Genomic DNA, 144,179 nt, shown 5'->3' with positions numbered 1-144,179 from the left:
GTCTCTGACTGTAAAGTAAGATGACACGAGAACGAATCCGCCAATTTCCATAAGACTGCAGAAACACCTTGCTAACAATTACTATGTAGCACGAAACCCAGGTCCAATGTTTCCTGTTGACTATGTTCAACTGCCAACTAAATGTAACCATCTATGAACTTACTTTTCTGACTGAGAAATCGTAGTCATTCAATTATTTTGCCAACCAAAATGCGGCTGGTTTTGTGGTAAAAAGATCGTTTTTAATTTTTTGTATAACGTTGACGAAACATTTCATTCAATTTTTAGGTTACTCAACTTTTTAACAGAACAATCTATTAATAAGCAGTAATACAAAAAACTCATATTAAGGCTTACTCCTTAAACAAAAGTAAATCGGCCTAAAAACTATGATCTGTGACGAAAAATTATTAACTTGAATAAGTTAGAACACAAAAGGTATCTATCTCTGAATAGATCAATCCCATTCAAACACTAATTAATATATTTCTGCATGTCTACTATAGATCTAATCAAACATGAGTCAGATCAGTGGGTAAAACAGGGAATTTGAAGTATGGTCCATAATATCCTTATTTGTTAAGAAAAATATTAGAATTGTTTATCCTTAATAATACTTTAATACCTATATTCACATTATATTCATGAACCTAACAATATGTTTCATGAAAAACTACAATAAATAAATTGTAATTGATTATTTAAGGTTACCTATCATGTTATACGTAATCTTACTTAAAATGAATCCTTTTGACAAAATTCATAATTTTCTAAAGTATGCACTTTTATTTTTATAGAGAATAACAAGGTCCAAGAACCATTTTTGTATTGTTAAGGTGAGAGTCATATAAATTTTAAAGTTACTAAACATCATATTTATATAATTATTTTGACTTTGATTGGAAGCAATTATTTAGCAAATTTATTCTTTAAACGTTCTTTTTATAGACCAAAACAAATACTCTGTTCACGTACCTGGTTATTAAATATTTACCGTTCAGTCTGACTCTCCTATGTAAAGCCCGCAATAAAATCACGGGTGTTTTGTGAACATTCAGTTATGTTACTTACTTGACTTACTTACACCTCTTAATCCTCGTGAAGAAGCATAGGCCGCTCACCTGTTCTGAGCAATCCTTTCCAACTCCTTCCAGTTGTTATTCATCCTTTCCATATCTGCTTTTACTTCCCGACGTAATGTGTACTTTAGCCTTCCTCTTTCCGCCTTCCTTCAGGATTCCAAGTCAGGGCTTGCCTCGTGATGCAGTTTGATGATTTGCGTAATATATGTCCTAACCATTTCCATCGTTTTCTCCTAATTTCCTCTTCAGCTGTAAGCTGGTTTGTTCTCTCCCACAAAAGGTTATTGCTGATGGTATCCGGCCAATGGATATTGAGTATCTTGCGTAGACAGCTATTTATAAATACTTGTACCTTCTTGATGGTGGTTGTTGTAGTTATCCAAGTTTGGGCTCCGTATAGTAGAACTGCCTCGACATTCGTATTGAAGATTCTGACTTTGGTATTGGTTGACAGTTGTTTTGAGTTCCATATGTTCTTCAATTGTAGGAATGCGGCCCTTGCTTTGCCAATCCTTGCCTTTATGTCTGCATCTGATCCTCCTTGTTCATCGATGATGCTTCCCGAGTATGTGAAGGATTCTACATCTTCCAGAGTTTTGCCATAAAGTGTGGTTGGATTGATGTTCTCCGTGTTGTACTTGAGGACCTCCGCCTGTAGCTCTTCCAGAGTTACTGCTGGTCCCAAGCCAGGGTAAAGGAGGAGGGTTGGGCATGAGGTTAGCGACCCCATCCCGTAGTAAACTAACTCGCTAAAAAACGCTAACCAGTTATGTCACTTAACATTAATTAACGTTACAAAGTGAGATCATAAGTTTCTGAAGTCATATTCTTCTAGTAAGTCGTAATAGACTTTCATATCAAATTATCATGCAGAAAACAGCTAATGAGAGGATTGAAACTCCACTTTTTTGAGTTGAAGATATGATATCTGTTCTTCACTTTATACAAATTTCTGATCTTTAAGATAACAATATTACAAACACAAAATTATCTTCACAATGATTAAACTTACAATTCATAATAAATCTAACTAATAAAAATCTCTGGTTACAAACTTCTCTTTTAAGATTCGATTATAACAATTTGTATTAACAAAACTCTAACTAGAAAATTAATTTTTGTGCAAAGTATCAACCTCAATCAACTTATATGGAGTTCAGTTGGCATTGTCTTAACAATGTGTGCATATATATATATATATATATATATATATATATATATATATATATATATATATATATAACCATTATTTTTCATATGACGACGTAGATTTTTAGTCTCAGAGAAACAAGTGTCTTTATGTTGCTGCCACGATCTCACTTATAAAAACCTTGTAAAATTAGCACATGATGGTTACTTTATGTATATTTATAACGCAAATAGACTATATAAGTATTCCAAATAGACAAACAATAGTAATTTGCAATGTGTATACATACGTATTTGTTTGTCTACCCGCATTTTCAAATCAATCAGACTGAAGTATAAATTAATTCTAATCGCAGTTAAAGATAACGATTGTATAATTTACTTAAGATGGTTTATGCAAATGAAATTAATTTAACAAAATAACACATTATATATGCAGACTTACAAAATATAATTAATCAACAGGATGTATGAATCAAGGTTGAATACATTTATGATTAGTAAGATAGTTGGAAAAGGTTGATAGCGCTTTCCACTTTTATGTATTTTAATCAATTTAATTCAGTCACTGAAAGATAACAGTACTAAGTCGATATCTAAACTTATTATGTTAGGTGACTTTTGTCATCTAAGTTTATCACAGTTAGAATAGTTTCAACAACAAATGTCATAAATTTTATTGTTCACTTAAAAATAATAGCCGACTGTTTTGTTAATGACTTTAGGTCTTACAATTACCTAGCCACCTAATTTTATGAAGCAGAAGAACTTGATGTTACTACTAAATGTTACTACTTAAAGTACTGTTCTTGCATTACTTTCTTTAGTTTAACAACATAAAGTAATCGAATTCAGAAATATTTATATTAAAAATATAATGATTATAGTATTATGATCAGTATAGGATTGTTGAGATGGTTGGATTTTAATTTAGATCATGAACTCATCAATGTTAGACCATCACCATTAAAAATCTGGAACAATGGACGGCCGTTCCATCCTAGTATGGGACTCCTCAGAGGTGCGCACTCACAACTCCGCACGCGAAACTCAAGACCAGGAAATTTCTTTTTGCCCGCCAACGCCTAAACTCTAGATCAATGATCAGGCACCCAATAGTGTTAATGTCTAAATTCAACCAATCCACGATATGGCGCGATCATCTTTCCTTGTCTTTGTAGGGTAACTGCCTCACACCCGACATGGATTTGACTCCACTGGTCACAGCTTCTCACTAGAACTCTAGGAAATCCATCTTGAAGCTAGTCACTAGTAAGCACACGACAGTTATCAACATAGGGTTGTGGAGATTGTTGAGCTGGATGACAGCTCAGTAGCCAAAGCACCCTACTTATTTCACTAATGCTTTGTTGTTTATAAATCACTGGTTATGTAGAATAGAATGCAACCAAATCTTAACTTCAATTTTATAGAGAAGTATCCGTTAAACTAAAATGGTTTGTTGTCAGGTTTTTATTTCATTTTAGCTATGAGTGATGAATTTTACAACAAGCTGTTGTCAAATAATCAATCAACGAAACACCGGGTAAATTGTTTCATTAAATTTCGAAACTCTTATAATAATCCTATAAAACAAATTGCTATGACCTCTTAGACAACATGTAATTCTTCGAAGAAGTTAATTAGAAGATTTAGGTATCTTTTTTTATTGTTTTTCATTTATCTTGTGATACAGAAAACCATATCCCTGGTTATGATATAATATACCATTTTCATATAGCTATTTCTTGATTTCATCAGTTACATCGTGTCATTAAGTGTTTAAGCAATATACCTAAGACGACTAAGCATCCTGTAAATCCCATTAATACACAACTTTATCATGAAAAGTTCCGTAAAGTCGCACCCGCGAAGGTCTACCCAATGCAAAGAAACACTTCTTTATCATTTATAATCTTATGGTATATTTTAAAAATACGTTTAAAATTCATCGGGAATTTCCAGTAGTAGTTTTCATCTATTGACTGTTTATTCTACTCAATAATTAAACTGTTAACTAGCTTTTTACACAAATACTACTGAATAGTACGATGTGACCTGTATTGAACCTTACGAACATACCACTTAATTATTTCTCTAGTTGGTTATCTTCCTCACTTTGGAACAAAACATTTTCTACTATATTCAATCTCGCCTATTAATTTTGTTTTTTTAAAAACATCCCTGATGTTTATTACTTACCTTAATTATTGTTTCTTTTTAAAAACGTAAACACCTTTTTACCAAAGAATTTTTAATACATCATTCACTATGACCCATTGTAATGACCTCATTTTTATACACCATTAGTGTAAGCGGAAATAATAATTTATGAAGATTCAATTCCTACCTATTTATGCGTAAATGCGTGCGTACCTATGCTTGTCCGAGAAAACAAACAATGAAATAACCAATTATCTAAGACACACCCATTATCTGATTCAATTAATGAAATGAGGGACGTCATCGTTAAACTAACAAAAAAGTATGGTATCTTCATGAATTTAAATTTCTACATATTTATTTCTTCATTTCTTCTTTTCATTGAGGCCTATCCTTTCAGTGTTGAAACACAGACTTTGAAAGTATTATTTTGTCCATTTGGATAGTGAAATCAATTAACCTGTTAACGTATCAATAAATAGATTTAATACTGGTTAGATAATGATCAATTACTCTACTCTCATGTACCGTTCCCACTATTCTATTTTGCTTGACTAAAGTTTAATATTACCAATGATCAATAAAAGATGTTAGAAATTTCCACACAATAATAGTTTCTTTAAGAAAAGAAAACAGTTAACAATTACATTGCCATGGTACCGAAAAAATAAATAATGTTAGTACGAGACAGTAAATACAACAACTAGATATTGAATCGGCTATCCATTAGCAACAACTGACATTTAATTAAAATTAATTATTAGTTATATTCTCACCATTAATCGAATTACCCTATAAATTATCTAATAGGAATACAAAACGTTCTGTAAACAGTTGTAAAAACTTCCAGTCAGTTAAATCTAAATGCACATCAATTTACATCTGATTTTCATACCACTTGGATGAATAAAGAATCTTTTATATAAATGATAATACTCATATACAAATATATTGAGATTTAAGGTCAATAAGAACCAATCAACGTCGAGGTGCACAGAACAAGCTTTGAGACACATATGGAGAAATTCAAACACTTCACTTCTATTTGAAGTTTGTGCTGATGATGTCGTTCAGAAGAACGATGAAAGCTCTACGACCAAACCATCCAGCTCAGAGAACAAAACTCCACCAAAATACAAATATATTCTTTAACATTTATTCTAATTTCAAGTACTAAACACCTACTTCATCCTACACTAAGAATTGTTATTAGTGAGAATACCGAGGCAAATACCTTGAATTAAACTCAAGATCTTATGATCATAGAGTGAAGGAGACCAACTGAATCTGAATCAAATAGTTTACATTATCAACTTCATTTAGTCTTGTTATCTAACACAACCTTTATCTAATGATAACAGAGAGTTACTGTCCCAATTCAAACTTCACTAACTCTACTGGTTAAGTATAACTTTTCAAGAAATTCACTAGAAATTTAGTTATCAACATACGCATACATATCATTTACTTACATTTCTTTGAGCATTATGAAATTAATACAAATCAATAAATTATAAAGAAGGAACAAATCGAGCGAATAAATTTCTTTTCAATTAGTTTTTCATCATAGCTCTACACTAATATGTATATGATTTACTATGATGAAATAATACTCATCGAGTAGATACCTTACATAATAATTATATAATGACATATCGATTATAAATCGGAAGAAAGAAAATTAATCATAATCAAAGTAATTATTCGATAATCATGTAGTTGCTACGTTGCATAATATGTAAGAAAGAGAAGGAAATAACAGAACATTTTGATGAATGGTCAGTAGTATAGTAGTTATATAAGAACCAAGAGACGAATGCTGAAAATAAATAAAATACAAAGATATAAAAAACCGAAGAAATACGAGAATAGTTTATCAAAGTCCTGCTACAAACTCCCCTATACCGATGACCAAGGTAACAAGAGTGGTTGTATAAATTTCTTCTTGATGAAAAGGTTAGGTTTGTGGACATGGATTGCAATGGCTTCAGCAATATGCAAAAGACGCACTTCTAAAACATGTGGCAAATTTGATAGAATATGGCGGATAACCTTAAAAAGCTTTATTCATTTCAACTTGATGACCTGTGTCCACCAAGTGAGCGAGAACAGAACTCTTAATCACTCTCATCTGTCATTTGCTCAACCACGACGGATGGCGTTCTGTTATACGATGACGAACTCGCTGAATTGTACGCCCTATATAACTGGCTCCACAGGAGCAGTTGAATCGATAAACGCACATGGATTTGGCGAATTCAGGCAATCTGTCTTTATTAGCCGTTCTTATTGTGAGGCGGTTGTTCCTTCCTTACTTACCAAATGTCAAAAAGGGGAATTTTCACAATAAATTATAAGCAAATTTTCATTCAAATAAACAGTGAATTTCGATATTATGCAAAAGTATAGTTTGGATGAAAGCTAAGCAATTTATACAATAGATCAAATAAAGAATTTGTTAATTTTAAAAGAAAAAAGAAACTGATGCATATGTAAAAACATAATTGATTTTCTCGAATTTTCAACGGTTAAAGTGTGATGGTTAATCTTGTTGATATTGAAATTGGACTTATAAACTATACTTACGATATTCTAATGGGTGAGTTATGAATGAGTTTTTGAAAATAAAATAATATTTGCGGCGGAAATAGTTGATGTTAACAAGGATCTTATTAGGAAATCCCAAAACTTAGATTTAATTAATAGCTAGGTTGTATGTTTGATACGATAAAAAAATTCCAACAGTTGAGATCATAAGTCAGTTCAAGCTAGACCACCATCGAAAACATGGAAGCACTGAACGGCCGTTTCGTCCTCTTTTGAGACTCCTGAGCAGTGCACATCCATGATCACGCCTCGCGAGATTCAAACTTAGAACCTATCAGTCTCGCGCGAGAAACGCTCAATCTCTAGACTACTGAGCCGGCATCCGACGCTGTTAATGTCTAACCTCAAATAACCCATGAAATTGAGCGACACATCCACCATTGTCTTAACGTATTTCCTGGAGTCCTAGTGAGAAGCCGTGACCAGTGGAGTTCAACCAGGTCTGTTATGAGGTAGTAACTCACTGAAGACAATAGTGGGTGTGTCACTCAATATTGCGGTTTAGTTGAAGTTAGACATTAACACCGTTTGATGCCGGCTCAGTGGTCCAATGGTTAGGCGCTCGCGCGCGAGACTGACACGTTCTGGGTCTGAATCTCGCGAGGCGAGATCGTTGATGCGCATTGCTGAGGAGTCCCAAAATAGAACGGAACGGCTATTCAGTGCTTCCAAGCTTTCCATGGTGGTCTAGTTTGAACTGACTCATGATCTCAACTATTAAAATACTATAACATCCACAATACCACTTCTGGTAAAATATTTTTTGTTATTACTTACAAACTGAAAACCTTTCGGACAACATTTTAGGTAATCATTTCAAGTAGGATCCAGGAAAGGAATGTGGTTAAATTCGGGTCTTACCTGTTTACTATAACTAGAGATTCTAATGCATCACTGTATTATATTTGACATGTTGGTCAAGTTATAGTAAGAACTTAAACTGTGAAGTGAAGGTACATCCACTTACGAATTGCAAATAGAAGAAAACATGCATGCTGATATTGGCCTCTTAACGATAAACAAAACGTTATCAGCTTGAAAAAATAGACACGCATAGCACATTAGTTTAAAGAGCTCTTTGTTATACATTTTATCGAAAATAGTAAGCAATCATTTGGAAAAATAACTGCAAAGTGGATTTTACGCGATGAATTGTGGGAAAACACTTCAAAAAGAAGTATTTTTTATTATCTATTTATCGACTTGTGTTTAGATTTTGAGATGCAATAGTTAGAGTTGAATCCTTTACCATCTTTACAATATTACTTATGTTCACTAGAAAAATATAAAAGCTTCAGGTTCAACTTTAAGGTCATTTTCAAAATAAAATATCAGAAGATAATATGTATGAGTTTATCATTGGTTCATTTAACCAATTTGATTGCGATTATAATTACTTCAACCAGAAAAACAATGAAAAACACAATATATTGAAAAACCGTTTCACCCTAACCTGAAGTGTTTCATATGAGCGTATTTATGAACTGACGTGCCCATATGAAGTTAGTTTTCGTTATGATCTCATTAGCTTTACGTCATGTAATTAGTTTTATTTAGAATTGTGAGCCCACCGTGGTTACATATCCTGAAGCTGCGATAAAACCGATGTTCAACCTCCATCACTTCCAAAAACTTCTTCATTTGACTTCCTTTAGGAATTTGAATAATCTTCGTACTATGCAGAATCATCAAAAGTCACTTACTCCAAATTGTTTCTAAGATACCATTCATAATTTTATCTTTCTGCTATTAAATACTCACAGATGATAATTTACCTGATTCTGCCCAGCCTCAATACTTCGACTGGTCACGGAAACTCACAGACTAATTTGTAAGTAAAACGAACTGATTTCTTTAAAATAAACAGTCAATCACTATGACTAACTTTTAGTAATCAAATAAGATTACCATAATTATTATTATTCAGTATTTCATTCGTTCATTATAAATCAAAAAAATGAAATACAGAGATATCAAGTGAGTGTATTTATCTTAAAAAAAGGTTGGGACATTCTCTAGTGACCTGATTAAGTCCAAATATTAAAGAAAAAAATGCACTGCACAATTTTAAAGATTGATTTAATCAACAATCACACAATTTTTAGTTGTTTATTTCTCTCTTTATCATATAGACACATAAAATACAAAACTCTATGTAAGTTATCGTCCAGTCAAAGATCCATAATGAAATCACTAGACATTATTTATATTTAAGAAAAATTTTGTAAACAAAAAAACAAAACAATTTACATATTAACTTTATAAACAAACTGTACAAGTAAGAGTTCACCTATATTGATAAATTTAATAAGTCAATAAAGGTTAATAATTTTCAAGGTTAGATTGGTATTCAGAGCATCAAATTGATCAGGGTATCGTTAAACGTAACATAACCTTATGAAATAATTTCTGAAGTATAAATTATAATTTTGTTTATTTTTGTAACATTCGAACTTTCATTTATGATTGAAAATCAATCGAGACAAAGGAACATTAAAATGATTTATTATTATTATTATTACTATTAAAGTTCCCAACCATAAATATTTAAAGTAATACCATCTATGCTGAATTACAGGTATTAACAAATGTATGTAATGTAATTTTATTCAGTGAACATGGGATAATTGGAGTAAACATGAATATAAGGACGAACTATCCTAGAATATGGATACAACATCTATGTCAACATATTCTATGAATACGAACTTGATGATAAACGCATTAAAGTGTTCACATTTATTATCTGTAACTTAGACAACAAACCATACACTTTCAGTATTAACTCGATTATAATTTTGAAATTAAATAGTAGTAGTAGTTAATTGATTAATTTGTTTATTTAAACACATAAACATTGATCTAAGGAGACATCAAATAGATATGCGCCATATAAATCATCCGATTTATGTGAGGGCTGGGATACTGCGTGGGTGCCTAATCTGAAACAGGTAGTTTTCTTAGGGGACCATACCCTGAACATTTGACCTAAAGGTCTAATCCACAACGCAGTACAGCAACGTCAGGAGACGCAGTACCATGGTAGCCGATGACCAACGATTGGTTCATACGCCATTTTTTCCCTCAGGATCCTGGAGCCAGCCCGTATGCACCACTGATTTGGATCCAGGGTTTCCCAACTCCCCTAAGTGAATCCATATCCACCAACCCAATTAAAGCGTCGGACATTCGCTTTTCGTGGCCTCAATTTCGTAAATAACACCCCCCCCTCTGCAAGAAGGCAGTGAGTAGAACTTCCCTGGCAGTGGTTGTATGTATGTGGCCGTGTGAGAGCATTTCGAGAGGGAGAGATGACTCTCCCTACTCTTGGCCGTACCAGAGAATTTGGGGGTAGTAATAATCAGCTTAACTTTAATACAGGTCTACTCTTGACTCATTTGGATTTTACGAAGACAGTAATATTTTTCTATTAGTAATTTACCCAATGCCCAATTTATTTGAAATTGTCAGATCAAACTCTAATGATGATAGGTATCATTACCAAGTTTTGATTTGATAATTTCGAATAAATTGAGCATTGGGTAGATTGTTATAAATAAATAATATATTTTTAATATCCGAATGAGTAGAAAAATTAGATTTTCTAACGTTTCGTGACTTGGTGTAAGCCACTTCTTCAGAGAATAAATAACTAAATCTAATTTTCTACTCATTGGGATATTACAAATATATTATCTGATGATGATGTTTGCTTTTTATGTTTTAACATGACAGTAAAACGTAGCAATCTTCTGTGAAATGTAAAGATTATTTGTAGAATTAAATGAGAATGATTGGTTCAGCGAAGAGTTCTTTTTTCAGTGAATTCATTTTCAAAGCTGTACAATCGCAAAACGTTATACTTATATATATATACTCATTTCCAGAAAAAGTAATTATATATATCTGCGATTGTACAGCCTTGAACATGTATTTACCAAAAAGAGAACTCTTCGCTGAACCAATCTTTTTATTTGAAGAATCACAAAAATTATATTATAATTACAATAAAACAACTAGACACCCTGGATTTAAGCCGAATAGGTGCTCACATTCACTTTGTCCAAAATATCTTAGTCTTTATGTGAACTTCTAGTATTATTATTATTATTATTATTATTATTATTATTATTATTATTATTATTATTATTATTATTATTATTAGTAGTAGTAGTAGTAGTAGTAGTAGTAGTAGTAGTATAAAAATTGAAAACAATTAGTTTTGGTCCGAATTAGTACACACCCATCACCGATAGTTGATTAATTGAACAACAGTTTGATCTAACAGATTTCGTGAATAGATATGTTTCCTTTTTATCTAAAATGATAAATATTTCACTTAATCTAAACAAAATTCACTTAAAATGTGTTTACTCTACATCAGAAACAAAAGTAGAACCAATAAGCAACAGACTTTGGCATGGTGGAATATGAAAGACATTTAATTGGATCAAAAATATAGGACAAATTCGCGAGAAGATAAAAAGGAAACTAGTGTATTTGAACTATTATTACCTTTACCGTATTCACATCTTTTTTCAAATCTCCAACTGGCTTTTTTTTCATTTTCATTATAGGGTTGTGGAGATTGTTGAGTTTTGATTGACATTTCGATGTGCTATATTAAGATGACAAAGTATTTCTATATGACTATGAACAGTAGTCAATAATTCTATGAAATGAACCCACGATTTGTTCTACTGAATCCACTACATTTGTCAACAATACAAAAGATAAACAAACATTTTGTTGGTAATTATAAATGAATTCAAATTAGTTTGTTCGTAAATCATCATTCTGCAAGAATTAAATATAATGAAATATGAATAATTTATGAAGTTGATTATTTAAGGATTTAATCCTGTTGTTTTGATATTCTTCAGATAATCATCAAAAGAAAAAAAACTGACTAATTTTAACCTAATTGAAGTAACGTGTAATTTATAATGTTTAATTGTCAAAGAAATTCTTGTTATTTCTTTGGATTTCCTCAATTGAAGAAACTCATTATAAATAAATTTATATTTGTTATTATGATGTGTAAAATGGCCTTTTTAGTAAAACAAAAAAACGACTTGTTGTTACAGTGTATGCTTTCGAGAGTTTGGTCTTTTAATGGTAACGTACACGGAAATAGATTCTGATACATATACACGCATACTTTGAAGTACATATTACGCTTATGAATAAAAAATACTCATAGTAAATTCAGTCAAATGCTGACGAATATCCAGAATGTGTTCTCTTATTCAATTACTAAATACTTATAAAAACAACCGATTATGAATATTAATTAGGACTGTAAGTTTGTAGCTACACTATTGTAAATATTCTTTATAACAGATGGTATTAAACAAACATTTAGTGTCTATTTATATGTTTGTAACTGATTGGAATTAGGTAGAATTCATTTAAATAAATGGTTTTTTTAACAGATGTAGAACATTAAAGATTTTTCTGTGATGTGACAAGAGAAAAAAATGAATATGAAAGTGAATATTTGGGATAAAAAACACTTCACTAGTTAAAATCATGAACTGCGTGATGTTAGACCACCATTAAAAACCTGAAAGCACTGGACGGTCGTTTCGTCCTAGTATGATACTCCTCATCAATGCGCATCCACGACCCCGCCCCCAGCGAGATTCGAACCCAGTACCTATCAGTCTCGCGTGCGAGACTACGTTGGTTTATTAATGTATTAGCCAAACTGTAAGTAAATTTTTTTTTCATTTCAAGCTGAAGTCAGTCAAATAAAAACTGAAGGCAGGAGAACACTTGATAGTCATTCTTATAAGTTGAGATAATTTAGATCACTTGTTTGATTGTTCACTTCACTAGGTAATATTCAATGCGAACTTGTTCAACCATAGGCCTCTCCCGATAAATAAATGGATTTCAGAAAATGGAATAACTAATGAGAGAAAATGAGGGGATGTATTTAACAAAATCACTTAACCGTAAACAAAATAAACATAACTAGAATTAATCTGAAATCTTAATGACTTGATTGAATCAAAGAGTCGGAAATTTAATTAGGACTTCAGAAAATATATCTTAGATATAGTTTCCAGTGAACAAATTATCATTGTACTCTTATGTGATATTGGTAGAGAATTTATATCATTTGAAAGTGATTTCAATGTTGTTGACAATCATATAAATGAAGTAATAATTCATTGGTCACTAATTTCAATCAAAAGAATTACTAAGTCTTACAAATTAGAATTATTTTATACTGATCATAAATATTTACTTACTTTACTTACTTAAACATGTTACCCCCCCCCCATGAAGGAGCGTAGGTCCCCACTAGTATTCACCATCCAATTTTGTCCTCAACTGCACTTTTCAATCGCATCAAGCTGCTATTCATGCTTTTCATATCTGCTTTCAATTCTCAGTGAAGTGCATTATTCAGCCTTCCAATTTTTCGTTTCCCTTCAGGATTTCAAATTAGCGATTACCTCGTGATGCAGTCTGATTATTTCCGCAACGTATGTTCTATCCACGTCCAACATATTTTCCTAATTAGTTCTTCGGTTGAGAGCTGGTTTGCTCTCTCCCACAGTGGGCTTTAGCTGATGGTATCCGATCAACGGATATTAAGTATCTTGCATAGATAGTTGCTTATGACATTCTCATTGAAGTTTCTGACTTTGACGTTGACCGATAATTGTTTTGAGTTCTACATGTTCTTCAGTTATAAGAATTTTGCCCTTGCTTTGCAATCCTTGACTCCATGTCTGCATCAGATCCTCCTTGTTTATCGATGATGCTGACAAGAGACTTAGACGTTTTCACTTAATCCAGAGCTTCATCGTCAAGTGTCATTGAATTGGTGTTCTTTTTGTGTTGTATTTGAGGATATTGCTTTTTCCCTTGTGTATGTTGAGGCCTACTGATGCAGAGGCTGCTGCTGCTACAGTGGTTGTCTTGACCTGCATTTGTTGGTGTGTGTGTGTGTGTGGGATAGAAGAACTAAATCATCTATGAATTTCAAATTGTCTAATTGCATCCAACATGTCTATTGTATTCCATGCTTCCCCCTGAGACGTGAAGATCTTCATAATCCAGTCAACCACCAGAATAAAGGGGAAGGATGGAGAGTAGACAGCTTTGTCTGACTCCGGTCGTCACTTTGAATGTGTTTGTCAGCTGTCCTCCATCCACGACTTTGCAATGTAGTCCGTCGTATGAATTCCGGCTGATGTTGACTATTTTCTCAGGTACACCATAATATTGAGGAACGTTCCATAATATTCTCCTATGCACACTTTCAAATGCTTTCTCATATTCAAGGAAGTTGATATATAATGACGAGTTCCACTCAATTGATTGTTCATTGATGATGCGTAGTGTCGCTATGCACGACTGATTTTTACAGAATTCAACCTGTTGATCTGTGAGTTGGGTGTCTACTAAATCTTTCATCCTGTTCAGCAACACTCTGTTGAAAACGTCTCTTGGTACCGGTAGTAATGTGCTTCATCCATAGTTCTCGCATTTGCTCAGAACATGAATCATGTTTGTAGGTGCTTCTATCTCTGTTCTTGAATCTAAACGATTGGCTTTCCTTCTTTGTACTTGACCGGTCTCTCAGGCTTACTACATTTCCCTTTTAGTTTCTTCGTTTTGCCGTATATTTGTTTCATATTTCCTTCTGTTACAGCTTTTCCTGCTCCCACTGCTAGGTTTTCCACGTATTTCTGCTTGTTAGTTTCAGTGTCTTCAGCTTGTGCTTTGACTTTCTCTGTTCTTGTTCGACTGTTGTTAATTGCTGTCTTCTTGTTGCTTCTTTCTTGGATCTTGTGCAAGTTTTCGATACAGATTCCTTCCTAATGATGATGCTTGAAATGATTCTTTGATCTCTTTCCAACTGTTCTGCATAGTGGTTTCTTCTTTCAGTAGATCTTGTAAGACTTGGAACCTGGTGTTGAGAGTTAACTTCAATTGGTTGAGTTTGTCAGTGTGCCGAAGGGAGGCTGTATTGAATCTTTTTAATGCCATTTCCCCACCTGTCTAGTGTCTCTTTAGCTTCAATTTTTACTTGGCCACAACAAAGTGGTGATCTGAAGCTATGTCAGCTTCTATCCTGGTTTTCACGTCTTCAGTTGATATTCTGATTTTTTTACTTATGCAATTATGATCGATCTGGTTCTGTGCACTGCGGTCCGGTGAGACCCATGAAGTTTTTTGAATGCGTTAGTGGGGGAATATTGTGTCATCTATAACCATTTTTGTTGAATGCATATAGTTTTGCGAATCTCTCTCCATTATAGTTCCTTTCTCCCAGTCAATCCATGTTGTCCCTTGATATCTCCATTACCATTGTTGTCCATTCCAACTTTGGTGTTTAAATCTCACATCGGTATTTTCAAGTCCTTTCCTAGGCACTCCGCTATGATAGATTGAAGTCTCTCATAGAACTGATCCTTATTATCGTCAGTGCTATCGTTTGTGGGTGCATAACATTGATTGTAATTCCGTCGTTCTTGGTTTTGATAGATACTTTGATGAACCTGGATCCATGAGACTCCCATCCTATGAGTGCTTTACTTGCTTCTTTGGACAGCATCAGATCAACAATATAAGCTTTTTATTAAATCCCTTTTCACTAATCACATAAATAAAGACTTACATTTTCAGTTAGTAAGCAATAATAATGCTTCTTTTGTTTTTTTGGGACATTCTTTCAGTATTGAATTTATATTATTATTATTATTATTATTATTATTATTATTATTATTATTATTATTACTATTACTATTCTTTAACTATGATACTATTACGTGCTCATTGATATTGACTGGTAATTGATACTTTGGACATTGATTTTAAGTTAACTAAGTATCAGATGACTCAATCACTTTATTGTAATACAAATAAAGACACAATATTATTAATACAAAGCTCATGCCATACTTAAAAAAGATCGTATTACTTAGCCTAAACTGATGATACTAATCCTCAATTAACTACTTGTTTTTTTCCGACAACTAAGCAAACAAAGTTTAAGATTTAGACTGATTTCATCATCAATCTCATCAGAAAAAAGTATTCATTAAGATGGTGGTATATTCTTAAAATCTACCAAAGTATTGACATAATAATGTCTGAATTGTAGTTTAATCAGACTTTGTAATCGTTCGATAACCTAGCAACATACTGGATATTCAAATATCATATAAATACTAGTAATCTGAAAGTTTTAACATCAACGAAAATAGTTAGTATTGAATCGAACAATAGAAAATTTACAATTCATGTCGAGACATATTAAAGTTAATTCTCATCATGTATTTATGTAAATTGATACCATATTTATAATATTAAAAGATTGATGTAATTAATTCACTAAGTATTTGTTTATCCAATGTTTCATTTATGTGATTTTGACTATCTTACAGAAAAAACAAGCTGAAAAACTAATGAAATCTAAGAATTATTTAATGCTTACTAGTGACTAGCTTCGTAAGAGAATTCTGGAAGTTCTATTGAGAATCCATGATTAGTGGAGCTAGTCCGTGTCGGGTAGAGACAGGTATCTACTACAGTAGAATGGAAGATGGTCACGAAACTTTGTGGATTGGTTGAAGTTAGACATTAACAAGGTTGGATTGAGGCTCAGTGATCTAGACGTTAAGCATTCGCACGCGAGACTGTTAGCTTCTGGGTTCAAATCCCGCGGACAGGATCGTGAATGCGCACTACTGAGGAGTCCGACAATAGGACAAAACGGCCATCTAGTGCTTCCAGTTTTTTAATGGTGGTCTAACATCACTCGGTTCATGATCTCAGTCAGAAAAAATTATTTAATGAGTTGTTTCTGTCGAAGTTTATGATTTTTTTATGTTTACATTACTGAATATGAATCGTTTAATGAGCATAATAAAAATGAGCTAGTAAGTCAAAGTCAGATGGCTAAAATCATACACAATCTATTTGGCAGCCAGTTCAGAAATTAGTTGAATATCCACTAAACACAGTGAACAGAAGTCATGGTTTCGTTTAACTTGATCTAAGATTTAAACATGTGGGGTTGAAAATAATCTCACATCAAAGTTTAATACACATCTTTTCTTTTTAACTTAGATTGAAATAAAATTTTCAACTATCTATCAATGAATGAAATTAACCTCATAACGTACTTGTAAACAGATTATAACTTGTATGGTATATGGAGTACAATTTTATTTCAATCTTATTTACTGTGAGTAAATATCTAATGTTTATGAACAATGAATGATATCACTAACCCACTAGACTAGATTCAATGTTATCTATCAACTAAGTCGTCTTATCATTAGAGGTCAGTAAAATGATGCATGCTTTCAAATGAATAAATGTACCTAGTCGAGTAACTGTGTGGACTTAAATGCGACTTCATCTCATTTAATCTATTACAGTAGCATTAGGTTCATGGAGCTTCATGAATAAAATCTTTATTTCCAGTATAATACTTCGGAAATTTCTGGCTAAGGAGTAGTACTATTTATTACTTACTAATCAAACAGTATTAAACTTAAATATTACTTGTGCGAATGCGGCATGGAACGATGATAGTCTTTTATTTCTTAATGTCAAGAATTTTAATATTTAGTTTTGGAGAAGTTTGCTAATTTCCTTCTCAACTATAAATCACAATACAATACTAACTATTGATTCATCTCACTTGGTATTGTTAACTTGAATCTTTACATTGATGTTTAGGACTACAAATGATCAGTCTCTTATTGCCATATATGCATACTATGCGTATTGCCTCGATATTGCCTTAATTCACAAGCATTATAAGCAAAGGTGGATAGTGGCTAGCAGTGAAATCCAGAACGCGCGTTCGTACTTCCATTTTGAAAACTACTTTAAATTAATAGATTTCGAAAATTAAAAACAAAAGAAATAATTTACTACAGAGTGATTTCAATGTAACTACTTACAACATATAAAACATTTTCTACATATCAGTCAGTCAGTCAGCTACAACATAATACCAGGCACATATATGCATCGGTCTAAATTACCATACCTCATTAGTACAACAAGATGAACACCAAATTCATAGAAGCAGTTAATTCAATGATAGTAATCTATAAAAGAAAGATTACATATAAGGATATAGTACAGTAAGAAAGAATTAGTTGGTAAAAAGAAAGATATAAAGCAATTTTAAACTACTCATAGTTTAAGGCAAGACAGAGAGTGTATACACCTACATATAACAGAAATGTTTCCATTACAATTAATCATTAAATATACTTTTATGTAAGATTAACAAAACAATGAATATGTTATATTCATTAAATATTATATTTGATGTTCATCAATTTAAATTATCATAATTTACAAATGAAATAGATTAGTTCAATCGAATAAATGAGTAGGAGAATTTTATTGTACAAAATGTCAATTTATTATTGGACTTAATAAATTATCAAGAAGTTTCAATTGTTTGTTCAGTTTGAAACCTACGTAAATTATTGATTATAGAGTTTTTATTTATTTAAACACATAAATATTGATGCAACAAGACATCAAATAGATATGCACCACATAAATCATTCATTTTATATGTGGGCTGGGGCACTGCCCGGGTGCCCAGACCGAAGTAGGTGGTCTTCTTAAGGAGCCACACCCCGAACCTTTGACCTAAAATTCGAATCCTCAAGGCAGTGGAGTAACGTGAGGAGATGTAGTCCCATGGTAGCCGGTGACCAACGATTGGTTCATACTCCATTTGTTCCCTCAGGATACTGGAGCCCATGTGCATCATCGGTTCGGAATCAGGGTTTTCCAACTCCCCTAGGTGAATTCTCCATGTTCACCAACCTCGGTAAAGCGATAGACATTCGCTTTTCGTTGTCTCAATTTCGTAAATAACACCCCCTGCTGGAGAACTTTCCTGGCAGTGGTTGTATGTACGTGGCCATTTGAGAGTATTTCGAGAGAGAGAGAGAGCTGACTCTCGCCACTCTCGGTCGTACCATGGCATTTGGGGACCTTAAAGTATAGTGACTCACGTGCAATCGAGTTTAGTTCAATCAAGGTCTTTTGTTGACCTATTTAATGGACAAAGTCATCCATGATATAACAACTTGTTGTACTATCTTTATTATTATGCTTGTATGAAATACATATGCTTGAACATTGTTTAGCGCCTACGCATGTATTCATTCTGCTAGCTTCATTATTAACTGCTTAATCTATTCGCTGACTCATCCATTTTCCTATACATATATATATGTGTACATTTGCACCCATTCACTACTACTACTACAACTACAACTACTTGCTACTGCTACAATCGTAGTTCGCTTGCTCATTCATTTTGCCTCTCTGCTGTCTGGTCCGAATTATCTACTAAATAAACTGTAGTAGCTGCTTCTTTTTGCCTTCTGATTTCAAACATCGTTGAAGATTATACGATAACGGTTCGAGGGTGATTAATTAACGAAGCACAGCCACTACAGAATTGGTAATCCCGACGTGAGAACGGGAAGCGAATTTTGACGAAATAATCAAATTCCAAAAATTCGACTACCTTCATCTCAATTTGGATTATCAAATGAACTATAATTACAACTGTGGATTTATATTATTATTTTAATTACACTTACATTATTTCGCAAACATTATTAAACGTGACAATTATAATCATAATAAATAACAATTATTCATAAACTATTGATATATTGGTGCAATTTAGTAAGTCTGTTCCATTTTATAAATTGTGCCATTTTTTTATTATCATTGTTTTCGCCCGTCTATTTTTCCTTGTGATTGTTAAATTATTTTCGTGTGCTACTTAATTTTTATAAGCATGTCTTATGAAAACACAGTTTCAAGCGTACAGCAAGCCTCGTCCGTGAGGTCTCTTAACCTCCCTGCCCCTTCTTTTAAAATCGCAGACCCAAAACTTTGGTTTATAAGACTTGAAAATTATTTTCTCGCTAACCGCATTCTTTTGCAAAAGGATAAGTTCGGCCTGACAAGCACACTACTCCCAGACGAAGTAGCTGACAGCGTTCGAGAGGCACTAGCAAAACCAGACACAGAAAAACCATACGACGTGCTAAAAGAGGCTGTAATTAAGACTCTCTCTCTCAGTGACCAACAAGCCGTCGAACAACTTCTTAACCAAGTACAAATTGGAGATAGAACCCCGTCACAACTAAAAAATTATATGAAAAGTCTACTTGGCGATAGACACATTGACAATAATCTCTTTTATCAACTGTGGCTCCGCCGACTCCCTGCAAATATACAGCAGATCCTAGCTGTGGGAGATACGGATGCTGATTTAGACAATATAGCAAAGATAGCCGATAGAATATACGAAAGAAGCAAGCCCTCCACTACACAATGTGACGGTAGACGATAGACTTGATACTCTACAGAAGGAAATAAATGTTTTGTGCCGAAAACTCTCAGAGTTAACGCAGAGAGAAAAGCCACGAAGGTCGTCGCGAGATCGTTCGCGTGAAAGGACCCGGTCAACTTCTAGACGACGCACAACTCCCGCGATATGTTGGTATCATCAAATGTTCGGCTACAGGGCTAGAAAGTGCCTACAACCTTGTAGATTTAACAGGGATAGTAACCGATACCCACGAGTATCAATGGCAACAGCATCAACACACATAATGCCTGAAAATAGTCGCCTCTTTTATATACAAGACCGGACCACTGGCACACAATTCTTAGTTGACACTGGAGCGGAAATTAGCGTAGTACCTCCATTTAACGAGGAAAGAAAAAACATTAACCCGTCGTTAGTGCTAAGAGCAGCAAATAAATCAGATATTAAGACATATGGTAAACGGAAATTGTCCCTAGATTTTGGACGTGGCGCTTCATACCGTTGGAACTTTGTCATAGCAGACGTATCGATGCCCATAATAGGCATAGATTTCTTATGTAACTTTGACCTGCTAGTAGACTCTAGACGACACAGACTTATAAACGGCAGTCAAACCACTTCGATAAGAGGAATACTTACGGAAGCCGTTTCAATGAACCTTGTGATAGATAAAAGTTGTGGTGATCCATATAAATTGTTGTTAAGGGAGTTCCCTGAACTCGTAAAAGTAACATACAATAAAGCGGATCTCAAACATTCTATTCAGCATCACATCGTAACGAATGGTCCACCAATCAATGCAAGACTAAGAAGGTTAGATCCCAAAAGACTAGCCATCGCAAAACAGGAATTCGACAAGCTAATGAGGCTAGGCATTATAAGGCCATCGAACAGCCCGTGGGCATCCCCGCTACATATGGCCCCGAAAAAGAATGGAGAGATTAGGCCATGTGGGGATTACAGAGCACTAAACAAACAAACGGTAGCTGACAGATATCCTATACCGCACATTCATGATTTCACCTACAGTATAGAGGGCACTACTATCTTCTCGAAGATCGACTTAGTCAGAGCATACTACCACATCCCTGTTGCCCCACAAGACATACCGAAGACAGCAGTAACAACCCCATTTGGGCTATATGAATTCCTGCGTATGCCTTTTGGACTGACTAACGCGGCACAAACCTTTCAGCGGTTTATCGACCAGGTCATTAGAGGTTTACCTGGGGTATACGCGTATATCGACGACTTATTAGTAGCTAGCACTACTAAGGATGAGCATATGCAACAACTACGGCAATTATTTATGCGACTCAGAGAACACGGCATTTCTATAAATATTGAGAAGTGTGAATTCGGAAAAGAATCTTTACAGTTCCTAGGTCACAATATAACTTCTCAAGGCATCACACCAATAGCAACAGAAGTCGACGCCATTAGGAATTATCCCCTACCCGACTCATGGAAAAAGTTACGCCGATTTCTCGGGTTAATAAATTATTACAGACGATTTATCCCGAATTGCGCGTCAATATTGCAACCACTAACAGATGCATTACGCGGAAACGCACGGACATTCCAATTATCACCAGACGCGATCCAAGCATTCGAGAACGCTAAAAAAGCACTTTCGAAGCCATGCACAATATTTCGCATCCCGGAATAAAGGCCACCATCAAACTAATCAGCGAACGTTTTGTATGGCCAAGTATGAATCGGGATATTCGTAATTGGACGCAAGCGTGTATAAAATGCCAGAGAGTTAAGATACATCGCCACACCAGTTCCGCAGTAGGTCATTTCCGTCATCCCGATAACAGATTCGAGCACGTACATATCGATATTATAGGACCACTGCCGGTTTCGGATGGCTTCAGTTACATTTTCACTTGCATTGATAGATTCACGCGATGGCCTGTAGCTGTGCCCATAAAAGATATTACAGCCGAAACTATCGCAAAAACCCTAGTAGAGCATTGGATTTCCCATTATGGCGTACCTACTAATATCACAACCGATAGAGGAGCTCAATTCGAGAGCCGCCTCTTCCAACAACTCACAGAACTACTCGGAATCAAACGAATTCGCACAACATCCTACCATCCGATGTCGAATGGTATGGTAGAGAGATTGCATCGGCAACTTAAAGCTTCTCTTACAGCTGTCATCAGCAATAATGATTGGGCCAGCAAGCTACCGTTAGTCATGTTGAGCTTAAGATCAACAATCAAACAAGATATAGAATGCTGCCCAGCAGAATTGGTTTATGGAACCACACTACGTCTGCCAGGAGAGTTTTTCACTGCAGGTAAAAGCGTTCCAACTGATATAGCGGACTATGTACAGCGTCTTAAGCAGCATATGAGTAGTCTAAGGATAACGCTTCCAAGACAACATCAACGCCGTGTGTACATACCCAAACAACTAAGTGACAGTACCCATGTGTTTATCAGAAGGGATAATGTGCAACGTCCCTTACAACCGGCCTACGATGGTCCATTTAAGGTGATTAAAAGAGACGGCAAAACTATCACGGTAGAAAAAGCTGGAAAAACGGATGTAATTAGCATCGACCGAGTCAAACCAGCTTTCATCGAAGCCTACGATCAGCCAGTACATACAGATACTGCGAAAACCGTTGAATCATCGAAGCGTCAGTTCCAATCATCAACGACATCGACGAACACAAGCAAAGAGAATCCAGTAACGACAAGGTCTGGCCGAAGAGTAAGATGGCCCCAACATTATGTCGCTGCAATCTTCTATTAATAATTTTCTACTATTTTAAATATTAATTATAACTTCCACTTCATTGTATACACATGCATTACTAATTTCATGTTATACGCTATAAAACTCAACATATCTTATGTACCCCTACACTTACATGTATAATTTTTATTTAAAATGTAAAGCAATACCGCATTCCTTCTATTTATTGCTATTATTTTTTAAAACCTCACGGACGGGCGCAAACCAAATGTACAGCACATACTAACTTCATCTTAATTTTGTACAAACCATTTTTTTCAAACGATTGTAACTACCCTACTCAGTTTACTATTTTTTTGTGCAAAACAGACATTTTTCCATATATCTTTGTTTGCAGGGGGGAGCTATTATAGTGACTCACGTGCAATCGAGTTTAGTTCAATCAAGGTCTTTTGTTGACCTATTTAATGGACAAAGTCATCCATGATATAACAACTTGTTGTACTATCTTTATTATTATGCTTGTATGAAATACATATGCTTGAACATTGTTTAGCGCCTACGCATGTATTCATTCTGCTAGCTTCATTATTAACTGCTTAATCTATTCGCTGACTCATCCATTTTCCTATACATATATATATGTGTACATTTGCACCCATTCACTACTACTACTACAACTACAACTACTTGCTACTGCTACAATCGTAGTTCGCTTGCTCATTCATTTTGCCTCTCTGCTGTCTGGTCCGAATTATCTACTAAATAAACTGTAGTAGCTGCTTCTTTTTGCCTTCTGATTTCAAACATCGTTGAAGATTATACGATAACGGTTCGAGGGTGATTAATTAACGAAGCACAGCCACTACAAAAGAATTTATGGTTCTGTCTACTTGGGGATGTTGTTTGGCTAATCTCAACCAGTCTTTATACTAACAAATTTATTAATAAAATATAATTATCATTTTTGTGATATTTGATGTATAGAATTATCCAGTACTTTCATAAAATAATTTGTTGATAGTAGTTACTGTTAATAGTTGATTCTAAAATATGAAATAGTAGATCATGGTTTAATAGCCTCCTTAAATATATTGGTCTTTGAATTTAAGTTGCCTAAAGTAATAGTAGACTACTGATTTCTTTGATTTACTTCTAATTTGAAAAAAATACATTCCGTTTCACAGCAACTCTAAATAGCCAGTACTAAATTAACATGAAACATTTATTCACAAAATTACTGTCGTAGAAAATCCAATTCGTTCGGAAATACTTCATTGAGATCAAGTACTATTGTGGGAACTTGGTGGAAGTCGTTCAAGCAAGGTACAGTTTATATCATGAACTAATTTAAAATAGATAACTGGTGAGAACTAATCAGAAATGAATAAGCATGTCACTTAAGTTTGAGACTCCTCAGAAATTCTTATCAAGAGCTCTCATATTGGTTAACACAGGATCTTTAGATATTCCGGCTAACCCCTCAACTTTAAACTACTGAGTTGGTATTTAATGGTCGATATTTTCGACTTTATTGAACTCGTGATTTTATACTACCGCCATTCAGCGTCTTTCATGATGTTCGTCTCATTTTCAACATAGATTAATTCTACTAGCCACAGTTTTTCGTTGGAACTATGGTAACTCTTTGAAAATTTGTCTCCAGTGAACATTCCAAACCTAAAACAAAATAGTTGTGAGATGCTCTCTGGTTTTCATTGGTTGTCTAGTTGAAGTATTCCTTGATGTGAAAAACAGTTCAGTGCTGGTTATTACAATCAGTAAATAAGCTACAATACTCGCAGTTCAAATAGACAAGTTTATTTTGGTGCATTATATGGTCCTTATATTTGAATCTCATGCATTCTGTTTCAACATATCAGTGAGAAGCATTTTCGAAAGAATTGAATTAATCGTTTTCAGTCTCATTACATTTCCACTTCTAATCTTATGTTGTATTCATTTCTATCAATAAACTAACCACTTATATTAAACACATAACCTAGTGACAGTATGCAATATATATAAAGTACTGTTTTTGACACCCACCTTATATGGCATTCAAAATCATGAATTTTACAGGTCTTCTTAGTCTATATATTCTACTAATTAGCCAACAACTCATCATATATACGACACTTACACAGCATGATACTTTTAATGTACTGAATTAACAGGGATTCAGAAAATTTCAAATATGATTTGTTTATTTAATAAGAACTGATACATGGATATCAATACATAACCATGACTAATGACCATACACAATACACTTGTTTTGCTTCTTTAAATTATTTAAAGAAAATAGGACATTGAAGAACTGATACGTTAAGTTAATTTAAACAAAAGTCTACAATCCCAATAAGTTTTGATAATTCCATATTCTATCTGATTTTCATACTTTTTCAAATTTGTTTTTCAGCAATTTAAATAATAAAGAAGAGAGTATGTACTAAAATTGTTTATATTATGATGAATAATTTAGTAACATAAGTTAACTGAACTTTCAAACTAAGTGTAATTGATAAAAACAAGTTATGTGTCAGTCGTTTCATTCATCGTCAACATCTCAATCTATAAAAGTGTATACAGAATATTTACATAAACAATATTTGACAGGAAATATACTTGTTTACATAAGTTTGTATATGTCCCTGTTAAAATCTCGTCAATTTCATGATTTTGTAGACTTTAAAAACAACGTGATATTTTCTCTAAGAATCATTTGAAATTTTAAGACAGAGTCTATTTCCGTGTGGAAACATCGTTAGATTTTAAGAAGTAGAGCATAAATAATTCAGTCACTGAAAATTCTAACCACAACTGCTAAGGTTTATAGACATCTTGTGTTTACGCCACTACAGTGAAATTGATAACAGTTAGTACTCTGTCCAAATAGATAAGATACGTTTACTGAAACGCTAGATAAAATTGCTTTATTAATAAGAGATAGTAAAATCCTAGTGATATTACGCTATCTATTCAAGTATAATATCTTCATGTGCCAAGGATTATTAAATCCAACAGTAAATAATAACAAAAGTCATATTTAAAAGAGCAAGAACAAAGATTCAAGCTTAATAGCAGGAATTCGTTTTCATTTCGTAGGTTCTCGTTAGCTGCTTACATAATGGGTTTAAATTACTAACATGAAAGAGTTTGGTTGAAAGTTATATTGAAGACATATTCGTATAGTGTAGCTACGAAATGAAAATGAATTCATGCTATTCTGATAGAATCCTTGTTCGTGCTCATTTCAAAATGATAAAGGGAACTATGTGTGTGAAAAGTCATATTGTTTAACTCTCAATAATAACAGTCAGACCTTGAATGTGATCAAAGTAACTTAACTTATTGATTCATAGTATTTGCTCCTACAAATAGTAATTAGAAATTTCTTTATCAGGAAACTGCTACTCATTCCAAAAATCGTTTGTCAACTAACTGATTGATTCCTATTTACTGATAAATTTAATCCGAAACATAACTTCAGTGAGTAATAGGATTAAGGTAAGAGATTAAACATTATAATTTAGAAAAAATTAACCATTTGTTCTGGTTTTTTTATAGACTAGTTAATGTAAATTTACCTTGAATGTATATCAATCTCAATAAAGGATTGTACACGCTCTTAAGAATTACACGATCGAGACACTTCAAAAGTGAAACTCTTCTATGAATAAACAAAACAGAGCGATATTTCATAAATTCAGTTATCGGTGGGGAATGATAACCTTTTTTAAGGTTCATGATTTAAAATCAAAAACATCAGGCGATAATCACACCGCAATCTTGAAGCGACCATTGTTAGACCAATCTATACGATAAATTTCAAATTTAAAGTTGAACTACTGGCAATTTGTAAGTAGCTCATGTTTTTTTGCCAAACTTTGAGATAACCGCTTAAAGGTGAGAATAGTGAATATACTGACGCATCCTTTATCAACCAATTAAAGTTCATCAATGAATGTAGTGGACGTTTTTCAAAAAACGTTTACGCAAACATATATATATATATATATATATATATATATATATATATATATAGTGAGCATATTTGATTTTAGACTACATACAATTAGTAATAGTCAGTGATTCCGAGAAGATACTTGATATTCTTCTTGTTTATTCATCGTGACACATAAAACACGACTCGCTTGTTCAAAATGTCGATATACTTCAGAATTATTAAACTGTAAACTTTGATAGGTTTCATGTAGACGTACAGAAATGTTTTGATTATTCTACATACAAAAAAACTGATTTCCATACACCTAAAAGTAAAATAATTTTTTACATAAGAATATTGAATTCCCAATAATGTTTAATAGAAAATAGTTGTCAATGTATTTTTATAACGGCTCTAACCAAAATTCAGAGAATATAAAAATAGAATACTTCTTATCAAAAACGTACTCAGAAAATAAACACAGATGTTCGTTTCTTAATTATTAGGTTAATTCAGTCATTCCACTACTCACTCTTCTCTAATCTACCTACTTATTTAACAGCACTAAGATATTTTCACTAGCATTTAACAGTTTTGCCAAATTTCCATTTCCAAAATCATCCACCTGAACTACAAATCTGCACCATCTCAAAGGTTTCCATGCTACATATAATAGTAAAGCTGAAACTGTTAAAGTCTACAAATCCAATGATAAAATTACCGATACAAAGGAAATACCTACTTTTAACTGTTGTGATCACAAACAATTTCCGCCATTTTTTGCAACATATTATAAATTAATAGCATCAAATAAAATAAACGGGACGTGTAACTATCGATGTGAACAGAGAAACAATAAGTCTTGACAAACTGCTGAAGCTACTTTCAGTTAATTCGAAGCTTATGAAACATTAACATTTATTTTTGTCCCTAGTCTATTCTACAGATCATAAGCTTTCGTTTGATGTATGATTCACTGCCATAGCCTTTTTGCTCCAAAACTACTGTAATTTAAACGTGCTATTTTGTACTCTATTTTCTACCCTAATCCCCAGTTTTGAACCTAATTGTATTTCCCTAATTATTGTATGTTGGGGTCGGGTTGGTCATGTATCTTCTTTACAATGATCTGAAATCGTGAACCAGATTGGAATCGGGAATACATCGAGTAATTTTCCAGATGACTAGTCTTCTCGCACTCGCGTGCTTGTCAGCCAATCAGGTAACAGAATAGTTGTCTTCCCTCTACCCCACTTCGAACTCACGCATACTAGCCTCAAGGTTAAGCCAGTCCGTCTATCGCGTCAAGGTCTTAATCTAGGTTAGACAAGTAGCCTCAACACCAAATGTGGGCAGACAGATCAAGGACGTAACAACTATATACTTAAAGGTCATTTTCAACAAAAACCGATGTCAACTGTAGAACTAAGAACTAGTAGTGCTATCCAATATTTTCCTTTCAGTGTGTGACACTTTATTACTACTATTCATCAATGAGAATTCACTAGTTCCAATCGTATTGCGATACTTTCAAGGAATTTCATGTAAGAATTAAGCAGCTATCCTATGCTTCTTGATTTGAAATAATTGTCTTGCTGAAGTTAGTTGATCATATATACTACAAATAAATTTACATTCCCACTATCTCCCTCTAACTAGGCTATTTGTATTAACACATATCTAAATAAAATACTTATTGAATCAAGTATTTTTAGCGCCTATAAACAAATGAGCGACATAATTCGAAGTGCTTAAATGAATCAAAACAAACCAGTAGGTCCTGGGTTCGAATCTCGCAGGGGGCGAGGTCGTGGATGCGCACTGCTGAGGAATCCCACAATAGGACGAAACGGCCGTTCAGTGCTTCCAGGTATTCCATGATGGTCTACCTTCAACTAACTCATGATCTTAACCATTGAAAAAAAGAATCTAAAAAGCATAAGTTTTGTTTCAATAAATACATAGTACAATCTTTTTTTAATTTAGAAAAGACTTGAAACATTCATCAGTAAAAAAAGAATACTGAAGAAAAAAATTATTATTCTAAGAAAAAATACAACATGGAAGGAAACAGCATTAAATCATAATATTTCTCTTAAACGAAAATATCAGAAAAGTACAATAGTAAAACAAACAAAAAAATTAATAGAATTAACAGTATTGTTAATTGAAAATCCATTGAACATTTAAAAAGCATACAATACATATTTATATCATTAATACATATATATTTTAAGGGATTTTATGAAAATATTGATCTAAACTTCCAGAATTAGATTTAATTGATTTCTGATGTTTTGTTATTGATTTTGATTGTTTTAAATTAGATTTGATTTTAGTTGATTTTTGATTGGAAGATATTTTATTTATTAATGAATTATTTACTTGATTTGAATTAGTAGTATCATTAGATTTTGTTATTATTGTATTTGTTAATGATGTATTTATATTAACTTCCTTATTTGACCATTCATGTTGTATACGTTGAGCTATATGAAAATCTTCATGTTCTGGTAATTGCCATATAGATATACGTGAATTACACTTATCACAAATAATCCAATCACCAATTGAATATGATTTGAAAAAATTAGACGAATCTGAAGTTGTTGATGTTGAATGACGTGATTCTGAGTCAACTTCTAAATAAGGTGAATCGTCTAGTGTGGATGATTTATTCTGTTCTAATGATTGATGCAATTGTACATTGGTTGTTGTTGATGGTGGTGGTGTTATTGGATTGGAAATGAGTTTTCCACTTTGATTTTCTACTAATAAAAAATTCTTATTCTCACTTGTATTATTATCATTAGTAGTAGTATTATTACTAATATTGAGATTGTCAATCAATGGAGTTGGATGAAATGGAGCTGAGATTTCAGCGACTCTCAAACGTTTAAAAAATGAAAGATTATTTGTGTTAATATTTACAGTAGAATCATTAGAATTACGTTTTCTATCAGGTGAAATGTTGACTGTATCATTTTTAACATCATTATCAGAAGACAATTTAACTAAAGATGGTGATGTAGACTTTTCAGGTGGAATAGATACCATTGATTCTTGCTGAACAACAGTATCATATTTTATAGATTCTATTTGCTTTTTTTGTAATAAAGATCGAATATCAGCATTTGAAGTAGAGGAATTAGATAAGAATTTTCCAGCTGAAAGACCTAAAGAATTTATACCAGGATCCCTAAACAGAAAAATAAATTTCTTAATAACCAGTGTTAGTAAAAATTAATGACTACAATAAACTATTTCGTTAAAATATACTAGGAAGTTACCCAGTACATATAATCGACTTATGATGTGAATATTATGAGATTATCATTGGCAGTGAAATCCAGGATGCGTGCGTTCTCTTCTATCTGGGACGTATCAACTTAGTGTACCTACATCCCAGTGCTCTACACACTGAAACTCGAACCCAATACCTACCCTTTCAAAATACAAGGACATATACTGAGCAGATAGGTTACGATAACCACAAACTTATTCAACAGGTATAAAGGAGACTGGTTAACATAGTTATTCATACTGATGTATCATTATGACATTAAATCACACAGGTACTATTGATCATTGGACTTCGAAGTAACTGTTAAGATGGTATGTTACTCAAATGATTCAAAGATCATTGAGAAGACTATATTTCAACCAAAAATAAGTCCCTCGTTTTATTTTAATCGTTTACTTCCTGCCTAGTTTAGCAGCTGGGGATAATGACTAAATACGAATGCTTATGATAAATATAAAGAAGTTAGTAATATTAATACGTTTTGAAATCTATGATAATAACCTAAATACATTAACCTATCACACATTAGGTTTATCAATTTGCTTTGACATGAACGAGATCAAAGGTATTCTACATGATTCATGCTCGTAATATATAATTTGAAAAACTTGGGTAACAGTTGAATAAATTAACAATAACTGTAAAATAATTAATTGTACCAAGTAGTCAATAAATACAGTACCACATTGAATATTATTTCCAAGAAATCAAATGTATGAATAGTTCATATTAGTCCAGCTGTAAATAGGAATCTATGTCATTCTTGTTAAAATAAGATGTATGTCAGAACGAAGGTTAATAGCTTATACTAAGAAACTAATAAAAAAGCCTCCATGAAACAAAGGAAAATTAATAAAAAGTATTTTATTCCAATGATTGCTTCTATCTCATTGAAGCATTCACAAACAATAACCAATGCAGATAGCAAATTAACTTAACGAAAACAGCAGTTTGATAGTAAAGAAAACTAGGATGTATGAATTAATAAGGAATCAAACCACAGCCTGGCACAAATTTACCATAATTCAATATCAGTCAGTCAGTCAGCAACAACGTAGACCCTCGTACGTACGTACATCAGTTCGAGTTGCCACACCATATTAGCACAGAGATGCGGTGGTCGATTCAAATCCCGTAGTGCTAGATGTAGTAAAATTATAATGTGTAATCAGAAAAATTAGGGTTTGAAGATGTCATTCAAGGAGTATAATCCAGTGAAATAAATTTGGAAAGATAAAAAGGAAAGGGAAATGAAGAATTCAGAAGATTAGAATTTGGGAGAACACAAAGAGTGGATGCACCTGCGCCATTGCAAACGATTTTGAGCCATGTCATTCAGGGTCTCTAACCATCGGTTGCTATCATCTCTCGGTCCCCAACCAGGTAGTCTACACCTACCAATATGACTCAGTCTACTTGTCAGTGACTTCATGGACTTGTGCCATGTTTTGGTCTGGCCGCCCCTAACTTTCTTCCAACCTACTCCTATACCACTGAACATGATCAAAGTGATAAGAAGTCAACAATATGAAAATTAATCAATTAACAATGAATGCTACGTATACAGAATGAATATACAGTTTAAAAATAATGGATAAAAACAAAAAAGGGAAATTATGTAGTGACATAAAATATTAGTAGTTGGACGAGAATGAAAAGCATCTGCATCAGACCCACCATGTTCATCAATGATGCTGCCGAAATATGTAAAGGTTTTTACATCTTCCAAATCTTCTCCGTCAATTGTGACTGGATTGGTGCATGCTGTGTTGTATCGGAGAATCTTGCTTTTCCCTTTGTTTATATTGAGACCTACTGCTGTTGAGGCTGCTGCTAACCACACACAAATATAGTGATAATGAAAATGATGGTATTTACTGAAAACTCTATTCTCGCTTCGATTTACAGTCAAACAATTCACATTATTATTATTATTAATATTATTATTATTATTATTATTTACTACGTCATTTATTCACCCTCTTTATTCCCACTTTATGTATTCTTATTTTTCGACTTATACAGCAGCTCGCCTATAGTGGAAACTCGGTTGTATCTAAACGTTCTCGAGTCACCGCCTGGTTGAAAATTGCATGCTACCACCAACTACGAATACTAAAGCAGTTGTTCTGAAACCAGGTACACCGTCCAAACTGGCTGCCTTCAGCGTTCGCACACTTATGCAGGTTGGACAACAGATAAAGATGGCTATGTCTTTGGAAAGTCTTAGTATCGACGTTTGTTGTCTATCCGAAACCCGTATTCAAGACTCTGGTGAAGTACTACAAATTCGCTCTCCATCTGTCGCTTCGAAAAGCTTGTTTTACGTGTGTTTATCCGGGGATTTTGTGACATCTTCGTCTAGTCTTGCTGGCGTTGGTGTCGCACTAAGCGCTAGAGCTGAGACAACACTAATCGATTGGATCCCCATTAACAGTCGGTTACGTGTTGTTAGATTAGAAAGTTCCATCAAAGTGAGAAGAAATCGCCGTGAGAAACGATATCTTTTCATCATCTCCGCCTATGGCCCGACAGATTGCAGCCCGGATGCAATCAAGGAAGAATTTTACCACCAGTTATCTGTTCTTCTCCAGAAAGTGCGTTCGACAGATATTGTAGTACTAGCCGGAGACTTGAATGCTCAGGTCGAGCGTCTAGGCACAGAAGAGTCGTTTAGGTGGTCGATGGGGACTTTCTGGTCGCAGGTCAGATAACGGAAACCGTCTACTGCAACTGTGCACAGACCACAACCTGTTTCTGGCTAGCACTAACTTTCGGCACAGTCATCGCCGATGTGCCACCTGGCGTCCTCCCTCTACATCTCAAGCCTGGACTCGGATTGGTCACATCGCGATCAGCTACCGCTGGCGTGGTTGTGTACAAGACTGCCGCTCCTTATGGAGTAACTATCTGGACTCTGATCATTCCCTGGTCTGCGCCAATCTTAACTAACTTTACAGTAGCTAACGAAGTGACCGCCACCAAAGGATTGATGTCAGCAAGTTGGTTGCAAATTCTGTTGCTAGTAAGTATTGAACGGAGCTAGTTTCTAGACTAGCTACCATTCCACTGAAAAGTATAGATGAGCATTGGTTGCAATTGCATGACGCCATGAAAATGGCGGGTACAGTCAGTTGTGGGTTCGCGAAACGTCCCGCTTATAAGCACTGGGTTTCTGCAGGTTCCTTACAACTCATTGAAGCCCGTCGGTCTACTCCGGGTGACCGTGAGTTTGACCACAAACGAAGGCTGTTACGTAAGGAAATTGGGCAAAGCTTGCGTAAGGACCGAGAAGCCTGGTGGTCGAAGCGTGCTAATGAGCTGGAAGCAGCAGCTGCATCTGATAATTACCGGAAGCTCTTCCAACTCATCCGAGCTACTGGCAGCAAGAGGTCTGGTGTGAGCGAAACAATCTGCGCGGATGATGGAATGCCAATCACTAACATCCATCGACGCCTTGGACGATGGGGAGAATTTTTCGAAGGGCAGTTCAACTTTCCTGCTGCTCCGGCAACATCGGTCAAACTGTCCTGGCCTCCATGGCCGGTGATAACTGATCCACCAAATGAGGCGTAAGTCTGCAAGGAACTCCAACTCTTGAAACGCTACAAATCACCGGGCCCAGATGACTTACCTCCGACTCTTTTTAAAGATGGTGGTGACTTTCTGACTAAGGGACTGACGACGTTGTTTACAAAGGTCTGGGAGCTCGAGAGAGTACCAACGTCATGGAATGAGTAGAGAGTTGTCCCTATCTTTAAAAGGGGTTCACGTCGTTCCTGTAACAACTATCGGGGGATAAGTTTACTACCGATTGCGTCCAAACAATTGGCTTCCGTCATTCTTCGTAGGTTGTTCAAAACCCGAGAAACATTGACTCGCGAGGAGAAGGCTAGGTTTCGTTCTGGTCGAGGATGTATTGATCATATCTTCACCCTCCGCCAAATGTTAGAACACCGCCATACTTATCAAAGGCCAACAATCGTAGTGTTTCTTGACATCAGGGCTGCCTTCGATTCGTTGGACAGGACTGTTCTCTGGGATTGTCTATTGAAGAAGGGTGTGCCTGAGAAGTTTATTAACATCCTGAAGGCCCTATATACAAACACCTCGGATAAAGTGAGAGCATAAAACCACCTTTCTCCATTGTTCTATTCAAGAAGTGGGGTTAGACAGGGTTGCCCAATCTCACCATTTCTCTTTAGCTTTACCATCGATGACATTCTGCAAACAGCTCTGATGGATGTAAGCAATGGCGGAGTGGATCTGTCGCCTGGAGAAAGACATCTCGACCTTGAGTATGCGGATCATATTGTCTTACTGTGCGATAATGCCCAAGCCATGCAATCCGCAATTAATCAGTTGGCAATCAGTGTCCGTAGGTATGGTATGTGCTTTGCACCTTTGAAGTGCAAAGTACTTCTACAAGAATGATAGGATCCTAATCCTGTACTCACCCTGGACGGCGAGCAGATAGAAATAGTCGAGAAGTTCGTGTATCTAAGTAGCTGCATAAGTGCTGGTGGGGGTGTGAGTGATGAAATCAATGCATGTATAGTGAAAGCCATAGCGGCTTATGCCAATCTGGGCCACCTTTGGTGCCTTCGTGATGTCAGTCTGGCTGTAAAAGGTCGGATCTACAACGCGTCGGTAAGAGCAGTTTTGCTCTATGCTTGTGAAACCTGGTCTCTTCGAGTTGAGGATGTTAGACGACTCTCTGTGTTCGATCGTCGCTGTCTCCGAAGGATTGCTGACATTCAGTGGCAACACCATGTCAATAATGCAGAGGTTCGGCATCGTGTGTTCGGGCACAGAGATGATAATCCAATTGGTTTCACCATCTTGAAACATCGACTTCGGTGGCTTGGACATGTTCTACGAATGTCGTCCCAGAGAATTCCACGTCATGCATTATTTGCCGACGCTGGGACTGGTTGGAAAAAGCTGAGAGGTGGTCAGTATATGACATGGTGTCGTGGTACGGAAGAAAGCTGCAAAGGACTGGCTTCTGTTGGTCCTTCATGACTCCCTGGTTGGGGTCCGAGAGATGGTGCTACACAGTGGCTAGAGACATTATCAGACATGGCTCAGAATATAAGCCAGTGGCAATCCTGCTGTATCCTTTTTTTACCTTCATAAAAAGTGGTTGTAACTTCCTTAACTGAAAGATTTCTTCTGGTTCTATCTTTCCGTTTCCCTCATTATTATTATTATTATTACACTACCTTACACTAAGTTGGTCGTTATTGTTCTTTTTTTTCTCCTACGCTACTTACCTTCTTTTTTTTCTTCCCATTCTCATTGTTTTGCGTGGCACATATATATTTGGTACCCTCTTGTACCAATATTTATGTGTTCAAATAAATAAACAAATAATGCTCAATAATTTCATGAACTTGTGCTGCCTTCATCTGGTATCAAGTAAACTTAACTAGTAATCCTAATATTTCTTTTTTTATGTCATTAGCATGATATTATGGGAGTGAAATCGTACAGCTTTCACACGATTGTTATACAGTACTTTATTCATCAAAAACGTATTGTTGATGATTCTGCCCAAATGATGATTCTAAAGTGCTTATCTAACAAACAGACTACAAAAATCTGTTTACGTGCATCCAAAACTGTTACGTAAAGTTATTAGAATATGGTAATAATGATGAATTACATTAAAAATCTAATTTTAATTCATCGCAAATTTTAAAGTGAAAATAGAACTCACCATATTTCCGGAGCTTCCCCTTTAAAAAGGACTTCCTTTAAAATGACCAAAGCAGTATTTGCAAGTTTTTCAATTTGACTTGTATACTTAAGTAATTTGTTATCTAAATCACTAGTATTACTACAATTTCCATCATCATTATTCATGATACTTCGATTTCCATAACCAATGAATTGTAAAAGATTAGACGGAAGTGTACGTGATATCCCACCAATGTATCCTGGATCATTGGTTGTACGTGCATAAAGAATTAATCGAGTAGGATATCGTTGATGTTGATGATAATCAACATCTAATCTTTCAAATATTTCTTCAGCTAAGCACAATAACCATCGTTTAATTTGTTCACTTGATGTAAGTGTTGCACGTCCAAGGAAATTTTTACTACAACCAACAGACTTTGGAAGTGATCGAGTAGTAACTACTTCATGATCAATCCCATGAGATAAGTCATGAAGCCATTTTCTACGAAATGAAAAATTAATATCATAAATGAAACTAAAATCAACGAATTGCTTAGTTATGTGCCATGATACGAGAATTATTTCTTCTAAATGTTCAATAAAGTATTATAAGCAGAGATGCATGGAGGCTAGCAGTGGAAACCAGGACACACGTTTTGTTCTATTTGGAACTCATCGGCTAGATGTACTAGTATCCCAGAGTTGATGCTTACTGCGGGACTCGAACCAAGTACAGTCCGTTTCAAACACGATCATGTTATACACTTAGCTACTGAATACAGATAGCCACTAGTTGTGCAGTAGGGTGAAGTTCAATTTACTGGTTGTTTGAATCGTCCCATCGATATCTAGAGACTGATGAATTGAGGTTCTAAACACCGATGGGAAGATCCAAACAACCAATCCAAATGAGTTTACTAAAGTAAAATTACAACCTCATCAAATAATATCTATTAAAGTGCGATATAATAACTAAGCAAGAAAACGAAATAGTATATTGTAATGTGATGATTTTTCCTAAACACTAATATTCACACCAGACGTTTTAACCCACTTTATTATGGTTAATTTTGTCTCCTTACCATTCTCATTATTTTACCTTTATCATCTATGTTATTGATTGAAATAGAGTTAATTCTAGAATAATTCCCATGATTTACGTAGCATAGCGTGTTAGTACCATTGAGACAACGTTTCAATGTTACCACACAATTTGTTATATGCTTGTAAATTATTTCTTATAGAATTGTTTAAAGGACCCACCAATTAGTTGACTATGAAGTGTTAGTAACGTACTGGATAACTCAGGATTAGAAATTTTTAAACTTAGTTATCTATAATTTATTCAGAAAGATTTAGGAGGAAGAACAAGTTCCGATGGATTAGAAAGGACACCTCATCAATATATCAAAGAAAGATCGCAGCAAGTGTGAGAACTATAGAGGCATTACACAAATATTAGTGCCGTGGAAAGTTTTCAAAAGTGTTGCCAAACAGGATGAAAGATTTAGTAGACACCCAACTCACAGATCAACAGGTTGAATTCTGTAAAAATCAGTCGTGCATAGCGACACTACGCATCATCAATGAACAATCAATTGAGTGGAACTCGTCATTATATATCAACTTCCTTGAATATGAGAAAGCATTTGAAAGTGTGCATAGGAGAATATTATGGAACGTTCCTCAATATTATGGTGTACCTGAGAAAATAGTCAACATCAGCCGGAATTCATACGACGGACTACATTGCAAAGTCGTGGATGGAGGACAGCTGACAAACACATTCAAAGTGACGACCGGAGTCAGACAAAGCTGTCTACTCTCCATCCTTCCCCTTTATTCTGGTGGTTGACTGGATTATGAAGATCTTCACGTCTCAGGGGGAAGCATGGAATACAATAGACATGTTGGATGCAATTAGACAATTTGAAATTCATAGATGATTTAGTTCTTCTATCCCACACACACACACACACCAACAAATGCAGGTCAAGACAACCACTGTAGCAGCAGCAGCCTCTGCATCAGTAGGCCTCAACATACACAAGGGAAAAAGCAATATCCTCAAATACAACACAGAAAGAACACCAATTCAATGACACTTGACGATGAAGCTCTGGATTAAGTGAAAACGTCTAAGTCTCTTGTCAGCATCATCGATAAACAAGGAGGATCTGATGCAGACATGGAGTCAAGGATTGCAAAGCAAGGGCAAAATTCTTATAACTGAAGAACATGTGGAACTCAAAACAATTATCGGTCAACGTCAAAGTCAGAAACTTCAATGAGAATGTCATAAGCAACTATCTATGCAAGATACTTAATATCCGTTGATCGGATACCATCAGCTATGAGTGACAATTGTACCACATTGCGTTCAAGCAAATAAACTAACTATCGATTGCATTAATGGCTTATATACATACTGTACAATAAAGAAAAAAGTTGCAGTTTTTATATTTTTCACTAGTCATCAGGATAATGATAGAGCATGAACAAGTTGTAAGAATATGATCCAAATATATATTCTTTTAACTCCAATTTTATGGTACTGCTAAGTTACGTTTTATTTTATTAAAACACTCAACACATTCATAAATGATCATACGGCTAACTGTTAGCTCTACCTTTTGATTTAAGACAGTGAGTTGATAAATCTAAAAAAAAAAAAATTTTTAATAAATAAACATAATTCTGAAATTTAGTCGAAAAAAATATGCAAACATTTAATGAAGTAGTCTAACAAAACTTACGATGTTTTTTCACCAAATTCTTTTGTGAGTACAGACAATGGAATTGAACTTAGCTGACCAAGTGTTTCAATCTTCAATTGTTTAACAACAGCACTTCCAAGTTTACCACCTAAATTACGTCTTCAGAAAAAAATCAAATATGATACTAATCAACTAATAATTTTTTTAAAATCACTTCAGTATCACATAAGTGATTAAATTATATAATATCAGAGTAAATTAACTTGAAAACAGTTTTTGACTGAAAATAGATATCAACTACAAGAGCCTGAAACAAAATACAATACTGAACAAGTGCTTTGTTCACCTAACATATCTTAACTTACTAATATTTTAATGGTAATTTGCTAAGAATTAATTCATGAGAAATCATGAATGTTTAAAACTACGCATTTCGCCTAAAACGCTGTTACACTATTTTGTTCAGTTAGATACATATATCAAATGAGAATATTAATATGAGATACTCATGTAGGATTTGATGAACACTAAGATATCAGTAGTAATATGAGGAAATAAAATTTCACGGAAATAAAATTTCAATCGATATACTTTGACTATTCCAGCCAGAAAGTACTGTTATAGGGAAATCTTGAACAAACTAATAAAAACAATCACCTAGCATTTCTATATTAACTGATAAAAAATTCATGTCAACAAATAGTCCATGAAGACACTTCAGCTCTACTTTTATATACATCATAGACAAAATAAACTGTTGGTTATGTATGATCCCGATTTCATATAAGCTGATAGTTATCCAAAAAAATGATAATTATACACTAACAGCTTTAAGATTGAATCATTATATTTATGAAAATACTTATAAACTAGAATATCAAGAAAATGAAGTAACAGTTCAGCAATTTAAACACTGTGTTTAACCAATGGATGATGTTAACCACGACCCTTTCACTGTAAAATAAGCGTTGTATTCACCGCATTCGACCATGTCCCCGTTCATTTAGTGATTCATCGTTCGTTATTTAAGAGTAATTTTCAAAGATTTCATTAGAAGCCCTAATTTCCACTATATCTGAGTTTTTCATTAAGTATATTGAGTTAAGATATGATATAGTGAGCAAGGATTTAAATGACTGAAGTGAGAGTAACATAAAATCGATTGTTCAAATGTCTGTGACACGTCATGTACACAATTTAGAACATTAGTCATATCTCCTGGTTGTATAATATCGTGGATTTACGTTCACATTAAGTTACTAGTTAATTGATGTTAAATACTGCATAATCATATGAAAATTCGAATTTTCCGATCTTATTCGATTTATTTTTGGTGTCAAATAAATGCTTATCGACCATCATCTCCGTGTTGTTTTTCATATTGTCCGATTCGCAGTTTTCCTGTTGCGGTAGTAGGATTTACTTTGGTGGAGTTTTGTTCTCTGAGCTGGATGGTTTGGTCGTGGAGCTTTCATTGTTCTTTTGAACGACATCATCAGCACAAACTTCAAATAGAAGTGAAGTGTTTGAATTTCTCCATATGTGTTTCAAAGCTTGTTCTGTGCACCTCGATGTTGATTGGTTCTTAGATATAACATGCCATACTAGTAGTTCATAGTTGCGGATATCTTTAAAAGCTTCAAAATTACACTTCCATATGCAGCATTCACCCGCTAAGTGAACAGAAAAATGACTAAAAGTGCTGGATATAACATAATTTTATTTAACACTGAAAACGTTACTGCTAATATCAATCTAACAATCTTGTCTCGAAATACAAACAACGCTCCATCTATTTTGGTTTCATCATTCAATCAGTATCAATGGTCATCACATTAACAGTATAACGACTTATAACTGATAAAAGGAACTTGTACTTGACAACTGAATTCAATAATATTAACTAATTATTTATTGTGTTTTATTTCATTAGATAATATAGTAATAAATAATTTACTCAAAATAATCAGTAAACACATATCACTTACATTTTACTTATATGAGTATTTTCCAATAAAATGGGAATTGATTCATGCGGAATAATTGTTTGTTTATTTGGTTTATTTAGACTGCATGCCAATTTAGCGATCGACTTTACAAAACGTGAAAAAAGAAAGCAATAGTAATAAAGGAATCTAAGTCTGACAGTTAACGAATAGATAGAACTGAGGTTGAGAGGAGTTATATTTACTCTCTCTCTCTTTCGGTATGGGTATACAAATCAAACTAATACAATGTTTCATTAAAATCATGAACTGACTACCAATAATCTAAATCGAAAACCTGAAAGCAGTACAATACTTAGTTAAATTCTACATTAATAACTTCAAACATGATTGTCGCTGATGAATTTTCGCAAGTCCAATAATGAAAAGTATAGACACTTACTGCATGAATACTACTAAATTTGTTTACTTTCATATTCTCAATGAAAATATTATATTTGTTAAATACACAATGACAAAATTTTACATTGGAACTGTGAATTCTAAATTTAGTAATGGGGAAACATATTGTTCAGGTGGTTTAGAAACAACCCAAAGATTTCATTTTATCTCTTCAAATATGGAACGGGAATACTGCCATTAAAGTGATCAATTTCATTAAATCGATTAAAACATCTGTCACATTGCCAAGTTATTATACTGAGTACTAAATAACAGCATCTCAGGTCGATGAAGATTCACTACCTCATCAACAGATTTGCCACCTTTACTAAGTACCCTATTCCTAACCAGTCAGTCAATCAGCTACAAAGTAGGACCAGGCACATATATGCATCGATCCAAGTTGCCATACCCCATCCTATTCTTAACCACAACGTTGCCCAATCGATCATTCCAAGAAACGAGAGAAATTCTGTGAACATACCTATGGTCAAAAACCTTAAACCTATCGTGTCTCCTACTTTAAAAGATCATCTCTCAGCCAAAAAATATAGCAGAGGACAGCTGCACAGTACATATGTCTTTTGGGTTGGCAGACGGTCATCTCGCTTATGCTAAAAGTGATGCAAGCTGGCTAACGGCAATCGTAGTTTCTGAGTCCGTGCCGAAATTTCGTCAAACACCGACCCACCAGAGCAGATGAGATCTTCAAGATAAGTGGAGCTGTTGGCATATCTAACTAGTCCACTCCCGATCACTAGTTTAGATGTTGACGCATACCAGTCCGGAAGTAACATTTTCGTATTTGACAGAAGAGAAACATATTTCTAAGCAATGAGATCGCAATAACGACCGCTTTGCCAAACAACCAGATTAAAAGACAACAACGGAGTTCGATAATTAAAAATCGGAATTTTAGCCGCACTGCAAATTGATCAGTAGAATTCGATCAACAATAGGGAATAGATAAGCACGAAGTAGGTCGTTAACAAACGGTTAATTACAGTAAACACCTAAGGTCAGTAGGTTAGCTGAGGGTCTCTAAAGGTTATAAGCACGTCTTTCTAAAGTACCAGCTAGTGTCAAGGAGTCACTACTGACTGCTTCTAGCTGCTTTAAATTATAATTATAACTAGGAATGAACGGTCAAGGTAGTGCTGTGATAAACGAAAACTCAGATACAGTAAGGAAAACCAATTGATCGTTTTATGCGAAATTACACGATAAATAAATAAAATAAGAAAATCATACATTAAATACATTATTTGCACATCTTCCAGTTCTGTCGTTACTCCAATTACTCTTTGTTTTCCTTCTTCTTCTTCTCCTTAACTCAATTTTACGCTGGCAGACATTCCGCCTCCTATTGTTGCCACATGTATGAGTAGCATATGCCACAGCGCTACTGAGTAGCCAAGTACAAGGTGGATTTATAAACGGCGATTTGCCCTAATTGTGCAAACACCACCGAAAGCAAAGTAGATATAGCAGAGTTTGAACTGACAGCCTAATGACTGGCAAAAGCAAATACAGTAGTTTACAATAAGTTACGTTGAAGGAGCACTGCTTTGATTTAATCCTAACATACATCATATTATTTCGAACAACAAAAAACTCAAAGATGGGAACGAAAACACAGCTCAGTAAATACTATGAATTTCAAATTGTTTACTATCTACAATAAACGAGGTAGAGCACAGAAACAGCTTACTTTATTTGGACCAATCCCAGCGGAACATCTAAATCCTGTTTTTGTAAATACAGCCTGTCTAATGCGGTATACCAATTCAGAAGCTACAGCTAATCGCCTTCCTTCTGCAAAGTTAGAGTCTAGCAACTGGATCCAATCAACACCGTTGAGCGAAACACAGTTGGTTTTGGTAAGTTCTAACTTTGACTCCTCAGCAATATCGCTGCTAACTAACACGTAAGACTCTGGATTGGGCTGCAGTGATGACAAATTGTCATCCTGGACCAAAACTGAATCTACGATACCTATTAGAAGGCTTATAAGTATCAAAATACCAGCTTACCAGTTAAGTCAACGTAGGCCTCATCAATACTAGCCCTCTCAATATCGCTAGTAAATTCGGATATACACTGAATCACTTCAGAACTCGCATCCCGATATCTGCAGAAAACAATCAACCTCAAAATGGAATTTAAGTTACTGACCTTGTAAGTTCTGCTTTACCTCGTTTTTCAGGAACTTTGAAAATAATCACTTCTGGATGCTGAACTCGAATTTCATCACTAAACATCCCACGCTTGATACCTAGAGCCCTGGCTTCGTAACTTATGGCTAAAGCTCTAAAGATGAAAAATCATCAAAATAATGAACCAACCCTCCACCTTTCCACTCACTATACTGTGAAACAACACACGGCTTCCCTTTAGTTTCAGGAAATTCCCGTTGTTCAACTTGAACATAGAAACAGTCCATATCAAGTAGCATCACGACTCTGTTCATTCCTAAGTTTCATAAGTCCTCTCTAAAAAGAATAGTACGGATGAACAAGGGGAATACGGTGCAAAAATAAATGTGTTGAATGAATCAACGTTACTGATGGTGACTACTTATTTTAGATTCCAGATAAAAACCTGAAGTAATCACAACGTAACCTTTCTAGCTAACCCACAGGTACTGACCATAACTTCACTGAAAATACGAATTTGAAAAGAAACTTTACAACAGCTACTATCGCCTATACAATTTAGTTATACAAACACAATATGACATCCACCTTAATCATAAACGACTTTGGTTTCTGAATTTATCCGAATCATTAGTCACACTCACTTTGACAACTAATGATACTACCCGGGATTTATAGTCGAAGTAAACATGACACGTTTTGATACACTTAAGTGCTAAGGTGTGAAGCATTCACATGACTGAATAACTGACCTACCAAAATTTGTACCGATTTTTTATTTCGAGTAGTTATATAGTTTGGACAAACATTAGTTTTTTTCTGAACTTCTATTTCATTTCCTTTCCCTTATCGATTTCAATTGAGTAACGGAGTGAACTGAATAGCCACTTGTTTAGTTAGTAGTAGGATAGTAAGATCAACTGGATTCAAACAATAAGACTGAAGAAAAATAGTGCTATGATATTCCAAGTGCTTGACCACTGAGTAGTGAACAACGACATGTTTGTTTTATTCTTTATTGCTGATTGAACTCTATAGATCAAGATATGTGATCACTAGTCTGTGACTCAAAAACATGTGCACTATGTTGCGATTTCAGGTGACAAGGAACCCTTGACTTAGGTTTCGCGCTAGTCGCAAGTATAACGTGTTAATTAATGCCAACTAGCAGGAAACCTGAGGCAAGGCAGGCTACCCCAACCACCTAATATTCCAGTTGTGTTTTATCAGTAGGCAGGAAGACAGTGGGTAACATTTATCCAAACAAGGAGCTAATAATCTGAGTATTTAATTTAAATTTTTAATAAATTATAGCCGCTAACATGTTTTAGTTCAAAAAGAAGTTGAGTGCATATTAAGATAAAATCGTTTTTAGACTGTTATCGGCCTTCTATAAAAATGATAGATTAACATTACCTCCAATAAGAACACTGAACTGTGAAAACATGGTAAACACATCCCGAAATTTTAAGTCTCGCCGAGCAGTAGTATGTACAATGCGCTTTATGTAGACTACACTATGCTTGTAGTTCATAAAGGACAAAGTGTTCCCAGAAAAATTAATTCACAGAAATTAAGAACGAAAAAGATCCAAACCAGGAATTCCACAACATGTTACATAATACATGTCAACTAAGGTTGAATAAAATCGTTTACTAATATCAACAATCACGCTTACCTTGGTTGCCGTAATCAGGTTTCCCGTAGGTAAGTTCTTAATATTTAAAATAAAATGTTCGATTGGTTTTCACAATTCTACAATTATTGTACAGGCCGTAAAACAATCCGGTGTCCATTAGAAAAAAGCAGACATGATAATCATACGAATTTAACCACTGATAAATCCTAAGTAGCGACTTCACTTATTAAATCGCATGTTTTACCATTTGTGTACAACTAAAGTGTAACAATGAATAGATAAATTGAAATCAAGGTGTCAAACGTTAAAGAGGGTGTCTTTAGAAATCCCCAAACGACGTAGCCAGAACAATGAGTAAATTAATATAATGAGTAGTCCAAGTAGATCTAGGCTACACTTAAGTTACCCACTACTCAGTAGCAGCCTGATTTCAGCCGACATCTGAACTTCAAATTTCATTAAAACAGTAAAAGATATGGCTAACCTAAAGCTGTTCCTGATCAGATATTTTCAACGTTCTTCAAGGACGGTTGTATAGGTTTAACGATAAGACTGACTACGATACTGGCTAGTCTGGGAGCCCGAGGTAACTCTAGCAGCCTGATTGCGACCACCATTCGCATCAGTTTATACGAAAACACAAAAATCATTATAATGATTACAGAAGTATCAGTTTATTATGGAGTCAAAAACAGCGAGATTATAATTTGTGGACGGGTCAATCAGATATAACAAGACGGTTTTTGGATTTTGGCTCAGAATTCACTCATCTGTTTGACTAAATAGCGCTTTGGCATTTTAGCTTATGTCAGTTCAGATTGGTTTATAATCGTGATTAATTCCTAATTAGTAAATGAACATTCTCAGGGTCAGTTTGGCGTCGCTCAAAGGTCGTCTCACCATTTTAGACCCAAAAGTGGACGCATAGATCAGGTATGTACCTTTCTTTGGACTGTTGAATGTAGATATAACTTCCAACGCTAAATTATAGCTATCTTTTGTAACCTTGAAGCTGCATTCAACCTTGGTGATCTACAGGATTTCAGAAACACGTCACTGGAAAAAATTGCAAACTTTGACGAGACTATAATTTATGGACGAACTAATCAGGTACAAAATAACAGGTCTCGGATTTTGACGCGAAATTCACTCATCCATTTGGCTAAGTAGAGTTTCGGCATTATAGTTGATGTCAGTTCGTGATGTGAACATAAATCAAATGTAAACCATAATTTTAGTTCCTCATACTGTTTTGTAACCCTTATTTGGTCCTAGTTATGAGGTGGACACTCTCGAGGTGACTTTAACGTCGCTCAAAGGTCGTCCAACAATTAGTTTCGCCCGAACTTCACGAACATCACAACGAGTCGACAGAACGAGCACGCCCCTTACTTTTCTGGCTGAAGTGATCTGATATTAGCATCTCACATCGCAAAAGGTAATTCAGTAAAACGATTTTGTAGCTGGTCGATCTGTCTACAAATTATAATTTCACCAATCCGAATTCTCATGCCATTGTTGTTTGGAAGTTACAAAACAATCCTGAAGCTCAAACTGACAAAAGCGATTTACTTTAGGGGAGATTTATTAAGCTTTTCATCACAAGACTAAACGCGCGGAATTAGCCTCACGGTCCTAAATGTCGACAACAATTATGGGTCCTCTTACACCACTCTTTCCTTGTGATTCCAGGGTTTATTTCTATAACATACGCATAATTAGTTTTCTCGTGTTTCTAGATGGACCCCTACTGTTGTAAACATGTGTTTACCATATGGTAATGCTATTGTTTGAATGCCGTGTCTTAACAGACCGTAGTAGAGTAAATGTCGAAAAGATTAACCTGATAAGCGTCAGTTTGCAGACCTAAACGCTGAAGATTTATAAAGACCTATAATGACACTAACTGATGTGATGAATCGAGAAGTATAACTGCATTAGTGAGAAACTACCTTGGCAACAATGGATGGGATTTTGAAAAGACTGTCAAGGACGAAAATCAAAGTCACCAGGGTATCAATTTTCAATACCATCGAATAAATCTACTGACTTCATTGCTCTAGTTTTTGTTATACAGCTTCAGGTCTTTGATTATTTCCAAAAACCCGTGGTCCAGCGACTCAATCTAACTAGCTCTAGTTTGGTAGTTCTTTGTGTATTTGAGAGTCTTGTGGTCCCAGCAATTGCCTAGTTTCAGGATAGTAATGTTTCTGAATCCAGCCGCTCTCACATTACCAAGCAAGGAGTTGGATCTTGCAGTATAACGAATAATAGAAGAATATAATCCAGAATAGCTAGGAGTAGACAATTCTTTAGACACGTAAACGAATCAATCAAAAACCAAAACAACACAAATAGAGAGAAGTGTAAGTATCGCGGGTAAACGGTGAGGATAATCAAATAAGTAAAGAATATCTAGTAACATGTGGACACTTGAGTAGAGCTAACATTCCAGATGAGAACAAGCAAGAAAGTACCTGTACATATGGTCTTCCATATGCAATTTCTCAGAGGTCACCTCACAGAATGAACACTAAAAACGGCCGAATTATTGATAAATTTATGGTCTGCTTCACAATTCTCACTTACATATTTATGAAGATATGATCAACTATTTAATGAAATGTGATTTCTAGGGATGCGATGGGGCATAATCTAACGTGCTACTACATTGAGTGACTGTTAACTGGATGCGAAACTGTCTTACTTACGCCCGTTACCCCTCATGGAGGCCAACCACCAGCATTCTCCGTCCAATACTGTCCTAGGCAATCCCTTCCAGTACTTTCCAGTCGCTATTCATCCTTCTCATGTCTGCTTCTAACTCTCGACGCAGTGTGCTCTTTGATCCTTCTCTTTTCCATTTCTCTTCAGGACTACAAGTTAGCGCTTACTTCGTGGTGCAGTTCGGTGATTTCCTCAGTGTGTGTCCTATCCAGTTCTGATGTCTTTTCTTAATTTCTTCTTCAGATGGAAGTTCATTTGTCCTCTCCCACAGTAAGTTGTCGCTAATGGTAGTCGGCCACGAACATGGAGTATCTTGTGTAGACAAATATTTAGGAATAATAATACTCTCTTGATGATGGTTATGGTAATTCTCCACACTTTAGCTCCATACAGTAGAACTGTCTTGACGTTTGCATTGAAGATTCTGACTTTCATGTTGGCTGACAGCTGTTTTGCGTTCTATATGTTCTCCAACTGTAGGAATGCTGTTGCTGCTCTGTCAATCCTCGCCTTTACATCTGCATCAGATCCACCACGTTCACAGATGATGCTTCCCAGTCATGTGAAAGTTTCCAGCTCTTCTAGAGTTTCTCCATCACGTTTGTGTATGCTAAAGCATTGATCAAACTGCGTCGAGGTGAACACTGACCAACATTTATCGATGATTCAGTAGATCACCAACGTATTTGGTCTGTGTCGAATGATTAGGGGCTTATCCAATGTGGATGGGAAAGTGTGACCAACAAGCTAATGTCGAAATCTCATCAGTTAGTACCTAAGATGAGTTGCTCTTTTTTCGTATTCAGGTACTGTAGCTACTTTGACGACTATGCAACACAAACGACGTTATTACAGAAATATAATTGATAGATGTAGATGCAAGACGTAAATTGCGACCACCACCATATGAACCAGTCAATGATGTATAGTTACCTGATGTGGGCTGGTTGCGATTGACCATGACGAAGGTCGGTGGACTGTTTGATATTCAGTGATCCAACTTCCGGATAATTTATCTGGCACTCAGTTACATTTCACTGCCTCTACAATTCGATCAACAGACAAACTTCGTTACTTCTTGGACGTGTTTCATGCCTAACTCATTCTGTTACCTCTTTTCATGCACAGTCCACTGATAAAGTATCTCAAATCAACCCTTTGCTCGATAATTACTGGTTCAGGCTTGCCTTGAGATGTAGTTTACTGATTTCTACAAAGTATGTCTTATTCACACCGCCTTTTTTCCCTAATTTCCGCAGCTGGTTTGTTTCAGTATTTCCACTGACTGATGATTCCTTTGTACTTGACCGCGCGTTTACGAATTCTGAATACAATATGTTCAATTGTGCTTATCTAATTCTATCTGCTGCAAATCGAACCATTCTGAGAGATTTAGTTAACAAAGCAGTTCGAATACTTCTAATTTATTCCCTGAAAAACAATGTTGGTGTTAGTGGCTTCTGACCAATGGATCAAGAGTATCTTGGGTTTATGAATACCTGTACGTTAGTCGTGGCGGTAGTAGTAGTTACTCAGTTCGTAAATACTGGTAATATGACTGTTTCAAGATTAGTATCGGAAATTCTGATTTTGGCTCTAGGCGACAGTTTTTTTATAGATACCACCGATTTCTCATTATTTATGGATTAAAATCCTACTGGTAGGATTTATATTTTCTCTGTCGTGACTAAAGGATCAAGATACCTTGGTCACCATGATACATGATCATGAAATGTTGTGATTCCGAAATAAGTGGATCGATATTGTTGACTCAACAACATAACCAAATACATGTTACAGTCTAATATCTACGATATTTTGAAAATTGGCATTCAGCCATCGTGATGGGAGGCTACTGGCTATCTTAGTCTGTATTTTCAAGCTTTCAGCCATCCACAGAATAAGTTTTAGAAATGGACTCCGGTGATTGATCCCACATTGGTAACTCTTGTTCCTGTCATGTATAAGGCCTGCATTTGGCCCTCAATCTCTCCTGCTGTCCCTTCTGAGTTACGCTAGACTACGATGGAGAGAAATGAAGAAGTAAACGATATTCCGATTCCTTCACCAATATCCTACACATCAAGTCGACTTCTCAACAAGAGTCTTTGGATTTACCAGCGACCTGCATATCCGTACTTGCAGTTTCTTACAACGGTTTAGCGTGGCATCGAGTTGAGATTAACTGTGAACACCGCTACCAAGAAACACGTGCCAGACAAATCAGAAGGCGAGGGTTGAACGTAACCAAAGAAACCCGTAAAATCTCCGAGAAGCCAAATATCAGAAGACAGTTAATGGACCAAGTCGATGTTTATTTGCTGGCGATCTCGTGGCATCGAAAGGATACCGAGATCGTGCCAGGATACAACCTTGGTTACAGAAGGTAACCGAATTCGCGCGAAGTTACAATCAAAGTGTAAATATAAGAATGGAAGCACAAAATAGCTGTCATTAGCACAGTCAAACAAAAGCACGTTAAAACAAACACTGGTACAGCTGGTTATAATAATAATTGTTTTTATTAAACCAGTCGTGTTCTCGTGGTAAATGTGAGTCACTACAACGGTAACGCTCTCATGACTGCGAACACTACCAATTTCAACCAACTGTAGTAAAGGCAAGCTGAAAACAGCTCAAGTGACTGAGTAAATGTTCATGGCTCAGTAAAATGTTGAAATTTACATAGAATAATGCTACTGCAATGTCTCCATCTTCAGTAGTAACACAAATAATTCGAAGTTTCTGAAATGAAATGAAATTTAAAATCACATGCAATCAGTTAATTTGAACTCATATCTTCACAAGTTATTTCACAAGCGATTGAGATTTAACCTCGGTGTGCTTTGTATATGAATGATCAGATTAGAATCTATTATGATAAGGAGTCTTACACTGTAAATTGGATGTGCCTGTTCTAAGAAAAACCTGCATTCGTTCCAATTTATTTCATAGTGCTTCTTGCCTGTAAACTGAAAAGCCTAGTATTACATATTGTTATTTGAAAATAAATTATTGTCATTATTACTTATTCTGAAGTTAAACTCCGCTCGAAAACAGACTTTGGACAGTAATTATGCAACGACACTTAATTATCATCAGTCGCCATTTCAGTTTCATCAAGTACTTAAATCACTTTAGCCGAAACGATAATTTCTTTTTAAAGCACTTCTAATGCTATCGCCGTTCCCAAGCCTAGACAAGTGAATGGGGTTATTCGTGATGTTAACAACCTAACCATGTAATATAGAACCGTGCTATAAACTATTACCAGTTAAGCCCTGTTTTGTGAGCTTCAGAGTCTTCATGCATAATAATAACGATACCTTATGGTGAAAGTGCAGATTCTTCAGAAATCGTGAGGCCGTTTCACATCTTAACATACAGAATGATAATCATACAAACACATATAACATATTATTGTGTAGAAGATCGAGATAACCGTTCAAATAGATATATGGACGTCCTTGTACTCGTAGTGATGAAACTCACTGACTCTTCTGAAATAGTTTCCTCGAATTTATTAAGAATGTCATTGCAGAGTAAAGTATCACTAGAAAAATCAGCATCTATCAAAACTACATCAGGTTTTCGATCATGACTAGGTTCATTCAACATATTTTCCTCAGCTTCGCAAGGAATTTCGTCAAAAATAAGTGAAGCGCTAGGAAAAACCATATCTTGTACAATAACATGAGAAATCTGATAAGTTGATTGATAAGAAATTGTTGTCTCGCAAGAATTCTGAGTTTTATTTAACTCTGAACTACTATGTGACTCTACACTGCCTATTGCAATCGTTGATAAAGATAAATCATCATTATAAATACTCAACTTAATAGAATCAGAATTGCAAAACTTAATGTTAGTTGCAATAAGATGAACATTAGTATTACAGACTGACTGAATATGTCCAATATCACCACGTTTAAAGCACGTAGAATTACGAAATTTACATAAATTAAAAGAGTGGAACCTGCCACAGGACAAACATTGACAAAACTTGTGCCCATCCTCGTGAAGTGCATCGCAACTCCTCAATGAATTACCTGCATAACCTTCATCATGTACTAGATTGGGATGACGTAATGTAGTGGAATTTTTTATATCCTTGTGAATCATTTTACGAAAGCTCCCTTTACCGCATTCGAAATTTGTATACTTAACATAGTCTAGCAGTAGTTCCTTGAGAGTCATATAAGAAAGCGACATGGGCTTTTCCAGTAAAGCCAGAGTTTTTAATATGCTATATGCTTCTTTTCTGATGAATGTGAGGAAATGAGCTACAATATTAACATCATCATCTTCCTTGGTCATAGCCCGGATTTCGAAGCTTTCAAAGTAATCCTCAAAAGCATCGAAATCCGAATGTATATCCAACAATTCCATCACAGGCTCCATCGCGACGCCAATGTGATAACTAGAAGTATTTGAATTACATTATGAACTAAGAATCCCAGAAATAACGTAATTGGATTAGGAATTACTAGATAAGCACGAACGAATGTACTGTAATTAGAATTCGAAATCAAGCACTCAACAAGTACAAAGGAATAATTAGTTCATTCAAACACCACGAACTTGTAGTTTTTTAATTGGCTTGCTCACTAAGAATTCCCGGAACAGTGTAATTTACAAAAAGTAGAACTAGATAAGTACAAACGAACGTGTTTATTTGGAATTCTCAATAAGCGCATAATCAATCAGCATAAATGCCACTACCTCCACAGCTTAAATGGGAATCCAGATTTCTGTAGTCTATCGTGAGTCTTCAAGCCACTTAGAGAAAGAATCAATGACTACGGGTGCATAATGTTTGTCAAGAAATAGACCAAAACAGTCCTCATGAATTCTCTGCCAGGCCTTAGACGATAGTGGCCATGGAGTCTACTTCGAATGCTGACTATTCAACATATGGTATTCTCCACAACTGTTTTCTGTACGACACATACCTGCAGCTGTATCCGGCCACCAAAATTTGAGCCTTGCCAAGGGAATCATTTTCTGAACACCTAAATGTCCACTATGAAGATCTTCAAGGACAGATTTACGTAATAACAGAGGAATAACAACACGATCATTTAAACACAAATTATCATCAAGAGTAGTGGATAACTCATTCAGCTTTGATAAATAGATACGGAATCTACGTTTTAGATTAGCATTCCAACCCCCTTGTATGGTACTGAGTATATGCTAAAGTATCTACGAGTTTATTTAATGAGATCTGGACGTCTCACCGGTAAAGATTGCACTAACAAACAGCCTGAAGTATTAACAGGTCCATCTCGTAATGACTGTCAAAATATGCAGTCAAAATGTTGAATATGTTTGGCACTTCTGTGCTGAATCGCATATTTATAGTCACTCAAATTAATACACCATCGTTGAACCATACGGCTGTGGGACGTTCTAGGAGGTTTACAGGATGATAAATGAACTTTTAAGCTCCATGATCGGTAACAACAAAGAATGTCTTTCTAAATTTATTTATGAAGTATATTAACAACCCGAAACACAGCTAATATTTGGTTTGTCAGTGGGGCTTGTCGCCGGTATCTGGTATAAAATCTTTACCGTCAACTAGGTATCCTGGGAACTCAAACTATATACAAAAAATTGAGAACTTATTTGGATTTGTAGTAGCATTAGTTCTTAACCACGCGGTCTTTGAAGAAGAGCATATAATTACTGCAAAGATTTATATTCAACATGTAACACAAAAGAAATGTCAACAAAGGTAAGCGCAGGAACATTCACTCAATAGGATGATATTGCTCAGCCTTACAGGCGCGATCATTCTTGTGTGACTTATCGCTTTTGTCCAATATTGAATATATTGTTCAATTTTCAGCCTAAATGTGTTCTTTATCAACACCATTATTTAACAAATGTCAACACTTTTGGATCACTAATTGCTTTTTTCGTCATTTCTTAAAATATTGCTGATGAACCAACCGGAAAGTAGTCGTATTTGGATAGGCCATAAGGAGTGTTAACTGTTGCCAAAACAGATAATGATTGAGCCGAGGGAATTTGAACACGAACATCTTTTTAAGTCAGCAATAGAGTTTACCTAAGGATTGTGAAGCCGATCAAGTGTATATACGACTTCCACCATCGTTCGTGTTTCCTTCGATACACGGGGGTTTGGTGTTGATCTGTGATCACCACACATTCCAGGGGTTCCCTAGTGGCAAGCCCTATGTCGAGCCCACATAGGTTACTCTAGCCTTTGAACAAACAAATTTATCTAATCTTTTAAAACAAATCTTGACCTTGTCACTTATTCGCTTGTCAACCTTGACTGTTTTTATTCAACGTATGTGTTAGCATTCCAGACTATAAATATCGATTTATGCCTGGTTGGGTTGGTTCACTCACCTTCTTCATTGCGCATCATTTTGTTTTGCTTCACTTTCCGACCAACGATTGTACGTATTCAGAAATCCATTATCGTATTTGACTTATTTAATTCCGTTATTCGCTAACGCGAGTTAAGTCGATGATGATATACGAGGATTGGCGACATGTACATTTCAATAACAATCATTCATACGATCCAAACGGAGTCAGATTTAGGTTCACCAAGAGTCTTATCATCAGACTTGAAGGGCGTAACGATAGGAGTATCCCACTTTGAAGACTGAATCAATTCAATAATTCTTTTGCGCACAAATCATCCAATGCTTTATTTGCTGCTTCTCAAAGACCGTAATGAATTATGCGTCTCTTGAAAAAACCCAGATCATTCTGTGCTTGAAATTCTATAGGCCGAATTCTCATTCCCGTACTGCACTTGGCACGCACAACTATTACACTTTTGCATAGTGCATCATAATCTCTTTTAAAAGCTTATAATGACAACTCCACTTTAAGCATTTTCAAACCGCATATTAACGGTCCTGTTTTAGTAATCAAAAGCTTACAAGGGATATATGAAGAACTATCATCTTTGATTAACAGTTATTAATATTCTCGTATAGGAAGCTTGTATCCAGTAATCCCCAATATTAGGACTTCACTGGGTCGAACTACAACGTTAGAGCTTAAAGATTTGAAGCTCTTGTAAAATCATGGAATGAACCGAGAGAGTTATATAATCTCTTTCGAATATGGAGAATACTTTTAGAAATCGTGGGTAAACATAAATGATTATTGGGAACACTTGACTTAATAAAATACGAACTAGAAAGTTTGTTATCACTAATGGTGAAACGAACAGTATTTTTACAAATAGACTTGATGTATCCAGTTTTACTACACTTGAGTTATTTAACATAAAGAAATGCACATGATTTACACGAGTGAAGTTCACCACATGACATGTAAGCTGTAGGTATAATTTCCGAAGGGAATTTGGAGGCAGATAGGACACACTTTACAAAAAATCATCCAATCGGATCACAAAGCAAGCTCTGACGTGGAATCACCATGAAACAAAAAAGGGGAAAACCGACAAAAATATAGTGCCGGGAATCGGAGACAGATACCAGGAGGATGAACTTCGCTTGAAAGGAATGCCCAGGACAGAGTTGGCTAGATATTCCTGGTCAGCAATCAATGTCACATGAGGAGTAGCAAGCATGAGTGACCAAAACACTTAGATAACATGAAGAATAAAGTATATGTTCAAATGTAACAGAGTAAGTGAACCCTAATTTGTAAACCTATTGTGCCAACGCTTTACTCCACATCCGTAAAAGTACTTATCTTTAAATTTCATATACTACCCAGATCATTTGTTTGAAGTATATTATACGTATATTTCATATCAGCAACTTCATTATGCGCCTACTTCCAAAGCATAGACAAATTTATTTAAGATAGTAAATCTATCTATACATATCTGCCATAACTGATTATATTAGCCATTTAATTCGTGTAGTACGTATTTTATTCTTCTTTGAAAACTATACAACCAGTTTAACGACATTTTTAATGAGCTACTCAACAACTTCATTAATTTATGAGTGGTTTCATTTCCGCATGCTTGCAGGGCCACATTCATGTACATAACGGTGGATTAGCTACTGTGGTGGTCAGTATTCAATATAATTCTTAAACTTCATATACAGTTCGTCTTGATAACCGTCACTAGATAACGCCCCAACGATATATTAATCAGAAGGCGAAAACGAAGTGTTGACTACGTTTATTATGAGACCACACACACAGATATCCAACATTACAGGTGCGTTAAACAAGCATGAAAGAGTTGTGCCGAAAGGCAAGCAAACGAGCGAGTCAGCGAATATGAGTACGAGTAAGCGAGAGAGAGCAATGAACATGAATAACATGGACATATATATACATAGTGAAATGAATGAATCGTCGAATCAGTTAGGCGGTTAGTAGTAAGGCTAGCAGCGTGAATAAATGCGTAGGGAGTAAGCAATGCTCAAGCATACATGTTCATACATTCGCAATAATAATAAAGATACAATCACATAGATAAGTTGTTGTTGTACGGATGACTCAGTTCGTTAATAAGTTAACAAAATGGCTTAACCGAATTAAATGTGAACCAACTCTATTGAGCGTGAGTTGCTATACTACCATCTTATTTTAGACTACCATTGATTCATTTCTTATTCACAACAGTTCATTTGTTTTGGTCGATTAATATTTTAAACAATATGTATTAAATATTTTGGCTAAAATGATTGTAAATGGATTGTCTGATATTTATCCATAGCAAGTTTGGTTTCCAATCATTACAGAAAAACAAGTGTTTTGAACCAATGCTTTTGTGTAAATCAACACTAATTTCCATTCTTCGAATCAATGAAAGATGTTCACTTCAGCAGAAGTCTATACAAATAACTATAGAAAATAACATCATTATACTAGTCGGATACTTGATTGTGTTAATGTAATCTCTTTGAAGTTATTGAAGTACTCTTTTGCTTACATTTCATATCTTTTATCAAGCTGGCTACTTGTCACCGGGACTTGGAATCATCACTGTCCGTTATAAGAATGAAATAGTTTTGAAAAACGGATTAATTTCAGAATTTTTAGTCTTACATAAACTTTACAAACTCAAGACCTCACTACACAGAGCACCTATCCAATAAACTGACTTTAGACCTTTGAAAATACCTACCAGTAATAGATCAACCTGTACGAAGGATCCGAACACCAGATCCACAAAGTAAAGGTTGATATTTCGTTATCATAATTAGCCAACAGATTAATTCATCACAAACAAATATTTTGATAAATAAGTTTAATATCTAATTGCTTTCTAGTTCAATCAAGTCAAAATGTATCTATCATGACATATGGTACACATCAAATGTCCGGAATATAATAAACCCCAGAAAGCTCTATTTAAAATAAAAAGTATTTATTTAGAAGAAATATTATATATACATATATATGAACATCCTGAAGAATATAAAACTGCACATTAATAAAATTTATAACAAATCGTAAGAGTAATAAAAAGAACAAATATTACATGGAATATTACAAATACACTCGGTTACATTTAAAGTATCCGAAAACATGATCAGCGAAAGCAAGGATACCAGTGAGAACAATAAAACAGAAAAACCATGAACAAAACATTAATGTCAACAGAAATGAACCAATTTGGTGAAAACAAAGTAGATTAGAAAATAGCATAGGGAGACCAGTTATTGCACTAGTCCAAGCTGATCCACTAATAGCCGGACCTAAGGAATTAAGTACAGTGAGTAAATTATTACGAGAACAAATAGACTGTTGACAACGCCAACTACCTGTATTGCATTTATCAGATACAGCATAAGCTAAATGTATACAAGGATCAATAGCAAGACCAGCGGCTAAAGTAATCACTAAACCTTCAATTATACCTAATTTCCAATTATCTATACATGTTAATAAAGTGATAGATGATAATAGGCAACAAGTTAAGCATATAAGTGATAATAAAGAAAGTAATATATTTTTACTAATAAGAAATATTAATAAACTAGCAATAATTACAGCAATTATTATACTATGATATACATACTGTGTAATATTAAGGGTAATTTCAAATTTTTCCAATTCATTTACAACTAGAAAACCATGATTTAACAAATTAGGTGCAGTTGATAATAAATTATTAAACCATATAGTTATTTTATTCATAAATTTTTCTATATCATAATGTGAAGATGAAATTAAAGAGATATTAGTTAATGCATGAACAATAAATCCTACCGGTTCATTTATACCAGATTTATGCATAAATCGAAATCCAGTAATATATCCTTGTTGATTTTCATATGATATATATTCATTTAAACAAGATAAAAATAATATAACAGAAGAATTATAAATTTCTAAAGGTTTTCCATATAAACAACAAGTACTAATATCTATTGAACAATTTAATGAATATATATAATTGTCTATAGAGTTTATATAACGACCAAATGGACACCAAACAGGTATATTTATCAAAGGATTTAATAATGATAATTGTAATGAATTTAATGTTTGTTGACGATATTTTATAGAAGAAGATTGAAATAAAAATGGCATACGTTTTAATTCATTACAAAATTTTAATAACCATAAACGTGAATTAATTGAAGTCAAATTAATCATAGAAGATGAATAAAGTAATAGTTTTGAATGAATAGATATATCATGATTATAATTGTATAAATTTCTTTCATCATATGGTTTAGGACCCCAAATAAAATGAATTTTTAATAAATTTTGATAATAATGTAAATTATATTCAGTCCAAAATGAATTATTTACATGTTGACGTGTAAATTGTTCTAATGGATGATTTAAACGTAGAAATGTAGAACTATAATGATCATTATATGGTATATTAAATTTATGTAACCATAATAATTGATAACTTGTCAATAATAACGTACTAATAATAATAAATGGGAAAATAAAATGTAATTTAATTATTAATTTATTAAACAATAAAATGATATCATAAACTCTATTAGAAATAGATTGATAATATTTATAAAATAATAAAACAATAAAATGTTTACATTTAGATAGATAATTAAATTCAAATATAATTATCATTGGTATAATCATAATAAATATAAATAGATAATTAAATAAAATGGCAAAACAAGCAAATATAGTAAAACGTTTTATTGCAATAATTGAAGAGAATAAATTAACTAATAAACCACATATAGTTGAAATTGTAGTTAATGTCATTGATGGAATAGCATGTAATAATGTAAAATGTAAACATTCAACAAGTTGTTGTTCATTATTAATAAGTTGATTATTTTGTAAATGATTCATTGAAATTGAATGAATTTTATCATTATTAAAACATTGATTTGATATAATATTAGTTTTTTTATTTAATGAAGATGAAGCATTTAGTAGATTATTCTGATTAATTGATATTAGTTCGTTTGCTTTAAAATTAGGCATTGCATTTAAATTATTATCATGATGATCAATATGTTCAATGATAGTTGTTTGGGCCAATATAAAACGCTTCTGTTTCCAAATCTTTACAAGAAAAATAATGTCAATTCATCATCAAATTAATTTTAACATTTTGACAAAATAATGAATAATTCAGTAGTACTTTGTTTTATCAATTTATTACAATGAACATTGAATTACAATAATTAAACAAATCAACTTCAATAGAGTATCTTGTTATAAAATTAATAAGATTTAGTAGGATCATTCTTTAAATTTCAAATAAAATACTTCAGGAAAATTATAAACCGAATAAAAATGATAAAATGCAACTAATAGATATTTGATAAAATAAACTGAAATAGTTTAAATATCAGATATATATGATAATAATACCATCAATGTTATATCCGAACGAAGAATAAATGAACGGTAACTGCTAGTAACTATTCATAGACTTCTATTGTATGTATTTACATCACTTTTATCACAAGCTTTTATTTGACCTAATGACCATTATCATACGACTTACTATTCTCAAGTTATTCTCAATTTATTAGTTACGGTTCCTCACAATCACAGCCACTTTTCGGTTTGATCTTGTATAATAGTTACTTTTTATTTTATGGTATGATGTGGTTTGGTTTACTTGTATGTAAATCAAGTATATTTGAAATATATGATTCATACAGTGAAAGCGGATATTGGTGTTCTGGATTCAAAAGACAGGGCTGGACGAGAAGAACCAATAAGGATTGTACACTTCTCGTACTGGTTTGTGCGTCATTGATCTAGTCATATAAGTCGGTGTTCTGGTTGGCGATAATATCACGTGATAATTCATGGGGCAAAAGTCATAACAACCAGTCAAAACATATTTCCAATAAGTCACAGAGAAGGTATCCTTTTCAGAAAGTTTATTTTCAAAATAAATAAAATCGTGTGTACATATATATATGCATCAAATAGTAACGTCTATAAGCAAATTACACATTTAATTGAAAGATTTTTATCAACAGTGGTTTGATTACCAGGTACCACTGAAATCCAGGAGGTATTGGTCGGTTGTTTCATCTTAGTATGAGACACCTCAGCAATGTGCACCCAGTAGTTCTAATGGTTAAAGGATCACTGAGACACCTCAAGCTCCTGGTTCCAACCTCTGGCGGAGCTATGAACGACCACTCCAAAGGATTTCCTCACTAGAACTCAATAGCTACTCAGTCCCCCCACATTTTTAATGATACACTCAACTGAGATCTATCTGTGATGAATAAAACCTACGAACAGTATAAATGTCGAAATATTGATGGAGTTAGGTATAATTATAAATAGACTATATAGTTTCACGTAAATAGTTATGGAAAAGAGAAACGTAAGAAACATATAATCATCAAGATAAACAGGGTAAACACATCACTAACCAAAAAGATTTCCCAGAAGAAATCTTTTGTAATCATAATAAATAAATAAAAACCCTAATTTACTTAAATATTCCAAGAAAAAACCAGAAAGATACAACTAAACAAACGTTTAATTATATATAAAAATAGGTACCATCTCGAAGACGTGCATTAATTAGGCATCTCAATTTCGAAATCAATACAATAAAAGTTGGTTTGTTACTACAGAGAATTATAAAGTACTGTATACATGTAGTGTTCCAAAACAAAAGTGAAACATATCTAATTTCCAATAGTTCTACAGTTGATCCCAGCCGGTAATGAAGTCTCAAGAGATTTCCTACATCTTATTGACTGAAAGTTGGAAAATAATCAAACCGACTGACTAGAAAATGAATCTAAATGACGGAAAGACTGCTTACCTGATAAAACACTAATAGATCATCCGCACCAAGTCCAGTTACCAAAACAATAGCTAATAAGTTAATAACTGGGAAATGTGGAATTTTCAATACTATTGTATATACCGTATAGGCAGTTAATAAAGACCAGATAATAGCCAATACAGTTAGAATTGGTATGGAGATCGTTCGAGTCCATATAGTCAATAAGATTAGTAAACATATTAAACTAATAAATAGCCAAGAAGTATCACGATAGAGCAACTGAGTAATAATTTCATCATATTCTTGTATATATATTCCCTGCAAAATATGAATTAAAAAGAACAGATATTATCATTAAAGTATTCTGGATTCAACTGAGTAACTTTAACTTAGAAACAGAGGGGATAATGAAAAACAATCATACAAATGTATTCATTTTCATAAGAAAACTATTATGAAATATGGAAAAGTCGAACTATATGCCTATACTATGTGCAGAACTAATATTTATGGAGACATATCAAAATTTACTCTTATTGTGACGTTGATACATGTCACATCTAATAATCTTAATATTATAGACACATAGGTAAACAGTCAAAATTAATAACAATCATTTATATTACAGGTAACAAGCTTCTGATAATAACGAAGGACACAGTTCGATGATTTCTTTGTTTACTAGTTTGTTAAAAATTATAAACAAAAATATGCAAGGAAATGGACAGACCTTATTAATTAGTTATGATCGTCTACTTTTCAACAAAGAGAATGAATGCATTACAGAGGCGAAAGGTTTATCAGGTGAACAAACATATTTTTATGACTATTTAACAAATTAAAGTGTTTTAACGGCAAATTATGAAAATCTCTATTATAATATGACAATTTAATAGCTCATCAACCAAATAATCACCTTATATGATTCTGATTGATTTAAATTGAGACAATAAGAATCAGAACCAAGTACATATTGACTAATGGAAGAATATATGTAGTAGTCGACTACTGAGAACTGAGAACTGAAGATTAACTGTTTGAATCTTCTATCAACATAAACTATCTTTTGGTCCCACTAATTATTTACACAATAAATGGGCATTTTCAATTACCAAAATGTTGTTTATTATTTACAGAGTAAATCTCATAAGAATGTGAAACCATTTATTAATAGATACAAAAATCTAGCACAAGCTAATCATTTAGTTCGTAATATCACACCAAGTATAGAAAAACCTATCTGTAAAGCTTCTAATCGAGTGAGCAATACGCATTATCCTCTAAAAAAGATATCTTCAAATTCATTACTTTGTATTAAAATTACATAAACAGAATTCGCTGACTAGATTTTTTGTTATAATTACACATTAAAAACCATAGATTTAAATAGTTTCATTATATTAAGTGAAAGTAAGTAGTGAAATAAAGAATAGTTAAAATTTATTCGACAAATAGCCTAAACATCATTATTATAAACTTTATTCATATTTTCTTATACTATCAATATAACTTACATCAAAATGTAATGGGATATGTAATCCTTCTGTAAGTCTACCTGATTTATACTCATTTTCTATTTCATTAAAAAACAAATGCGAACCAGTAGAGTGTATAGGCAAAACCATTAGGTTTTTTTCCCAATTATAAAAACTGTTACCATCATTTGGTAAGAGAACAGCCAAAATTATCGGCAATAAAGGTGAATATAAACATTGTGATGGATATACCAAAGGACATAATAAACTAGGATCAGTACCATAATTATCCCAACATGAACGACGTAAGTGACCAGAAAGAAAAGCTGGATAACAAGTAGAAATCAACTCAGCAGTTTGTTTAGCATCAATATATTCCAGCTAATCAATGAGTGGAACAAAAGACAAATTGGAAATGAATGTAAATATATGAAACTGAAATTCAGTAGTATGAATCACTTTTTCAACTTAGAAAATCAAGCTACATAATGTAAAGTTAAACAATTTGCATAAGGAACACTTACTAAATTATAACTTAGTAAAACATTACATCAATTTCAGTCAACACATTTACAAGTGACACAGTTAAAATTAACAAAAAGTACGAAATGTTAAAATGAATTAGAAAGTTATAAAAATAAACAGAATTCAGAGAAGAAAATTCCCTTATTTTGACAAAATCATTTGCTTAAACTATGAATTCGTATTTATAGATATTTGATAAATATATGTGTCTGCAGAACAAAATGATTCCAAATTTGAAATATTAAAGCAAGGTTGCATACTCACCAAGAATTTAGAAAACAATAGAAGAGATTCAAATAAATTACAGATAAGAAATATGACAGAAAATTATCCACCGAACAAATATAAAACAGAGATTAAAAACGTGAAGATCGCAAAAACAGTTGAATAATAATGAAAAGAAAATTATTAGAGGAAAATAATAAGTGATTACGGTTGAAAATAATAATCAAAACTGAAATAAGACCAAAATATATACAAATCTACAGCGTCAATAAATCAATTTGTTGTAAAGAAAATTGTCTTTGATGCATTTTCTTTATTTTTATTCAATGACATAATAAGTTACTTTAATTACAGAAAGTTACATTCAAATAAACTAAATGTAACTCTGAAGTTAGGTACAAAGTTTCCGCATATCCTCCATCACTGTAACTCCTAGATTATGTTACTTAAAGTTGTCAGAAAACATTATCTCAGTAATCCCAACTAGAAAATCTAAATGATTAAAAGCAGACAAAACAAGCTGTTATAATCGCACCATTTATACACTATTCTAACTCTGATACACATGTCGAAGTTTGGACCAGATATTTTAAAATAAATTGATCATTGGATAGAAATTTAGTAATAAATATCCTATTTGTGATGTTCCAATGAGTAGGAAAGTATATTTCTGACGTTTCGTAACTTAATGTAAGCCACTTCTTCAGAGTAAATCAAAGTTTGTGTGTGGTAACGGAGTTCCACTATGTAAGAATAGGCGACTAATATGGATGAAATACTCCAGTTTAGCTTCTTACTCAAACTTTATGGCTTTACATTCATTAATAAAAAATCCCCATCAACAATACAGCCAATATGGCGAATAGTGGGTAAATATTATGATTCTTTAGCTCAATTAGCACACGTCCCACAAAATATTACAGAAACCCATAAATTTTCTTTGGTGCCGTTCCCAACCTCGGGTTAAGGAAAAGGGTCTGGCATGGGGTTAGCAACCACATCCTGTAGAAAGCAACTTTGACAAAAAACGCTAACCAAAAAAAACAACTTAAACTCTGCTCTCCGATTTGAAGGATCTATGTTCAGAAGAATTATGATGCCTAATGGTGAAAATCGATATTCTTCGAAAGTCACGAGGTAGATGCCTTTTTTAACAACCAGAGCAACAACCAATATATGTACGTGGAATGACCGGACAATGTGAGAGACCGGGAGGACCAGTCAATTAGCAACAGGAATGAGGAGATACAACGTGGTGGTTCTCGGAATCAGAAAATTTCATTGAATACAAGATCGACTGCAAAGGTTAGGTATGGGAGAGATGTTGCTGTACTCTGGTCACGAAGATGGAAATGCTCCGCACACTCAAGAAGTTGCTCTGATGCTGTACAAAGAAGCACGGAATTCATTAATAGGATAAGAATCTCATGAACCCAGGAATATCAAAGCATCATTCAAAACAAAGGAGGGAATCATAATGAATGTTATCCGATGTTATGCAACCACCACTGATAGCAGCGACGACGATTAAGATCAGTTCTATGAGAGGCTGCAATTGATCTTGGCGGAGTGCCCAGGAAAGGACCTGACAATCCTGATGTGAGACCTAAACAACAAAGTCGGAATGGACAACATTGGATATGAAGATATCATGGGACGATATGGACTGACTGGGAGAAAGGGATGAGAGTGGAGAGAGATTCGCAAATCTATGTGCATTCAACAAACTGGTTATAGGCGGCACAATATTACCACACAAACACATACACAAATGTACATGGGTCTCACCGGATCACGATGGAGAACCAGACATATCATATTTGCATCAGTAAAAAAATCAGTAGGTCAATGGAAGACGGGGAAATCAGGAGAGGAGCTGGCATAGCTTCAGAACACCACCTAGTGGTTACCAAGATAAAAATGAAGGTAAAGAAACATTGGACAACCGGACAAACACCATTACAAAGGTTCAATACAGTCTCCCTTTGACATACTGACAAACTCAACCAATTCAAGTTAACTCTCATCACCACGTTCCAAGTTTTACAAAGTCTCCTGGAAGAAGAAACTCCTACGGAGGACAACTGGGAAGGGACGAAAGAAGCACTAACTTCAACGTGTCAGGAGGTTCTGGGCTGCGAGAAGTATCACCAATAGGAATGAACCTCTCTCGGAACTCTGCACAAGATTCAAGAAAAGAAGAACAAGAAAAAAGCAATTAACAACAGTCGAGCAAGAACAGAGAAAGTCAAAGCACAAGCTGAAGACACTGAAGCTAACAAGCACGTGAAGTGAAGCATTAAAACTGACAGGCAGAAATACATGGAAGGCCTAGCAGTGGCAGCATGAAAAACTGTAACAGAAGGAAATATGAAACAAATATATGGCACAACGAAGAAACTAACAGGGAAATAATACAAACCGAAGAGACCGGTTAAACACAAAGAACGAAAGCCAATCGCTTAGATTCAAGAGCAGAGGAACAGATGGGTGGAACATTTTGAGGAACCCCTGAATATACTAGCTCCATTGAACCCACCAAATATCGAAGCAGTACCTACAGACCATCCTATAGATGTCACTCCACCAACAATCTAAGAAATCAGGATGGTCATCAGACAAATCAAAAGTAGGAAAGCAGCAGTATCGGACAATATACCAGCTGAAGCATTGAGGATAGATATAGAAGCAACTGCAAACGTGCTCCACTTTCTATTCAGGAATATTTGAGAGGAAGAACAAATGCCGACAGACTGGAATGCGGGATATCTCATCAAGATACCAAAGAAACAAGATATGAACAAATGTGAGAACCATAGAGGCATCCGTCTAGAGAATAAATTAAGAAAAGACGTTAGAAGTGGATAGGATACACACTAAAGAAATCATCAAAATGCATCACGAAGCAAGCGCTAACTTGTAATCCTGAAGAGAAACGGAAAAGAGGAAGACCAAATAGCACACTGCATCGAGAATCGGAAGCAAACATTAAAAGGATGAATAGCGACTGGAAAGAACAGGAAGAAATTGCCCAGGGCAGAGTTCGATGGAGAATGTCGGTGGTTAGCTTATGCTCCTCCACGAGGGGTAACCTGTTACGCTATAACTAACTAGAAATGTTGCACAAACAGTAATTAGATGAAAATAATTTCAAGTATAAAAAGCATCAATATACGCGACTGGTCGCAACTATTCAACCGTGTTCACTTTAAGCAAATAAATTTAGTTAGAATGTTTCTTATTTCCACACTTGCTACTTTCCATATAACGTCTATTTATATATTGAAAGAGAATCAATTGGTGAAATTTCATACTGAGTTTATCAATGGAAGTGCCAATATCGTATTGAAAAAAAACATGCGAAGTTTTCCACTAAAGAACAGAATTATGTTAAAAATTCGGCATTTAATCAATGCGATGTCAGTTCAAACTTCATTCATAAGAAAGCAGCTGTTAAGAGTATCCAAAATATTCCAGACATTACGATTAGGTAAATAACTGAGAAAAGATTATTTGAACTGCATCGAAAACTCACCTGTTTACAAGACTGTTTATTGAAAATTGATGCAATCATGTTTGGCAAACACCAAATTGAACAACAGTTATTGTGCCCAGTTCTGTCAATAGTAATTTTATTATTTACAGTAAATAAATGTGTATTATTGTGTAACTTAGATGATTTCCTATAACATAATTTTTGATATGTAGATAAGTGAGTAATTCTCAACTGTAGTTTACACAGATCAGATAAAATAATATACAATAATGATGGTTCACTAAAATATGTCAAATTCTTCTTTGAATTGATTAAGGTTTGCATGAATAAAGATTTATGAGGTATTTTGATAATTTGATCGTAATTTATTGAGAAAACTATCCGACTATATTTAGCATATATAGTCCATAAACTGTTAACTGGTCTGGTCATTTCACTAGCTATAAAAAATAAAAACAAATGAAGTTATGAAGCAAGCAGTCAAAACAAAACACTGGTATTAATAGTTGATTCTTTGACTAATATAGTAGAATGACCTGATATTTCGCATGATTTAAATTCTTCAAAAAAAGCAAATCTAGCTGGCTGACAGACAGTTTAAACCTAATAATCTCACAATTTAGAGGGAAAATAAAAATAAAAAACTAAATTTCGGTACGCAGAACATGTAAAGAAAAACAGTATGATATTGAGATTGGCAGAAAACTCAATAATAAATCAATATTGAAAGTAAAGTGTTTTGAAATGATGCTCCAATTTATCAACATCAACCTGAACATCACTGGTGATATTGGGATGTAGAATGATCACTTTAAGTATCAGAAGTGTGGTAATAAACACTGGTATCCAGAAATATTTTTGAGATATATTTGCATCTCTAGGCTTTTGGACGAATAATTGACTCAAACAAGACGCAATAATAAGAAACGACCAACTAATTACTAAACGCTATATGATCACTAAGGATTTTTTCATCGTATAGATGTAGCAGTTAGAGAGTCGATATCAATAAGAAATTATTTATCATTCATATAAGCCTAATTTAAAACTTATTGGCACTGTGAAAGACTAGTTCTTTCTTAAAACTAAACCAAGATATATAAGAATGACCATATAGTATTGACTGGTGGTGCAGTGGATAAATGATCCAACTATTCAGTCTTCCACTAACAAGTCTGTTAGGTCCCGATAAACATAATGAGTGGTAACTTTAGGATCCTTTTATGGACCAATACTAAACGTATATTTTTATCGTATAATTGTTAAATAACTAAACTATTCATATTCATGTTCATCTTATCATAGGCTCTATTTTAACCTATGAACTGTTATTATACGATTTTCCATTCTTGAATTGTTCCTTGTCAATTAGTCACTGCCTCCCTCATTCACAGCCACATCTGGCTAGTTCTCGTACAAATGTTGTTTCATATTTTATTGGTACGTTGTGGTCTGTTTGGTTGGTATATAAACTCAGTATGTTTGAAATATAATGATTCATATTGCAGAGGCTGAGATTGGCGTTCTGGACTTAACGGGCTGGGCTAGGCGGAAAGCAGGACCAATCAGGACTCTAGGCTGTGTTTTACGCGTCCTTGGTTCGATCGATAATTCATTGCTTCTGATTGACGGCTTTGGGCTATAACAAAGTCAAAGGTTTAAACATCACTTCCCATAGATTGATGTGGGCTGCCGAATAGTAATAATTTGCTTCCATATCTGATATGCAACTTAAACTTCGGTATCAATTCACTTAATAGGAATTCGACGCCGAAGTATTTTTAAATCTGACCAATTTCTAGTGTAATCAGTCCTGATTTATACAAAAACTACCCTGAAATAATTAGCTTCCCAAAAGAAAAAATGCAAACATTACCGGTCTCCTGAAGGCAATATTCCCTTTCAAAATATTCAACATTCTTGTTACGTCGAAATCGATCAACAACCATTTTATGAAAGTTAAATGCATGATTTTCAACTTCAGCTGAATTTGAATCATATTGCTTGTTCCACGTTAGATCTTCTTTGATAAAATATTCAGGACTACTTGATGTTTCAGTTAGTAATGCCTGAAACTGCTGAGTACGAGCAGATAGACTAGTCCCAATCGCCACAAAATCCTAAGTACCAATTGATGGAAGAAAAAATGTCCTATTATAAACCATAAATTATATCATTAAGTAATCAGAAGTTCAGTCATAAGTGCGAAATTCAACCGGTATGATAATTACTGTTTAAAAGTACCGAGATAGAACAGATTTCACAGCATGGTCCACATAGCATTTAAACACTAAATATATTATATTAGTACCGATAACTTTCTAGAGTAATCATAAAACTCATATTACTAAATCACCAAAAATAAAAAATCGCAATCACCTGATCAGAACAAACGCTAGTCGACAAGTTTTTATGAGCCAAGGAACGAAGCTCGCAACATTACACACAACACACTGTCACATCACTCACTGACGTTTGCAAGTTAACAGTGGCTATGAGTCAGGACATTGTTATTTCGAAAAAAAACGTACGTCTTATTACAAATCTCCGCTTTCTAACAAACTCCCGTAAAATTTCACACCGAAGAAAACTAAATTCAAAATTTCCACCAACCTTTACCAATGTCGGTAGTGATATTTTCTTCATAACGTTAAAATCGTAACTTCAGTATTTACATGAATAAAGTAGTAACAACTGTGTCAAATACAAAATTATATAAGTTATACATTGGTAATTTGTATTTGTTACTTATTATGCGGGTATAAAAAATACAGAAAATTACTTCCACCTAATTGTTAATATCTAAACAAACTAAAACACTTATATATCACCTTGCTCAACACAAGACAATAATGTATCCCAGTCGTCATATACTCGGTATCATACTAGGCTATAAATCACACCGTTAACAACTACTAATACGTATCCTAACCCAAAGCGGATTTGATCCCATGACCGAAAATGTCTCTAAGATGTGATATGCACTAAATAAACCCTATCTGTTGATACTTTTTAACCACAACGTCATCTTATAGTGACAAGAACCCTGGCAATCCACAGTAAGACATCTTTTAAAGAAAAAGAGCGGGTCTAAAAACTCTTTACAATGATTTGTATAATGTGAAAACATCCTCAAAACTGACAACTATAGAGTTCTAAACGAAAAACATGTGTTGAAGTATATAGTTATTTACAATACACGTTGAATAAAGAAATCTTCCACAGTGCATGCAAATGCGAAATGTCAAACATGTTTAATACGTTTAGTACACGACAGAAACAATTAAATACCACTACCATTTGATTGAGAAAACGTTTCACTAGCCTTTCTCATGAAATTGTTAATACTTAAATGATGTGGTTGATCATTCGTATAGGCTTAAGATTACTTCATCCAAATCGTAAAGTGCTATTCACCTGTAGCTATAGGAATGTCCATCATTAATGAAAGTAAGTTTAAACGTTGAAATTAAACAGCTATAGTATTTTCTGTGCGTATTCGTTAACAATAATTTAAGCATAGAAAATAACCTGTCACTAATTAAATATTATTACAAATTAGTTCAAATTCAATAAAGTCACCATGAGTTGCAATGAACTTAGTGAATTAAAGATTTTACATTTAACACATATCACATTAAACATCAAGCAGCAAAGTAACTTAGTGTCATGTGGATTTCCTATCACTATTGTAACATATTAAAAAGCATTGTCTGGATTGGAAAACCGCATCACTCCTTATTCAAAAAATCGAAGCCTATAACCTGTACTGTAATTCAAACTGATTATGAGACCTAGACGGTCAAACGATTCAATTGTATTACTTTACAATCATTATTTAAAATGACGAATTCCTATTAAAAGCTTAAGACGATATTTGATAGTGAGCAAACATTTTTGTAGAAATCTTAAAACAGATTCGTGTTTATACATATATATATATATATATATATATATATATATATCAACAAAACTTTCAAAAGTTATAAAAGGATAGAATGGACTTACAACAAAAGGGTTGCTAAGGTCGGGTACATGAAAAAAGACAATACAACAGATGGAAGTCGACAAAATTAAGGAAAGTGATAAGGTAGCTACCAAATATTTCCAGTGAACAAGATGACGTGACAAACTGAAAAAAAGGATACAAAGTATAATAAAAGAAACACGAGTAGGAAATACCAATAAACAGACCATAACACATTGTGAATGTTCACATGAGCATTTTTTAGATAAGACTATTATATGTACGTGGCCACAAAGACGAATGGGCTGTAATAATACCAAATCTAGGGAACAGAAGACACTAACACATAGTGACTGATACTTGCAGCAAGATTTTTATATGTAGAATACTAAATGCATCAATTGGTGTACGACTGTATAACATAAATGACCTACTAACATACAGATTTTGTCATTGTTCGAATATGGTATTAGAAATAGAAGAGCGATGTTGACGGAATGGAGATTTCTTTTAAGCTGATACACCAGGTGGTTATAAAAGCCTATTCCTTTCAATATATAGGAAGACTAGAGACAGCTTACTTAATATATTTCAATTTCTTTAGGACCTGATGTCGTAGTTGTTCTTGCCATATGGGATAGAAAACCGGTGACACCATGGGGAAAATTTTGACGACTAGAGACTGACTGCTCATTATCTAAAAACTACCTTCTATTTGTAACGCCTAGAGCTAATAATCACATCGCAGTAAAAACCCCTTCTACGGGTATAAACCAGAAAGGATTGAAATAATTCAGCTCTCACTGGTAATAATAATATGGGCTGTCCATTTTCCTCCATCTTCGGAAAATATTTTTCCAAATAAAAATGTATTATACAACACGTGAAGCGATAAATAAGTCGAACGTAGCTTTCACTCTTCCATTATAAGTAGGAGAAATGACAGTTGTTAACGAAGTCTTAATCAGTCTTTTTACAAAACTTGGCTTTTGAAAATTAAAACCAAGTGCTACTGACGTTTTTGAGGCATGTAAGGTTATTATTCCTTATTCGTATGGATATTATTTGACGACTATATTTAAAAGTACTACTATTTTTAACAATCCCAACATTCGGTGAAACATAAACTTTAGGAAACATACTCGTGAATTGAAATCATAGGCGGGCCTTACCGGCGAAGAGTGGGTAATTTCGAAGAACAGCTACAAGAACCACTCGGATGATCCATTCGTCTAATCTTATAAAAATGTTGAAAAGACTCTCAACATATTCCGTGGTTAAAACAAATACCATTAATCATTGAAGTGATTCAAACGGTTGTGGCTGGGAAGGAAAAAGCTTGCAATTGATGACCTGCCGTATTTGGTAGCAATGTACCACCAGTGCCTCTGAATTTCTAAAACAAACACGAACAACACAAGTAATAGTATCTGCTCCGGCGATCATTAGCTCAGATTAGAACGATTTTTGTGGCCTGGTATGAGCAAAGAAGTGAGTACACTCACGTGTTAGCTGCCATAAATCTATGGTGATCAGAAACAATAAACATCCTTTAGGCTGTTTCAGTACTCTCCACTTTCGCTTCGGTTGGATCCATTTTCATTTGATAAGATCCTAACCAGATTCGAATGAATATTTCTATCTGTTAACGTGTGTGGCCCGTTTTATATAGTGACCAGGACACTACTACTAAAAGCGTAGCCCTCTCCATTTATCAAAAGATGAGTAGCGGACCTAGGCTCCCCTTCCACCATTACTAATCATCGGCGGCAGTTCGAACCTGGGCTTTTACACTCTCTTAGTCGGTCAATCTGTCAGGACTTGGAACCTGTACGTATGTACATAGGTCCAGGTTGTCATACCTTATTAGAGTAGAGCTAAAGCTATCAGGCAAAATCTTAGAACAGCAGATGGAGTAACAGTATCAATGATAGTAGGAAAGATTGGTCATCGAAGAAAAGAAAAGAAGTGGAAAAGGTTATGGGGAATTTAGAACCTCGAAGTTTGGGAGAAGACTGAAGCGGTGAACACACCTGCACCAGGGCAAAACATTTTGGGCCATATTACTTAAAGCTTCTTACCACTGGCCACGATGGTCACGCGGATCCCAGCCGAAGAGTTTGTCTCTATTAGCATGGCTAAGTCCAGCTCTCAGCGAATTCATGGACTGATAACATACTTTGATTTGGTCGTTCCTAGCTTTCTTCTAGTCCGCTATTGCACCAGAAAGCATCGCTCATCAAGATAGGCAGTGTTTCGGCATACGTAACATGTGTCCAAGCCATCTCAGTTGATGAAGATTTACTATATCATCCGTCATGTCATCCGTATCTAGTACCATATTCTTAACCCAAACACCGCCAACTCGGTGGTTCCAAAATACACGAGCAATGCTTCAAAGATGCTCATGATCGAACACCAGCAGCCTACGAATATGCGCTACTTTGTATGGGCATTTTCTCCATCCACAGAGTAAAACAGAGTAAACTGCTATGCAGTAAACTCGCCCTTTCGTCAGTAAACGGAAACCGCGTCTACGTCACAAGTAACACGAGTTGAGAAAAGCTAATTCAGCTTTCAGAATCCGTGCCGAGATTTCGTCAGACAGCTGATAAGACTCCTAAGATAAGTGAAGCGGTCGATGAGACCAACTACTTCACTCTATGTCATTAGTTTAGACGATAACGTAGGCCAATCCTGAGATGAGATTTTACATTTGCAGGGAGAAAACCGTGATGATGTCACAGGTATTCAGTGTTTGACAACGCTTCTACCAGTAACACCTAATATATTTCGTTCCCACCAAGAGAAATCAAAAGACAGAGTCGAGGAGATCGGAAGAGTGTATTTGGCGACCACCAATATATCGGAATTCTCTGATGTAATCTGGCTAGCGATCGCGGTTGATGTTGAGCATGGCGTTACCACACGTGATCTGGTGCGGATGCATGACCGAGCGCCTTCAGCTAGATGAGTCCACTAAAACATATGGTCAACATCCAATGTCGAAAACTTAGAGCTATTTATTTTGGGGATTTATTTACCGCTACAACCGCATTCCAGACATGCGTGCATTGTTGCCCAACGTGGTCAGAAGGCTCTGCATATTTCCAGCGGCTTCATCAAACAGAACTATGTCATTTGTGTACTTTAAATCGACATGTGAGTCTCTTGGTAGAAGAATAATCTATCAAAAAGTCATATGAAGTAAGTTTTACATGTAAATGCATGTCTACGATGAGGTTGAATAAAAATGAGGAATGTACACAACCCTGATGAACACCGCTTAGAGTGATCATTCCCTAAGACAGTTCACCACAAGCTTTGACTTGATCAGAGGTGTCCAAGTAGGGACTCTGCTCAAGGTTTATCAACCATTAATAGCAGACACTATAATAGAACCTTACAATCTGCAGTGTTATACGCTGCTATAAGGTCAAGGAATACGATGATTGTCGAATGTTAAGAGTATGCTTTTGTTACAGAATTTACCGAAGCGGGAATATTTGATCCATACATCCCCATACAGATCTAAAACAAAACTGGTCTTCCCGTGTTTGTTCTTCAACAGCTGTAGTTAAACGTCGCAGTATCATCATGGCTACTATTTTAGACACTACATTAGTTTAACCGACTCCTCTATGATTTCAACGGGAAAATTTCCTACTTTCTTATAAACTGTAACGATCATCGATCAGGACCAGTCAAGTGATATGACTTTAAGTTCTCAGACACCCTTTGGAAAAACCGTGGTGTTTTCAGTACACCTAAACAATTACTACGTGTATGACGTATTCCTGGCTCGCTTCTGTGCCTTAGATTGGTTCCTGATTTCTATGGTATCCCTTCTTGTCCCAGGTCTTGTGATCTAAAGCTGATTGTTTGCAATTTCGATCTTCATTGTGTCAGAAACAGTAAGGAAATAAAATACTCCGACACCTTGGCTTGTCCGTCTAGGGTCATTAATAGCACACTAGCAGAGGAGTTGGCAGTATTGGTAAGTAAATTCCAGAAATAAATGGTTCCGTACGATTTCAACATTGATCCTGACCACATGAGTTTAAATGGACACGCATAGTTGATGGTGCCCGGAAAAGCATCCGTACTAGATTACTTTTGGGCATTCCGTGCTGCGCATCTCTTTAGACAACTAGGCAGCTTAGGTTAGATACTACTCGACGCATCGACAGCTTTCCATGTATGTTCTCATATCCCTTCATTCTTCACCTCTGTTTTGACTGGCGTTAAGATCGTCAAACAAAAAAGATGTTGTGGATAACAGCGTTGTCGAAGATTGTACGCGCGCGAATGGATTACAGACTCTGTAATCCTGGAGAACTTTGACAGATTAATCACAGACTGTTGATGTGTAGGTCATTTCATCTGACTATTTTGCGGATTGGAATCATACATATCAACTTCCAATGTTCTAAGATCCTGCCTGCGATTTAGGAAGTCACGAGCAGTATACAAATGGGTGGCCTATGATACGACTGTTCAGTGGCTGAGTTAATACCATAGATTTCTGTTACGCTTAACCTGAGACTCATGAATGATCACTCGAACATTTAGAAGCCTAACAGTGTCACTGTCACTCCTGGTCGGCTATTAGGACCTGACGACTGTAAGTTATCATATTTCTCTCATGGAGAAAAGACCAATTAATAAAATTCGGTTGAAAAAGAACTTTCAAACTTTTTGGGCTGTGGCTCTTACTTTCTCCGAGGTTCTAAGGAATCTGTCAAACCTATCAGTCACTAGCGTTATTGAATCAACTTAAACCTCTCCCATTCAGTCTTTGCTATTTGATATAGGATCTCAGTTACTGAAGAATACGAATACTCTTAATAATTTTTCAGATACATGAAGCAGCAGTTTCGGACAAGTACATATCTTCCTAAAACTAGGACCTCAAAGGTGAGAAGATGTACTGAATGTTCAGGCTTATGACCGTGAAGATAGATCTCACTAGCGACTCATAAGTAGGACTGAATAATGGTAAAAGTTCGAAAATTTTTATTTCTGAGATGCTGCCTACTCATGCATAGTCACAAGCCTCGCTAACGCTAAACTGCATGGTTTTCCCATAGTCGTCTCTTTCCTGGCAGTAAACATTGTAGCAAGGGGGTGGGGCATCAGAACGCAACACTACGGTCCTCATGATGATGCTGAAGCTATTGATCGTGTGTACGATTCGACAGTGTGAGACACATGACGTACGTGGAAAATTTCTAACTCAAACATCAGAAGTAAAACACAAATCAAGATTAAAGGGTTTCTATCCAAACGAGATCACATTGTAAGAGTGAGCGCAACACCAGCTGAATATTAACTCACAAAGCGTAGTTTAACCTAAGATATCAATTTAGTTGATCTTACATGTTAGCAGAATTTCAAAAGATTTTAGGTCTTCTGGACACTGAAAATTCCAAAGACAATACGCAATGACACTGATAGCTTGATGGGCCAAGTGGAATTAGACGAAGTAGCGGATTTTTCAAGAGTCAGTTGATCTGACTAATTTTCAGTAACAGTGTAGCACTAAATAAGAATCACTATAATCTCTACTGTCAGTGAGAGGAGGTTCGAAACTGGACTTTGCATATCCTTCTATGAAAAGAGATTATTATCACGAGATCCATTTTAGTCAGACTATCATAAGTACTTAAAGTTATTTCGTATAAACGGCCCACCTCCCGAATAATGGCATGGTTGACAGCATATTTTATCATCCACTTGCTTTTACGAATATAAGTCTTCAATCCCGACCCAGAAGTATGAATATCAAAATAGTACAGGCTTAAAACACGACTTCGCCTTTTCATCGAGTGATCAACTAGAGAACACCGAATATAAGTAGTATCCGTCCTGTCAGTAAGCGTTTTCAATCAGAAGTTGAATCTTCAGAGAAATAAATACTGAAAAGACCAAAACTAACCAACTATATTTGTTACTGAAGAGTCCAAGTAGGAAAGTTCTTTACATGGTAAATACAACGACGCTGACACAACTGAAACCTGATCGGTGTTATAAACATTTATTACAAGCGCTTATTATCAAATTACTACGTATTTCCGCTAACACGCTTGTTCATTGCTTTACAATGAATGGTGAGTTTTATTTTTTGGAGTAACGTCACGCTTTCTCTCATTCTTTTAAAAATGGAACATTCCGTCACTTATGGTAATAATTCAGTGTAATTTTATCTATTACGTGAACCATTTTTATTACTTATCACCCATATGGAACAATCTTAAAGTTACCTGGCAGTAGTTTCCAGAATTGCTGATTTTAAACTACGAAATTTTGCTCTGAAAGTGCGAACTTCACTATTCTAAGGTCCAATAACATTTCAACGTTTTTCTTCTGAAAAGTGACGAGATGAAATAACTGAATCACGAAATTCGGTAATCATAAGAAGTCAGGTAGAAGAATGAAATTAATGATGAAAGACATTAGCACAAATAATCAAAAAGAAAAGGTTGGTGGATACTCAGTCTCTGTGATGTTCTATCATTAATTTGTACGACACGTAATTCGTTTACATTTATATGAGAAATCCCATACCCATATCCTTGTTGGTCCTATTAACTAAGCTATGGGATTTAACTCATGAATTCACCACTTGTCTCATCAAAAAACTTCAGGTTAAATCTTTGGCTAAGTCTCTAGCATATTAACAACAATCCTGACAGATTGCCTTCCAGTGAAAATTTATCACAAGGAATGTGAAAACTGTAATCTAGTCGCCTCTAGTTCTACGATACGACAACGGAAATAGGTTTAGCTTGACCAGTTGAGTATCATACGAAAGCTTCGCTATTCTGGGAATCAGCTTAGTTGCTGTTCTCTAAACCTTTTCCAAGAGCTCACTCTGTTTTTAAGCAGGGGCTAGCCGCTTGTATGCAGTACTCAAGTTTAGGACGTACAAACACTGTATACAAAGTCAAAAACTCTTTAGCGTTGACATGACTAAAAGCCCTACGTATTGACCGTAAAGTTCTAAAACCTTTGGCGGCTATTACACGGCAGTGTGCAGTAGTCTTGAATTCTTGGCTAACAATGACTCCTAAGTCATTGTGTGTCTGGACAACCGGTAGCTCAGTGTTATTCATCGTGTATTCATCTGTACCTTCATGGCCAATATGCCTCACAACACACTTGGAAGTATTTATCGGCAACTGCCAGGTTTGAGACCATTCAGACAATTTCTTCAGGTCATTTTAGAGTTTTAAGCTATCACCCTTACATCGTATCCTTCTTCATATCTTGACATCGTCAGCATATAGCAAGGCCGTTGATGATAGGAGACGAGGAAGGTCATTTACATGCAAGAAAAATAGCACTGGCCACAAACCTGTACCCTGGGGCACTCCACTAAGCACAGTTTCCCAGCTGGATAACTTTGAGTTCACCCATACTCTTTGTTGGCGCCCAACTAGGAAGTCTTTTATCCACATCAATAGATTGCCTCCAATTCCGCCATTTCCTAGCTTATATAAATGGAAGTGTTTTGTCACTCATTTATTCCTTTATATGAATTATTGAGGCCTATACTTATTATAACAGTTTCACCGACAAGGAGTTGAAGAGAATATCTGTTATCTCACTTTGGCCAACACCCCCAAGTATCACAGTATACGGCCTGATGTACCTTGACACTCTTCGCAGACATAGGAACTTGATAGCTCAACTAGTCATATCACTTTTTTACACTACACAAAATGATAGTACAAAGAAACATATCAATTTTGTTTATTTTTAAAAAGCGGAACAGTATCAACACATATTTTTGATAGTTTCTGAATACGTAATTTCAACTAACCTTTTGATTTTCAGCCCAGTTCTAAAAACATCCCAGTTTTGAAATAATTTCTGGGTGGAAAGACTATCACAAAGTTTAAATTAAACATACAAATACTATATTTAGCGTGCAGTTTTATCCATGGCTGCATTTGAATTATTTTGAACTGCAGGTAAAATTCTTAAGCGTTATTGACTGACCCCGTAAACCATATTTTTTATTGTTGAAGAATTCGTCTCTTTCATGCCATTTAAAGGAAGCAACACAAATAACACTTCTTAATGGTCAGACGGTCATAGCGGTTGCTTTAATCTGGTGACGATGAGTCATCAAATCCCTATTTTTATATTTCTAGACCAAATACATGATAAAAAAATTTCCGTCTCTTCAAAAATTTTTTAAATTGATTAAACTATGCATATGTCAGATGACAGTTATAGTTGACAAAACATTTAGGAAATGTACTAAACATTCAGTCATTTTGGTGTTTATAAAGAATCATAGTAAGATAATTATCAAGTCATATACTTTTAAAAACTTAAAATACTTCACCATATCTAATAGGTTTTTAACGCCTGTCTCAAATTCTGTAGAAATTACATCGAATCGTAATCTGTCTCTTAAATTTTGGCGCATGTGACTGCTTACGATATATACGGTAAAATCTTAGCCTTCGGGAATCTATATTTAAAAAGATTATTTTGACACTTCCTAGGTTTAAAATCATTACATCTAGTATCTATAATATTACCTGTAATTACTTAAATATTCTGATTATACTTTAACAGTTTGCCAACATTTACTGTGGGGCGTTCGGCATTATTTTTATTGCAGTGTAAACTGTGAAACATAGCAGAAGTGGATTACGTTAACTGCCAGTTTTTGGACTATTTCTTTTAATTTTAGAAGAACTGATAAGAAATTTGAAATGTGGTATTCATAACTAATACCAGTTAATTTTATTTAATAAGCATTCTTGAGTATTATTTCTAAGACTAGGCGACATAAGACGTAGTCTAAATTTGGTTTCTTGGGACGTTTATCAATATCACAGTTCCTGTGTAATATTAATATAACTGCATTCCTTCAGTTTCCCTGAAAAAGTACACAACTCTATAAACAAACGGCTCATTTTTTAAATTTGTTTCATCGTTTAATGGAGGACGGTTAATTCAGAAAAGCGAAATGTAAAAGTATAAAGAAAACTACCAAACTCAACTTGCACATGAATGTTATCCATAAATTTAAGTATTGTGTTATGTTTTTGGAATATATATATAGTGATCCTTTATTAGCAAAGTAATATAGAATGCAGTGTGTCAACAGTTGATCGTAAAAATAAAATTGATGAATATGCAGAATAGTAGCAGCTGATTTGAGCAACATATAAAGTATTAAATGTCCGTTCATTGTAAATTTTCGATTCTGGTAATAAATATGAGATATTTCAGGTTTGATTAGCTTTCCAATAGCATATTAGGCTTTGAATTGGTTATTAGTTTAAAAGTAATTTAGTGGTGGAAATGAAAATCGAATCTCCCCGAGACAGTCATTTAATTGATAAATAACTTTAAAATTTATAGTAACATAAAATCGTGACTAATCTCGCCCTCAATCTTCCTAAACAGTTCAAGCCGGTATAAGTGTAAAAATAAGGCGGGAATTTTTTCTCAATTTAATCTTTACATTTATTTATTTACAACAGACGTTTTTTCTCAAACGTCGCGCTAATATCTAACATTTCACCTATTGTCTTCAATGGCAGAAAAATAGAGTATTGCTAATTTTTGCACTCAACTATCATTACCACTTACCATTTTTCATTCATTTGACTTTGTTTCTGATACTTATAAATTCCAATTAAGGAACTTATTTAATTTACCACTGTACATATCGCTACGTTCCAACTAAAATTAACAAGATGTTGTATTCTGTTCAAAGATGACATGTTCTTTACAAAATTGAGTTTTGTGTAACAGCTATGAGATCCAAATAGTGTCATTTATCTTTTTATTTTATAATGGTGTTATCAATTAACCGTGGACGTGGACTTAGTAAATAGAATTACTTACTTACACTTGTTACTCCTCGTGGAGGAGCATAGGCCGCCCACCAGCACTTGCTGTTAGTAAATCGAGTGAACTTGAAAAATATTAGGCCGTCCTTGTAATAAGAAACCATTTGTATTGATTTTATTTAGTCAGTATTGTATCAGTTGTATAAGTCAGTGGATATATAGACTCAGCAGATAATGCGCTGGCGTTTAAAATGAACAGTACTGACTCGACTCGGGGTGAACACCAAGTTCAAGATACAGGCACATTCTGCTGACGAGGTCCAAATGAGACAAGACGAGCATCCTGGATTCTACTGTTAAACATATCCTATTTGTTTTATACATGCGGTCAGTGTTTAGCAACTTGAAACATAGATCGACTAATAGTGGGACTGAGTGTAATTGTGTAGTTGTAATTTTTACACAACACTTTCTGATGGTCAGCTACATAAGATTAGTTTAGATGTCTGTGAATACACAAACATTTTTTCATTCCTTAAACTGAGCCCCAAGAAACAACAAGTTCCAATTCTGTGGTTTCATCGGTAAACAGTACAATTGTGTGGTCATTTCAGAGTATTATCTCACAAATGCTTCAACTTCCGACTTCGTAATTTAATGTGATAGGAATTTCGAACATCCGGTTGAGATCTTTGGGTTATTTGACGCCGAGAATTTATTTTTATTAAGTTCCACTTTGTTTCGCAATGGCTAACAAATAATTTAATCCCTACAATGCATACATTTCAATGATGGATGAATTTTAAGATTTCATTGTCAGAAATTGTGCCAAAATATATGTATATCCACAGACTTTAGTGATATTAATTTATGTCAGCTTTATATTTTAAATTAATATATGGTTGAGTATCTCCTCAAATGTTTACGAAAAGCGTGTAAACAACGTTATAAAACACCAGGTTAATGCTATATGCGATAATAAAAGCTCCCAAGTTATTAGAATATTAGAGGAATTCAATTTTTTTACAATAAAGATATTAACATATTATCAAACGTTAACAAGTAGTGCCACATATAATAATGGACCGACTTCGATTTTCATTTCTGTTGTTTATAAATAGAACTGTGCCGTAATTATCTATCCTATAAAACGAAAGAATGAATATTTAATTCGTAGACGAACAAGAAATTTGCTCCTCAAATACCAATCAACCAACCCATTGTCTTACTTCTGTTAACTTTTGCACATGTATTTTTTATTTTTCACCGATTTCTGTCTTCCTAACAATTATTTACCACAACAATATTAAATTCTTTAAGCCAAGAACATTCATTATGAATACTTATCTTTATAATCAGATACGGGTTTTGTGGATATTATAGTAATTTAATAGTCACGTTGATTAGTCAATTGAAGCTAGACCACCATAGAAAACCTAGAAGCACTGGACGGCCGTTTCTTCCTAGTATGAGACTACTCAGCAGTGCGCATCCACGATCCCACCTCGCGAGATTCGAACCCAGGACCCATTAATCTCACTCGAGAGCGCTTAACCACTAGACCACTGAGCCGGCATCCGACGGTATTATTATCTAACCCCAACCAATCCACGAAACTGTGCCACCGTCCACCATTGGATGCCGGCTCAATCGTTTAGCGGTTAAGCGCTCGCGCGCAAGACTGACAGGTCCTGGGTTCGAATCTCGTGGGATGTGATCGTGTGTGCGCACTGCTGAGGAGTCTCATACTAGGAAGAAACGGCCGTCCAGTGCTTCTAGGTTTTCCATGGTGGTCTAGCTTTAACTGACTCATGAACTCAACTATTAAAGTACTATAATATCCACAAAATCCCCATCGCTGATTAGTATTTAGATTTATTCATCCAACTGGAACATTTAACTGCTACAAGTCCTTTGTAAGGTTATCAGGTGCTTCAAATGCTGTTACCTACTTTTCACAATTAGCATTATCATTATTATCACACAGAGATTTGTTTATCGTTTATTTCTTTTGCATACTGCCATCATTAAGAAAATGTCATCTCGACCCTCTCATAATTTATTGTAGTGACCACTACAGTTTCATAAATATTGAATACGATTGTTTTATAAATTTAGTGATTGACTTATTTAAAACAAACAAATTATTCAGCTATTTTGTAGCTGTATATCATTTATCTGCAACAGGTAATTTATCGAATTGTAAAAAGACGAAAGTGTATTGAAACCCATAAAAGTCATTCTACCAGTTTTCTGGAATTATTCAAATCTTGGGATATTTTAAATTGTGAAAATAAAAAATGAAAATTTATGTGTGTATTAGTCAAATTAAATCACTCTATAGTGAAGAGTACTATTAATTTATTAGCCTTAATTCTGATAATCTAAAATATTCAAATTTTTGTTATATGGGTATATAATATTAGCGTGTAAAACAGTAATCACATTTCATTATTGATATGAAACACAGTCGCTTGACTGAAACCCTGCATATTTTTCACCTGTATAAATATTTCTATTATACATAGATAGATATTCAATACACAGTGTGACCAATTAACAAGACTTTCATTCTTTCTAGACAAAAAACGGTACTAACTACCCTATGAACAAATGTGTATACAAGTTAACCAGAGAAAAATGGTGGAAATCCATAGATCTTGCTTATTTTTTTCAAAACCTTTATTTTAAAATAAACCATATTTTCACAGAAATACTAAATTTAAGAAAAAATTTCAAGTCCCTTCTTACTTCCTCACTTCGTTTCACATGTAAGTATACATGAATATAATAAAAACCACATGTTCTTTACTAAGCAGTAATCAATACACTTATAAAAAAAACTAAAAACTATCACGATTTTTTAAATCATGTTTATTTTTAATAGAGAGGTTAGGTGTTTTTACTCTTAATCACTTGACTCAAATATTGATGATGAATATAAATCAATAATCACATATTTAATTAGCATGGATATTATCTACAGTTTGTATCAAATAAGTAAATATTCACTAAATTTTTTCAAGTTGTTATCATATATGAATATATTAATTAAATTGGGATATATAAGCTATTTTTGTAAGGGTATAACAACACTTAATAATGAGATATATGTCACATGTATTAATCAATTCAATCATACTAGTGATCATCCATGTAATCGATTTTTTTTAAACAAAAGCACAGTAACCCTAAAATTGTAAAAATGATAAAGCTAAAGTAGTAAATGTTACTTGAATATATGTAAAATAAATAATACCTATACGACTATATATTCCATTTGTGGTAATTATTGATTATTATGTAAATGAAAATATTTATCGTTACAAGTTGGATTTTTTTAAATGGGATTCTAGCATTGTTATCTGTGTGTATAATCAATTACTGATACCAAATGAACAGGCTGAAGAAAATCGACTAAGGAATGATTTGCTTAAGAAAAAGAAACAAATGATGATATTTCACTGGTTGAAATCATGAGTCAGTTGAAGCCAGACCACCATGGAAAACCTGGAAGCACTAGACGGCCGTTTCGCCCTGGTATGGGACTCCTCAGCAGTGCGCATCCACTATCCCGCACCCCGCGGGATTTGAACCCAGGACTTACTAGTTTCGCGCGCGAATCCCGCGGGGTGCGGGATAGTGGATGCGCACTGCTGAGGAGTCCCATACCAGGGCGAAACGGCCGTCTAGTGCTTCCAGGTTTTCCATGGTGGTCTAGCTTCAACTGACTCATGATTTCAACCAGTGAAATTTCTAAAAATCTCCACAAAACCCATTCTGAAAATGATGATATCGTTATAAATGCAACTATTAATTTCACTGATCAACCAAATACAACCAAATTAGAAATACGTACACCAATTTTTGGACTCCAATTTTCACAATTCTTTAATAGAAATCAACAAATGAAAACAAAAGACAGATAGCTAGGTTCTGAAAATTCACAAAATGATAAACTGCGTTTTTTTGCGCATCGCTCAAGCTGTCCTTCAACCGGTTTATGATTCTTTGAAAGTCTCTGAAGAAAATTCAACTGTTCATATACATTCAAAACTATTGATCTTACTCGTAAAATGTCACCTGAACATTCAGACTAAAGTTGTTTACAATCTACGACTGAAGTTATAACAACTCAATGCTGATTCTGAACTACCAAATTAATCTCATATTACCATTTATTTTATTGATATTTATCAGTATAGGAATTTGTGGAGATTGTAGTATTTTCACAGTTGAAATCACGAGTCGATCTAAGCTAGACCACCACTGAAAACCTGGAAGCACTTTTATTCCACACGTTTATTGTTTGGTTTTGAACAAAATTTGACAATTATCACGTCATCTGGTGTTATTTTATTCATACACCAACTCACTGACTAGTTAGTCAGCCTAAATTTTTATACAGATTTCTCAAAAAAGTGTTTATTATCTTGATTGAAATAACTACGAGTAAAGATGAACTAAAAACATTAAAGTGTTTGGCTTAAGAAACCACTTTTCCTTAAGTTTCGATTCAATGGAGATATATCTAGCTAACTATCCAGTAGTAACTCAGCCAAAGTTGTTAAAATGACCAACTACCAACCAATCCACGATTATTATTTTCTAATAATAGTTCATTGTGACGCAGAAAGGATAAAATGTTTATGGATATCGACATATTAAGGTATTATTAATAATTTAAACCCACCTAATTCTTACCACCACTTTTTTGCAGCTAGTCAACCACAGTTATTCAGATAATTGTGTTTCTAACCAGATCATCTCAATTACTTTCACTTGTGTTATGAACATAGTTGTAAGTACACATATCTGAGTTAACCATCCCAGACTTTCTTTTAAGTTCAATTGTAGGTTGCAGTCGAATCCAAAACGCGCTTTATGCCCTACCTAAGAACTGCCAGCTGAATATCCCTGTATCCAAGTGTTGATATCCATATTGAAACGCAAGCCCAATAACTATCACCTCAAACGCCAAGTTACCCATTAAGTTACTAGGTCCAATCAGTCACTAACTTTTTCATTGAATATGAATTTAATTTTAATAATACCAACAGGAAATGCAAACCTTAAAAATCCCTCCCATTTAAAAAAGCGACTTATACTCAAACGACCTTATAATTGGATTTACTTTTCTTCATTTTCAACTGCTTCCTTTTTCCTCGTTATATCACAAACACAAACACCTACTTAGTTTCATTCTTAGTAATAAATACATTTTACGATTTCTCAAGTTTTTATATGCTCTATTTTCACTATCATAGTGATGGGTTTATTTTTATGATTAAAATATTGCAACGCTTAAGTCCTTAAACACTTTTATTAACTATTCACGTATTTTGCAACCGTAATTTTAAAATTAAATAAAATTTTCGAAGTACCGTTAGCTTATGAGTCTTTTCATAATTTTGAAAACGGCATTTTTAGCAACCTCTGTTTATATATTCCTTTGTGGAAAGTTTCGTCCCATTATAATAACCGAAATCAAAGGGATCACATTTCATATCACCAAGTATGAATGGTTAGAAACAAAACTCAAAGTAGGAAATCGAACTACTTATTAATAAACAGTAGCATGATTGCGCACTTTATTTATAAAAACAGTTACCTGGAATAGACAAGTCAGTCAGGAGCGTTTCAGATTTCAAGGTCACGGCGCCAACTTCAGTGCCTAATGCTAACGTACGATCGGTTTACAGAGGATTTTATGCAAAACGTGATAATTGGGCGGCTGTAACAAATAAAACGGCGAAATTATAATTTGTGAAGGAAACAATCGGGTATAAGATAAAAGATTTCGGATTTTGGCACGAAAGTTTTTCATCCATTTTTTGCTAAATAGAGTTTTGGCATTATAGCTGATGTCGGTTCGTGATGAAAATCCCGTATATAATTCCTAACTAGAGCAAATTATGACAATTAGTGAGAACTGGATTGTAAAAGCACCAGCAACACTGGTTGCAGCCAGGTACTACAATATATACGGATGATTGCAGAGCGTACAGGCCCATACATAGGCTTGGTAATATGCATTGTGTCGCTATCCACAGGTGGCATTTTGTGTACTCAACAACCGGAGTGCACACAAACAATATTGGACCTACGTGGTCGAGGCTGAAAGAGCTTTTGCGACCTTATCATGGTTCCAGTGACCAACTATTCTGTAGCCATATGGATGATTTACTCTATTGCATGCACTACGATTTTAGAACCTCCGAACCTCTTTCTCACCTTGACAAGTTTTTGAACCACGTATCAGAAGTGTATCCATTTTATTTCCTCGGTTTTGTATAATATATTTTTACTCTAAACTCAGTTTACTGGTTGGCTAGATTCGTTCAAAGGTCGTCCATAAATTAGAGTCTCGGCCTGAAATACATCAAACCACAGGATCACATGATTTCAAAACTTCTGTGTACATTTAATACACCATTGATTTTTCGTTTTAAAGACAATATATAATGTATTACTACTTATATAGTAAATTACTATTTGAATTCGGAAATATATAAATAACAAATGAAAACTAGTCGATTATTTTGGCAAATAAGTCTTTTGTCAAATCTTTTGAAATTCACGTCGATACTATATTTTGAAATGTGCCAGTAAATAAATGAACATGAAAAATAATAATATGATGACTAAACCAACGATGAAGTTCAAAGTTTTCCGACTTGGTGCTTTTTGTTGTGTAATTGTTATTTTAGTCCTGATCATATTTATATCGGATTCTTATTTCATATAACTTCAAAGTACTGCATGATTGGTGCGCTCATTTTTATAATAACAAAATATCAGTAACTCACAAAATAATAATTTTGGTGACATAATGTTCATTTTGTAAACGGCCATAAAAGTGTTTATATTTCAGAATTTACAAGTTTTCCTACGATAACCGAATCTAAGGGTATTGAGTACATTTCATGCATACCACTTGGTGACATTTTCTGGTTAAGTAGTCTTACAACCTTTTTTAAACTTTATTAATTAAAATGCACCCTGTCGGGTAAAGAAATAAATCAATACTTAATTGTGAGAGCCTGAATTATGCTTCATTTAAACTATCAGTTAAGATCAATTACTTCATTAAGTAATAATTATTGCTTTATAGTAAGTAACGAATAGTTATACTTTGAGAATTTTCGAAATATGGTACTTTCTTTGTAAATTTTATTGATATTTATTGTACCTTAATTTATATATATATATATATATATATATATATATATATATATATATATATATATATATATATATATATATATATCATTTATATCAAACGACAAATGAAAATATTTTCGCCTTCATAAGTGATGAAATGTCAGTATTAAATGAATTACAGAATGATGATGATTTCGGAAACACTGTTGAATTTTCATCGTGCAAGCAAAAATACTCATCTACTCTGCTATCAAGATCAAAAGTATCATCAGAAATAAATGAATCATTATCATCATCACAAATGATCATAAGAAGATCTATCAAAAGAAATGTTAAAAAGTATAATCAATTAAGTGGTAACACACTATCTAACTTAGATTGGACTCAAAGTCCAAGTTCTTACAGTAGAGAATTCTGCCACTTATTCACGTACACAATAACATCTAAAGATGACGTGAAAACGGAAATAGATTACGTCAGAAACTTGATAAATTTACAATCTATTAATCCTGTCACAAACATATCTAAGTCGAATACTTTACTTCCACGTTTAATCAATTACGCTATTAATGGACAATTACGTGTATGTCATTTTCGAAGCATTTGTTGGCGTATATTTCTTGACATTCTACCCAATGATGTAAGTCAATGGTCGAAACAATTAAAAAAAGACAGAGAATATTTTGCCATGTTAAATTGTCGAATTAATATTAATCCATATATTAATCAAATAAAATCAGATGATCATCCATTATCTTATAGTAGAACGAGTTTGTGGAACAAATATTTCTACTCATTAAAAGTAAAACGCATAATAGCAAAAGATGTTAATAGAACATTTCCAAAAGTGGAATATTTTCATAACCAAAATATACATAACATTATGATTGATTTATTATATATTTATACAGAACATGAGAATATTTCCTATCAACAAGGTATGCATGAAATATTAGCACCTTTATTATTCGTTTTACATTGTGATCTAACTGCATTTGAACATGTTGTAGAAATGAAAATTATATCATCTGATTTATGGAATGATTTAAATTATATTATGAATAAGGAATACTTTCAAGCTGATGTTTATATGATGTTTGCAAAAATTATGAACTCCGTCAAAAATTGGTATCCTCAAACAAAACTAACAACTCATGAAAAAAGAATAAGAAGACGTACAATTATAGGATTACCAACAACAATATTAGTTTTAAAATCAGAAGCAAATGCAAACTCCAATGACCCAGAACAAACTCCCATGGTTACCAATAAAACACAAGACAGTATTGATGATAATAATAATCTTAAATATTTTAAAATTTACTACGAGAACGATAATGACGAATTAGACGGAGAGGATCATGAAGAAACTAAAAATGACAGTGAGGGGGATGAAATCATCGAAAAATATGAAAGACAGAATAAAGATCAATTAAAACAACCTGACGGCGGAGATCAACACACGTTTCACTTTGATCAGGAAGAACATTCTAAACATAACTGTTCAGGAGATTGTTTTGTAGAACAAATACACAAACAATTATTATTGAGACACAACCCATTATTATATAACCATTTGAAAAAATTAGAGATATCACCAAAATTATTTGGTTTAAAATGGATACGTTTACTATTTGGTCATGAATTCCCCTTACAAGATTTATTATATATATGGGATTGTATATTTGCCGTAAACAATAATTTAGCATTTGTTCCTTACATGTATTTAAGTATGCTGTTACGTTTAGGACCAACATTAATAAAATATGAGTTTGCAGAATGTTTAACATTATTGATGAATTATCCAGCTGGCATGGATGTAACGTATTTAGTCTACATGGCATTACACTTGTATAAACCACATTCATATAACAAACCATCAAATGTATACGACTATCATTCCATCTTCCATAGCATTACTATCGGTGACGACGACAATAATAATAATGTTACAAACAGCAAAATCAATGACATACACGATAATACCAGTTGTAGTAGCAAAGATAACCGTAATTATGATGCAAAGACTACGAATTATGGCAAAAACGATAGTGATGCTGAGAATATTGACAAAATCAACATCAGTGCGAACAGCTACAGTGACAGCAGTAATAACATCAAAAATAACCCAATACCATCTCTTCCATCATTAAGTAATGAAATAAAGTCTAAACTAAAGAATACACCTTTTAGTAATCTTGTAAACAATTATCGAAAAAAATCCAACATAAATAATCCTATTACTAACACGGATATTATAAAACGAAGCAAAACATTTAAAAATAGTAAGCAAGTAATGGGTATACCAAGAGGTAGATCATTAGCCGATTTAGCAGGTTTAAAAAAATCAATATACATCAATTCAAATGAAGAAAATATTCGACTTTCAGATATAATGATATCAACTGAAAGCACAAACAATAATAATTGAATAGTTCAATCAAGCTTTAGCTCAATGTATTTAAATGTTGAAGGTATTGAAGCTGATGATGAGGCTGGTGGCGATAAGGCTGACATCTTAGCAAAATTAAAAGCTGATAGTAATCACCCTACAAGTTATACACAAATATACCTATCCATAGCAAAACTAAGATGTTAATACCAAAAGTTATGTGAACAAAATGACTATAACAAACATTTTATAATTTGAACAGTGAATCGATTGAGTTTACTGATTTAAAACCAAATTGTACAATAAATTCAATGTATAATGAAGCAATAGGAAAGAAGGCTTGAATATTCACCTAACCTGGACTGTTTATCCAAACAATCACATTTGATCTTATTTATTTTCCACACAACCTATGCACACAGAACTTCAACCTCACTGCTTCATATTACAAATGCATACATCTTTCATATCCACATTCTGACGCACAAATAGTGACAGGTCATACAAACTCAACCAAGAATAACTTGAAATTGACATATTCAGACCTGCTATGACTTTCATTGTACAAAAAATATTTTGCATTGTTTCCTTAGTACTATTCCAACATGTGATGATTGAATCCGGTTACTTATTTACTCTGAAGAAGTGACTTACATTAAGTCACGAAACGTAAGAAATACAAATCCCTACCTATTGAGAATATAACAAAAATATATTTGTTATTAGCTTTCCATCCAATGCTCAATTTATTTGAAACTATCAAGTCCAACCTTGGCATCGATACCTACAAAATCACATAGTTATTCAATACTACAACCATCAACCAATTAACATTCTTTAGGCATCGACATGACGGTATTGAAGAATTATGTGGATAACAATACTGATAACAGCATAAAGTCATCATTAATTATGAGGATAAATAATGCAATCTAATCTGATGGCTAATTCTCATATTTTTTTAATGAATTTACTTTTATTTATTCTACTAGCTACAAATGTTAACGGAAAGGACTTATCTCTTTTTTGAGAACTCCATATAAAAAAATCTGATTTATATATTCAATGCTTATTACTTATCAATACAGTAATACTACCATTAATGATAACAATTATCATGATGACGAGATATTTTGATTTGACCTTTACTGCAATACCAAACTTCTAAGTTAAAACGATGTAACCTATTTCTTATCTTCCACATAACATACTAAGTTTTCCATTATATTATTCAATAATACCATTACGAATATTAACAATTTAATATTCAATGCATTTGTATGACCACTTCTTATGTTTCTACAAGTTATTTCACATATATAAAAAATGAATCTAAAATGATGCTCGATAATTTAATCAGATCTCATAATCGTATGGATACGCCTTCTGAAACGAAGGATTACGAACTTAGTTATAATAAACAATTCAAGTGCTCAGAATTTAATGATCTCACTGAATTTGACAAATTCTCTCATACATAAAAAATATACATTGAAATCATAATGAACCGTCTTGAGAACAAACAATATTATCATTAGGAATTCAAATACATGGAGCACGAATGGTGAATTAGTCAAAATGCTGAATCAAAATACTATGCAAGTAAGGAATTTCAAATGAACAGATCCTACTCTGTTTTGTACATAACTAGCTGTTTATTCCCACGTAAACATTTTTGTAAGTAAACGCCATTATAGAAATATTTACTTGTTTTTCCTAGATTTATTTCATATATGCAGACTGTTATTTTGATAAATGAACAAACTGCCTATAAACGGTATATGGTCTTGTATTCATTATTACCATATGTAGACTACCTTTTTTCAATTTAAAAACATTGTAAGTAAAGAGCCATTACTTTACTAATTTCACTTAAGGATAGAAGTATAAACTTATTGTAAATATGAAGTGTATAAATCATTTAACATAGAAAGAGTATTTTTATCATCCCTTTCACAAATATTTTTCGAGGCTTAAGGTGATTATTCGTGATAAATCTTCTATTCGTGCTCTAGATTCGGTTTCCTAAGCTCTTCTAATAACCCCCAGGCTAATCTACACGGAAACTTGAACACGAGAGAAAAGGTGCGAAATATGGAAGAAACGCTTTACTCCAATGTTCGTTCATGTACAGAAAATCTACAGTACTTATGGCATTTTGGATGGCGTTGGGATTCCGGAAAATTCTGGAACGCTACTAAACGCGACATGTGACTTTTCACCCTCTAGATGTTTCTGGAAAAACCCCTGTTGGATGCTGATCGGATAAGATGTTTCTCAGAGTTTTCAGAGCCCTTTTTGTTTTCCGAGGAAATTTATAGATCTCCCTAGTGGATGTCAGCCAATGATTAAAAGATTGACGTCAAGTATCTTTTTGTTAGAAATCGCAAACAAAATAAAATATCGGGATTCGGTTGAGGAGTTCAATACTACGAAAAAACAGCTATCTATTGGTCCCCGAGTTTCAATAGTTGCTTAAATAAGACCAATATGTGGCGTTAGCTATAAAATTTAATTACCCTGTTCTTTATATTCACCAAGTTAACAATTGTCGCTCATTCATAAACTAACTTGATCTCCTCATTCTTTCACAAACTGCTAGATCATTACATTATGGCAGCGGGAGCTACTGCAGTACTTGATACCGGTAACCACTGTAATCTCTATGAAGCGAAATACGTACACGGAAACTGACTAAAGAACACCTATTTCCCCATCAAAACACCGTGCATTTAACAAAAATAGACTTTTTCATAATGATTGTTACACACGCTTTATGACACACTATTAAATATCACATTTAGAGAAAATACAAAGAATTATTGAAAAACATATGATCCATATCTTACTGAATGAAGCTTACACTAAATTAATACAAAGAATATTATACTGAGTAAACTCCATACTTAAATAAAATAAATGTTATCATAAACAGAATATTGCACTGAAAAAAAGAATATTACTCTGAGTAATTATTATACTGAATTAAAAAGGGGGTAATCTTGAATAACATTTACACTGATATCACATCCCGTCTTAACACAACACGTACCAACCCTTCGATATTTGATTTTTCTGAACACTTCATGAAGTAATATCACTCTTGTTTTTATAACTATAAAAAATTATAAGCGGAGATGGATGATGTCTAGAAGTGGAATCCATGATGCACGCTTCATCCTATTTAGAACTCCTGAGCTAAATGTACTTACATCCCAGAGTTAATGTTCACTCCAGGACTGATCAATTACAATCGTAAACATCAACGGGGAGATTCAGACAACCAATGCAAAAATGAATTACAAAAATTAGTTTCAAATTTTAACCATAATCCTTACCTCAGCTTATCGCCATAATGTTTATTTAATTTTGAATAAATTGAGACTCCACTTAATCATAAACTCCCAATTATACCCCTGACTTTGAAATACTAATTTAAACTACGTCATAACAAAAACTGTTAAGATAGGTGAAACATACATAATTTAAAATCAATGTTAACTTTTAATTCTCAAGGACCATGAAATTTCAACGCTACGGAGAAAATAGTTAAGACCTGAAAAGAAATAAAAATCAAATGGAACTACTACTGTGCTCGATCATATATACATTTTTATCATGAACCTGAAGCAGTCAAATTGAATATTCCCATATTTTTGACTCTAATTTCTTTCTACTTAAAGAAGCAATCTGTTTAAAATGTTTCTAAGGAAACTGGATATGACAACAAACAATCCCAAGAGAGAAAATCACATGTTTGCAAACATAAACTTACGAAAAACCACACTTAATACACAGGTACTTCTTAATATACTGGTATCTGAATGATTTCTATCTGAAGTTTGTGCTGGTTATGTTGTTCAGAAGAAAGATGGAAGCTCCATGACCAAACCATATGTCTCAGAGAACAAAACTCCATCAGAATGATTTCAAATCTTCCCGTCTCAATCAGATATAATACTACGAAAATGTACCTAAATGTGTTACTGACAGAATGTTTAAATAATATGATAAGTTAGCCTGTATTACAACTTGAAATCTACTGTGAGCTCTGTCGTCATCCCACCTTGCTGTGATTCCTACCGAAATAAATGAACACCAAGTGGCTGTAAACTACGTCTAAATTCTAAAATACCAAATACAAACATACACCACAAGATTTTTCAGAAGCGAAATTGAATTCATTTTAAATCGTTTGATATACAGACTAATGCAAAACTTAAATTGGTTTCTTGTGACTAGAATTAGCGTTTTAACTAAAGATAAGTGGGTTACAACCATAAGTGTGAAATGTTTGATATACTCATTGCTGAAAACAAGAAGTTAGAAGATTCAGGGTAACGTGGATTGTACACTTACAAATAAACATGTAGTAAAAAAGTTCCATTCTTTGGACCAATTTTTGGTATCAAATATAATTAATAAAAAAACTGTTTACCACAAAGTATAAAAGTGGCTACGTCGAAGTCTAATGTAGATGATCGTTAATCATTCTGCTGTGAGGCAAAGGTTTATGAATATTAATATATTCTGTGATGTTACGTCGAGTTGTAACGTGAAAAGATGTCTTCCGTACGATGTCCCAGATACAAATATTTTCATCTGTATATCAGCACGTCAACCGTAATAAATAATGCATTGGTCAAATCTCAACGTAATATAATATTCATTTACCTACTGACATTAAATCTCAACAATAAAAAGGTTTAGTGTCAGTATCTTCTGATAGTGAGACGTACACGGAATGCATCAGATACACATTGAACCATATAGTTATATATAAAGCTCAAATAAATCTGTACCCAAAATCATTTGTAAATCAATACTTCATAAGGCTAGAAATAAAAAACCCTAGTCAACTTATATTTTAGAAGGCTAAATTATGAAATATGACTTGTTTTCACACAAGATAACGAGAAGCTAAATAAGAATTTCGATTGGGAGTGATGTATTTCAGGCTTGGCTTACCAGCCCTACATGTATATATGCTAGTCAGCTTCTCAAATTTGTTGGAAAGTAACATGTTTTCAAAAATACAGAGTACATTAAGGAGAAATAGACAAAATGCATATTAATCCAGTAGTAGTAACTAATGTCATGCTGTCAAGTATTCAATGCTAAATGAATTGTGTCAATCAAAACACAGTGAGGTGATGAAAGAAATCCATCTGCTCAGAATTGTAAGTATACCTTGGTGACGAACGCCAGTGAACTCGTAACATAGATTTAGGGATCACGTCGATTGCCGCTAACTAACACCAAAATTATTTTGTCAGAGCCATAAGGTATTTTAGCCCGATACATTTTGGACGATCTGGTTATATACATAAATCTACACATCAACTCTTTACACTATATAGTTTCATCAAAAAGCGTTCTAGAAAAACAACATTAGAAATAACTGAACTGAAGGTAACAAACAGTACGGCAAGTTTAGGCCTTCGTCTAATACACTAAAATCTTAATCTATCCTTCAGTACACAGAGATCACCATTGTAAGCTTAAATGGTAAGATCCAACATATCTAACTCGTGAGATTTTTGTGGATTAACATCTACTAACAAAAAAGTCGACTTTCTAAATGTCGCAATCGGTTAGATTATGGAAACATTTGATGGTAAATTGTGATATCTAAGCTTTAAAAATATGTTGATATTTATGTCATTCCATAAAAACTTCATACCTGTGAGTATACTCGAAATTCACAGATGAAACTTAACAACTTATAATAACTATTAAAGTATATCTATTTTATTCATAATCCAGAAATATATTTACATGTTAAGTGACTGGGATTCTCTGATAAATACTGAACCAACTTACAAAAACACAAAGCACAAAGATAAACAGGTCAAATTAGACTTAACGAACAAGTCATCCTCACTAACATATATCAACCTCTTACCCGTGGGAACTGTTTCAGCATTAACTGTTAGTTGTATACACGATCGGAACTTCTAATGTTCAACATCAAATTATGGTAATAATTTTATTTACGGCTGTTTGGTTTATATATGAATTGTACTCTCTCGTCAAACAAAATATCATCGTTAATCCTATCAACAACTACGCAGCTTATAAACACATGAACAGCCGAAACACCTTTCACCATAAACCACTCAATAGTTTATTATTATTATTATTATTATTATTATTATGGACAAATCTCTACACAAAATATTTCCTTATTCAACATTCAACTTCATTTCACTTAACAAAACAAAGATTGAATCTAAAAAACAACTTTTATTCAATCATAAATCCTACTCACTTTAAAGTAACAAAGACAATCAAGACAAAATGAGTTTAAACGAATTTCAGCGGTACCAAGTAAACAATATAGTACAGATCACATTATGTTACTGAAAACTTATAAACTATTTTACAAAAGAGCAGATGAAATTTAACAACTCACTGATTTATTTTGTGGTATTTTTTGTACTACTGATAACTATAATAATACTATTTCCAATAATAAAATGACAAAAAGAACAAAATGAAATCACAAGTCACCTATACAAAATAAGTTTTAGAAAAAATACTGAGAAAAATAGTGTGCAAGAATAATACTAATTGTCATAGTTATGGCGAGTAAGTCATCACCGGATGAAAGAGACAAGTTCCACCCTGTATCATATGTCCCATTTACAAGTTATCCGTACCAACACACTGCAAACAGAAAAAGAAAAAAGTAAGAATTACTATTATTGAAAGAAAATATTTTCAAAGTATGTAGAAATGAAATACATGTCCCCCTTGGTACATATGCGAACTAAGCTACTACAGCTATTATCGATGAATGACCATCGAATTCCTCTGTTAATGAACGTGATGTTTTATGCTTCTCGACCGTCAATTTACTGCACGGACTAGTGGTGAATTGAATTTTGTTAGTGCCTATGTACAAGATTCAAACAAAACATTTGGAATAAAGAAACCTGTGTGTGAAAATCGTCCCGAAGTTACCTACACCTGACTGAACAAGAATTGGTGGTGCTCTCACCACTAAAACATCCAGATGAAATTACAAAACGAAACGTGAATGATGAAATATGAGACGACAATGCAAATGAAGTGTTTCACTGAAGAGGAACATTTGTGATAATGGAAACAAATAAGGGAAAAGTCTATTATCGCTGATGGAGAGTATTTTGATGAGGATAAGATTGATTTGAGCCAAACATTTTAAAGCGGGTTAAGACCGAAGCTTAAGTATAGATTAGATAGATTACGTATATGACAATTTATTATGAACCATATAGTCGCGCCCACTAAATAAGATCCACACTCCGCTACTGCATACATATTTCAATGTAAAATACTCAGCTCTGCACATGGCTCCATGATTCTGAAAGAACAAATGGTGTATAAACATAAACCAATCGCTGGTCACCGACCACCATGGGACTGCATCTCTTGACGTTGCTCCACTGCATTGTTGATCAGACCTTTAGGTCGAAGGTTCTGGCCGTAGCCCCCTAAGAAAACTATCTGCTTCGGTATGGGCACCCGGACAGTATCTAAGCCCATACACAAACCAAGTGACTTGTGTGGCGCACATGCATTCGGTGCCTTCTCGTATCAATATTTATGTGTTCAAATAAACAAATAGATATCAAATTCACAAAGAAGTGAGGTCTATAACACAGCATATGTAGTGAAAAGTCTACATCTTCCTATCATATAAGGAAAAATTCTCATTGATTAAGATTGAAACTATTACTTAAACATAGGATTTCTTAGCATAAGAGAACAAATTCAAGTTATCACAATTTGCAGCAACACAATAAAATGAAAACGAATAAAAACTAGTAAAACCAATATCGATCAAGAAAAACAAAAATCGACAAAGAGCAAAAAAATTACAAAAGGTCTAAAAAGGGTAAAGAATACATACACATCACTGTAATCAATTTTAAACCATGTTAACTTTGACACTTAATTACTAATTTCTGTCACTGAGTGGACCTCATGTGGTAAGTGCTTATTTCTTTAAACTTAGGTCGTTAGTACCTGTTACGTTTTCACCTGAATATTCTACTTTAATCAAAAGTGCTGTAGGATAGATGCTAACCCGACAAAAGCAAAACGATATCCCAGTAATAGTCAAGAAGTATTTACAACTGATCTATGGATTATTGTTCAGATCTGAAATCATTCTATTTCGCTTGAATTTTCATACACTGCCTTCAGACATATCGAATGAGCACGTATCCCATGGATTAAAGTTCGTTAGTAAGACTGATTTGAATACAATGAAGGGATTTCTGACATTAAATCGTTTTGTTACATCGCTCCATTTTGGATTTATAGTAAACGCTTAACTCATGTATGAGATGGAATGTTGATGGTCCAGTCCAACTTAACGTACACAGGAATAGTGAGCATCTGCTTTCGTCAACAATAGGTGCTTGTAGTTATTGAGCACTTAGTTCATCTGAATCTGACATGATTCCACTCGCTCTCAGAGCTAACCATTATGAGTTGTTAAAGATCTACTAGTTTGGATGAGGCTACCAAGATTTAGCTAAAAGTCGTTGAATACGAAGGTGATCCCCATATATTTAAATCCAACGTCGTAAAACTTTTCGTGAACTTAGGTGAATGCACAAGATCACAAAGCAGTGCGTTGTAACTCCTACATTGATCTTCTTCACAGATAACTTAAAAAACAAGATCTAACCCACCGCTAGATTCAGCCGCTAATTTCGATAATGTTTTAGGTTGTGCGATCAGACTGCTCAAGAGAAATTTGTCTGACCTTACCCATAAACAATCACTTTAGAAACGACAGTAACTGCAAACGATTGTCGGTGCTTTGAAGGACTCTGTGTGACATGGCTCAGAATCGATCACAATCGCGTTGGTGCATACACTTTATCTTTTCTTAAATCATGAGATTAGAATTACTTTATACCTTTCTTCCTACGAACTAGTTGTCTTTGTATCATATCCTTATATGCAATATTTTTTTACATATTACTATACAGCTGAAGCAACTGCTTCCATGAATTTGGTGTTCATCTTGTTGTGTTAATGAGGTATGGCAACTTGGACCGATACATATATGTGCTTGGTTCTACGCTGTAAACGACCGACTGACTTTGAAGAATGAATTTACATTTGGAAGTATCATTACCAGTAGAAAATTATGGGGCGCTTGCATATTAACAAAATTAAATTAAATAATATGACAATTTGAATCGAATTACGCTAGGGAGGTTAATAAATATTAACCAAAGAAAGTTCTCAATTACAAATGGCTGCACTTTAGTTGTTGCGAATTAAATACCACAATGATCCAGTAAAATGTTACAGGATAAAATGTTAGTTAATTGTCTAAACGTAACTAATATTTCAATTTCTCAATCACAACCTATCACATCAATTTATAACCTTTTCTCGACCCTAGAAAGGGGTTGCTTTTAATAGCCGCTTTAGTATCCCTCACAGGCAGTCCATAAATTATAGTCTCGCCTGTATAACATAAGTACCAATAGGAAACAGATGAATAATATGATCTAAATTTCTGATATGAATTGTCTATTATTAAAAAGTGACCACATGATATAGTTGGGAATAGAATTATTGATTTAGTTAAATTTCCCATAAGATAATGTTAACCTTTAGCACTGAAGAATCGTAAGATTTAATCTGTCTGCTCAGTGTACTTTTATTTTCCAGACATTGCAGGCTCAAGGTCAGGTGATCACAAAATAAGTATGAGTCAAGCTTAATACAAACTGAATGTTGAATAGTGACCAATGTCGTAATTATTTGGACCATAGCCGTGATCGAATTCTATTGATCAAGCTCCAATGTGGCCACCAGTGGGACTCCACAGCGTGCACGATGAGCAGATGTTAGTTGGGAGCAGTTGGCAGGATGCCATGAACCTAGGTTTTGTAGCAATCGTCAGGAAAACGTACTCGCAGTCTTGAGATAATTGATTCTTTCTATGAGAGCAAATCGATTGGGACCCGAATAGCTCATTGTAACATATTAGACTGTAGAGCCAATGACGCTGGTTCGAACTTTATAGATGGAAATATCTCCAAGACTCCAGATACGTCTTGATGGGGAATGGCAACTAGCACAAAACCAAGGCTTACGGTTTCCAGTAGGCTGCCTCCAACTAGCACTATTATTATTTATAGAATATATGAATTAAACCAGTACTTTACAAAATAAAGTGGGTAGTCCATAATTAGATGAAAAGGGTGTATTATGTTCACCTGGAGTCATTCGTTCTAGAAGATCTACTTACAAAGATAGTAGATGGATCATAAGGAAGGAAACTAAACAGGAAAAACAACTTTTAACGTACGCACCGATTAAAGCGACAAGTCACCCCCTTTTACACCCATCAATTTAACTACCACTGTGGAGCAAATATTCGAGAAATTCCGGATCTCTGTATGTCGTGATTTTTTAAAAATGTATATGCCCCAAATTGGGCCATCTGTTTGGAGCACTGATTTGAGTTTTGAATGTAGGACTCGATAAGAATTTATCGAAAAGAACGCTCTCTGTTGTAATGAAATATAATCCCTCATACGTTAACCGACACAAGAAGAGTTTTTTGTCTATTTAAGAACTCCGCACAATGATGAATGATTTAAACCGAACAACTGATCTAGAAATAAGGACTTTCGTCTAAATTTGATCAAATAGTTTCACAGTATTTGGGCGCCGAGTTGATGTGAGACATTAAAAAAAAAGAATGTATTTGTAAAATCTCAGCGAGAAAATTTAACGTAAATCCAACGTTTCGCCTGGCAATCTGGTCCAAGCTTTTTCAAGGAAATATAATCAAACATGAAAATTATCGAATATAAATAGGTACATGGTTCTCAGGTTCACTGTATACTGAATAGGTCATCCAATCAACGTTAACAATGTTTAAAGTAGGTATTTGCATTATTGTGTAAGAGACATGTGTTGTGAAACGAAGTGTCAAGATAACAAATTGTGTGTATACGTAAGTGAGAAGATAATAGTTAGCTCATAGTCCAATTGACAGATATGAAGAAAAACAACAGACATAAAGGTCATAATAATAAAAACTGAATAATAATCAAGAAAACTTGTATAAGGCAGTAATAATAATAACCGATTAGTTTAAAATTGTAAAATAATAAATCTTAAAAAAATTCAGTAATAATCAAATAAAAGTGCAGAAAGAAAAAACAACCCAGAAACACACCCATTAAGGGAATTAGGGCCAAGGAAGGATGAGAGTTTGGACGAATTGTTTCTGCACGCAAAGTTCAGGCTTGAGTTCGTGGATTGTCAGTACCTCAGCAGTGCATAGAATATTGATTCGACACCCGTTTGATCCAGTTCCTTTGACTCTGTAGATTACTTTAAAAGAATCTTTTGGAGCGATTTGTCCACAGTTGATTAAATGCACCTGTATAGAACTAGTAATTGTTTTACATTCTCCTCTTAAAAGCCAAGCCGGATAATGTTCTGAGATGCGTTTGGACAGGGATCGCTTTGTGCGGCCTATGTAACGTGCCCCACATGAACAAGTAAATTTATAAATACACATTGATGTGACTTAAAGCGGAAGTTTATCTTTAACACATCCTAGAATGGTCGGTCGGCTAGAGAAAACAATTCGGAGTTTGACTGCGTAGAACGTTTTATTCAACGATGTTGAAATCCGTTTATTTAAGGTTTCAGCAGCCGTGTCTCCTCTAAATTCCATATTCATAAACAAGTTTTTTTCCGTACTGTCGATACTTTTTCATGAAGTCTAGGTGTTAAGTTGCTGTCGAAGAATCTAGGTTGATAGCCATTTCCAATGAGAGTTTTTCAAAGTTGAGATAGTTCCTCATCTATTGTGCCATTGGTAGAAATTCGCTTGATCCTAGAGGATAGAGTGAATTAAGTTCCTCTTTCTACTCAGTGTGACCCAACTATGAGAATTCGTGCATTGTACATTCCAGGTAGGTTATCTATATATATCTCTGTAAGAAACCATTCGGCATTCTTTTCAATCGGAAATCAAGAAAATGAAGTTGATTGTTTGCTTCTAAGGTAAGTTGAATTGATGGGTGACAGAAACGATTCGTCCAAACTCTCATCCTTCCTTGGCCCTAATTCCCTTAATGGGTGTGTTTCTGGGTTGTTTTTTCTTTCTGCACTTTTATTTGATTATTACTGAATTTTTTTAAGATTTATTATTTTACAATTTTAAACTAATCGGTTATTATTATTACTGCCTTATACAAGTTTTCTTGATTATTATTCAGTTTTTATTATTATGACCTTTATGTCTGTTGTTTTTCTTCATATCTGTCAATTGGACTATGAGCTAACTATTATCTTCTCACTTACGTATACACACAATTTGTTATCTTGACACTTCGTTTCACAACACATGTCTCTTACACAATAATGCAAATACCTACTTTAAACATTGTTAACGTTGATTGGATGACCTATTCAGTATACAGTGAACCTGAGAACCATGTACCTATTTATATTCGATAATTTTCATGTTTGATTATATTTCCTTGAAAAAGCTTGGACCAGATTGCCAGGCGAAACGTTGGATTTACGTCAAATTTTCTCGCTGAGATTTTACAAATACATTCTTCCTCCTTAATTGATCTAGAATATACAATGATATATACTTGAATCTAACAATTATGCTAATTAAGACATCAGCAGTAACCAATGTCATATCATCTAGCAATTACTACAGATCAAGTTTGATTAAAAATAATTTTTAGTCTATGTGACTAAACATCCCAGTTCATAATTACGCTAGGAAGTTAGAAACGACTGGTAGGGTCGTAGATGTCAACGATGAATAGTCTCAATACTAAGCCAAAACATTTCCCTATGGCCCTCAACAGTCGTCTAACGAAGTCTACATAAACCAGCATCAAGTATCTATCTTACATTAAACGATATCACATTTAACTGAAAAAAATTGATTGACCTTAATTAGACGAATATTGTACGAAAATGAACTTTTATTCTTAAAAACATTAGTATCTGTTACGTAACCATCGTAATCTAGTGCGAATGAGATATAAAAAGTACAAAAAAATCTCAACAACCAATCTGTATTCTTGTATAAAATATAACTTTCAAACCCTGGAAACAACACTACAACAAGATTATTACAAAGCAAAATGACTAAATTCATATGGGAGTGTATCGAAGTAAACTGAATAGAACACAAATATGAATGAACGAGAATCAATCAATTATGAACATTTATTTAGTCATAATGGGGAGTGGTTACAAGATAATTTTTAAAATAAGTTCGCAAGTTGGAGTTTATAAATTTTGAAATCACAAATATTTGATGTATGTACTACAATCGGTTGAGATTGTGTGATGAATAATCAGGATAAATATATAGGTGAGAGTGCGTGAGAAAAAAATTAGTTCCTTTAGTAAATTTCGATAATGCAATGTGTAGACGAAGGGTAACAAGATTATGAGATATATTTGCGCAATGCATTTTGAACAATCTGATCACACATATACTTGTTAAGACATTTTTATATAAAAACTAAAAGGTCAACTAGACAGATTAAAGGTAAGCCATAACAAAGAAAAATAAAGTACATAAAACAATATGACAGCCACCCTGGATAATAAGTCAGTACTACCAGGGTAGGTTAAGTGTAAGGATAAATTGTTTTTGAACGCATAAAGACGGTTTCAATTTCCGTATAGTCAAGGTCTCAATAAACCTTAGTATACGCCCGTACTGGCTGATGTGTTTATAGGATATATTGAAGATCTAGCTGAAGACTCAATTCAAAAGATGAGTCTGTATAAACGGTACGTTTAATACATAATAATCATAGGGGATAAACGTAAAAATCTGAATTGCTTGTTAAAGAACTCAACACAAGTCAAAAGCATATTTCTCTTACATGCGAAGGAGAGAAGAATAACCAACTTCCTTTTTTAGACGTGCTGATTAGTAGAAGAGATGGTGGTTCCACAGAATGTTCTGTATATAGAAAGCCGACATGGACAGGGCAATATCATAATTTGCATAGTCACTGCCCAATTCATTACAAATGTGAATTAATAAAGAGCTTATTCGATAGAATCAATCATATTTGTACTAGCGATACTATTGAAGTAATTCCAAAGCTCTTGACTGAAACATTAATGAATAATAGTTATCCACTTAAATTTACAAACCGCTGGAACAGTTACAACACGATTAGACCTATGACGCTTCTGGCACCTAAAAAGTGAGTTTACATCATGTTACCATTTAGAGACGACTCAAATAGTCTCATGTAGAAACGGAGACTTAAATCAGCAAACGTGGTCTGCAAGTAAGGGTGACGGAACACATAATCAAATGGCCGCATAGACAAATGAATTCCAACGATCAAATAAGATCACAGGATAGACAGACATCTCCCATTGCCAAACATTTGGTTGATACTGGTCATAAGGTTGATATCAAGTTAGCATTTGTCTTGTTGTACAAAAGCCTTCAAGGGCGCGTACTAAAGTTTATTGAAACCTTGGCTATATGGGAACTGAAACCCTATTTATGTGTTCAAAAACAATTTGTCCTTACACTTAACCTACCCTGGTAATACTGATTTATTATCCAGAGTGGTTGTCACATTGTTTTTGTGTACTTTACTTATAGACAAAGATGAATAGTGGCTAGCAGTGAAATCCAGGACGCGCGTTTCGTCCTACTTGGGACTCGTCAGCTGGATGTACCTGTATCTCAGAGTTGATGTTCACTCTGGGACTAGAACCCAATACCGTTCGCTTCAAATGCTATGGCGTTATCCACTTACCCACTAAGTCCACAGTATGCACATATGCCAATGAGACTGATCAACTGTAGTCCTAAACATCAGTGAGAAGATTCAAGTAAACAATGCCAAGTGAATGTACTTATCTTTGTTACGGCTTACCTTTAATCCGTCTAGTTGACCTCTTAGTTCTCATATGTGTGATCAGATTGTGTAAAATGTATTGCGCAAACATCACATAATCTTGATACCCTTCGTCTTCTCATTGCATTATCGAAATAATAATATAAGTACTAATTTGTTAATAATTATAATCTCATATCCTGAATTTTCAAAAAATGATTGACTATTTATTTTGATAATCAATCAAGATTTAAAACTGCGAAATCTGATTAGCTAGGATATAATAATACATTGTTGAATAAGCTTCACCTTATTAATAAACATAAGTTCTGTATACGTGCGTAGTTCTAACAAGTTATATCATCTATAACATATGTCACTCCTTTTTTCACTACTTTCATTTGATATACCCTTTGGCCTATATAAGTCACTAACAATGTTTTAACTCTACTTTTTATTGCATTTCATCTGTCCAATGACTAGTTACTCACTACATTTTATGAATGACCGAGACGGTCATATGATCATTTGGTCATGGATATTCAGTAGTTTAGGTTCTGATAGTGGGGACCCCTCACCCTAAATGCTCAATTCAGACAAATGTTGTTTTGTCTGTCTGTTAGCCCTTTTCATAATCTCTGGTTTGATGGAATGTTCTAACAAACGCCTTAATTGAAGTACGGTTCTTAGTAATAATTTGAACGTATTAGTAACATATAAAGGTTCCTGGTTTTGAATTTAAACTGGATAAGTATCGATCTACTGCGTCTGCGTCTTGAATCACATCATCATTAATGCTGGTTTAGATAAAGCGTGAAATCTTAGTGAAAGTCTGCAGTTTAATCCGAATTTACAACATAGTTTAATAGTGAATAAAAGTTTAAATACTAATTATTCCAATTATTTTTACCCAGGACATAAGCTGAGGGGAAATGTACGTGTATTTATAACCCAGAAAACAAGCACACATATTGAGAAGAAAAATCCCCTTTACTAAGTGTAAACACTAGTATTGTAGTGGACGCTACCCATGAAGGTGTTTGTAAGTAGTGTGTAGCGGAACATGACATGGAAGTTGTAGCAATTACCAGACAGAATGAGGAGTTTCACTGCATCAAAGCACGGAGTTAGCAGAACACTTGGTGGTCAGTCTCGAAGACAGTTCAGATTGCAGAACTCCTCTGCCTAATGTCATGTTTTACAATATGACTAAAACAAAAGTAACTGATAATAAGATCAAAGTTTTTTCTATAAAACACTGACTAACCTTATCAGCTGTAGATGAAGTTGAACTTGTACTATCTTGAGATCCCTGGGGTGGAATGTAATCATTTCCTTTTCTAGATAACTCTTTAACGGTACTGTATTGACAATAATGAAAATACATTCAAAAGAATTACTTTATTATTTAACATGTCTTTCGTTTGCATATCAATATATAAAACAACTAACTATTAATGATTAACAATGATTATCTGAATATCTTGATTTGGTGCAGATTTATAGTTCAGTTGGATGATTTTGATGGAATTTTGTCCTCTCAGTTGGTTAGTTTAGACATAGAGCTTTTATTGTCCTTCCAATCAATAAACAACAAGACAACAGTCAACAAAATCCTATCAATAAGCTATCAGTTACATGGACAGAAATTTAAATAACTCATTTCTGTTTAAAGCTTGCGTTGATGAAGTTGTCCAGAAGGACAACGAAAACTTCATGAATAATCCATATATGAAAAATGTTAATGTTAAACTAAGCAAGGCAATTGGTGAATCAATCACAACGATGAAATAAATTATACAAGTGAACACAATGAGTAAAAAGTACAAATCGATATCAGGTCAAGAAGACGTAGCAGTAACTATACGAATAATAAACATCTTCAAAGCATGAGCAAATATTTTAGCATACGTCAACAACGGATAAGTTCCAATTATCGGCTAAGAAATCGCAAACTTTTTAAACCTTCACAAACGTGTTACCAGTAAGAAGGCTTGAGTGTCAGTCAGCTACAACGTAGGACCAGGCACATATGTGCATCGGTCCAGGTTGCCATACCGCATCAGCACAACAAGATGAACACCGGATTCATAGCAGTGGTTAGGTCAAAGGTAGTAATATATAAGAGAAAGATTGCATATAGAGATATAGTACAAGAAGAAAGAATTGGTTCGTAGAAAGAAAGATATGAAGCGATTTTAATCTCTTAGTTTAAGGGAAGACAGGGAGTGTATACACCGACGCCATTGTGATCGATTCTGAGCCATGTCACCAAGAGTCTCCAACCATTGGTTACGATAGTCACGCGGACCCCAACCAAGTAGTCTGCATCTACCAACATGGCTCAGACTAGAAGTTACTGACTTCAAGCACTGATGCCACGTTTTGGTTTGGCCGCCCCTAACTTTCTTCCAACCATTTCCAATACCGGATAGCATTGCACGTCGTGGTAATCGGTGTTCAGGCATACGTAACACGTGGCCCAACCATCTCAGTCGATGAAGATTCATAACCTCATCAACAGATTTACCATCATTCCCTAATACCCTGCGTCTAACCCGACCGTTGTTGCTACCTTGACGTGGTGGTCGGGCTTGCCTATCGTGATGAAGCAACCGAGCTATACTGGCTGGAACAACCATTCCTCAAGGTCCTACCATGTCAGACAGGTCGGTTGAAGAGCGGTAAGACTAAAAGCAACAAACCCAAGGTCCGAAGGCGAAGTCGTACTGCTGACTGTACAGAGGTGTGACAGCAGTAAGGTGTTTCCTTCAGACAACCAGCATGACAGCGATGCTGCCTTCCCACAAGGAGGGGTGGGGTTAGAAAAGGTCGACCCTAAAGATTCACACCTCACCTTACCTCACGGATTTCCGTCTCCGGCGGTAAGGCCCTTTGAAGAACGGAGCTAACACGTCAAAAACCTCCCACGAAAAGGCCGTGCGCGACCGGCTTCAAGCAGTTGTCCCTTGGGCACTGCGGTCACGCTCTCAGGTCACTGAGACCGCTTCTAATCCAATTTCCTTTTCAGGTACCTCCAGAAGAACCCTTCCACGGTGTGGGCAACCGGGAAGTGATAAGCGCCCTCATACCTCTAACAGCACCCAAGACCACTGTATTCATAATCAACCTTCCTCTTCAAGGCTTGAGTGTAAGTAATGAAATATTATATAGTATAATCATGAATCGACGGTTGCTAAAACCAAATCAAATTGAATTAGCAATTGTTTACAACAGATTGATTTTAGTTGAATAACCATCAAAAAGCAAAGAATATTTTGTCCTAGTCTGAGACGCCTAAGAATCGGACACCTAAAACCCTACCTGGAGGTTGAATTTAAGACTTCCAGGCCTTACAGTGAGCGCACTTCCAACTTCAGACCTCCGAGTCAGTGCATAATCACTCCGCGTTTTGAGTGTCAGTAAACTCGTGATATGTGTGCGACGACTATTAAACGCCATCGGTGATATCTGACATGGTTGAACTTCACTAGTCACGACCTCCAGATAGGATTTCGAGAACATATCTCCAGATTAGTCACTAAGGTGAACATAATCATTGTTTCTACTTGGCTGGTGAGTAAATTGGTTATCCAGATAGATGTAACATGAACAATTTGTTTTATTCAATTGAATTTATCTAGATACAGTGATCACTTAACAAAAAAACGGTTGTCCTACGTTGTATTCACTTTGGTTTCGTTGATGAAACATGAGGATTGGTATATGTGGTCCTACTACTATCTATGCCACGGATAATGATTTTTCAAGGCTATTGTCAAAAACAGGAATACATTTTTGAAATTTAAGAATAAAATAAGTCTTTATCTCATAGTGAGCAATAGCATAAACAGTCTGCAACTACCAAATGTTAACACCTAATAATGAATTAATGCAATCTTTTCTGCTATACTATATAATCGAATACTAACTGATGAAAACCGATTTTCAAACATCTGTATGTTATCCCCGAATGTGTCAAGAAGTCCCTGCATTGTATCAGTATCAGTCATACAGGAAGACCATATTCATTTTCTGATTACAATTATTCCTTGTTGATACAAAATCACTACTTCGTCGAGTCTGGGGATAGGAAAACGTAATCAACCAGGTAATTTAAGAATACGTTAAAAGTTGGATAGGTTGAAATTATTTTAGGGAAAAAATCTTAGGTATTTCTGTTTTAAACGAGATTTCACCTGTTATTTAAGTAATTTAAAGAACGAAACTATGCTCATCCTATGATATTTAGCACGTGAACGGTTTCATCGGAATCTGCTCACAAGTATGGTGGTCGATAGATTCCACAGTGTTTGGAAAAAAATCTAACAAATTTAAACAGACAGTAGTCTGAATCAACGCTTTAAATACGTACAATTGACTGAATTCTATTTGTTATTGAGAAGATAATCTTCATAATCTGAAAACATTTGCAAGCAAACTGTTCAATTTTTCGGTCAATTTAAATGTAAAGACACGTAGTTTTGAGTATGAACTTCATTAAGTCGAAATTCAAATCCCAACTAATAGGAGCAATTCTGGAATTGATATTATAGCATTACGATAAACAAAATCACGAGTAGTTACAATTTGTTAAGTAGAGAACTGCATGGTTTCATTTATTTCATCGGTAAAATATGATGACTGTCACGTAGTTAGATGTTAGCTCAATTATTTTTAACCAAGCTTCTCAGTATTTTACAGAAAAGGTTTTCAGAGAATTAGCTCTCTTAATGAACTTGAATGTTAGAACAATATGAATTCACCTAGTTTTATGACTTCTCCTAGGCTGCTTACAATTGTATTTGCATAACACATGTCTACTATTTAATATTATATCATAAAAATACGGCTGTAAACAGATTAAGAGCAAACACGACAGAATAGACTGTGATAAGTTCAATTGGTGTTGTTTGCTTGTATCTTCCAATTGCTAATTAGGACTGCAATTAATCAGTCTATTGTCGGTATATGTGCATCCTGTGCGGATCACCTTGATATTGCCTTAAGTCACAAGTTTTATAAGCAAAGATGGATAGTAGCTAGCAGTGGAATCCATGACATGCGTCTCGTCCTATTTGAGATTCGGACCCAGTATCGTTCGCTTCAAACGCCATAGCGTTAACCACTTAGCTACTGAGTCCTGATAGCCAACTGCTTGTGCAATAGGGTGAAGTTTAAATTCACTTGGTGGTTATTCAGAAGAAAAAAAAAACTTGCCAATCAATCTGTAATCCATCATTCACTTTTCTATTATACACTTCTTCCAAATTACATAACATTGTAACGCCAATGAAAAACGTGACCACTACTGTCAGTGTAAATTATTGTAAGCAATGTGATTAATCAACCAAAGTGCGATTAACTGTTTTCATAGACTAGATTTAATACATATGTCACACAGGTACGAAAGTGTTATGTCCCGACAAGAATAATGAATGGTAACTTTTGGGATCTATTGATGGACCAAAACTGTGCGTATATTTTTATCGTATAATTGTCAATTAATTAAACTATTCATATTCATGTTCATCTTATCATAAGCTTTATTTTAACCTATGAACTGTTATTATACGATTTTCCATTCTTGAATTGTTCCTTGTCAATTAGTCACTGCCTCCCTCATTCACAGCCACATCTGGCTAGTTCTCGTACAAATGTTGTTTCATATTTTATTGGTACGTTGTGGTCTGTTTGGTTGGTACATAAACTCAGTATGTTTGAAATATAATGATTCATATTGCAGAGGCTGAGATTGGCGTTCTGGGCTTAACTGGCTGGGCTAGGCGAAAGCAGGGGTCTAGACTGCTCGTACGTGTTTTACGCGTCCTTGGTTCGATCGATAACTCGCTGCTTCTGATTGGCGGCTTTGGGCTATAACAGAAGGTCATATGAGTCATGTTTTGCTTCAGGCAAACACAATTTATCAATTAACCACACAATAGTTGTAGAGCCTAGGATGAGTCACCATGTGGGACCAGACATAATTAATAGACATGTCAAATTTGGTCCCTTAGCTTAGAACACAGAAGGAGTTTATGGCGTGTTTTGTCACGAGTTATTATCAGTTGATGCCAATCCGTGACAAAAACCACTTTTCTATTTAAATCGATATACCTACAACCTTACTTACTTACTTACGCCTGTTACTCCCAATGGAGCATAGGCCGCCGACCAGCATTCTCCAACCCACTCTATCCTTAGCCTTCTTTTCTAGTTCCATCCAATTCTTGTTCATTTTTCTCATGTCTATCTCCATTTCCCGGAGTAATGTGTCCTTTGGTAATCCTCTTTTCCTTTGGCCTTGAGGATTCTATGTGAGGGCTTGCCTTGTGACGCAGTTCGGTGCTTTCCTCAATGTGTGTCCTATCCACTTCCAGCACTTCTTCCAGATTTCTTCCCCCGCTGGAATCTGGTTTGTTATCTTTCATATTAAGTTGTTGCTGATAGTGTCCGGCCAACGGATCCGAAGTATTTTGCGTAGACAACTGTTAATAAACAACTGTATTTTCTGGATGATGGCTTTCGTAGTTCGCCAAGTTTCCACCACATACAGTAGAATTGTCTTGACATTTGTATTGAAAATCCTGACCTTGGTGTTGGTTGACAGTTGCTTTGAGTTCCAGATGTTCCTCAGTTGTAAATATGCTGCTCTTGCTTTGCCGATCCGCGCCTTCACATCTGCATCAGATCCACCATGTTCATCAATGATGCTGCCCAAATACGTAAAGGTTTTTACATCTTCCAAATCTTCTCCGTCAATTGTGATTGGATTGGTGCATGCTGTGTTGTATCGGAGAATCTTGCTTTTCCCTTTGTGTATATTGAGACCTACTGCTGCTGAGGCTGCTGCCACACTGTTCGTCTTCTCCTGCATTTGTTGTTGCGTTTGGGATAGAAGGGCCAGATCGTCTGCGAAGTCTAGATCATCCAACTGCATCCTAGCTATCCACTGTATCCCGTGCTTCCCTTCAGATGTTGACGTGTTCATGATCCAGTCGATCACCAGGAGAAAGAGAAAGGGTGAGAGTAAGCAACCTTGCCTAACACCGGTCTTCACTTCGAACGACTTTGTCAACTGTCCTCCATGCACGATTTTGCAGTGTAATCCATCATATAAGTTCTGTATGATATTGACTATCTTCTGAGGCACGCCGTAGTGTCGAAGAAGTTTCCATAGTGTTGTTCTGTCCACGCTATCAAATGCCTTTTCGTAGTCAATGAAGTTGATGTAGAGTGATGAATTCCATTCAATTGATTGTTCCACAATGATCCGTAGAGTTGCGATTTGGTCTGTACACGATCTATCCTTACGGAATCCTGCCTGTTGGTCACGAAGTTGGGCGTCTACGCAGTCCTTCATCCTGTTTAACAATACCCTGTTGAAGACTTTTCCCGGTATTGAGAGAAGAGTGATGCCCTTGTAGTTATCACACTTGCTGAGATCGCCTTTCTTCGGTATTTTGATCAGGAGTCCTTCTTTCCAGTCTGTTGTTACTTGTTCCTCATCCCAAATCTTATTGAAGAGAATGTGGAGTATCCTTGCAGTTGCCGCTACGTCTGCTTTTACTGCCTCTGCTGGAATGTTGTCCGGTCCTGCTGCTTTGCCACTCTTGATTTGTCTGATGGCCATGCTGATTTCTTCAATTGTTGGTGGGCCAACATTGATTGGGAGGTCCGTGGGTGCTGCTTCGATGCTGGGTGGGTTCAGTGGAGCTGGTCGATTCAAGAGTTCTTTGAAGTGTTCTACCCACCTGTTTTGTTGCTCTTCAATGTTGGTGATTACCTCGCCTTCCTTGCTTTTCACTGGTCGTTCTGGTTTGCGGCGATTTCCAGAGAGTTTCTTTGTCGTGTCATACAGTTGTCTCATGTTTCATTCTCTTGCAGCGTTTTCCGCCGTCGTTGCTAAATCTTCCACATATTTACGTTTGTCGGTTCTGATGCTCCTCTTCACTTGTTTGTTTATTTCCGTGTATCCAGCTTGTGCCTTGGCTTTTTCTGCTCTTGTTCGACTGGTATTGATTGCTGCCTTCTTGTTCCTCCTTTCTTGAATCTCATCCAGTGTATCAACAGTGATCCATTTCTTGTGATGGTGCTTCTTGTGGCCCAAGACCTCATGAAATGTTGAAGGGATTGCCTCTTTGATCCCCTTCCAGTTGCTCTCCACAGTAGTTCCTTCTCCATTGAGTAGATCATGAAAGGCCTGGAACTTGTTGCTGAGGTCTATCTTGAATTTGTTGAGTTCGTTAGTATCCTGAAGAAAGGCCGTATTGAACTTTTGTGATATTGTCCGCCCCATTGTCCAGTACTTCTTGAGTTTCAATTTCATCTTGGCGACCAGCAAGTGATGATTTGATGCTATATCAGCTTCTCTCTTGGTTCTCACGTCCTCTATAGTCCTCCTGAACGTTTTGTTGATGCAAATATGGTCGATTTGGTTTTGTGTAGTGATCCGGTGAATTCCATGTGGTTTTGTGTATGTGTTTATGTGGGAATATGGTGCCGCCTATGACCAGCTTATTGAAGGCACATAGGTTTGCAAATCTCTCACCATTTTCGTTCCTTTCTCCCAGTCCGTGTCGTCCCATGATGTCTTCATATCCAGTGTTGTCCGTTCCAACCTTGGCATTGAAATCTCCCATCAGAATGGTCAGGTCCTTTGTTGGGCACTTCTCGACGATTGACTGCAGCCTATCGTAGAATTGATCTTTAGCGTCTTCATTGTAGTCGTTGGTAGGCGCATAGCATTAGATGACGTTCATTGAAATGCCCTCTTTCTTTGTTTTGAAGGAGGCTTTGATGATCCTTGGTCCATGAGATTCCCATCCTATAAGTGCATTTTGTGCTTGTTTGGACAGCACCAATACAACTCCTTGTGTATGTGGGGAATTTTCTTCTTCATGGCCGGAGTATAACAGAAGCTCCCCTGAAGCTAGTCTTTGTTGTCCAGCTTGGGTCCAATGTGTTTCACTGATCCGAATCACCTCTAAGTTGTATCTCCTCATTTCTGCAGCAATTTGGAAGGCTCTCCCGGTGTCCCACATTGTACGAACATTCCATGTACCTAAATAAATGGTCGCTCTGGTTGTCAAAAGGGGCATCGGCCTCGTAACTTCCGAAGGAATTCGGCTTTCATCATAAGGCGTCATAGTTCTTCTAAATGAAGACCTTCCGACTCCCGGGGCAGAGTTTAAAAGGTTCGAATGATTTTTTCTGGTTAGCGTATTTTTAGCGAGTTAGTTTTCTACGGGATGGGGACGCCGTCAAATAAATATCTCAATGATTTCAAGTATGTTAATCCGTACTTTAGAATGTCAGTTACAAATAACGTTAGCATCTGGATTAAAATATACATCAACTCCAGAGTTGTTACATCAACACACGGAGAGGAAATTAAAAAGACAGGAAATGAAAGTCTAGTCATATTAGTAGTAGTAACAGTAGGAAACTAAACACAGTTCTAAAACAACTTTTAGGAATGTCTTCTTCCATTTCCTTGTGACCGATTGATTTCCAACCATTGTCAATCAAAGGTATCTGATACTCGATTAAGAATATATACCAATAAACCCATATTATCCAGTATAACTCAATTGAACTAAACACAATTGGTCTCATATACCCCTTACATAAGTCATCTACCGTAGTAAATGATTGATTTTTGCTATATGAATGGTGGTCTCCAAATTTGTTTAACTTGAACGGTTTTATTTTGAAAAAAACAACAGTTGTCATTTGACAAGGCACTGAAAATAACATAAAAACAGACTGCGGGTATTAATGGGTATTACATTAATACACTTATTTTCAGCCTTCATATTATCTAATTTCATATAACAATAAATATTTGTGAAGGTAAAAAAGATTATGATTTATGTAAAAAACTAACCAGTCAGTAACATAACTTTCCAAATTCCGATAAAACTTTTTAATACGTTTCAGTGCGCGATTTCGAGAATGAGAACATGTCCACTTTTCAGATGTTAAAGCTGATAAATCCCTCAGTGTGGTGTTTGCTGACTTTACTTCCGGATCATCAGTCTATAAAAGTATTTAAGAATGAAGAAGGAAAATATTTTACGGGGGGGGGAATTATACTGAAAAACACTATTTTAGACAAACTGTATATGATCGCTTTCTACAAATGAGATAATATTAAAAATTATGTTTGAAAAAAAGACCTAGAAAACCACCCACTAAAGTTTTACTACTTTGTAACTAGAAATATCAGTTAACAAAAATCCTTTAATGGTTATCTGTATTAATTAGTAAAAACAATGTCGGATAAGAAAGTGATATTTATGATTTATTAAAGCAGTTAATCGAACCTCACAAGTGTCCAGTACTTTAATGATGTCTGACTTATGATTGTTGTCGATCACTTTTCTGTGAACTTTTGCTGACAATATATCGTTATAAATCCCCCTACAAGAGTAATTTATTACAAAGACCTTGTGTGTATGTAATAGGTTTTTAATGACGGTTGTTGACTTCATAATGACGCTGAAGAAACGTATGTACTATTTACTTTGTACACATTCTCTCAACAAACCACATTGATACAATGTAAATGATAAAAGCCAAATATGAATTGTATTTGGGATACGCAATATTTCAGACATGCTAACACTGAGCGGTAGAAAAGCAAATGAATGACGTGACAATTGTATAAAGCATTGGAAATCAGTAATACACGGAATAACAAAGTGACTAAGTTTCTGTAAGTCATATAAGAAATATAGGAAGTGGATCGACACACACGTACTATCATGCACACAATTATAAAGTAGTGATCAGGGTTACAGTTGAATAATTGACAATGGCAAATAAGGTGACGGGACAGATGGAAAGATTAAGATAATTTGCCCGTCTAAAAGTTAGCACAAATCATGTAGGTATGTAATAATAAGCATCGCTACACGTTAAAAAATAATATCCCTATTCGTGAACACTTTTTTTGCAAAGGATTTTACTAGTTTTCGGTTGCTGTGTCAATTATGCTAGCCCTGTTTCAGAAAAAAAGCTAAAGTTGACAATGTTCCAACCACAATTTTAGGCCACAAGTATTATATCTAAACACTGAGTTGTTAATACACTGAACAATATAACCGGGGTACGTGCCAAGGTAGTACAATATGCCACGTACAATTAAACTAACCGTCTACACATATGTAATCAGGAACATTCTGACATCCAATAAACATACATTGAATAGAAGTACTGTCCACTTAGCAAATACAATCTCCTATGCAATCTATTTTGTCCTTCTACATAGTTGGACTATTCAACCCTTATTAAGCAGTCTTTTGATCATTATCAATATGGGTATGAGACATTCATTAAAAAACATATCACGAAGTTCCTCTAAGTATTGAGAAATAATGCATTTCAAAAACCATGATATATATATATATATATATATATATATATATATATATATATATATATATATATCGTTGTACTGAATCACGCAAAATAAGATGATGTACTCCTATTTGGTAAAAATAATTTCAGGTGATGTTCGTCAAAATTGTCCCGTTTCTCCATTTCTATATTTGCCATAGACATTCGCTTAGAAACAACGCCCTCATCGTCTGAGTCTGGTCTCCTACGAGTAGATGCACTTGTTGACTTAGAATACACAGATGATATGGTTCTGTTTCGTAAAATTGCTGACAAAAAGCAGTCTTCTGATAATCTTAAGCAATAATTTAGCCATGTTTAGAACGGATTTTCCTCCTGCATTAACGTGTGAAATGTTGCTTCAGGTCTGTCCACATAAATGCCTGAACCAATTGAGAGTAGAATAGTTGAGTCCAATGACTGACTGACTATTTCATTAATATCGAGTTTCATTAACCCTGGTGGGTTGATGTTCACCAAAATCTCGGTTGGCTTCTACCAACTCACTTCATTTGCGGCGTAGGTGAGATGTTCATCTGCCAACCAAGGTGCGAGTATACTGCTTAGCGGTCCGCTTTGTATTACTTTATGATTCTGAAAAATGGTCTATAAAAGTAGGAGAAATGACACAAGCTTTTGATTATAAGCACCTTAGGAGCATTACTCGCGTACCTGAGTACCCAATGCTGAGGTCGGATACAAGGTATTAAGCAGACAGCAAATCGATTGGTGAAGTTGTTAATCACCAATGGTAGTTTGGGGACATGTGTTACGTATGCCCGACAACCGCCTACCTCGCCCCCAAATGCCCTGATACGACCGAGAGTGGGGAGAGTCAACTCTCCCTCTCGAAATGCTCTCACATGGCTACGTGAATAAGACCGCTGCCATGGAAGCCCTATACACTGCCTTTTCGCATAATTACTGTTGTTTACGAAATTCAGATAACAAAAAGAGAATGTCCAGCGCTTTGACGGGGTTGGTGAATAAGGAGGGTCCACCTAGGGGAGTTGGAAACCCCTGATTCCAAACCACTGGTGCACATGGGCTTCAAGATCCTGAAGAAACAAATGGCGTATGGACCAATCGTTGGTCACCGGCTACCATGGGACTGCATCTCCTTACGCTGCTCCACTGTCTTGGGGATTAGACCTTTAGGTCGAAGGCTCCGGGCGTGGTCCCCTGATAAAACCACCTGGTTCGGTTTGGGCACCCGTGCAGTATCTTAGCACTGACACAAATCGAATGATTTATGTGGTGCATATCTATCTGGTGCCTTCAAAGTTATCTAGAATAAGAGTAGACCGGAAGAGACGACCAAACAAAAACTCCGGATTACACAATGAAGTTATTGACCATAGAACTAACTCGTTTTGATGTACGGAGAATTCCTTGTCAGTGTTAGCGAGATCGCCGCGACTAATAGTTAGAGATCGAGTGACGTGATACAGTTGTACAGACGCATTCTATTTTTATATAGATCTTGAGTTTCTTATTCCTCCATAAACATCTTTCAATACCTCCTTTTCAAAACATATACTCCTAGAGTTTAGTCTATCGCATTATCATTGGTATCACAATTACTTCTACTCATCAACGATTCATTTTGTCAGTTTCATCTCGTTAGACTGACCTGCTATGACAACCTAGGCTAACGCACGTTTGTGCAAGGTTTTATGTTGATTATGACTGAATGTGTTTTTAAGCGTTAACTGTGTAAACTTGAAAAACAAATGTATAATATTACTCGATTAGGAACTGTTAGTAATTAGGATTCACGATAACTGAATACTATCCGACGAAGAACAGAACAGTGAAGAAAAAGCAAATAAATTCTATCAGACTAACCATGGTAATGAAATATTTTTTACTGTTAAAAATAATAGATGAGTATGACTCTTGACAGTCTTCGTTTTCAACTCTTTGTATTTTACTGGGACAACTATTTCGTGCACTTGAAATTCCAGTATTCTGAAAGCACAAAACAAGAGTACGAACGAGATTAAGCAACCTAGAACTGTTTGTGCTACTATGATACATAAAAGCCTGTTGACGAAAATGTGAAAAGTTATAAAAGAGATATAATTTTAAGATTGTTCTCATGATGGATTAATACATCACTTAGAGAACTGCCACAAACCAGAGAATTAGGGGCAGCTATTTCGTTGTAGTTGATAAGTCATTAGAAGTATACACAACTACAAACACAATGTCCAACTAACCAATCGCATAAGATAATGAGAACTGATTGAACATTTATTTATTTATTTGAACACATAAATATTGGTACAAGAGAGCGCCAATATATATGCGCCACACTGATTGAACATGGAGTGTGTAAAATTGAATACCAACAGACTGATTCACTGAGAGATTGGGTTTCATTTTGTGTGAAGTCATGTTTACACACAGCGGCTGAGAAATATTAAACTATGACAAAATAGTGAGTAACGAAAGGATTATTTTTAGTTGATCTCCAACTTTGATGAAAACTATTCAAAATAGAACTGCCCCCAAAAATACCACTAGACTCAAAATAAACATCTTTAGGTGATATATGGCAGTTTTATATTTTTCATACACAAACCATTCTTGTAAGTGTATTGAAAATAGAAATATAGCGTGATTTACTTTTATGTATTAGTGATTCATAGGGTTCAAAAGCCTTACATGTACTTCAATCCGAAAAACAGAATAAGAGGACTTCTAATTACCTTATACACAGTAAATGTATTATATGAAACAGAAAAGTGATTGTGAACTGAAACGATGATCGCTTCGGTAATGAAAATATTTACAGGTCCTTGATTGTTTCTGAATCAAATATAAGTACGTTAAGTGAACTCGATTAATAATGAAATGGGTTTGATTTTTAAGAGGATGCGTACTGACAAGCAGCAGAACAAATAGAATGTACCACGAAAAAATTGAAGTATTTAGTATTTTACACAATAATTGGTGACCGCTAATCTCCATGGTCGTTTAATGTAAACAAATGTATCACCCGAGCAAACTAAACAATGGTTGAAAACTTTGTAAATACGATTGTCAAGTTAGGTTACAATACGGTAAACAGCATCTGTCTGTGAAGTCAGTGGATTTTGGAATGAGCAGTGTGGGGAGATATAAGTTTCATGGTTGTTGTCAACACAATTGCCGAGATCAGTGACTGGAAATTTTGAGCGATATGGCTTAAAACCAGTCATAGGCATTCAGGTGCATTTACTTTATTGCAAGACACCAAATTATTTCATACTTTTTATTTCTTAAATTTCATCCTCTTTGAAACACATTTTTCAGTTTACCTGTCCTCACTATAACGGATACTGCTATTATTTCGACTCACTCGCTATTCACGTTGCTACCTTCATCCTACTCTGTTTATGTGGTATAGTAACATTGGCTAATGAAAGTTTGTGACAGGCTTTATTTTGATGATGACTGTGCGGATGTAATGAAGTATCACGCTTTTTAAAGTATATTATATTATGAAAGGCTGTCGGTTGAGAAAAACCAGGGAGTACTGAATGGCTATGTCGTTTTAGTTCATGACTCGTTAGTAGTACGTGCTCACAACCCCACTAGTGAGTCTGATTATGTACAAGCTAATCTTCATTATGAACACCCCTTGTAAAACCATATATTTAAATTTTGATAAATTTAACAGTTTAAATTCATTAAATATATGACTCTGGTAAGTAACTTACTATCCGAATATTTGAATGGTCAGATAAACTAAGTGATAACCTTCTAGAACTTATGCCGGTGGAACACGATCCTAAAATATTGGATGAAAGCTTGTGATCAGATTTTGCATCTCTCGTCGGACAAGAACAACAACGAACACGTATTTTGTCAAGGCCAAAGATTGTGAAATTCTCTTGATTAACTGATTCACTGGAGCAATCAAAATATTTATCATGAATTAAAAAATATTTCCAATATGACTTGAAGATATAAAGCTCTGAATGAACCAAATAAGACATTCTATGACAGCGTTGTGGGACAAAAGACAGCCGCATAGGACTAGCATCGGTCGGTCCATCACGACTTTGACTGGAGTCCCATATATGTAGCTCGGCGGGTTCAGATGCCATCATTTATTATTCAAAATTGATTCCAGTAGCGATCCTTTCGCCACTTTCTATTACACTCTTCGTAAAAGTGAAACGAGTTCCTCCAACAGTCTTTTTGGTTGTATTTTTAACTGAACTGTGTCTTGCGATAAATACCATCTTCGTAGATTTATTTATTGGCTGTACTAGCCATTTCCTCTTTTATTTGTTTAAAAATTATCGCTTTATTTTATTAATCCATTTTTCGGTGCACTATTGTAACTGAATTTACGTGCTTAAATAAATAAATACTAAATTCAAATACAAATTTCAAGAGACTATCAGGATGATTTGATCTGACCATTAATGAGAACCTCTTGCATAGTAGCGTATCAAACAATACTGAATGTTTGAATAACATCGATACTAACTGCACACAGATATTTTAACAATATTCGTAACTGCAGTTTCGTAAATAAGATTGAAATCTTATTTATCAACAGCCACAGCAGTGGTCGTTTTGTAGAATCATGAGACTCTAAATAGGTGTGTTTTGTGAATTTAGCAGCCTATAAGCAAGTAAATCACTTTCGATAGTATATTACTGAGCTAATTATTATTAAAGTTGATCTATTAACGACTCTAAACTTGATATGATCAACCACACCACTAGTTTATCAAACAACAGTAAGATTTTGAAAGTAGCGAAGAGCATTTTTGCCGGTTCACTCAAGTTATTCTCCAGAAAAGCCAATGGTTTTAAGAGTTATATATTACTACACATTACAATTTAAACAAAGTTACAAATCATATTTTGATGAACAAAAAGTTACTAGAGAACAACTAAAATGCCTTGCAACTCAAGTTAATGAGGGATAGCTAGGTCCTTAATATTCTTAGTTTTGGAAGACATTTTTATTATACTTTAACATAAAGCTACTTTTTATCCGCACAACTCATTTTAAGGACATATGTTCAGAAAATCGTCGAAGTTCCTAGATATTTGTTGATCTATAAGTTATATTTCATTATTACAGTACGCCTTATTTTGAAGATAAGCGCTAAACAGACTCAATAATTTTGTTGGTCTCCAATTAACAGACCGTTTTCATATACCAGAAAACTTCAATATTCATATTCAGAATTACTCACCAGTAAAGCTTTGATGTCATCTTGCAAATCTGAGATCGTATCCTAGCACACAATAAATTAAACCACTGATAATTCGGTTAGTAAATACATAATAGTTAATATGGACGTCTAAAATAGATTGAATATTTGAGACAGTACACTAAACCAAAACCATCTTTGTGATTTGATCCATAAAAATAGCGGACTACACATTTCAAAGAAGGATTAAATTTTAGCATATAGAACAAAAAAACGGATCGCAAATTATTAAAACCGAAACCGCGACTTATGGAATAAAACGACTCACTCATTCTTTGCTTCAAGGGTAATAACTAACTCAATTTCACCTCGAGCTGTTAAACCAAAACAACTGTTGTAACAGCTTAGTCTACAATACAAAACCCCCCTCACTTCTGGTAATAATGAGATATCCGAATCGGCGGTGTTAGATGGAGCTTCTGACTTGGAGTGAAGGAGATGGAGCACATCAATAGGTGTACGGACGGTAATTTGGTCACGAGGGCAATTTGAGAGGGGGCTGCCCAACACATATTCCGAACTTTCCCCAAGAATTTCAACAAATGATTTTCCCTTCGATATGTAGGTACCAGATGTTTGAATCTCGTGTTTTTTGCACCTAAAGTATAAAATATAAAATAAAAATTCCCAAACCTTTGAACGACTTCACCACACTTTTCTGCATACGAAAACAGTGGTGTAATTCGAATCCAAAAATTCATAGGAGTCACTGGTGGTCGAAAAGAAAACGTTATCGGCCACACACGCATAGACGTGACATAAACTTTTTGTATTGAATTTGTTGTAATAACCTAAAGGAAATATTTACCAAACCCCACCTACTTGATAAGCGTAATGGCGAGATCTGTTTGGTGGTTCATCAGATACCCAAACCTTATAGCAGTAAACACCAGCAAATGGTGCACTGTTGATGTAAAAGAACGAATGAATACTTACAGACTACCATGAAATTTGTTTAGAAATTTCACGATTGGAGCTTTGGACATGATCTAAGAAAGTGAGGAGCATTAAAATGTTTACAACTCATCATACTGAACTGCTACGAATAGCCTGTTCGACGTCCAGTGATAGCTCATTGTTATTTTCTTTATCATCATCCATTAATTTGAATTTCGAATCCATTGAATTTGAATACTCTACGATTGTTAACAAATGAAGTTTAATAAATATTTGGAGTAATTAATGGACATACGTGCAGCGTTATAAAGCATAACATTACAAAAATACGCAGATGTATCAGTAGGGATTGTGTATAAAAGATAAGAAAATATGTTCAAGACATTATAAAGTCCTGTTCCAAACACTCGGTACCATTAATGGCTTTATTCAATATTACATTATTGGTAAAGTATAGAATCCTCAACATAAGGTATTTCGATAAATTCCTTTAGGAAAAAGGAAAAATGAGAGAAACTGATAACTCCATGCATACATACATAAGTCAAACTACTTGGAATTAAACGAACAGTTAGTCCCATGATCATTTGAATTTACACAACCTTCTTGTTTAGAAATATGTTTAAGAATAAAAGTTATTGATTAGATAAACTATATCGAGACTTCCATAAATAACTCCTGAGTAAAGCCCTAACTAGAACACTGATAAACATAATCAGTATATTTCCAGAAGCCTACATGTTAATTGAGCATATGCTAAATAGATGCGATACGACACCAAATCGGCTTTCTGGTCTGCCAAACTCTAGACACCTGAATATAATGCAATTTATAGAGCTAAGATGTCATTATTCAGTGAGCTTTAAGAATACATGAAAAATAATGAATTCTCCATGAGGTAAATATAGTTAGCGTAAAGTCAAATTGCTACTGGCCAACGTATCACTATACAATTTTATGCACCCACTCAAAGACGGACCTTGAAATACTAACGCTGTGGCTCAATAAAACAAACAGATGTGATTATCAAAAACTTGATTATGTTGATTTTAATACCGTTAACCCGTGTGCTGAAAAAAACGAACTCAGATTCTAGAGCAAACATCTTAAATCCGTTTCTTGGAGATGTATAAGGAATGCCACAAGCATTCAGAGTTTGACAATAGCTTAACCAGGAACACGTTTTTGATCGAATTGTACCAACTCGCTCAAATTAGAAACCAAAAATGAAGGAGTTCGAAGATATATTTAGAAGGTCGTCGTTATGTCGAGGAATATTTTATCTAAGCTGACTAATAGTTGAAAGGGATGTGTAGCATGGCTTACCCACTCGTGATCTGGTGCGGATGCGTGACCGAATGTCTTCAGCTAAGTTGGTCCTTTAAGGTTAATGTTGTTAGCATCAAATGTCAATAACATACATAACTATTGATTTTAAAGTCTATATGGCGCTACAAACATGTCAATATATATAGCTTATGCCATGTACTGAGTTCTGAAGTTCCACTAGATGATGATTCTATGGAAAAACAACATTTCCAAAGCTTGTGAAATTGTGGGGTCTCTTCAAATACTCTCTTTTAGGATACAATAAGAATGAAGGATTTTACGCGCGAAATTATTATTACTTAGTTTAAAACCTGTGATTAAGTTACCTCTGCTCCTTGCGTGTTAAACGAACAATATATTTAGTTTGACCTGTCTCTCGTTATACATCAGCTTTGTGCTTCTGGAAGTTAACTTACTCAGGATTGTTTTAACATTGTTTAAGAACTATATGCTTTTTAGTCTGAGCCTGACCGAATGTGCACAATCTAAAAGCCTAGGTCTGATGAACAAGTACACCTACGTGAATAAGAACCACATGAACTGGCGAGGGGGTTCTTAACGTTTTTGTGGAACTTGTTTGTCAGTATGCAGCGGCTTTTAATCCCTGTCTGGCAACAGCTTCTATAACAACATATTTGGATAAAGGGTAGCTCGGTATTGTTTGTGTTTGTACCTGGGTGACTAATGAAGATTGTAATACACTTGCATACGTTTGTTGTCATATCTGTAGATTACATTATGGGTAACTTCCGGAAACTATTTGTAGACTGCTATTGTACACATTCTTATTATATAACTGTTAAGTATCTAGACTATGTATTTTTATATTTCTTTTATCCGAAGCTTTTGTTTGACCTACTGACTACTATTATAAGATTTACTATACTTAATTTAATCCCAGTTCACTAGTTACAGGTTTTCACAACCACAAATACTTGTTAGCTTGATCTTGTATAATTTTTATTTTTTATTTTGTGGCCTGCTGAGGTCTGGTTTGGTTGTAAATAAATTAGGTGTGTCGGAAATGCGTTATTCATACAGTGTAAGCTAAGATTGTGTCCTAAACTCAGAAGATAAAGATAGGCAAAAAGAACCAATAAGGACTCAGCGTTGACTCTGGGCTGCTTATACTGAATAATGCGTCATTGACTTGGCACTGTATCAAGGTCATATACGCCGATCTTCTGAGTGTCGGTTTGGTCACGTGATTATCGACAGGGAATGTCATAACATTTATAGGCGACAGACCATCCGGGTGATTTCTGTTTATTACTCTGGAGGCCTGAAATGTCGACCCCAGTCCTTATCGCTCTCTGTCTCTCAACATCGTTAGCATAAATACAAGTTATTGATGACAGGGGACTAGAAAGGTCTTCTGAGTACAACAGGAATGGCACTTGATCCGAGTGTTTGAAAACTAAAGCTTTCGTGTTGTCAGACAGCAAGCCGTTTGATTATATGTGACTTAGAAACATAAACAAGAATTGAAATTACATTGACTGAGTAACGAGTATGTAGCAATAAATAAGTCCCCAAAATAATTGATCACGTAAGTCTTCGTTACTGACGCTGACTTTAACGGTTTATCCGAATACACCTCTAGTCGAAGGTGCTTCGTCAAGTAACAGCATCTGATCACGATTGGGTACTCTGTTCCTCATATCTCCCATGATAATTAGATGGCTTATATCCCATGAACAATTCCACACTGCTTTTTAATCCAAGTTTATGTTTACATTTCATCAGTTTAAACTGCCGGTTTAATCGGCTTTGAGTTCACTGCTTTAGAAGTGTTTTCTAACTGTATCCTCATCAAATTCTGATAGTCCCTGATCTCTTAAGGTTGTCTTATAAAGCAATATACGGAATTAGAGGCAAAACTAATCGGTCAACAAAATATTCGAGATAATGTGTGTAGAAAAGATTAAAGTATATGGTGAAACCTTTTCACATAAATTTATTCTGTCATTCAAAAAACGTACTCAGGAATGGACTTTCTCATGATGGTCGAGGTTTGTTTTGAAGATGAATAGAGGTAATACTGCTTGTGCAAGTAATAAACATAGATCCATCAAAAATGATGGAACGACACTTTAGACTTTATTCTTCATTCCGCAAAACCACTCACATTGTCTTGGTTTCCATACCCTGGACGCTTGAACAGAATACCGTTGATCATGCAATTATTATCATTGTTCAAAAATAGCTCATTGATGCACAGGTTTTGTGAATAAACTGTTCCCAGTCTCTTCAGAAACGCAACTATGTAAACGTTTCGATATTATTCACATAACGTTCGGCACATTTATCAGGGTCCTGTAGTATTTAGAAGGTTATTAGGTTGGTCTTAAAGAAGGGAATAAAGAAGAATTAATTGTGTAAATAATCTGACAAGTATGTTACTGGAACAATAGGAATAGATGGTGCCACATGCATTACAGAAAGGACTCAGCAATACACAAATAATGAAGTGAGATTTGGATGGTGTTTGAATGAACCAATGATTCCTTTGTACTTGTCAAATGCTTGATTCCGAATTCCAAATACAGTACATTCATTTGTGCTTATCGAGCACTTCATGATCCAGTTGTGTTATTTCTGGGATTCTTAGTTCATACTACAATTCAAATACTCCTAACTATTATATTGGCTTCGCTAAGGAGCCTGCGATGAAACAGTTAGATATTCATTCAACTTCGAAAGCTTTTGAGGATTATTTGGAAAGGTTTGAAATCTGGATCATAACCAAGAAAGATGTTAAAGGTGATAAGATTGTGGCACATTTCCTAACATTCATCATAAGAGAAGCGTACAGCTTATTAAAAACTTTGGCATATCCAGAAAAAATTATCTCACTTCTTTATGCAACTCCTAAGGAGCTATTATTAAATCATGTAAAGTGCACCAGTTTTGAATGTCGTGAAAGGGCGAAATTTCATAAGATGGTTCGTCAAAATGACCAAAAGGTTAGGGAATTCATCATTGAATTGCAGAAACAAGCTGCCAAATGTAATTTTGGTGATCAACTTCATGTGTAACTGAGAGATCGATTAGTTGCAGAAATAAATATACTGGGTTTGGTAAGAGAGCTGTTAAAAATGCCGAACTGTTCCTTTCAACATGCTAGAACTGCGTGTATTAAATATGAGGCGGTGAATGGACTTGATATCCAGTCGATGAAAATTTCTAATATTCTGCTTAGTCGTCATGATGAACTACAATCCCAGGGTCAATCAAACTTGCGTTCGTTTAACAGTGATTCCTATTCTCGTGTAAATATGAAAGGTGTTTCAACAAGGAATTACAAAGCAAATCACAAAGTGAGATGAAGTTTGGTAAATGTTTATCATGTGGAAAGTTTCATGCTCGCAAATTCATGTGTATCTCGTAATGCTAAATGTTCTAAATGTGGTAAGATAGGACACATTCAGTCAGTAGGCAAAGCTACCGTTCATTTTTCTTCAAGTAGTACCAGATCTTATATTTAAGATCCCAATAATTTAGCTGTTCCTCATAATCATTTATCTTTGTCCACCATTTCTAAAGGTAATACTCATATTCAAAAGCAACTATATACATCGCTTGGTTCATGTCATGACTTTATCGTGAACACAGGCAGTGTAGAGTCCATTGTTTCATTCAAGAACTTGAAATCTTTAGATTCTAACGTTGTGGTACGACCCACTGAAGTATCAATACTGGGGATTACTGGACACCGACTGCCCATACGAGGATGTTGTGAACTGCTAATAAGAGATGACAATTCTTCATACATACCTTGTGAATTTTTAGTTAGCGAAACAGGACTGTCAATACTGGGTTTAAGGAATTTTAAAAGGCTTAGGGTGGAGTTATCTTTCCTAGTTTCTAAAGAAAATTCTGATGCTTTACATAAAGATTTGATAGCTACGTGTGCTAAGTGCAGTGGAGGTATGAAAATTCAGCGTATAAAACTTCAAGTACAAACCGATCCAGTCTTTTTTAAAAGAAGAATAGTTCCTCATGGTCTTCGAGAAGCAGTACATAAGACATTGAACGATTTTTATGCGAAAGGCATAATTGGACCAATTCAGTCTTCAGCATGGGGTACTCGTATTGTTACGCCACTGAGGTTGGACGGCAAGACCCCTAGAATATGTGGTGACTATAGATTAACATTGAACTCCCGTTTGTTGAAGCAAACGTGTACGACGGTAGAGGCTGAAGATATTCTAAATCGACGTCTCGGTTCTAAAGAGTTCTCGAAAGTTGACCTAAAAGATGCTTATCTTCAAATCCCTTTAGATCAATCTTCATCTATTTTGACGACAATTAACACTCCTTTTGATCTGTTCAAATACAACTTTACTCCATTTGGTCTAAGTTGCTCTCCAGCCATATTTCAGGAAGTTATGAATAAAGTAGTTAGTGATCTTGAAGGTGTTGAAGTTTATCAAGATGATGTCATTGTTCATGGTCCTGATAAGGTAGTTCATGACGAGAGAATTATTGCTTCATTGCGTCGTTTAATTGAGAATATTACGGAAAATCCGAACTGGTGTCCACTTTGTGTATCTAGTTTCGCATGTCTTGGATACCTAGTTGATGGTAATACTTTTAGACTAAATATGAAAAGACTAGCTCCACTGACAAATGCACCGTCCCCAAAAAATCTCACAGAACTGCAGTCACTAGTGGATGCTCTTCAATACTATTCCCGTTTTATTCCCAATATTTCTTGTCGTGCAAATTGTTTATTTTATATTTTGAAATCCAATTCATTCAAATGGGGTGAGGAACAAGAGTCATGCTTACGAGCGCTACTAAAGATTCTTCAAAGTGATGATATGTAACAGCTTAGATTGGTTGGTTTAGAGTTGACCCCAAACAACCAAGCATATGCCAAGACAGTATTGTTCAAGTATTCATTCACTTCATTATTTGGTATAAGCGTTATATTCCCTATTATCTTATATTGAATGTTGATAGCCTTTGTTCGTCTGAACAGATAATCCCACGCTCCACTGTGACTGCGCGAAGATCGAAATAAAGACCTATTTACTACTTCTCTGGTTTCCTCTATCAATAGCACGAAGGTTTACCTTAAGGCACGAAACTGGTGAGCCCTTTTTGAACACAAATTTAACCTCATTTCTGTTAACATTTTTTTTACTTAATCGTAAAAGTAGACCTGATTAACCGTAAACTAAGTTGAGTATACAACTAGTTTATTCCGTATTATCTTAAGTTATTCGTGTTATAGTAACCATTTTTCGCGCTAACTTTATTACTATATTTGTCACATACCTCATGTCAGACTCAATAGAAACCCATAATCTGGAGGATTTGTCACCAGTGGAGATAGACACTGTTATGACTACGAAATCCCGACTTCCAGAATTTGATCGTAGTGATCCTGAGTTGTGGTTTGCTCAACTAGAGCATTATTTCACGAGACACAATATCAAATCTGAAGGGATTCGCTATCGAGGCTTGTGTTCTATCCTTCCTCCTTCAGTCGCCAAAGAAGTCCGTGACTTGATTTTAGAACCACCATCACCACAACCATACACCATCTTAAGACGAGAGATAATGAACCGTTTATCATTATCAGATAGTCAAAGAATTCAAAGACTTTTTCAAGGTGAAACACTAGGTGATCGGTCGCCGTCACAGTTTTTACGTCACCTCCAAGTCTTAGTGGGTGATAACACAGTGGGCGAAGCAGTCCTAAAACAAGGATGGATACAAGCTCTCCCATGCTACGTCCAACACTGTTTGGATGCACAAGATCCTGAAACCTCATTATCCCATTTAGCGCGTATAGCCGATAGAATAATGGAAAGAGGTCCTCCAACTGGATCAGGCACAATAAATCACACACAAAAAGTAGAATCAGCAAAAGACCCCGTCATAGAAGGACTCGTTGCGAGTGTTAAGAGTCTCACTGAGGCTGTCACCAGAATGCAAATGAGTCATACAAACAGGAGCAGGTCACCACAACGACCACGATCCAAGTCACAAAACAGGTCACAAATGTCCAGACAATCTGGGCAGTTTTGTTGGTACCACTGGAAGTTTGGTGTCAACTCAACCAAGTGCATGCAACCATGCGCCTGGCCTAAGCATAATTCTAAGACAGCGGGAAACGAGTAACCCCTCCCCAGGTCGCGACGACTGAGGAGGGGCACCTAAACACTCGCTTGTTTTATGTTAGAGACAGAAACTCTGGCTTGAATTTCTTGGTGGATACTGGCGCTGCTCCTAGCATTATCCCTCGAAATAAAACTGAGAATAATCGAGAAACATCATCAATTACACTTCAAGCTGCAAACAAAACTAAAATCGCGACATTTGGGCAGAAAACTTTAACCCTAGATTTGGGGTTCAGGAGGCAATTCCCTTGGGTTTTCACGGTAGCCGACTTAGATCTGGCAATACTGGGGATGGACTTTCTAGAGAGATACGAATTTCTAGTTGACACCAAAAAACGGCGATTAACACTAACAGAAACTTCGTATTACACAAAAGGCAAAGAAAGTCACATCAGCTCTCTTAACTTGATTCAAACTCCTCCAGTAACAACAGCGAAATTCCAAGATATACTCGCGGAATTTCCAAACTTAACTAATCCAAACCCACAGCCTTCCAAAGACAAACTAAAAGTAAGTCACACTATCAAAACCGAAGGTGCACCGGTTTTTGCAAAACCCAGGAGACTAGCACCAGATAAGCTCAAAATCGCTAGGGCCGAGTTTGATTATATGCTACAACTGGGTATTATCCATCCCTCTGATAGTCAATGGGCATCCCCTTTGCATATGGTCCCAAAGAAGAATGAAGGTGACTGGCGACCGTGCGGGGATTACAGAGCCCTCAACCGTCAAACCGTACCAGATAGGTACCCAATACCGCATATCCAAGATTTCACAAACGGTTTACAGGGTATGAACATATTCACTAAAATTGACTTAGTCAGGGCATATCACAATATCCCAGTGGCTGATGAAGATATTCCCAAGACAGCTATTACAACACCCTTTGGCTTATTCGAGTTTGTACGCATGCCATTCGGCCTGAGAAATGCGGCACAGACATTTCAAAGATTCATAGACAACCTACTTCGAGATATGCCATTTGCACAGGGGTATATAGACGACTTGTTAATTGCCAGCCCCGATTTGCAATCACACGAACAGCATGTACAAACAGTGTTGAAAAGACTGGATGAACATGGAATAAACATACATCAAAGTAAATGTGTTTTCGGTGTTCAAACTTTAGAATTTCTCGGTCACACAATAAGCCCAGAAGGGATTAAACCGATCAAAAAAGAAGTAGACACCATCAAACAATACCCCGTACCTAGTTCTCTAACACAACTGAGAAGTTTTCTAGGTCTAATTAACTTTTATCGCAGATTCATACCCGGTTGTGCACAATTAATGCAACCTTTGACAGATTCGCTCAAAGGAAAACCAAAAGAATTCAAACTGTCTTCCGACGCCGTCGAAGCTATTAAACAGCTTAAAGATAAATTAGCTCAAGCAACTACGTTAATGTATCCTAATTCTCTTTCCCCACTTGCTTTGATGGTGGATGCTTCAGATAAAGCAGTAGGCGGTACCCTTAACCAACTGGTTAAAAACGCCTGGAAACCAATTGCTTTCTTCTCAAAAAGACTCGCTCCGGCAGAGACAAGTTATTCTACCTTCGGGCGAGAACTTCTTGCAATCTACCTAACCATTAAACACTTCCGACACATGTTAGAAGGCAGGGAATTTATAGTCTTCACGGATCACAAGCCACTAACGAATAAACTAAAAGCGAGAGCTGATAAATACTCACCTCGAGAAGTCCGACACCTTGACTATATATCACAGTTCACAAGCGATATCCGACATGTCAAAGGTCAGGACAATCAGGCGGCAGATGCTTTATCTAGGCTAGACATGAACGTGGTACAACAGTCCACAGTAAACGTCGAGACGTTGAGAAACGAACAAGAGCAGGATCTAGAATTACAAAACCTGCTTAAAAAAAACAATTCAAGTCTTAATTTAAAACAGTTCCCATCACCTATCGATGGTATTCTAATCTACTGTGACACGATCAAGGCAATTCCGCGACCTTTCGTTCCCAAAAGTATGCGAAAGTTGATATATAGTAACTTTCATTCTTTGTCTCATCCTGGCCCAAAAGCTTCAACAAAACTAATCAATGCCAGATATATATGGCCGAATTTACAGAAGGATGTACACAAGTGGGTTAGAGAGTGTTCAGCATGCCAACAATCAAGGGTTAATCGTCACACAAATTCACCCATAGGTGTTTTCTCGCAACCAGATGCACGTTTTGCCCATGTGCATATCGACGTAGTAGGCCCTTTACCTCGTTCAAACGGTTTTAATTATCTTTTTACATGCATAGATCGATTTACCAGATTCCCTATAGCCATCCCGATAGCGGACATTACGGCGGAAACAGTGGCCAAGGTTTTCATTCAGAACTGGGTAACCATTTTTGGTACACCCATAACAATAACGACGGATAGAGGAGCGCGATTCGAATCCGAACTATTTAATAACTTGGCTAAACTTCTAGGCTCCAATAGGATACGTTGCACTGCATATCATCCTCAGGCTAATGGGATGGTAGAACGTTTTCACCGTCAGCTAAAAACCGCCCTTATATCTCACTCAAACCCCAATCAGTGGACAGAATTCCTACCGTTAGTTATGTTGGGAATACAAACATCTGTCAAAACTGACGCACAGTGTTCAGCTGCGGAACTGGTTTTCGGAACAACTCTGAGACTACCAGGTGAATTTATTAACCCTAATACTAACAGTCAAAAACTTAATTTAGAGAATTATGTGGATCGACTACGGGACCACATGTCTAAAATTAGGCCGATTAATACTCGTGAACAATCGCGCGCCGTATATATACCTAAGGACCTAAGCAATTGCACGCACGTCTGGATAAGATGTGACAAAATAAAAGCACCACTCAGTCCTCCATTTGAAGGTCCTTTCAAAGTCGTCTCAAGAAAATCTAAATATTTCGTGATAGAAAAACATGGAAACATCGACACAGTAAGTGTTGATAGGCTAAAGCCGGCTTATCTAGATCATGAACCACCATACGTGTTGTTAGATCGTTTAACTGACAAATCCATTACGGAATCGAAATGTAAAGATAATAAATCTTTACAAATGACTAAAACGGTTCGCTGGGCACATCCAATTAGTCAGTCAAGGATGTTGACAGTTTCGGCTGCAGGATAAAATCTAACCACGCAGCTAATCACACCCTGCATCTACTTAAAAATAATTTTTTCCTCATTCCGCCTCACCTACAACTCCCCAGACCTTTTACCTTTTATATATACGTGTTATGTTAAATATTTTTTTTAAAAATACTGGACACATAAGCTAGGTATTCCGAAACGATGGCTGAGGATTTTAATCAAACTCATACAACTAACACTGGCAAATACAACGAATTCAAAAAGCAACCCAGGCGAGTTTTATAATTTCTTTTTCTGGTTAATTAACTATGTTGGCTGTACTTCTTATATATTTATATACATTTTTCACGTAGACTGGCTATACATATAACCATATGAACTACTTCTAAAAGTTTTCGGTTGAGGATATGTTTAGTAGCTTGATACGATTAATACTACTATTAATAAGTAGTTTTCTAGACAAAACATTTTGGATTAAACCATGATCAAGTACTTATTAAAGTTCTCATCATTTTTTTCATGTTTAGGAAACTTACGTAATGACTTAACCAGTTTTCCTTCAGCATGCTTTTTAGTGTGATCATATAACCCATCTTTATTGCCAATATTCAGATTTTTTTACTTGAGGGCGACTCAAGAGGCAGGTGAGTAAACACCCGATAGCCGGTCTGAACATGGAAAAATCGTACCTCACCAACATGGTAAGGTACGGCACTCCCTCAGATATTCTTGTTCCACATTCTCGCACTTTCTCTTGAAAGCACGCAGCAAACCGTCAGCGATAGTTGTAGGAGAAATCACATGCTACAAAATAAGATGACAAGCTAGTAAATGAAGAGACACCCATGGACTATCGTTGACAGCGTCAGTCGTCACTGATTGTAAGTCAAACAGTGAGCGAGTTGGTAATTTTCCCTTGGGATGAGAAATAGAACTAAGGTGTTTTCGATAGATAAGTTAATCGAACCGACGTTCCTACGGAAGTCGATTCTAGGGGGAAGCTAATGTAACAGCTTAGGTTGGTTGGTTTAGAGTTGACCCCAAACAACCAAGCATATGCCAAGACAGTATTGTTCAAGTATTCATTCACTTCATTATTTGGTATAAGCGTTATATTCCCTATTATCTTATATTGAATGTTGATAGCCTTTGTTCGTCTGAACAGATAATCCCACGCTCCACTGTGACTGCGCGAAGATCGAAATAAAGACCTATTTACTACTTCTCTGGTTTCTTCTATCAATAGCACGAAGGTTTACCTTAAGGCACGAAAGATATTCTTCGAACTTACTCCCCTAGTGTACATTCTGTTCTTATTACTGATGCATCACCTGTGGGAATCGGTGCAGTTTTAGAACAGGAAGGTAGACCAGTTATTTGTATTTCACGCAAACTTACTGTTACTGAACAACGTTATTCACAGACTAGGCGAGAAGCATTAGCGGTGTTTTATGCTGTTGAAAGACTTCATAAATATTTATTCGGAAAGAAATTCACTATTGTTACTGACCATGAAGCTTTAAAGTTTATTTATCATCCTCGAAAATCGTTAGCACGTTCCTCAGCTACTATGGTTCAACGATGGAGTATTGCTTTGAGTGCCTATGACTATACGGTTCAGCACAGGATTGCCAAACAGATTCAACACGTTGATTACATTTCTCGACAATCATTACAATAGAGACCTGTTAATACTTCAGGCTGTTTGTTAGTGCAACCTTTACCAGTGAGACGTTCAGATCTCATTAGAGAAACACGTAGATACTTTGGATGTATACTGAATGCTATGTGGAAAGGTTGGAATGCTAACCTGAAACGTAGATTTCCTGTCTATTTTTCAAAGCGGGATGAGCCATCCATTACTCCTGATGGTATTTTGTGTTTAATTGACCGTGTCGTTATTCTTCCTTGATTGCATAAGTCTGTCCTTGAAGATCTTCACAGTGGACGTTTAGGTGTTGAGAAAATTAGGTCCTCGGCTAAGCTCACATGTTGATGACCAGAGACAAATGCACATATATGTCGTACAGCAAACAATTGTGAAAAAATGTCATAAGTTGAAAAATCAGCCTTCGAAATGGACTCCATGGCTACTGTCGTCTGAGGCCTGGCAGAGAATTCATGCAGACTATTGTGGTCCGTTACCTATACACTGTGCACTTGTAGTCAATGATTCTTTTTCGATTTGACCTGAAGTTTTTTCACAACTTTACTAAATTCTTATTACACAATGCCAGCATTAATAAAGATTATTAGTCGAGAAGGGGTTCCCATGGTGTTAGTGACGGATAATGCCTCTCATTTTACTGCAGATGCAGTCACTACCCGGTTGAATGGTATAGGGTGCAAACTTTTGTTTACTGCTCCCAGACATCCCTGTTCTAATGGTCAGGCGGAAAATTTTGTCAGGACATTGAAAATTGCTATTGACTCTATTACCACCTCAACATTTAGTGAGCTGAAGAGGGGAGTAGATACCTTTCTACTTCAATATAGAAATGTCAGACATTCTGTGACGAAAGAGACTGCATCAGAGCTCTCAAAAGGAAAAATTCTTCGTTCTAATATGATGTGTTTGGAGTCTGCAGAAGTTACATATTATCGTGGAAATGATCTTCGACCATCCACGGGGATTGTGCTGAAGATTGTCGGGAAATCTATTATGCGAATTCTAGATATCAATGACTTAAGTAAATACAATCGACATGTTGATCAAATACAATTCCAAGAACCACGTGAGTCTGTTTCAGTCTCGGTTGTTAATTCTAATGCTGATGAGTACATTCTAGATAATACAAAGTCCTTATCCAATTCGTTGTCCGACAAACACAGGATGAACTTGAGAAGAAGACGTGGAATTGATTACAGACACCTGGACTTCAATTTAAGCTGTGGCGGATGTGGTATTTGAATGAACTACTGATTCCTTTGTACTTGTTAAATGCTTGATTCCGAATTCCAAATACAGTACATTCGTCTGTGCCTATCGAGTACTTCATGATCCAATTGCGTTATGTCTGGGATTCTTAGTTCATACTATAATTCAGATATTCTTAATTCTCATAATTTGATGAAAATAAGGGTTTATGAAGTATTGGTTTCGAATAATGAGGTGATGAAGGTTTTAATCAATATATTTCCGCCAGGCAGTTTACACGCCATTTTTACATGCATGATCTACAAATTACAACATTAGTTTGCCTACAGTATGCTTCCCAAGTAGGGTCGTTAAATGGATGAAATCAATAAAAGTAAATATCAGTTCATTCGTGCAGATGTCTTAGGGCGTTAATGATTAAGTTTATGCTTTAGTATTACAACGAATAGAGTTTCTTAAAATATCTTTCTAAGGTGGCATCGCGTCCACCTTACACACTAGATCCAAGCTCGGCATAATCGTTTTAGAATTCTGGCCATGCCAATTATTTATGCAATACAACGTTTTAAGTTTATAGCTGTTATAAAGTAGGTTTGTAGAGCGCTTCGTGTGAACTATGATCTTGGGGAAACGCGTAATTCAAGCCTGTCCTGGGCGTCAGAAGCTCCATATTCGTGCCCTGAATCTGAGATTCTGGAATAAATAGAAAGAAACAGATTGATTGACCCGTTCTTAATCATAAAGAGCCTAATACAAACAAAATATTTTGCCCCAAAAACATGCGAGGATTGAAGTCATCTCCCTCAACATCAGTGCTTGCTGGTCACTAAATCCACTCATCCTTCTTTTGTGTTGTTAAGCACATTAAAGCTTACTTTTGGATAAATATTATACCTCACACGATACTCTGTGTTTTACATACTGTTGGAAAACACTATTTCTTTAAGTACCATTTTACAAGCTTATCAAGCAGTTACAAATTATGAACTGTGGGTAAGGAATCGATGTAATGCTTAATTTGACTAAAGTAGAAAGTATATGATGCCAATCAGTGTGTAGGCATTAAGAAAGGTATCATGAAAGATGGTTCTTTACTGAAGTAGGCAGAAAAGTGTAAGAATATATTAGTTATAGATAAAGCAATGAGTGTTGAAATAAAATTAGTGGTAATCCAACATATTGTACAGAAGAATAGAAAGCTTATGGAAAATAGACTAGGAACTCACATTAAGTTGGTGCTGGTGTTATTTTGTACTATCCTAACAAGTTGGTGGGTCACGGACCCCATAGACGAATGACCACTGATAGTAAACGATCATCTGTGTAGTTCTCTCGACGACTTTTCAAGGTAGTAGTGAGCGTCCCTTAGCTATCGACCATAATTGAGCAGCATCGATATGTCCAGTGAGTTTTATAACTAAGTTTAGTAATGAAAGAAGGAGAGTATGAGAGATAAATAGTTGTTTTCATGAGCGCACGATCACATAGAAATAAACCATAATAAATTTGAGGATGGATAGGTTCAAGATAACCTGTCTAATTCAAGTAAATAAATTCATGGGGGAAAAGCGTCTAATACAACTGCAAAGTGTATATGGTTGTTTCATATTCTCTCTCTTGCAGCTTTCCCCCGTGTCGTTGCCAGCTCTTTCACGTTTTTCTGCTTGTCAGCTATGATGCTCCACCTCACATTCTTGTTTACTTCTGTGTACTCAGATTCTGTCTTGACTTTCTCTGTTCTTGTTGGACTGTTGTTAGTTGCTGTCCTTTTGCTCTTCCTTTATTGAATCTTGTGCAATATTTCGATAGAAACCCATTCCTTATTATGATGCTTATTGAGTCTCAGCACTTCCTGATACGTTGAAATTAGTGCTTCTTTGTTACCTTTCATATTGTTCTCCATAGTAGTTTCTTCTCCCTCCAGTAGATCTTGTAATGCTTGGAACCTACTGTTGAGAGTGTAGTAGCCTTGGATACTAACCACAATCTTCTGAGATGAACATGAGATAACTGAGTAAATAGACTTTCAACATGTAGCACTAAGAGGTCAATGATGGTGGACGCGGTAACGTTCATTCGAAATTGAGTTCATCGGATAGCGTGGCTCGACCTTTCAGGCGTGGTCATACTTATGTAACAGTCTTTTATCTATATGAAGTATATTGTTCTACCTTCAGCCTAAGTGTGTTCCTCACCATATATTGATGATTGTTACAATACTATGAGTCAGAGTAAACAATGATGTGATTTCCACGTAAGATCTTATAGATTAGGTAGTTACACCATGACAAATCTACAATTTTAGGACTAAGTCTATTATTGGAACAGAAGTTATAACTAAGTAGACTCTTATTCTACGAGTTATTTTGAATTGGTTATGCTTATCAGTATGTCAAAGTAGGGTTGTATTGAACCCCTGTAAGGTTATTCCCTCAGTTGCCCAGTGCTTCTTTAGCTCCAGTTTCATCTCGGCAACAACCACATGGTGATGTGAAGCTAAGTCAGCTCCTCCTCTGATTCACGCGTCTTCCATTGTCCTTCGAAATTTTTATTGACGCAAATATGGTAGGTTCGGTGAGATCCATCTAGCTAAGTACGTGCTTTTGTGGACGAATATAGTTCAAACTTTAACCATTTTGTTATGGGAATATATATTTGCGAATCTCTTGCCATTTTCATTTCTTTCTTCCAGTTCATATCGTCCCATCATATCTTTTCATCCGGAAGTGTCATTTTTGACTTTTGCGTTCAAGTCTCGTAAGAATGACCAGCTATTTTTTCGGCGACCTTTCTACGATCGACATCGGCCTCTTATAAAACTGGTGTTTATCGTCGTCATTGTTATCATTGGTGGGTGCATAACGCTGGATAATATTCATTGTGGTAGCTTCTTTTTTATTTCAAAGGGTGGTTAGGCGATCCTGGATTCATGGGATTCACATTTCATAAATACTTTTCATGATTCTGTGGACAACATCAGTGCAAATCTTTGCGTATGCGAAACACTTACGGCTTCATGACCGCAGTAAAGCACCAACTCTCCCCTATCTAGCCTTCGCTGTCCAACTTATGTCCAATGGGTTCCGCTCATTTCCTCCTTTCCGTTGCCATTGAACTGGTCCTCTCGGTCTCCCACATTGTTCGGAAATTCCATGTGCCTATAAAAATTGATGCTCTGGTCGTTAGAAGATCGATCTCGTGATTTGCATTATGAAGCGTCTTAACTCGAAGGGCAGGGTTTAAATAGCATAAATTTGTTAAATCTGGTTTGCGCTGTCTAACATGGTTGTTTTTCACGGGATAGAGTTTGGACGACACCGTCCCCCTTTCCCGATCTTGGGTTCGGTAATAGCTCTAGGATAGCTTCAGATGGACTTACTATGATGTGTAGAAAGAAAGGAAGTCGACCAAAATGACAGGTTATATGCTTGAAATTGACTAGAAAAACCAAATGAAATCATCAGGAGTGTGAATGAGGAAAAATATATCCAAAAATTATATTTACACGATTATGTTAACAATGTCTGTCAAATAATTTATTTTACATGTTTATTTACTTATTGTTAGCTTTGTTAAATATTATATTTTTAGTACAGCATTCCAGCGAGTTTTAGTTTTTATTTCTTGATCTATATTGACTATAAATATTGAGTCATCGCCAGTTAGATATTAGCATTTCAAAAGTCAAAATTTGAATATTCATTCTTTTCGATGCATATTACTAGCCGTCATGCAGTCTCCGATTGTACGTTTTCGTAAGTTGTGCAGCGAAAGTTCGTGAAATTTTAACAAACTCACCTCAGTAGGTTATGCGGTTAATTAGCATAATGATCTGTTGAAACAAACAAGGAAACAGATAACTTGTAAAAATACCTAGATGGCAGGAACATGTAGCAGGCCGCCTTTCCCTTTTTGTGCACCTCAACAAACTAATTAAGGATGTTGAATTTCGAATCATAATCCATCGTCTCTAAGTACACGGTTTAACAGCATTTGAACCAATGACATACAGCTATTGAATCCCATTTCTTGTCGTTTTATTGAGTTACCGCGTTAATATTGCATGGTCTGTCTCTGAATGGGTTCATGAAAGCCACTAGTTTTCCATGAGTTAGTTGCGAAAGTTTGTTTACACACATAAATATGCGTGCATTCTCTAAGACTATCGATGCACCTTTTCTGTAAATTATCTTTATTTGTCCGATAAACCTGAAGTTTGCTACTGAACTAATGGAGATTGGGACAGTGACCTCATGGTCATACACGAATATTAAAATAGGGTTTGGAATTGTGATTAAGAATTGGAGTTACTGTTTTTCTAAATTATGCTAACTTTAATGTTAAAGTTCGTGAGTCCACATGCTAACTCTTAGTCCTGTCATAATATATCGTTCACATGAAACTTCTACCCCCTGGTTGGTTATGAAGGGTTAAGGACCCACTGCTTTTCAGCGAAACACTAGTGTATTGGTTGCGAAGATTGTTGATTTTTAATGAGACCAGAAACTGATCTAAGCAACTTTTAAAACCAGATGTGGAGATGAGGGCGAGGATTGATAGAACATATGGAATTCAAAACAGCTGTCAACCAACATGAAAGTCAGAATCTTCAATACTCACGTCAAGACAGTTCTACTGTACTAAGCTGAGGCGCAAAGAACTAAATATCTAAATATCTGTCTACACAAGATACTCCATATTCGCGGCCGACTACCATCAGAAACAGCCTACTGTGGGAGAGAATAAGCCAGCTTCCGTCTGGAGAAGAAATTAAGAAAAGACGTTGGGAGTGGATAGGACACATACTGAGGAAATAATCAAACTGCATCACGAAGCAAGCGCTAACTTGTAATCCTGAAGAGAAACGGAAAAGAGGAGGACCAAATAACACACTGCGTCAAGAATCGGAAACAGACATGAAAAGGATGGATAGCGACTGGAAAGACCAGAAAGGAATTACCCAGGACAGAGTTCGATGGAGAATGCTGGTGGTCGGCCTATGCCCCTCGACAAGAAGTAACAGGTGTAGGTAAGCAAAGTAAACAAACTGATTATATTTTACTGAATACACATGCAAATGGAATCACATTTCGTACTCTCTCAATTCGCTGCAACATGAATAAGTCTCTTGTGTACCTGATGCATACATTTAAATACGGTCTCTCCCAACCATAATGTGGTCAATCATGCATTATTATATTTGTGTAAAACATTATGGAATATCGTTTCTCTGTATACCTATTTTCGCACCTACTAGGCACTCACCCATTGAGTACTTGCTAGTAAGTCCTACATAACTCATATGTTAACGTAGTTTGGATGGCCGAATTTAAATCGATCGATACACTCCATCCATATACAAATCAAATGGATCTTTATTGAAAACTATCATCCCATTCTTTTTTTTCGCCTCTGGGTTGTCTAAATTTAATATATTCGCACACGAGTGTTTTCCGAACCTACGGTTTCCAAATCACATTCACACTATTATTAAGTACTTCTAGCCAATCCTTCTGAGGCTAAATACAAACGGATTTCATGTAAAATATTTATTCCCTGAACTGTTGGTTAGCAATTCTAGCAATCGTCTGTCCGTACATGTCATTCAATAAGCTGTCCTTCTCAATAATCGTCGTTTCCTTTAATTATTATAAACAATATGCCCGAATGACACGTAGATCGAGTCAGTATATACGATAGTATCACTTTCACGTATGGTCATATGGATTAAGCAGTTAAAACTGTTTCCACTCGACCGAAATCAACTGGTGTTTTCATTCAACCTGCCTTACGGTATAATAATCACGTATTCGGATGTCACGACTCACTTGGACGACCTCTCGAAACAGCGTTCGAAGGACTCTCCAAAGTCCTTCAGGGTGAACTTAAGTATCATATCGTCGATATGAACGGAATTAAAGACGCATTCTTAGAAGGACACCCAAAAAATGTTGACTTTCCCATAGTACAATCGAAAGACATAGGCCCCACAATTACAACACTTCACCCTATCATAAACCGTGGTGACGAAATTTTGGTAGTATCTGACGGCCAGCCTAAAACAGCGCATTCTAAAAGGAGGGTAAGTTTTCCAAAGCATCTAAACGATTACTACACATAAGACACTATATAACGCATTGTTTCGTCTCGATTTTTGCTTTAATTATGTCGAAAAAGACGAAAACAAGCCTCTTTTATACGCTGATTTATATTTATTTTTTTACTCAAAGAGAAAACAAAGATATTTCTTGGCTACCAATACGCTTATATGTATGAAATTTTTTCGAAAAAATCTAACAAATATTCATTGTGCGAAAACCACTCCCACGCTATTGCATGTATACGAAACGCATGTATGTATGTTTACTTTCCTTTTTTTCACCCGTTTTGTGTCCTTACGCGTGTACGAATGTAGTTCGATATGCAGCTACACATTGTATTTTTCCTTTTTCAGGACGGCTGGGAAGGATGAAAAACCGACGGAGATTACGAAGAATCGAAATACATTACCCTGTATAGTAAGGAAAGACAAACCGACGCTGCTGAACATAACAAGCTATCAGAAGAATATTTTACAAAGAAAAACTCGTTGAGTTTAAAATTCTGACTGGTCACGTGCTAAGGTCATCACTACCTCACTAAGTAGAAAGTGAGATGTAGTAGCAAATAAATCCCTCAAAGCAGTGGTTATGTACGTTTTCGACATTTGATGCCGACAACACTAATCTCAGTGGACTTGTAGTGGCATAGTACCATAACCACACAATCCTGAAAGCTGAACACGAGACAACTCGGAAAAAAATTGATTATTTAACGCGGTGAAACACTTAACGATGGAGAAGGCGGGAACAAGGAGTTGAATTCATTGGAGTTAATCGGATGGCATGGCTCGGCCTTGTCTAAGCTTATTCTACATCATGTATTGGTGATTGTTATAATACGATGAGTTGGTGTAGACGATGGTATGACTTCTACGTAAAATCTTATAGATTAGGCAGTTATATCGTGACAAGTCTACAATTTTGGGATTAGGTCTATTGTTAGCACAGTACTAATATCATAGTAGACCATAATGCTACAGACTAACTTAGCTGAAGACGCTCGACCATGCATCCGCACCAGATCACGAGTGGATAAACCATGCTACATATCCCTTTCAACTATTAGTCAGCCTGGACAAAATATTCCTCAACGTAACGACAGCCTTATAAATATATCTTCGAACTCCTTCATTTTTGGTTTCTAATTTGAGCGAGTTGGCACAATTCGATCAAAAACGTGTTCCTGGTTAAGCTGTCGTCAAACTCCGAATACTTGTAGCATCCTTACGTTCACAAAAATTTGAAATAACTGACGAATCACAGCGTCCGGACGAATAAAGAAGCTTCTGCATAATGTCCTTACTAAACTGGAAATGAAATATCATTTCCTTGCAATGTCATTCATAGTTGATACAATATCGTATTTTATTACGGTTGTGAACAGATCTCTTATCCAAGCAGGGGGTTAGTCACATCGAGAAATTCAGTGCACAAGTAGAGTATCTGGAAATAGTCGATTACGTCTGAGAGTTCGCTGACGGCATTTTGATGATCTTATAGTCATCCTGATTTCCTAGATTACGTAACAGCAAACAACTACATTATCAAATGGTTCAAATGTTCAAATAGTTGTGGACGGAATAGAAGAAGCTTTCGCTTAACAGGCTTCCGTGTCTAGTAGCAGGGGATCACTAAACCCTCCAGGCAGGAACCTAGGTATATTAACAATAAAAGAGGAAAAAGAAATTGGTAAATCATAGTGTGATGCTAACCCTGGTCCTTAAGAATAGGTCAAGTTGCCTCTTAAATGACTCTTGGGAAGTCGCTTGGACTAGCTCGGCCAGCAGCGAATTCCAGCATTTGACAACTCTTAAGGAGTAGAAGTTGTGTCTACAGTCCGTTCTACTATGTTGTGTCTCCAGTTTTTGGGTGTTACCTCTTAGGTTAGTGTTAGAACTAAGCTTAAGTAGGTGTTTAAGAGGATGTCCAGAAGTGTTAAGGATACTGTAAGCCATCAGAAGGTCACCCCTAAGACGTCTATACTCTAATTGGTAACGGTCTAGTGAGTGGAGGCGCTCTTCGTAAGGTTTAAATTTGAGTCCTCGAACTGATTTCGTGGCTCGCCGTTGGATACGCTCCAGGGCGTCCTTATCTTTTTGGAGTGAGGAGGGAAATACCATGTTTTCGTACTCTAAATGGGAATGGATAAAACTATTGAAGATTGTATGGAAAGTTCTTCCGTCGAACTACCCAAAAATGCGCTTCAACGTTACCAAAGCAAGGTTTGCTCGGAAGGCATTTTGTCACAGTTAGCGTATGACTTTAAATCATGGGGCATCTGGACTCCTAAATCTTTTTGGACTTGGGATACGACTAAAGAGGAGTTTCCCAA

The 144,179-nt window shown here is 35.2% G+C and overlaps 4 protein-coding genes across 8 annotated transcripts; 1 reads left to right on the top strand and 3 right to left on the bottom strand.

The window, feature by feature from the left end:
* Positions 1–28,739: 28,739 nt before the first annotated feature.
* Positions 28,740–46,897, bottom strand: MS3_00009913 (uncharacterized protein). 2 transcript variants are annotated; one of them, XM_051218319.1, is made up of 9 exons: positions 44,953–46,897; positions 43,464–43,610; positions 43,294–43,428; positions 43,152–43,249; positions 42,830–43,113; positions 40,720–40,823; positions 38,771–38,890; positions 36,052–36,516; positions 28,740–30,224 (listed from the first exon to the last, which is right to left on the bottom strand). In XM_051218319.1, the coding sequence occupies exons 2-9, from the start codon at positions 43,586–43,588 to the stop codon at positions 29,258–29,260; spliced, it is 2,298 nt and encodes a 765-aa protein (XP_051074172.1). In that variant the 5' UTR covers positions 43,589–43,610; positions 44,953–46,897; the 3' UTR covers positions 28,740–29,257. The 2 variants fall into 2 exon arrangements, with proteins under 2 accessions (XP_051074172.1, XP_051074171.1); XM_051218320.1 differs by lacking the exons at positions 28,740–30,224; positions 36,052–36,516; positions 38,771–38,890; positions 40,720–40,823 and adding an exon at positions 41,686–42,793 and having other exon boundaries at positions 44,953–45,029; positions 46,866–46,897.
* Positions 46,898–56,975: 10,078 nt separating this feature from the next.
* MS3_00009912 (uncharacterized protein) lies at positions 56,976–71,783 on the bottom strand (the record flags this gene model as incomplete). 2 transcript variants are annotated; one of them, XM_051218318.1, is made up of 7 exons in its annotated part: positions 56,976–59,124; positions 60,866–61,147; positions 62,344–62,685; positions 66,590–66,990; positions 68,427–68,670; positions 70,559–70,682; positions 71,660–71,783. In XM_051218318.1, the coding sequence occupies 7 exons, from the start codon at positions 71,674–71,676 to the stop codon at positions 57,115–57,117; spliced, it is 3,420 nt and encodes a 1,139-aa protein (XP_051074170.1). In that variant the 3' UTR covers positions 56,976–57,114. The 2 variants fall into 2 exon arrangements, with proteins under 2 accessions (XP_051074170.1, XP_012794624.1); XM_012939170.2 differs by having other exon boundaries at positions 71,690–71,745.
* Positions 71,784–76,572: 4,789 nt separating this feature from the next.
* Positions 76,573–89,933, top strand: TBC1D5_1 (TBC1 domain, member 5; the record flags this gene model as incomplete). Of its 2 annotated transcripts, XM_051218317.1 has the most annotated exons (2): positions 76,573–76,627; positions 87,684–89,933. In XM_051218317.1, 2 exons carry the CDS (start codon positions 76,625–76,627, stop codon positions 89,931–89,933), a joined length of 2,253 nt encoding a protein of 750 aa, XP_051074169.1. The 2 variants fall into 2 exon arrangements, with proteins under 2 accessions (XP_051074169.1, XP_012794621.1); XM_012939167.1 differs by lacking the exon at positions 76,573–76,627 and having other exon boundaries at positions 87,660–89,933.
* P53 (p53 DNA-binding domain) lies at positions 83,364–123,282 on the bottom strand. 2 transcript variants are annotated; one of them, XM_035730769.2, is made up of 12 exons: positions 122,603–123,253; positions 122,443–122,546; positions 122,347–122,399; positions 122,233–122,314; positions 122,044–122,201; positions 121,679–122,008; positions 119,893–120,082; positions 118,034–118,156; positions 114,672–114,823; positions 106,050–106,143; positions 85,950–96,563; positions 83,364–83,529 (listed from the first exon to the last, which is right to left on the bottom strand). In XM_035730769.2, the coding sequence occupies exons 1-11, from the start codon at positions 122,619–122,621 to the stop codon at positions 96,540–96,542; spliced, it is 1,329 nt and encodes a 442-aa protein (XP_035586314.1). In that variant the 5' UTR covers positions 122,622–123,253; the 3' UTR covers positions 83,364–83,529; positions 85,950–96,539. The 2 variants fall into 2 exon arrangements, with proteins under 2 accessions (XP_035586314.1, XP_051074168.1); XM_051218316.1 differs by lacking the exon at positions 83,364–83,529 and having other exon boundaries at positions 121,679–122,201; positions 122,443–122,823; positions 122,861–123,282.
* Between the last annotated feature and the right edge of the window lie 20,897 nt (positions 123,283–144,179).

The sequence above is a fragment of the Schistosoma haematobium genome, chromosome 1, assembly GCF_000699445.3.
Source record: "Schistosoma haematobium chromosome 1, whole genome shotgun sequence".
Taxonomy (NCBI): domain Eukaryota; kingdom Metazoa; phylum Platyhelminthes; class Trematoda; order Strigeidida; family Schistosomatidae; genus Schistosoma; species Schistosoma haematobium.
This window is presented reverse-complemented; position numbering and strand designations above follow the sequence as displayed.

Excerpts from the sequence above, each read along its gene's own strand:
- MS3_00009913 (XM_051218319.1), bottom strand. The coding sequence starts at position 43,588 with ATGAACAGAGTCGTGATGCTACTTGATATGGACTGTTTCTATGTTCAA. Across the intron at positions 38,891-40,719 it reads AATACTCATATAAGTAAAAT|ACGTAATTTAGGTGGTAAAC; the intron begins GTAAGTGATATG and ends TTTTTTCTGAAG. Across the intron at positions 30,225-36,051 it reads GGGGAAGCTCCGGAAATATG|GGATCCTGGTATAAATTCTT; the intron begins GTGAGTTCTATT and ends TTTTCTGTTTAG.
- P53 (XM_035730769.2), bottom strand. Across the intron at positions 106,144-114,671 it reads GAAAGTTATGTTACTGACTG|TACCGTTAAAGAGTTATCTA; the intron begins GTTAGTTTTTTA and ends TTGTCAATACAG. Across the intron at positions 96,564-106,049 it reads CTTCATCTACAGCTGATAAG|TGTGTTGGTACGGATAACTT; the intron begins GTTAGTCAGTGT and ends TTCTGTTTGCAG.